Raw genomic sequence first — 102,169 nt, 5'->3', positions numbered from 1 at the left:
GTGCACTGACTATGTTTCGACTATATGGCTCTAAACTGATACTGTTAAATAAAATCTTACAAAAGTTTTGTTATATAATAACCTGACATTTTATAGATTTTTATAAGATTGTTTTTTTTTTAATTATCAAACTTTAATATTTAAAAAATCATTATACTTAATCCAAGAAAACTTAGCGCTGATAGCCCTTAAAATATTTTCATCAATTCATAAAAAATGGAGAAGCACTTTAGTCACATGAAGGAGTAAATTACAAAAAAATTATAAGTATTAGTTATTACCATATGCTAATCACCGTCACCACTATTACTATATACTAGTATATTTAATTACATATACACACATGTTATATTCTGTTTTTATAAATAAAATAAATATAAAAATAGTCCAATAGAGTGCATTGCTGCTAATAACATCTAATGTGTTGTTATTAGTGTAATAATCTAAACACTTCACATAGTTTAAAATATTTTGAGATGTACTTTATAACAGCGCTGAGTTTTTTTTTCATATAGTGGTTTTCTAAATATTGAAGCTTGTGACAATTAAAAGAAATAAATCTTACAAAATCTATAAATTGATATAAGGTTTTGATATTATAAAACTTTTGTAAGATTTTACTTGACGTTATAATAGCTTTTACATTAAAGCATATAATAATTAAAATTTTTCAGAATCTAGTTGGCATCAGTTTTTTATATCAAATTTTTTATACACATGTGATAACAGGACTTTATAACTAGTGTTTAAAAGTATAAAATGTTGAAACATTATAGATTTAATTAACAACTATAAGTTGGCGCCCGTTTTTTTATCAAATCTTTATTGTAGTGTAACAAATCTATACTATTATCTAAAATTCTTACGGGTGGTATGTTTGGCCGTTAATAACTTAAAAACTTTTGGACCGAATTTTTACCACAAGTATATAAAATAGGGGTAGAATTTTCCGGGGAGTGCTATACAGTGTATAGTTTTTCGTTATCTATTTTCTGAAAACAGATTTTTTTAATTTTTTTAATTTTTACGGGTGGTGTATGTTTGAACGTTTTTAACTTAAAAACTATTAAACCGAATTTGTATTAAAACATATAAAATAGGGGTAGAATTTTCTGGGGAGTGCTATAGCGTGTATAGTTTTTCGTTACCGATCTTTTTGGAACAAAAATTGTTTAAGCAATAATTGTTTTTTATTTACAAAAACATTTTTATTTGCAATGGTATTGCAAACGTCCAAAATATGGCAATTGTTGTACTTTACCGTGCAAACGTATATCAACGTGATAGAACATTTTTGCTTGCAGATTCGGATTCAATCTTTTCTTTTCCAGACCACAAAAATCATACAGTTTTGTATTATCAGACGCATATTGTATATTGTAAAAATTAATTGTACATATAAAACTGTTTTAATATCCATTCTTAACATTTAATAAAAAAATATGAAATAATTGTGAAATGAATAATGATGAGTAGGGGAGACCGGGGCTATTCGTGACACTGCTGAAATTTTGTCGCGGGCCTAACTTTAAAATGCTTGCTGCTAGAAACCTGTAATATCAATCACAGATGTTTCTTAGTGTCCTCTAGGTACCAACGGAATGGCATTTGCGTGTCAACCATTTTTCTCTCTCAGTGACAGAAAGTTTGATTTTAAATGCTCAAAGTAAATTTTTTCAAATCCCAAAAATTTGTTTTCTCGCCGAATAAAATAATAAGAGATCCGAAACGGTAAGTTGTATTCAGTCACTCGACTTCACTAAGCATAATGCATGAGTAGATTTTATGGTATTCTTTCTTATCTGTAAGTCACGGATCATGAATAAGGAAAAATCACGCCGGGGCATTTCGTGACACGAGCAATCGGGGCAAACAAAAACGCCACGAATAAGCTTTCAAAGACCAATTTGCAGGGGCCGCGGACGCCTTCGAGAAATGGTTTCCCATAATCAAATGTGAGCAATGAAGGCAATTAATGGAACAAGCGTTACATTTTTCCTCATAATTTTTTATACATATAATATGTAAATTCTGACAAATAAAGGCTTTTTCAAAGTTAAAGTAGATAAAAATTGCAAAAACAAAAGAAATCTATATAGTTTGTTCAATCAGAGAAAGTGTTACGCATTATCCCGTGGTTTGTCACGAATTACCCAGGCTTCGGGGCAATTCGTGACACATGACACAGCGATACATTTCTTGATATATTTCGAGACTCGTGAGAGAAAAACCTATATATTTTTTTTCTTTTAAACTAGAGAGATGGACGATTACATCGCACTAATAAAATTTTTTTAAACATTTATACGAAGCGAGAAAAAAATTCGAAACAAAAATGTATCACGAATAGCCCCGGTCTCCCCTATCGTTTGATATCTCATAATCTCGTTAAAAATGTTTTCCAAGAGAAAAGTTTCTCAGAAAAATGAGAAAATTTCTCCAAATAATAGAATAAATATGTTAAACTAAACTTATATATGTTAAACTTTTTAATAAACTAAATATTATTAAAACACTAAAATAATAGAAAATACTTAAATGCGATTGAAAAGTTACTTTGATATAATAATAAATATCAAGGATAAAATAATTATTTTAATTAAATAACTTTATTTATTTAATTAAGTCCATATCTAATAATTTAAATTTTTCCACAGCTAAAATTAATTAAAATAGCCAACCATTGACGTTGAATAAGCTTTGTGTACTCAAACTTAGGTATTATATATGGACACCAATTTCAATATTTTCAACTAAAAAATGTAAGCATTACTTTTTACTGTAACAGTTGAAATTTTATTAAAACGCATTGAAAATAAAATCGCAATGCGTTAGAAGTTGTGGCCAAATAGAGCTGTTAAGCCCCTTGCACAATGCTAGGCAACAGGCAATAGGAACAGGGAATAGAAATCAGAAATTATGTATAAATGCAGAATAAACAGTGACACAGGCAATAGACACAGAGTTTCCGACACGTTGGAAATTATGTGCCTATTGCCTGTTGCCAACCAATCATAACATTCGAATTTTTTAGGTTGTAATTAACGATTTTTTGGTTTTTTCCTGCTCCTATTGCCTGTTGCCTAGCATTGTGCAAGGGGCTTAACGATGAGCGCGAGCGTTACGGTTCCCTAAGAGCACAGTTGACGGAAAGTCGACGGTAAGTCGACTTTTATAAGTCGACTTCTAGTCGGCTTCTAAAAATGGCGAAAAGTCGACTAAAAGTCGACTTCTAAATAGTCGACTTATAAAAGTCAATTTTCCGTCGACTTTTATAAATCGACTTCTAGTCGATTTCTAAAAATGACGGAAAGTCGACTAAAAGTCGACTTCTAAATAGTCGACTATAAAAAGACGGAAAACAGTCAGGGTGCATCCCGATAGAGAAGAAATAGCGGAACGGAACAGTAACGGAAAAGAGATATGGTGGGGGGTTAACCAATCAGAGTAGTTCCGTTTCAATTCCGTTCCGTTATTTAGTGAGTGGGTTCCCCATGGCACGGAGCTGTTACGGAACGGAAAAGAAACGGAAAAATTTCTAACCTATTCTGTCGAAAGTTCGCAAATAAGTGCAATGGATCGATCGGTTTGCAACATTTTTATTTTTGCAAATAAAGAGCAATATGTCGTCATCGGTAGGTATTACATGTGAAAATAAAATATATATGTTAAAATCCTATGGTAATATGTTAATGCTAATTAACCGAATGTGATATATTTTATTAATTTCCAGAAATTCAAATGTGGATATTGCCGCTGGATTGTTTGGTTCGATGAAGACGGAAAACTTTCACATCCTTGCTTAGCAAATCATACGAATTTAATAATGGATAAAGATCGAAATCTCTTTATAAATGGTACGTATATTTGTGTACAAGAGAGGCAATATATATTCAATATAACTAACGGTTAGAATATGTAAATGATATATAAATTTGTTATTATTTAGATTCTTTAGAAACACACGTCGAGAGTAAGAATAACAGCACTGCCTGCGAAAAAGAAAATATTGCTCAAAACCGTCAAGAACACATTGACGACCACGATACAGAAAAGTTAGATGAAGATTTAATAAGTGCCGTAAAAGAGAGAGCACCGTTATATGATTTTCGCATACCTGTGAAAGAACGAGGAAGGAAACAAAAGGACTGCCTATGGCAAGAAGTCAGCAAATGTTTGAAAGGTTTAAAAGCATTGATATTTATTTACATATTTATTTATTTTCAAGGTTTTCTACACACACACACACTCACACACACGATACATATATACATATATATATTTCTTAATTATACGTGTGTCACAGGTTTATATACCGCTACTGAAGCAGAAAAACGATGGACCTACCCAGTAAGCAAAAAATCATTATTACAATGTTATTGCAACGATATTCTAGAACTTGTAATGTTGTTAAATATGTAGTTCTTAATGTTGTATAGAACATCATTATGAATATACTTTGACCACGATTCCGAAATTTCAGTAATGTTGAAATGGGGAGTGCCATAACGTTGCAAATAACATTTTGCTAAGGTTTTTCTATCATTCCTGTAATGTTTTTGAGATAAAAATTTAAACAAACTATCAACTTTATTACAATATTATATTAAGATTACCGTAATATTAATTCTAACATTTATTTAAAGTTATTATTGATATTTTATTTTCATTTCAGGGAGTATGTATTTATTTTCAATAAAATGCACTACACTAATTACCATAAAAAAGTAGTTTTATTTATATGAACAAATATATACATATACATATACATATATAGGTTTTATTATGAGATTTATTTCGTGTGCCAATTATTTCTGCAAATTATATCTGCCAATTATCTCAGAAAGTATTGATCCTAGGAAAGGATCCTAGGAAGGGATTTTTAAAGTCAGCCTTCGGATAAGGGAAATTAAGGTGCCTTCTACTCTTCTTTAGGCAATGCGATACAGGTGCTCTAGTTTAATATAACTCTTTTACTATTTTTTTCCAAAATCTTATTCTTTCCTTTTAAACAGATTATTAATCTTTCCGGATCTTTACCAAACAGTTGCTGAAAAATAAGAATTTCTCATTCAACTTCAGAAATATTAGTATCTTCAGTGATTTAGTCTATGTATCAAAATATATTATGTCTGTTAAGTTAGCACCCCTCCTCCTCCGCAAAAAAGCAGAATAACACATATGTAGAAATTAAATGCTCTTTATGTGCTAATTATGTGTTTTATTCACGATTTTTGTGCTCGAACGGTTTCGTGGAAAATTGCAATTAAAAATGGGGATGCTTAATGTAAGCTAGCACCCCTACTCATTAAAATTATATTATAAAATAAAATACTCAATATAATAGAATTATGTGCTTTTTATGTGCTTTCAAATGCCTCAAACAAAATTAGTCTATCTATAATAGTTTAAAAAATATACGCCAAAAAAGATTTATATACTACTGATATAAGAGTAAAGTATCAGTTAAAATACAGAAAGCGTAATAATTCTTGTCTTAAAATATTCCTCAATTTATGTGCTTTCAAAATATGCACAATGAGATTTCTGTGGTCATCCTTTTCGACCGACCCAAACGTGAACACCCCATACGTACAAGAGTAAAGTACCAGTTAAAATACAGATAGCGAATTGGTTTTAATCTTAAAATATTCCTCAATTTATGTGCTTTCAAAATATGCACAATGAGATTTATGTGCTCATCCCCTTCGGCCGACCCAAACGTGAGCACCCTGTACGTACAAGAGTAAAGTATCAGTTAAAATATAGATAGCGAATTGGTTTTAGTCTTAAAATGTTCCTCAATTTATGTATTTTCAAAATAAACAGAATAAGATTTTTGTTTTGGTTAATGTATTGATTAACTTGTTTAATAAGATTTCAGAAAAATTTTTAAATTTAGTATTTTTTACATAAATATTGTTATATGTAAAATTGTTAGCAAAACGTGGGATAGTTATCAGTATCAAATATTTGATAGGGAGTAGATGGAAGAAGTACATGCAGGAATAGATAGGAAGAATTGAGGTATACAAGTAAAATATAATTTTGTATATAAGTAATATAATTATATTAATATTTATAAAATTAAATATATGTATTTGTATACATTTTTAAAGTTATTTAATATGAGTTATGAATAAGTATTGCAAAATTGCTAAATATTATGGAGAATTTTTCCCTGAGATTCTGAACAATATATAAATACATATAAGTAAACATATGTTTAACTAATTTTTAACATTCCCTTTCTAATAATAGAAACAAAATGTAATTTTCAAAATTAGTTACTCTTTAGTAAACTTTAATTTGTATTTATATAGAATCTCTTGTGTATTGTTTTTCATGATAATATTACACGAATGATAGTGCAGTTCACACTATAACTGCGCGACTAATACTTGAAGGATATATTTGTTTTATGATGTATAAAAGAATATGGTAATAGAATATTTAGATATTACATATACATATAATTATGTTTATTAAAAAAATTTGTATCAAAAAATTACATTGACAAAAAAAATATGATTTTTATGCTTTTAAAATCATTGTGCATATTTCGGGAGCACATAAATTGAGGAATATTTTAAGACTAAAACCAATTCGCTACCTGTATTTTAACTGATTAGGTACTCTTGTACGTATGGGGTACTCACGTTCGGGTCGGTCGAAGGGGATAAGCACGAAAATTTCATTGTGCATATTTCGAGAACACATTAATCGAGAAACATTTTAAGACAAGAATTATTACGCTTTCTGTATTTTAACTGATACTTTACTCTTATATCAGTAGTATATAAATCTTTTTTGGTGTATATTTTTTAAACTATTATAGATAGACTAATTTTATTTGAGGCATTTGAAAGCACATAAAAAGCACATAATTCTAGCATATTGAGTTTTTTATTTTATATGTAATTTTAATGAGTGGGGGTGCTAGCTTACGTTAAGCCAGCACCCCCAGTTTCAATTGCAATTTCCCACAAAACCGCTCGAGCACAAAAATCATGAATAGAGCACATAATTAACGCATAAAGAGCACTTAATTTCTGCATGTGTGTTATTCCGGTTTTTTATGGGGGTGCTGACTTAACAGACATAAATACATTATGTTACTTTTTTACCTTTTAAGATTTTTTTCTTTGTTTACGGATGTTTGCAAATCTAAGCCATTCCATTATAGAGTGTTCCAAGTCTTTCTCTGTATTACAAGGGATTGTTGTCTAATAGCCTCTAAAACAAGAAGAATTCAATATAGTTTAGATAAGAAAAAGGTTGTAATATATTAATATATTACATTTATGTATATTTAATATATACATAATTTTAATTATAATAAGCAGCTTTACTTACGACTTGTGTAAAAGCTTCCTGGTCATCTTTTAGCATTTCTAGTATCTTGTACAGAGTTTTCCTTATAATATATTGTTCACTGATGTTTATCTTAGCCAGGTTCAAATTTTTCAAATGGTAATTTTTTGAATTTGATACTATACAATTGATCCCATATGTTAAGACATATTCATATTGCCCTGTACATATAAAATATGCTTACAATAATATATTTATATACTTTAGAGTGTGATAGCACATATATGTGAAAAAAATATAGAAATAAATAAAAAGTCAGTTTTAGTCTTGTTTGTACTGATCGTTTGTTACATATCTATCAACTTTATACTAATTTTATACTAAATTACTGTTACAGTGATACATGCAAACAATGATGTATTAAAGCCGTACAATACTTCAACAAATCGTCTTCATGCATAGTGTACCAGCTTATACGTTATCATTTACATATTTCGCCAAATTTTGAGGTTATTTTATAGAAAGTTACACTGTTTGGTACCATTGAAATAATAGCATTGACAAACCTTGATGATATTTTTAATGTCCAAGGACAAATCTATTATAGAACGTAAAAAAATTAATTAATATTTCCTCTCTTTTGTAAATCTCTCTTGTAAATCGGAAAATGAATCCTACATCACCATCAGCTACTATTCATAGCACAAATAATTATAGCACGTATGGTTAATTGAATTCTTATCATTAATATACAACTTTTAGAATCTAATAGTTACTTATTACTTATATATAAATATGCTGTAAATAAAGAGCACTCCGCACTCCTCGATTGACACACGTGTATACGTACTCACGCATCGTATGTAAGATATGTACATCATGGCTGTCGCGATGAGCGTTGCGCACAATATAAAACGATAACATTATAACAACAGAAAATTAATATACTACCAACGTTATTTCTGAGTCCAAATTACAAGGAATTTTGAACTGTTGCATTGATCTCAAATAAATATCAGAGTAACATTTGAAAAATATTTTCTGTAACGTTTTCAAAATATTTTAACAACATTCAGAAAAATTATATTACAAAATAATATTTTTCAAATATGTGTATAATATTATTAAAAAACGTTTAAAAATACACATAAAGTCAATATTTCTAAACGTTAATTTAATATTCCTTGCTTACTGGGTATCTTAAAGATTGTTATAGAAAGGCAAGAAATATGTATAAAAAAAAGCAAAACATTGTGCAAAAAAGTGGTGCAGCTGCTTTACCAAAAAACTACGAAATAAAACCATCCTTTCGTCATTATGATGTAATGTCTTTCTTAAATGATACATTGGAATATCGACAGTAAGTTTAAGAATAGCGATAGTTTAGCTGATAATTATTATATATTGTAGTAACGTCCTAATGTTTATTCTAGAACCGTAACTTCTTTACAAAAATCAATGCATGACGAGCAACAAGCGTCCTGTTCAAAGAGCAACAGCATTCCTTCCACATCAACAAGTGACAACCTCAACGTAGATGATGATCTTATTCCCATCATCAATGACAATTCTACGTCACTGTCTCCAGTCTCTCCGGCGTCATCGAAATCAAAAAGTACAAATTTCAGCGTTTATTATGTGCAACTTTTATATTAGCCAATAAATGATTAATTTATATACTTCTTTGTTGCAGAGAGAAAAGTAAAAGTAAATGTATATTTAATAAGTATATGTATATGTAAAACTAAATAAATAATAAATAAATAAATAAATAAATTGTAAAAATAAAAATGTTGCAAACCGATCGATCCACTGCACTTATTTGCGAACTTTCGACAGAATAGGTTAGAAATTTTTCCGTTTCTTTTCCGTTCCGTAACAGCTCCGTGCCATGGGGAACCCACTCACTAAATAACGGAACGGAATTGAAACGGAACTACTCTGATTGGTTAACCCCCCACCATATCTCTTTTCCGTTACTGTTCCGTTCCGCTATTTCTTCTCCATCGGGATGCACCCTCAAGCGGCGCGTCATGCATCATCAATATGGCGGCGAATCTCGAGGAGGCTGGAGGAGCAAATTAAAGTTTACGCGAGTGCAAGGAATACATGCCGCGAGACAGGACACGATAAGACGTCGAAAAGCGCCGCGCTATCAACCACCGCCACGAAACGTCGTCGTCGTCGTCATCATATATTGTCTTCCCGTTGACTTCCTCGATTAGATCAGAATACTGGAATTTGACTGTATGTATGTTGCAATATGTTTGAGACGGTTGTCTACAACAAGAATTGTTACAGAATGCCGTTACCAACCGACATGGAAGCGAAATTGCTGCGCCAGATAGTTCTTGCAGGTATGGCGGATCTAAAAGAGGATCAGGATAAGGCCAAGTGGAAACATGCTTTAGAGGTTAGGTATGGTGTGTTATTAATTATCATCGATAATTAAGACCTATTGAATGCGACCTCTCCATTCTGAACCATCTTTCAGAACACCTACAGAAATGGAGGAACCTGTGTTCATGCATTCTTCGTGCGTTCTACGGAAAATCAGTCCGGAATAGGTGGTTTATAAAGAGGTGTACGAAACGAATAAGATGTATATGCGAGGTGTCACGGCGATAGAACCCGAATGATTGCCGAAATTCGCTTCCATGCTATGCCATCTTAGTGAACCATTGATTGATCCACCGCCAAGGTATTTTTATCACAATTGTTGCTTTATAATGTTTTTCCTATTTATTTATAAAGATATTAATCTTCATTATGATCGAATATTATTCTCATTTATAGATATAATCAAGGAACTGGGAAGATCATTTGCTGCGTGTCTGGTACATTTGGAAAGGCCGGATGGGCACTACCATCGATGGATATAGAGCATCCGTGGACGGTGTGAAGTGGTTCGCCTATTTCTTCTTGGAGGGTCAAGTGTACCCTAAGCTGAAACGATTTGTTCCGTTGCTGCTGACGACACCTGGGAGCATCACCAAGTCATAGGCCAGGTAAATCGTTATTCTATCTCCTTTCGATTTCACGTTGATTCATCGAATATATTACATCAATTCAAAACGATTTTTTCAGGTTGATACCACGCACTCAAGCAATAGTACAAACGCTGCAGTCGCAGGGAGTCGTGTCCAAATACAAACTGCTAGAAATCTGGGGTTTGGATGAAAAATGTGAGATTTTAATTTATAAAATAATATTTAGATATTATCATAGAGTAGACTTCTATACAATACTAGACCGCTGACAGGCCTCTCGGCCGTGATGCTTGCCGCCATGTTGATTTTAGTCAAGATATGCTATACTACAGATTCTATACAAGTGGTTTTATACAAGATTTCTATACAATAGTCTGGCATATACAGAATGTCCAAAAGAAAGGGTTTAATACTACAGGAGTAGTGGTTCAATTTCGGCATTCAAGTACGCTACACGTCGAAAGCATGACTTACAAACTTATTGATAACATGTACCAATTTTTAACACAAAAACATTCGCCTGCTTCGTTATGTACTGTAATAACGAATGCAGATAAACGCACATCATGAGCAACTGAACACCCGATAGTGACTTATTGTTAATTCAATATGGCCGCACCCTTCACTAAACACTTGCACCTCGCACTCGCATCAGCTTTTCGGCAGTGCGTCCATAAATGTTAATGGTCTAGTATAAAAGTCTGTGGATATTATATATTTATAATTTTAGTTCTGTTGTCAGCTTACAAGAAGTGACTTCCGGAATCCGCGCACGCAGAAGTGGCACAGATATGACGGCACACAGTGGCCGCCTTTGTAATTAAGAATAAAACATTAGGATTGTAATTATACAGTTTTTTAGATAATTAAATTATTCTATATATGAAAGAAATCGAAATGCATCAGTTTTAGCCTTCCAGCAAGGGGTCGATTGTGTATCTTGAAATAATGAAGTAAAAATTACAAATTCCGTCATGACGGGAAGTCGACTTCAAGTCGACTTCTGCCAAAACTGACTTGGCAGAGAAGTCGACTTTTTTAAGGACGAAAGTCGACTTTCGTCCTTAAAAAAGTCGACTTTCTGCCAAGTCAGTTTCTGTAGAAGTCGACTTAAAGTCGACTTTTTGCTCTTAGGGTTAACATTACGATAGATGTATTGTAGATGGACCTTTACGCAGACGCGGATAGAGACCCTCTAATCAGAGACTGGCCATAAGAGAGCCACTTTTGATTGGTTCGTCACTTTTCCTTAAAAGTAAGAGAAAAGAAAGAGAAAGAGATATATGAAAGAAAGAGAAACCGATATGACTGTATATCGCTTTCTCTTTCTCTCTTATATCCTTCTCTCTCGTAAGATTTCGGCCAGGGCAGGAAGATGGCCAGTCTCTGATTATAGGGTCTCTATAGACGCGGACGACGCGCGACGCCGCCACGCCGGGACGGTACGACTATATAAACTTTTTAAGATGCTATTGTTTATATGTAAAAGACCAATAATCAATCGATACTTTTGCACTTCTCGAGGCACAAGCTATATTTTCCGTCTCTCATTGAAGATAAATAATCCGTGCACTTGCTTATCTTTCGCGATTTTTAAATGTAATTATTTAATAATTATGAGACTAAATATGTACCATTCATACTTGCTTCTTTAATCTTTCAATATAAATTTAAAGAACTAAAAAGATTATACACTTATATTTCTGGTGTAATATAATAAAAACTTGAATTTTTTTAATTTTCAGATCTTAAATGTTTTAAACAATCTATAACACATCTATTTCTAAATATCAGATATATTTACTTGTCTATTTAACTGCATACACACACAATTTCTTGATATTTAGATTACCGTTTATTCTCAAATATTTGGTGACACGGTGGCCCAAAAACAAATGATCTGCGACATTTGATCCGCGAGAATTGATCCATACGACATTCGGTCTAACGACGAAATATCCGATGATAAATTATCCGTAGGACAATTGATTCGAGTGACAAGTGATCCTGCTAGAGGGCATTACACGTAATTTTGAACGTACATACGTGCGGAGGCTACCGTTGTTCGTACTTTACAAACTACAGCGGCATGAGTATTGTTCGTTTCACAGTTAGAAATATATCTGAGATATTTATAAAATGCCGTTAAAATTTATTACATCACAGCGAGGTGCTTTAATGTTACTTTATAATGGTTACTTATACACCAACAAAAGTGTGAATAAGTCTAATATTACTTGGCGTTGCGTTGAATACCGGAAGAGGTTATGTAGCGTTGTAATTTATACTACAAGCGATAAACGAACTGGTATTTAATATGCGTTATCTTTTTCATGTTTTATTATTTTCATGCAGTTAACTATTTTTTCCATCTTCATAATTAATCTATGCGTTTAATATAGGTGAAATTATTGGTGATTCTCCTGTACACAATCATGCTGCTGATGTTGCTCACGTCGAAGCTAGGAAAGTTAAAGAGAAATTAAAAAAGAAGGCGAGCAAGGTTTGTGAGAATAATGGTGTCATGATTTCTAAGGTTTTGAGTAAAGTGCCATCGCCAGTTGTTCAGCTACCAACAATTAAATCATTGACACGTATCGTTCAACGCCAAAAGACTGATTGGGCCAAAAAGACTGATAAAGCTGTTGTAGTAAATCCGAAGACACTCCAAGATTTGGTTATACCAAATATGTACAGGATGACTAATGATGAAGAGTTATTTTTGTTGTATGATAGTGAAGGTGGTGTCGATCGTTTTCTTGTTTATGCTACTGCTAAAAACTTGGAGTTGTTGGCAGAATGTGAGTTGTGGTATTGTGATGGCACGTTTAACTTAGTTCCTCTTATTTTTAAGCAACTATACATTATTCATGGTTTGTATCACGATAAATTGTTGCCGTTAGTTTATATACTGGCTCCTAATAAGTCTCAGCTATATGTTTCTCTCAGCTCTTTTTGATCTATTCTTGAATAATATTATTACACAAAAAAACTGTTCTTTTGTAGTCCACAAACTGGTGATAAACAATTAATATATTGTAGACCAGAAACTGCATGAGATAAAACATTTTTATACTCATCAAGAAAGCTATATATTTTTCGTCTATCTAAAAACTATTAATAAATATAATAACGTTAATGTCTCTATTTTGTTCTAGATTTGACGATGTTATTTTGATTAATTTCTCCGCGATTGACATCTGCAATATTTTATGTAAATATCATCAATATAATGAAACATCTTAAACAGTCCGTTATATACATACTAATTTTATTGTAGTTCGTAAAAAACAACACTGGTTCAATTCTAAAAGAACTTTCTGGTGCACAGCAGTATTCCGAGTTACGCAGACACAGAGATTTACATTAGGTCTTCAATTTCACAATCATTGTTGCATGTTGAAAGATAGTTCTATTTGCATTATTGTGAATATTCTGATATTTTAAAGAACCTATTACTTAGTTTTTACTGATGAAGATTTCAGTAGTTCCGATGAAACATCAGGTGAACGTAATGATGAATTTATCATTATGACTTTAATATAATTATTCGAATGATTTGTTGTACATTTTTTTCTTATTTTCGAATTTGTTGTTTCCATACTTTGTTATTAATATAATATTTTGAATATTACACATAATTAATATTTAAATATATTAAGAATCAGTTACATTTGAATCAATGCGATTATATTATACAGAACATAAACAATAACTCTTTTCGACCAACCAAATCCGACTCATAATGCTGAATAAGTTTACGTTAAATATGTGAGTCACAAAGTTTCATATTCTACTTTATTATATATGTACAAGAAATGTCATAGAGAAGTTATTTTATTGAATACTGTAAAATATTTTATGTCACACGTGCGATGAAAGTGGCCCATTCCGCGCGCGACGCGCGCGTGATAGACCTCTTTCCACGCACTTGTAATATAAAATAGGGTGTGTTGTAACACGTGCGTGAAGTTGAAAATTCACGGGTGCGGTGATCGCACTCGCCTTCGGCTCGTGCGTCCACTCCGCACCCGTGAATTTCTATCTTCCCGCACTTGTTACACAAATAACTATTACATTATTGTGGTTATATATTTATTAACTATAGTAATAATTTCCACAGTTAATTCTTTCCGGTTTTCATTAACGTTAGGTATGTATATATATATATATATATATATATATATATATATATATATATATATGTATGGCTATGTGATCATATTATATTTTCTCAGATTGGACAGAATGAAACGACGACCAACCAGGAATACAAAGCAGCCAGCGCGTTTTGCAGATATGATCCCATTTGATGCAATCACTTTATCTGACAATGAGAATGAAAACGAGCCACCTATTAGCCGAAGGCGTTTATTGGACGACTCAGGACCTATTAACCCTGGTAAAAATTCCGGACAGACACGGACAGAAACGGATAGAAATTCTATCCGTATCTAACTGTAAGCTGTCTGTTCTGTCTGCAGTAAATATTTGCGGATACCAATCCCATCTGTTTCTAACCGTACAACTGTTGTAACATAGAAAAATGTGATGAGATCCTATCCGCTTCTTTCCGCATCCTATCCGAGGCCACATTTTCAACTGTAAGTGTCTGCAATTACGTGTTACAACTTGTAACTGTTTCTGCCCGCATCCTATCCGAGGAACATCTGAACTACGTCTACCTGCAATACGTGTTACAACTCTAACTGTTTCGGTCCGCATTTTATCGAGGCAAATGTCAACTGCGTCTATCTGTAATTACGTACAAGTATTCTAACTGCTTCTGTCCGCAGTTTTATGCGTGAGATACATAAAACAGAATTGAAGTAGCGTAGCACTTCACTATAGTTTTAAACCACGTTGTGCAAAAAATTCATATATTTTTTACATATGTTGTCACATGTATATGTGAGCACAATTGTTTTTAAAATCAAAGTGTGATAATAAGGGACATTTCCCACTGTATATCATTAACATCCAGCTTTAGATACTTTTATGAAAAATCATTTTATTTTAAAAATGGTAAATACGTTTTGTAAATAAAGTATAGTCAAGCATATAATATAAAGTCAGTCGGTCAGGTAAATTTTATATTTATTTCATTATATACTCAGAAACTGTATTCATCTGCGTTGTTTGTTATTAAACGCCATCAACCAAATTTAAAGCCGAAAAGAGTAATAGTGGACTTTGAGCGTGCGTTCATTATTGCTTTTAGGAGTGAATTTCCTGAATGTGTTATTTCTGGTTGCCTTTTCCATTTCGGTCAGTGTATTTGGCGTCACGTGAAATTTTGTGGTCTACAGCACAATTATAATACCGATCTGAGCTTTTGTTTAAACATTAAAATGCTTATAGCGCTAGCATTTGTTCCTGTGTATGATGTACTTGAGGCGTATGAGGAGCTTATTATATCACCGTTTTTTGAAGATAATGATGATGAATTAAACGATTTAATTCGATATTTTGAGCGAACTTGGGTTGGTGAACGATGTCGTAAACGTAAGAAACGTAAGAAGCCGATGTTTGATTTAGTTTTGTGGAATTGTTATCAAGCGATTATTGATGGTGTCATGCGTTCGAACAATGGCGTTGAGGGTTGGCACCACTCATTTAATAATAAAGTTCGCGTAGGTCATGCAATATTCAGTAGCTTTATGGATGTGATTAAGGGTGAGCAAGTTCTTACGGAAACAACAATTGCTCAAACGAATACTAAGGTTAATGTTGTTGCCAAGAGACGAAAAATATATGCGGTTGAAGATGAGCGAATTACAAATATTGTGACCAGATACGATCAGGCTACGAAAATGAAATATTTAAAACATGTAGCGTCTGTATTGTCCGTGTAATAAATTAGGCGTTTATGGTATCGATTTATTGTTCTACTGTTACTTTGATTTCTAAAAGATGTTATTACAAATATATATTGATTAATCTAAAAGATGTTATTACAAATATATATTAATTAATAATTAAATATGATTTTTATACGCATTTGTTTTATGTTTTTTTCTTCTCCCCCGTTTAATAATAGTGGAGCCCCCCGCAGGGGGGCGGAACCTACTGCCTCCACGCATACACTTTGAACGCGAAACAATGTGCCACATGGGTTTACAACTTTCCACGCGTGAAAAGCCCACGCATGTACTTTGAAGGCACACTATGTGTCTAGTTTAATAATAGTAAAGCCCCCGCAGGGGGGCGGAACCTACTGTCTCCATGCATATACTTTCTACGCGAAACAAGGTGCCACATGGGTTTACAACTTTACACGCGTGGAAAGCCCACACATGTACTTTGAAGGCACACTATGTGTCTAGTTTAATAATAGTGTCTAGTTTAATTTTCCGATCTTAAACGTTTTAAACAATCTAATATTAACACATATATTTCTAAATATAAGATATTTACTTGTCTATTTAACAGCACACACACACAATATCTTGATATTTAGATTACCGTTTATTCTCAAATATTTAGGACAGTATAACCGGTTCCTATTATTGTTTATATCAAGATAAAAACGTTAGCATATCATTCAAAAATCATTTTAGATGTAAGAATTGGAAAATATTTTTGGAAAAAAAATATATATATTGATCGTTACGACCATTTTCTAATTTTCTCTTAACTGATAAATTAGATAAAATCCTACACATTATTAGAATCGAGGCTACGGGATATGGTAAAAATTTAGACATTTTGATTATTCTAGATTTAAGTGTTACTTCATCAATAATTATCATATATCGTTGAGTGTATATACACATATACAGGGTGTTCCAGGTCAGGTCAATAAAACTACAGGGTCTTATAAGAAATTGAATTTGGAGCAAAAAAGTTCCTATAAACATAGGTCCAGAAACGCTTCACGCAGAGTTCGTCGAAAAACGAACGAACGAGGCGCAAAGAGCAAAAAAAGAATAATGAGCAGGCTGCTCGTCAAAGGAATAAGTATTCTATGGCCCAGACATCGACAATGCTGCGTAAGATTTAAAAAAATTTATTCAAACAATTTATCCACAGCATGCAGCTATTATTGTTCCTCGAAACAGTGCAGTGGTTTGAGAATCAGTACTAGAAGTATCTCGGAGACTATAGTAAACCGATTTGCATAAAATTTTTTACAGCTACTCTCAATACACATCAGCAATAGTACTAAAAGATTTAAACTATATAGTAAAATAAATAAATAACTAATAGTTATAAAATTTGCTCTGATAATTAGTAGACAAAAGTCTCTGATTAGTAAACAATTATGATAAACATTTGTGATGATTGTCATTTACTGTGTGTTTAATAAATGTTAAATATTTTTCATATTATACGCCAATTACTGTGTAAATACTTGTGAGTTTGCTAGTCGGTTCTGGCGCTAATGAATGCCAGTCAGTTGGCGCCACTAATCATTGCGTGTGAAAATCCGGGCTTATCTCATAATAGGGGACTTTCCTCTACTCACTTATAAAATATAATTCTTTATACTAAGATATTGTGCATATTAAATGAACTTAACAAACATAATAAAAAATTCATACTTCTATTAATTTATAACTTTTTACAATTCGACCCAAATTTTTCCTAATTTTTTTACTTCTGTCAGAATCCTGTAACTCATCCTAGTGTGAAATATTGCATTAGTTGCATCGCATTGGTTCTATGAATGTTAATTGAAATAAACAATAAATGACATTTTGAATAATCGCTCAATCTTCCGTGAGCCATTTATACAATAATATATTAAAAAAGTGAATTATACATATATGGTAAACTGAACTTTTAATGAAAATATTTTTTTAATTTTCATATTGTAGTAACTTATATTTAAGAATAAGCATGGCTACCAAATGTTAAAATTTTTTGAAATGGTAGCTCTGATTGTTAGCGGATTGCATATCAACAAACATGTCGTCGAATCGAATTATAGACGGGAAAATTGTAACGAAATTCCAATTTCCAGCATTTAACGCAGTGGCTTTTCCTACATTGAATTTCTCACAAATGGAAACACACATGGATCTGTACATAATTTAAATATTAAGCAAGGAAAAATTATATGCATACACAAAAATAAATTAAAAATTGAATAAACGAAATATAGGCTCTCCTGAATAAATCAAATAAAGGGAAGTGAGAGAGGCAATCAGAGCCACGCGCGGTAATTAATGCGCAACCAAAATAAGTCAATAATAAAATATATTAGTTAATACAAATTCGGACGTTTCGACACTTTTTTTGTGTCATCTTCAGCGTAAAAATGAAAATAATACATGAAAATTTCAGACGATAAATTACAGTCAATCGCGATAAGATGAGTCAATCAGTAGAAAAGCGCAGTCAAATCAATAAAATAAAATTCATACAAATGTTCGGTAGTCTGTCAGGATATGCAAATGCTCCGAATCGATCGCATCTTCGACGTTTACTCCTAGGTTGGAAGACCAAATAGAAAGGAGAGATTCGATTATTGTCCTTTCTAAACCGTGAATCGGAGTCGCAATATGTTAAAAAACGCAATGTATCAGTATTAAAATTACAATCACAAATCCTTACTTACGGAGCATTACAAACTAGTAAGTCGCAGTGTTAAAATGTACCTGTCGCTCTGACATGTCGTGAGACCGACGTATAGTTGGCAAACAAATTAAAAATTATTGAAAATTATGTTATCCAATCATTTGGAAATTATTTGGAGATATTTGGAAAAAACTTTTTAGAGTTTGGAAAACCATACAATAATCACAATTAATTAAAATCAATTAAGCGTATAATTAGCAGAAAGTGTCTAAAAAATATTTTTTTTTAATCCAATCGCTCCAGAATTATTTAGATAAAGTGTCGATATAATTTTCATTATTTAGAAAACAACTCTATTCTAATAAAAATTAATTAAAGGTCAATATTTCGTTTTAATGTCTGCACTATATAGTGCAATAAAGTGCACATACTTTTCTATGTATGTTTTGTTGGTAGACAGGCTGTGTTTCGATATTGACTGTAAGTACTGAAAATCTATAATGTTACATACGTCATCACTTTTTTAGTACTTTATAGTCTATACTAGACTACGTCGGCTTGGAGTCGGTTACTCCAGTATTACTCTAATCCATTTTGGAGTAAAATTAATTAATTCGGAAAAAGCCGTTCCTAAGCAGCTTTGCAGCTCTAAGCAAGCCTGCAAAGCTGCTTAGGAACGGCTTTTCCCAAATTTTAGCCAAATTAATTAACGAATCTCATTAAACTTATGCTCGTTTTAATCAGTGATATCAGCCGCAAGCTGGTACATAGCCGGATTTTCCATTTTGGCTCTTAAAAAATTTATAATAAATAAAATACGGACTCGCAGCTAAGCAACCCGACAGAGGTCGGTAGTGTTACTCCTGTCGATCCTTAAATATTAGATTAAAATTTATTTGGTCTCTATATCGGGTGTTTCATTTTAATCGCCCCAGGCAAATATTTCGAAAAATATGAAAGATACGGAAAAACGTTTCAGACAAAAGTTGTTTGGTTCGAAGGGGGACATAAGATGGTGTCATTGGTTTGACCTTGAGTGAACGTGCTGAGGTCATATGGAGTTCAACTTTGTTTTTTTAAATGGAACTCCCTATTTTTCATTGCATATTCTCGTAGCTTACCTAAAGAGCTTTTTAAAACCCTATTTGAGTATTTTTTCATGAAGTACTTTTCCAGTTACAAGGCTTGAAAGTTACTATCCCGCCGGCATTAGCATTACCCAAGGTGTACCGGCCAATGAAGACAAGACCCAAGATTTGATCCGGCCAGTGAAGGCAAGACCGATTGACTCACAAGTAGGGTCACATCGAAGTCACATTGTGTATTTTTGGTTTACAGCAAATGCTCAAATGTACTACTGTTCTGTTGGATACATAATTGCAACCCAATAACTTTCAAGCCTTGTAACTCGAAAAGTACTTCATGAAAAAATACTCAAATATAAGGTTTTGAAAAGCTCTTTAGGTAAGCTACAAGAATATGCAATGAAAAATAGGGAGTTCCATTTAAAAAAACAAAGTTGAACTCCATATGACCTCGGCACGTTCACTCAAGGTCAAACCAATGACACCATCTTATGTCCCCCTTCAAACCAAACAACTTTTGTCTGAAACATTTTTCCGTATCTTTCATATTTTTCGAGATATTTGCCTGGGGCGATTAAAATGAAACACCCTTTATATTTTTAAATTTAAATATTAGATGTACACACACAACAAAATATATTAATAATTTACAATGAATAAAAGACAAATATCTGAGATGTATATACCCTTGTTGACCTTGTCGATTTCCAAGAGATTGAGGATATGTATTATTATGAGAACTTATAATTTGTTTCATCTATAGAGTGTTATTGTATCATTCGACCATTTTCTTGATTTCCAAGAGATTGAGGATATATATTATCATGACTTGGACCGGCATAACTTGTTTCATCTACAGATTGTTGTATCATTCCGTCTGCATTATCTCCAGTTCTTTTTTCACATCCTATCTATATTAGGATGCTCATTTAAGTGAGATTTTAAGGCATCTATTCGATACATTCTAACTTTGTGACTGCAATATTGCAATTTGCATTTTGCATAAGTTTTCGAATGTGAAATATCGTGACCAAGTACAAATAATGTCTTTTTGTATTTTAGCTACTTTGTCTCTATGAAAACTATTCAAATGATCCTCTATATAGTTTGTCTAATTGCATGCTTAAGGGGTTAGTCTACCCTAGATCGGACAAAAACAGGCAAATTTTCAGGAATTAATTTCAGACAAAATATCGGTGATACATGAATAATTTTTTTTTCATTATCTTTATTAGGGTTTCAAGAACATGTACAAATTTTTTGGTGTAAAAAAATTTCAAAATGGCGATGAGGCATTCCTTCGCGCGCAATTATGCTTTTCAGACGGTGTACATGGTTTCTGAAATGTGGGTGGTCTGAAAAAAAAAATATATATGGTCATTAACTATATTGTATTGTCTTCGGAATGACGGAGCTTTTTTTCTCTCCTCGTTTTTGGCGTCAAGAAAAAAATTCTTGAATTTTTCACTACATTTTTGAAAAATTCAGGTGGTCTGAAAAAAAAAAAATATGGTCATTAACTATATTGTATTGTCTTCGGAATGACGGAGCTTTTTTTCTCTCCTTGTTTTTGGCGTCAAGAAAAAAATTCTTGAATTTTTCACTGCATTTTTGAAAAATTCAAAAATTTTTTTCTTGACGCCAAAAACGGGGAGAGAAAAAAAACTCCGTCATTCCGAAGACAATACAATATAATTAATGACCATATTTTTTTTTTTTTTTTCAGACCACCCACATTTCAGAAACCATGTACATACACCGTCTGAAAAGCATAGTTGCGCGCGAAGGAGTGCCTCATCGCCATTTTGAAATTTTTTTACGCCAAAAAATTTGTACATGTTCTTGAAACCCTAATAAAGATAATGAAAAAAAAATCGTTCATGTATCACCGATATTTTGTCTGAAATTAATTCCTGAAAATTCGCCTGTTTCTGCCCGATCTAGGGTAGACTCACCTTCTACCACAAAGATTGCAACGTACATACAATATACCAATTATACCATTCTCCTCTTGAGAAATGCCGCCAAATTGGGTAGGTGTCGTTTTTTCATTTTAGGACATCTTTAATATGCGTATAATAAAATTTAATTGTTTTTTCGCAATGGAAAATTCTTTCTCAATAATGTTATCACTTGTACAATGCTTGCATTTTGCTTCAAAATCGTTTAATTTTTCAAAATGCTTCCATACCGAATTATATTCGCTGCTATGCGACATTATATCTGCTCGGACCTCGGTATAATCACGAAGCGTGTAGTACTGAATATGACATATTAATTATCAAGAGAAATGTGTAAGATAAAACATTTTTTTGGGGAAGGTCTAAGGAACACAGTGAACGTTTAATAAACATAAATATTGACATATTGTTTGAATCTTGTTTAACTTTGTTTTTAATTACTTGATCGTAGTAGGCAAAATTTAGAAATTTAGATCAAGGTACATGTTTTGTCCACATTGTCAAGCTAAAAAGTAAAGCTTAGTTGTAAAGTTTATTATAAGAACTTGTGTACATTATAATTTATTACACGTAATGTACGAACTATTAAAACACGATGACAGCTGCTGTGATACGGAAGTAATATACGACATGCGTTGAGATGACTACGGAGTAGTTATCATGAATAATTATGGAAAAGGAGCGATAATTATATATAAATATTGACTTTATATTCCTTTTTTTAGAATAGATTTATTGAAAGAAATATTCATTGTTCAACATGTAATTTGTTCCGTAAAACGTTCCTTTTTGATTTAGAAAAAAAAATTATATATTGCTCACAGTAATACTTGAAATTCATATTTAATTTCGTATGAAAGTTATTGCGCAGTTATTTGTTTAATAAATTTATTTAAAAAATCTTTGATTTTACATTGTGACAAATCACAATTACGGTTTTATAGTACATATTTTTATTATTTTAAGTTTCAACTAGAATTTTCAGAAATGCATCAAGTATAGTAGTTTATAAATATATAGTTTATAAACTATATTTATCTTGGTAATAGATAATATCAAAAATAATAAAATTTAGTTATATTAGTAATAGTGAAATAAGCAATTAATTGCGTAAACTAAATATTTAAAATTAATTTAATTATGCATATACACAAACATTTATACTCCGTTCAACAAGAAATCATGGTTGATCAGGCATAAATAACGATAGGGCACAGAGCCGCAACAAGGTGTTCGCGTTAAATTATTTTTATTTTTAATAGTGTTGTCCACTACACTATTAAAAATAAAAATTACTTAACGCAAACACCTCGTTGCGGCTCTGTGCCCTATCGTTATTTATGTTTGATCAACCATGATCTCTCGTTGGACGGAGTATAGTATAATTAATTTTGTAAGAGGTAAAAATAAAATGTCACTACAATAAAAGTAATCAAATGTTTTATCATATTAAAAATCATAATTTTCGATGTGCAATTTTATTAATAAAATTACAAATTACTGGCATTTATCATTATGCGATATAAAATTATAACTATTCTGTGATTATTAAATATATATTTATAACTATGATTTAACTTAAATTCAGTATAATTAAAATATCTTTGTTTTATATATGTATATATTCTTGTGAAAACAAATTCACTTTTTAATTGTAGGATAAAATTATTTTATATATGTAAATAGATTGCGGACTTCATTGAAAGTAAGAAGTCAACGTTAATAAAAAAAAAAAAAAACTGGAAACAGTTTTCCTTATTCGATTATGTAATTGATGGGACCAAGGAATTAAAAAGGAGAAACAATCGCCTTTTTCGTTTTTAAAAAGAGATGTGCATCATTTTTTCTTACTTTCATTTTCATGTTTTTGAGCATATATATTTCTGTCCTTCAGTTTCAATGTTATCGTCAGCTGTTGCATATGAATGCGCAATCTATCTACATAAGTCTATAGATAAAAATATATTCGACGCCAGAACGTCTCTGCTACATTAGTTTATTTTAATTTTCGACAAAAACATTTCGATACAAAAATGACATCGTTAATTTCTGATATTTTCAATGTATTGGATATGTACTATTAATTACAAAATAAGGTTTAATACTTACCAATCATTAAATGTTTACAGTAATTGCCATGTCGCCCACGATAAAGATGTGATAATGTCCGAAAATCGTTAACTTATCTAATTTGTACAATTTCGGTATCGTTTGACAAGCACTTTAAAATTTTATTGTAATAGCAACGATTTTAGAAGATTTTTAATAAAGACAGTAATAATTCAATTATATAAAATAGAAGATTGACAATATTTTACGAACAATTATATTTATATCATAATTTTATATCATAAATATTGTTAAAGAAACATTGGTACACAATAATGATACATATTTTTATTTTTACCTTTAAAATGCAATGAGTATGAGTAATGTTGTTTCTAATGAAAAAAAACCAAAAGACAATTAAACTTGCGTTAAAAACGAGATGCAAGTACTAAGAATTATATCTGTATCGTTCATTGCGCTATAATTCTTATGCAATATGGTATTTATTTTGCTAACATCAATTATAATAACTAAATAAGTAAGTTTTGTGTGACAATAACAGTGTCTATGTGCTCTTTACAAATTTTTTCCATGGCACTGGCTGAATATACAAAGATAGTATTTTGATACATAACAGTATTATTTTACCGTCATGTAAAGATACTGTGTCTCATCTAATTTTATCCACTACATCAGCCATTTTTATTCGATACTGACAGTGAATGTTTGCCTGATATTGTCCAGTTAGTGATTGCAGATATTGCATCAAGTAATAATGTGAGTATATCGCGACGATATAATGTAAATATTTGGTCAAATTCATGAAATAAAATATAATAGAACTCAATCAAAAGATTATTTTCCACGTGCGCAAAAGTGCTATCGATCGCATTCACAGAATTAGCTTAAGATACTTTTACGATTCTTATTTCTTCACTCGGTAACAATACCAGTATTATTGTAACAACAGCTATTTGCATGACTTATATATGTAGGAGTTAATTTCTGTTTTATACTTTCGTTAAATAATGTGGATTTAAAAAAATAAATATACTTAAGAAACTCATAGATATATAATGGAAATCGACGATCAGTTGTCTAGTTAAAGTTCATTAACACTAATTACATAATTGCATACGCAAGCATTGCATATATTCTAATCTTGTGGGTAAAGATTAGAATAATAAGATGAAAATAAATAAAGGGATGTGTGTAATAAAGGATAGCATGTTAGTTACGTTTCGCCAAATAAGTTACATTTTACCGAATTTTATCATATTCTCCGAAATTATTGTAAATCTGTAAGAATGCATCGTTAAACAATAATTTGTGCTACATTTAAACATGGAAAAAAAATTATATTAGCCAAAATATCGTTTTATGAATGCGCTCGATGTACTTCAACTATAATAATGCTCCTTTTTTAGTACCGTAACGTACGTACAAGAAAATAAGTAAAAGTTTACATTATCAGATAAAAAAGTTTACATATGTTACTTGGCTGCTTCATCTTTAGGACTCGCACTTCTAGTAGGCACTTTTGCTTCTACGTCCCTTTCAGCAATTGGTTCTGACTCTGCTTTTGTCTCTGCTTGTGCTATTGGTTCGGTTTCTATATTTGCTTTTGGTTCCAGCTCAGTTGCCGCTTCCGGTATTTGTTCACGTTCTGCCTCTTGTTCTACTGTTAGATCTGCTTCAATCGTTGTATCTGTATCCAGTTGATTACCACTATCATCTGCAGGTAAATCCTCTGATATACCTGTATCTATCAATATTTATAATAAATATGTATCACAAAATACATTGTTTAATTTCAATATATAATTTCTAAGCTTTTTAAAATTTATTTTAAAGGATTTTTAAAAAAACTTAGGCCCAGTTTCACAAATGTCAGTTAACTTTTAACCTTAGGTTAACTCACTCTTCGTCTCTTTCTAAGGGGGACGTTTGTAAAACTGGGCCTTATAGATCTAGTTTCTCAATATTCATTAAACATACGTATAACAAAATTACCTGAACAAGCAGGATCGGACATCAATGAAAATACTTTCTCTTCAGGCATATCTTTCGTCAATTTTTTGAAATGGACCACTTGATCCGAAAATGATTGCCAAAATGACTGACCCTCAGGTATAGTAAACATAGCCTATATATTTTTCATTTGATAAGTATATGACAAAAGAAATAGATTTAAATAATTGTATTTTCGTTGTTCTTTACATGTGATACATTACCTTATACTTGTTATATATATGCTCAGCTTTTTGTCTAATCTGCTCCGCTTTTTGTTTAAAAATAGTCTACAAAGAATATTATATGTATTATATTAAAATAGAAATAATAGTATTATGTATTTCACAAGCGTTATAATATAATGACATACGCATGCCCGTTTTATATACATACCCCTTCTTCTTCGCTTAATTTCCACTCTCCTAGATTCCCAATATATCGTCGCAGCTAATATAAAAGACAATTAGTGAAGAAAATGCAATATTATAAAATAATTAAAAAATTCGATGTATTACCCTTTTTACTGTTTCAACAATATGAGGATGTTTCTTCAGCATTAAAGGATCAATTGGAAGAGCCAAGATATCATCCATCGCTTGTAAACATTTATCTGTATTGGCTCGATCCAGTCCAAGATTAGATTTTATTTGAGCATCTAATTGTAGAAGTTGAGCCTCTATACGAAGCCATCTGTAACATTGTACATGTAAACACTTGGTAAATTTTAAAATAAACCCTCTAGTAAGTTGAACGGCACAAGATTTCTCTATACCTCAGTTTATATGTTTTGCGATGAACGGCCCCATCTTTTGTCAAAAGTCGTTTTTCATCTTCCGGGACGGGTACATTAAAATCTAGAGAATCCTTCACTTGTTCCGGCAAAATTTCACCGCTCTCTAATTGTGCTTTGAGTTTCATAGCATTTCTAGCAGTTGACCAATCCCATTGCGCTCGAGCTTTTTCACTTTCAAAAGACTTTGGCCTGTCTATATCCAGCTTAATACCTACATGTTCCCCAGCAAATGTACGAGCTAAGAGAACTCGGCTTGGTGTATCAGAAGATGTACCACTCGATACTACGGTTCCATCAAGAATCGAACCTTCGTTATTTCTTTCTGTAAATTAGATAAACGATATCTCTCAAAAACAAGTTATAATTTTAAGAAATTAAAAAAGCTATTCACACAAATGCCTACTTTCGATAGCAGCTCTTTTTTTATGCGTCACTGGTGTTATTTGATGCTCATTAGAATCTTCGTTTTTCGCTTTACGACCTCGACCAGAATGTTCTAAACAGAAATAATTTACAATCATATTATGTTACCTTAAACACAAATATGTAAAGAATAACCGACTTTTTTTACAAATAAGTTTTGATAAAACATAATTATGTATATTTTTTCCGGGGGGAAAAATTATATTTTTCTCCAAATTGAAAGAGAGAATTCAGTGGACCGATTATAAAACAGTAGGGACATAAATAGATAAACAATATTTTCAAAAAAACAAATATTGTGAGTTTATTAATAAAAAATTATGTGAGAGATACATTTACAGACAAAAATTTAGATTTCTGTATGCGAATTAACGACAGCTGTTCCAACAGAACTAATCTTTTTAATTCTTTTGTAGACATTTTCCGAGTTTCATTGGATTCCTTAAGCCTTGAATATTTTTCAGATATTTCTGATGGTGAAGTCTGCGTTTCTTCATCCACCATTATATGTATTGATGTAAGTCTCTTTACTGTGCTCCTACCTTTAAATATTAGTTATTATCAGGGTAATTGATTTTAAATTTTGCAACGAATAACAGCATATTTTGTGACATCGATAATAACCTACATTTCATAATTGGAACATGATTATTACTTTAACTGATGCATTAATAGAAATAATGGTGTATCAAATTAAGAGTAAAAGCTAGTAAAAAAGTCGGTTATTTAATAATAATTATTTGAATATTTTTTACCCATAAAATTGCAGAATAATAGATTCTTTGAAAACTGCACACCATAACAAAAGATTATTATAGATACAAGTTTTTACCTGTATTGGTTTCGGTTTCATCTGAACTTGAAAAGTCTGCAAAGCGTTTGGGTTTAATCTTACGCCCACTGCGGCTAACCACTTCTTTAGGCGATTCCTCGCCTTGTGAATCCAAAGCAGCCTCTTGTTTCGATGTATCATTCGCAGCTTTTCCTCTACCACGTTTTTTCTTCACTTCTGGAGTATCTTGCTGCATTGTTATATGTATTCAGTATATGTGCAAATATATGTATTTGATTACATTACATATTTACATAGACATGTGTACAAAGGTGTAAGGAACAATCGCACAAACTATTTAAACTTTAAAAATGTCTGTCGGCAGTTCCTAAATTCCTCTTGGAGTACAAGTTTGTCAATAACTGTTCTTTTAAACAGTATTGCAAAGTATATGTTAATACTCCAAAGCATTTTCATACAAATAGCAAAAAACGAGCATTCCTTACCGGAGTGTTGGAAGTAGCTGTAAGAACTTTCCTCTTCAAAGGTTTCTTTTTTTCTCCTTCGTCTATTACTAAGGAACCAGTTTCCAGGTCACTGTCTATAGCGCTGACAGCTGGCACTTCTGTTGCTTCAGCACCTTTAGACAAAGTATTAGTTATAATAATTGATTTGTGTTCCATTAAAAAGATTGTATTTAATCTATTCACACTTCATGATAGTTATTTATTATGAAGTCATTAACAAGATAATATCGGTAACTACCTTTAATAGCAGCAATATCTGCTAAAGGTTTGTTTCTGTCATTTTTAAGTTCTTGTTCAAGTTGCTGTATGCCTTCATGAAAGAACTTCCGTCGGTTAGGTTTGCCATATTTTTCTTTATTTTCGGCATAGGTGTACAATTCCTCAACTTTACAAACAGCTCTGCAAGATTTAATATCACGATAATATTTGATCAAATATCCTTTAATGATATTCATTAGGAAAACTAGAATTATAGAGGGTGACGGGAAGGGGTACTATTAGGGCTCATGCACAATGCCAGGAATAAGGAACAAGGAATTAAACATAGTAGTCGCATCTTTTTTCAAGACGCAGAGTCTCTCTTTTTTCAAGACACAGAATTCTCTCTATGTTTAATTCCTTGTTCCTTATTCCTTTCATTGTGCATAAGCCCTTACGTATCTTTTCACGAGGTAAAAATGCAAATAGTAAGCAAATTCACTGGAGTATCTACGATTTCATTGATCAAAATCTAGTAAATCTGTTCACTTTTCTCATTTTCACCTCGTGAAAAGATACGTAATAGGTCCCTAGATTATAATATTACTTACGTTTCTCCTGTACCATAAAAGTAAACGCTATATCTAGCATTTTTGGAGTTTGGATCATTGACTTTTTCGACCTGCAAACAAATGAAGCAATATGCAAACAGATGAAGCAACACGCGGTGAGCTTTGGCCTGCGCGTTTATTTTCAATAGCTCCAAACGTGAAACGCAGGCTTGGTATATGACAAACAGGATTGAGATATACGTTTCTCCACGGAGAATACATTAACGGTCCACGCGGAGATATTAATCTCAAAAATTATACATATGATTACATGGCAAATTACAGAATATATATCCTGGCAGGAGTGTACTAACGACGCGCGTTAATTAGCGTGGTCGGTGACGTGCCACTTGGCCAGATCATCGCCGGTGTTGTCGCGCGTTCCGCGCGGATCCCGCGCTTTTCTCGCTTCCTACGTGCGAGAACCGCGCGGTCCTCCGAGACGCAGTCGCGCGCACAACAAACGCGATTACTCGGCCGCAATCTCTGAATAATTTACGTCACCTCACCATGCAACGTCCCGGTCGGTGAATCGCCGAGGATGAGGACGCGACGACGCCGCCGCGTCCGACATAGCGGCCACCGGGATGCCTGTCTCGTCCCGATAGCATCCCAAACGCGAACTCACCTTGGCTGGCCATGGCGGGTAACCTCGAACTTTGGCGAACACCTTGTCACCGGCGAAAAATCGTTTTAACAATTTCACCATGATGACGAGTGATCCGTTATCACGGCACCGGCTCGCTCTGTCGTACGTTCACGCTCGTCGTAACGCTGTTGCTAACGGTGTGGCGTAGTTAATCGCGCAGACACATCGCACAAAACACCGCGACAACCGCCATTTGCATGGCAAGCACGATAAATGAAAACACGCAGCAGAGACACGACGCTCAGCTCCGATTGGTCGATGGTCGCCGCGTCAGCGAGTGGCGGATCTACCCGCGCAAAGTGGCGCGAGCACGATTGATTGGCGTAGCCAGACACGCGATCGCTGATTGGTCGCGAGCGCGCGTCGTGGCCGACCAATTGTCTCTCACTGGTGGTCGCGACGGCTAGCGTCACGAGGCGTCACCGCGGCGGTTTCGATCAAACATCGAGTTAACTCATATCCGTTTCTACTAATAAATATTTTTGAGAATACTCCACAGATCGAGGGTAAAAATTCGAGGGTTTTTTTTTTACGTTTTTAAGACTTTCAGAAGCTTTTGCTAGCTAGGTTATTACAGCGAAATTCCTAACACTCCTTAATCCAATCTTTCTCTTATCTCTCTGCGTTAAGCGTCGTCTACAATGGCAGCAGGAGTATACAGTAATGCTAGGTCTACAATGCGAGTCGTAAAGTCGTGAGTCGTAAGAATTGACCAATCACAATCGAATTTGAGGAGAATAATCGACTGTGGTTGGTCAATTCTTACGACTCACGACTTTACGACTTGCATTGTAGACCTAGCATAAGACGTAAGCAGTAATATCGGTAATAATTTCGTCCGCCAGTGAATAAAATCAGCAAATTCAATTTATTTCTCGATTAACTGGCGCAATATATACAAAAATGCACAACGTTTCGGCTCAAGATTCGAGCCCTTTTCAAGTGCGAACTATATCATCTATTGACTCGTCACATAATTAATTAAAGGTGGAAGCACATAAAATTGCAGGAGCCATAAGCAGAAGGCAGAAGCCATATGCGCAGAGCTCTACAGATACCATAGCGCATGCGCATATGGCTTCTGCCTTCTGCTTATGGCTCCTGCAATTTTATGTGCTTCCACCTTAATACAGATTCCTGAGTTCACGAGCATGTTCCCGCATGGCCATAAAGGTCAGGCAGGAATTCCGTAATAAATTTTGCGTATGACGGATTCTTCGTTGCGACATGTTACATGTATGCGAGTGCTTGGGAGACATTTTAGCAGTAATAAGCAGTAATAAGTTAGCAGTAGTAAGCAGTAATAAGTTAAGCGGAAAGCACACACTTCTGCACAACGCATAATGCGTAAGCATAAGAAAATTGATTGGTTTACTTCCTTATGCACATATGTATGGACCAATCAATTTTCTTATGCTTACGCATTATGCATTGTGCAGAAGTGTGTGTCCGGGCCCTTATGCCCGATCTACAATAGCTGTAGTAAGCTGTAGTAAGCCTAAAGCCGTAAGAAATTGACCAATTACAGGCGAATGTGAGGAGAATAATCGACTGTGATTGGTCAATTTCTTACATCTTAAGGCTTACTACAGCTAGAGTCCTTTTAGGCCCGGTCTACAATAGATGTCGGAAGTCGGAGTCGTAAGAAATTGACCAATCACAATCTATTATTCTCCTTGCGGTCGAAGAATAATGAACTGTGATTGGTCAATTTCTTACGACTCCGACTTCCGACATCCATTGTAGACCGGGCATTATAAAGGCCATTGCACGTAACAAAGATTTAGCCATAATCGTAAGGCCGTAAGAAAACCAATCACAGTCGATTATTCTCTTCGCGCTCGAAGAATAATCGAGTGTGGTTGGTCTATTTTCTTATGACCTTACGATTACGACTAAAACTTTGTTACGTGCAACGGCCTTAAAGGCCATGATGACAGTCGATTATTCTCCTCAAATTCGATTGTGATTGGTCAATTCTTACGACTCGCGACTTTACGACCTCGCATTGTAGATAGCATAAGACGGTCTTGAAATAAGATCTGATTATGAATACCGGCCATAGTCTTCAAGATCGTCTTAAGTAATGTCTTAAGACGCTAATACGGCTCTGTGATTGGTTCATGACATCTTAAGATTGAACTTAAGGAAATCCTGCAGTGACTGGCGAACTTCCTCGATGTCGATAATGTCAACCTTTCTAATTTTGTTTTCCCTATATCTGTCTTTGTCTAACGAAATGACATCTGCCCTTTTTTCGATTGCTCGCCATCTTACGCAAGATTCGGCAACTACTGTTGCTGCTCTTCTTGTCATCCTGCATCCGTATTTGCATTACTAAAATAATTATTAGATGGATCTTTTTTTGTACGCATTGAATCTTACTTCTACTTACACGATATTATTCCTACATGTTTTCCCAAGGGTGGATGATAAACATTATGTACGTATAAACTGTAGAATTTTTGTTTTAAGCAAATATTGTCGTCAGGTGACAGCTGTGTATGTGCCCCAATAAGTAATATTTTTAATTTTTTGGTGCTTTTGATATAAAATCGCGTTTTCTACCCTAGATTTTTGTGCAGACTTTAATTCTAGACCAAAAACTTGCAATTCTGTAAAGCCAATTAAAAGATCCATCGATTAACGATAATGTCGGTAAATCATACGGCTGCAGGGGTCTTAAGGGGATCCTAAAGCCATCTGTAATACCGGCTTTTTTTCTTAGCACTAATCTTTTAATTGACTTTATAGAAATGCAAAATTCTTGTCTAGAATTAAAGTACGCATCAAAATCTAGGTTATGGTGGTCAAATTTATATCGAAAACAAAAAAAAATTAATATTTTTGTTAATTTTTGGTATACGTGACGACAATATTTGCTTTGTACAAAAATTCCACGATAAATATCCACAAAATTAGACCGGCATGACCTAGGGACAACATTTAAGAACAATATCGTGCAATTAGATCTAAGATTGAAAACCTAGAAAAAAAGATTACTTTATATAACTTTTATATGTGCAAAAGCACATTCAGGTTGACAGGATAAGCAATATTGCGTGTGGCAAGAGATGGCGCAGTAATCGAACAAAGACAGATGCCTCTCGTTAGACAAGGACAGATATAGATATATGACAAGAAAACAGAATTAGAAATGTTGACATTACCGACGTCGAGGAAGTTCAGCCTTCACTTTAGGATCCCCTTAAGGGTCGACAGGAGTAACACTACCAACCTCTGTCGGGTTGCTTAGCTGCGAGTCCGTATTTTATTTATTATAAATTTTTTAAGAGCCAAAATGGAAAATCCGGCTCTGTACCAGCTTGCGGCTGATCTTACTGATTAAAACGAGCATAAGTTTAATGAGATTTGTTAATTAATTTGGCTAAAATTTGGGATAACCGTTCTTAAGCAGCTTTGCAGCTCTAAGCAAGCTTACAAAGCTGCTTAGAAACGGTTTTTCCCAAATTTTAGCCAAATTAATTAACGAATCTCATTAAACTTATGCTCGTTTTAATCAGTAATATTAGCCGCAAGCTGGTACAGAGCCGGATTTTTCATTTTGACTCTTAAAAAATTTATAATAAATAAAATACAAACTCGCAGCTAAGCAACCCGATAAAGGTCGGTAGTGTTACTCTTGTCGACCCTTAAATAACTAATGGCTGCGGTCCACTTGACGATACAAATTCTTTGGAGCGTCCTTCTTCTCCTCCTTTTTTCATTGAAAGAAAAGAGAAGAGGAATGCTTCGAAGCACGGTCTTAAGGCCTTGGCACATAGAAAAACTTAAGCAGTAAAACTCAACCAGTAAGCAAATCAGCCAATCACAGTCAAGAACTTAAGGCACGACCCTAAGCGGTAGCGAATCCATACTGTTGATTTCTTACTGCTTAAGTTTTACTGCTTAAGTTTTTCTATGTGCCAAGGCCCTACACACAGGTCTGGAAACTCTAGTGGTGGGGGATGGTCGTTAGCGACGAAGAAAATAACTCGCTTTTTGACCGCAAGAGTCGCTGCCATCGGTCAGTGTACTATGTGGTGGGACAAGGACGGAAATAGTAATTAGTAAATTCAAAATCGTGAGTGTCAGATAGGCAATAATTGAAGTTTCAAATGAGGAAAGGAATAATAAATAACTTTGTATTAAGAAAAAACGTTTGAAATCTTTTATTATACGAATGCGCAAATTAATAAATTGATAATTTATTCTTAATTTACACTATTTAAAGATGACGCGGTATGAGCGCGGTCGACTTGTATTAATTCTGATTCTTACCTTATGTATATGCCTCGGTTTTATAAGATTAATTAAAAAGTTGAAGGCTATAAGTCTTTAGGAAGTAAATAATGAAGTAAATAATAACCCGTTTTGAAAATCCATAGTTAATTTACAAGTATATTCACAATATTTACATTCTCATTCCAAGAAATATCAATGCAGTTGTACCACTAGTTGTATGTACACACAATTAACCGGTGTCTGGTAGTTCGGCAAGCAGAGGACATCAGTCGATCAAAGAAGCTACCGTGGAAGACGTGGATGCTGAGACCGCGAAGCCACATCACCGCTTCAAAGCCAATTCTTCTCGTCAAATAACGATGAAGTAATCTTTCTAAAAAATTACAATTATAAAAATTAATTGCAAATTCAGTTTTAGTATAAAATAATCATTGTATTATAATTATATTAAGTTGAGAAGATAGATTTACTTACATAAAATTGCCAGATCGCTGATTACTATTGACTGTTCAGTAAGAACAGATCAATCGCAATCTGTTGTCCGCTGCAATCCAGAGCGAATCTCTTGTAGAAATTCGTTGTGAGATTAAGATGCGCACGTCTTTGTTCACTCTAGTACTGGGATCTTCTCTCGGCTGCAGGGCCTCTGGACCGACATTAGGCAGGCATGTTTGGAAAACGGCGATACGTCCTCGGGTGCTGGAGAGGAGTTTGTGAGCAGCTTGAAAACCGGCACCAACCGGGCGTTGTTATTATCAAAAGTGCCACAGAACTTGATGGGCAGCTAGGCGAGAAGGTCACGGAATCGGCAGGCCCAAAGATATTTCGGATGACTTTTGCCTTGTGCCATGTTCATTCAAGATTTTCATTCCTTCATTCGTTCATTCATTAACGAGAGTTGTTCACGTTACAATCATTCAATGTCAAACATATTATTCATTTATTCATACATCATCTTGGTGAAAAAACTTTTCATATTTCTCAGAAATTTTACAAGAATTGGGACTTGTAAAAATTCTAAAAAAGTATATGATATTTCTCAGATACTTTCAGAAATAATTGAAGATTTTTAGAATATTTCAATATCCGTATATATGAAAATTTCTGACAAATTGCACAGATTTTCTTATATTTATTCAGATTTCTGCAAGGATATATTAGCGAAAAATATTTTATTCTTATTTTGTCTGAGTTGTTTAATTCGTATAAAAAATCTGAAAATTTCTGAGTATTCTAAAAAAATCTAAAAATTTTATAGAAATTCTGATTATAATGTGAAAAATTCTGATATTTTTTACCAGGGCATCCATGGAAGGTCACATAGTATTAATACCGTGTGACACTTCCATATGATTCTCTATTACTACATTTAATCTTTGGGGCATAGATGCAACTTTTTGGAATAACTCGTGCCTTGCGCGGAAATCTTCCCATACGATGAGAACATGTTGCGCCAATGCCTCGCGTCTATGTGGAAATTGAGGTTTCCATATTTTCTGAGTAGGTTGTTCCTCTCGTTTTCCATAATGTTACACGCCCAGATTCATCCATCGAAAATACGTTCTCATTCGAGAAAACGGTATTTGTCCATTCATGCTTCTGTGCCAAATGCTGCAAGGCAAAAGCCGTTGTTCTTTGTGGCGTTCGGTTAATTGTTTATATTGAGCCGATTTATATCGATTGTGTCTCTGTTCTCGCCATCTACGCCGCACGGTTTGCGCTATCGCATATTAGGAGCCTGCGGCGCAGATAGTGGGAACAGAGATACGATCGATATAAACCGGCTCAATATAAACAATTAACCGAACGCCACAAAGAACAACGGATGGCTTTTGCCTTGCAGCATTTGGCACAGAAGCATGAATGGACAAATACCGTTTTCTCGAATAAGAAGGTATGTTCGATGGATGAATCTGGGCGCGTAACATTATAGAAAACGAGAGGAACAACCTACTCAGAAAATATGGAATCCTCAATTTCCACGTAGACGCGAGGCATTGGCGCAACATGTTCTCATCGTATGGGAAGATTTCCGCGCAAGGCACGAGTTATTCCAAAATTAGTTGCATCTATGCCCCAAAGATTAAATGTAGAAATAGAGAATCATATGGAAGTGTCACACGGTATTAATACTATGTGACCTTCCATGGATGCCCTGGTAAAAAAATATCAGAATTTTTCACATTATAATCAGAATTTCTATAAAAATTTTCAGATTTTTTTAGAATACTCAGAAATTTTCAGATTTTTTATACGAATTAAACATCTCAGACGAAATAAGAATAAAATATTTTTCGCTAATATATCCTTGCAGAAATCTGAATAAATATGAGAAAATCTGTGCAATTTGTCAGAAATTTTCATATATACGGATATTGAAATATTCTAAAAATCTTCAATTATTTCTGAAAGTATCTGAGAAATATCATATACTTCTTCAGAATTTTTCACAAGTCCCAATTCTTGTAAAATTTCTGAGAAAATATGAAAGTTTTTTCACCAAGATGATGTATGAATAAATGAATAATATGTTTGACATTGAATGATTGTAACGTGAACAACTCTCGTAAATGAATGAACGAATGAAGGAATGAAAATCTTGAATAGACATGGCACAAGGCAAAAGTCATTCGAAATATCTTTGGGCCTGCCGATTCCGTGACCTTCTCGCCTAGCTGCCCATCAAGTTCTGTGGCACTTTTGATAATAACAACGCCCTTGGTACCGGTCTTCAAGCTGCTCACAATTAAGGTGATCCTAAAGCCGTGATCCTAGTCGGTTTTTTTCGGTTTTTTTCTTAGCACTAATCTTTTAATTGGCTTTATAGAAATGCAAAATTCTTGTCTAGAATTAAAGTACGCATCAAAATCTAGGTCATGGTGGTCGAATTTATATCAAAAACGAAAAAAAATTAATATTTTTTGTTATACGTGACGACCACCACATATAAATTCGACCACCATGACCTAGATTTTGATGCGTACTTTAATTCTAGACAAGAATTTTGCATTTCTATAAAGCCAATTAAAAGATTAGTGCTAAGAAAAAAACTGAAAAAAACCGGCTAGGATCACGGCTTTAGGATCACCTTTAAGGTGCGAATTCATGGGACGCTCGTTTCAGCGTATCGCGAGATCACGTGATTTCGATCTGACGCTAGCGTCAAGCAAAGAAAGCTGGATTTTCTCAGCTTTAAGCGTCAAAGCCAAAGCAGCGCGAAGACGCCGAAATTTTGACGCTGTTTTCCTTTTCATGAATTTCAATTGACGCCGGCGTCAATTGTGGTCATGCGACCTTCTTGCCGCTGAAAATGAGCGTCGAGCGTCAGCATGAAAAGGCACCTTTAAGGTCGATACCAACCTTTTTACTGTGACAGTTATTTAAAGAAAGAAAATGTCATATAAAAAAAGATTTACAGAAGAAAGATGTTATTTTCAATCCATGTCGCTGTCCATGTCCTCAAGAACTGAAAAAAGTCTTTCAACTTAGCTCAAAGAAATGTCATAAAAAAATGTCATGAAATGTCATTTTCAAAAATGCACTTGAATTAAGCGCAATTAAAAGATTGTTGTCACGTTACCATGGGTTACCATCTGCACTTCGCGATGACAGCGATGCATGGTGACAACGCCGTGAAATAAATTGTTCCTTGCTAAAACGACCATCCCCCACCACCAAAATCGGTCTGAGTTTCCAGACCTGTGTGTAAGGGCCAAAGCACATATGACAGTCGTAGTCGTGGACGTAAGTAACGCACAAGCTTTGGCGTATCCTGATTTGTCAGGTCGAGGACTACGACTGTCGTATATCGCTACGCCATGTTATGTGCTTTGGCTCTAAGGGTCAAAGCACATAATATGGCGTAGCGATATACGACGGTCGTAGTCCCCGACCTGACAGATCAGGATACGCCAAAGCTTGTGCGTTACTTACGTCCACGACTACGACTGTCATATGTGCTTTGGCCCTAAGACCGTAATGCTAAGACTCCATAGACGCGGAAACGCCATGCGGCAGAGTGCGTTGACCAATCACAAATTTTGATTTTGCCGCAGGCGACTTGCGGTAGCTTTCTGATTGGTCAACGCACTCTACCGCACGGCGTTTCCGCGTCTATGGAGTCTTATAGCGTTTTCGATTTGCGACTCAAACCGACTCGGGTCGCATCATGTATACAGGACTCTAGCATCATTGACGTGGAATACATACATATCTTGTATGTATTCCACGTCCATTGATGCGACCCGAGTCGGGTCGAGTAGTAAATCGAAAACGCCATTAGCATAAGACCGTGCTTCGAAGCATTTGTAGCGTCAAGTGGACCGCAGCCCAAGCCGCTCAGTAGCAGTCGAACGTGATTGGCTCTTACTTTTAGAACCAACCAATCAACGCAGTGTTGATAAGACGAACTCAACAGTTGTATCTGCTGAACATGGCTATTTGTAGCGTCAAATGGACCGCAGCCTATATGGCTGCGTTCCTTTTGACGCTTTCAGCGCTGAAAGCGTCGCTCCATCTCTATTTGATATTCAATGTGCAACGAAGATAGAATAATGCTTACAGCGCTGAAAGCATCAAAAGGAACGCAGCCCAAAAGGAACGCAGCCAATGGCCTAGTTTACACCGATCACTTGATACGCGTATTAAATAGTAAATAACTAGTAAATAAGTCTGATTATTGGCTGATCAGTTCAAATATACTATTTGATACGCGTATCAAGAGATCGGTGTAAACTAGGCCAATGAATACCGGCTTAAGCACAGCCGCCGCGCGCCGCCGTCGATGCGTTTACGAACGCGCGATCGAGACGCGACTCAATGGACACGGGCTGCCTGTCAAATATAAGAGTATTGAGTATTCACGCGACGCTTATTTCAAGTGCGCTCGGCAGCGTTTTGAGGGGGATGGTGCGATGTCGCGCCCGACTACGGCGACTACAATAACGCGCGTGAACCGCATCGGGCTTCCACGAGGACCGCCGAGCAGAACCGGCAGAACGTAAGTGCGTGTGGCCGCTCTTCGTTTGCAATGCACGTAACGCACGCTCGTGCGCGTGTTTCTCCTTTTCCATTTTTTTTTCCCACGGATTTCCTGCGGGACGCGGATGCGAGGAGTCCCCCGGACGTACGTCGCCGCGACGTCGTAACGCACTTTACGCACTCCCAACCGCGTCGTTAAGCGCTCCCACCGTTTCCCGACCACTCGATATCGCGTCCGCCTGACCGCGTAAAGGAACTCCGATTAATCAGTCATGCCACAGATGAGATCTCGCATTACTTTCTGGCTGTTAAATTTGCGTCATACAACGCCACGGGAGAGCTCGTAACGCCTGCGAGGATTACCGCGCGTAGTCATCGGGGATTGGATCTAAGAATTGACAGTATGTTGCAAAAAAAAAAAAAAAATAACAGTGTTTGTTGAGTGTATGCGTCATATGTATATTCGCGTTGATAAAAGTTAAAAAAATTAATCTATTTTGCGTAACGCGATTAATATAAGTTATTGAATGTCTGGCGTGTAGACCGACGTTAGTTGAGATACAGAATGAATGTACGAGAGTCAATAATTATCCGCATTCTGTTCCTATAATTTAGAATATAATTTTGAACAACAGTAGAGAACATACAATTACGTTATTTTTATTAACATACTCCCCTTGCTTTTCAATGCGCTTGTTTCAGCGTTCTACAAACTTGCATATACCCTGGGAAGAAAACTCGGAAGAAAATGTTTTTGGTTTGTCCATTTAACCATGCGTGCTGTTCTTTGTAGCTGATCTAGTGTACACTCGGTTGTATTTAAAATAGATATTTTTGAAGTTTGGGAAAAGCGAGATAGAAAGTTTTAGTGCAGTCTAGTGCAGCGACACAAAGAACAGGCCTAATATATGCCCAAATACTGCTGTTCACACTGTTCAATGCTACATACAGTCCAGATCTCGCTTCTTCAGATTACCATTTGTTTGGTCCACTTAAAGATTCCTTAAGAGGTCGTCGATTTGCTACAGACTAACAAGAAGTAGTTCATACATGGCTGAGGAACAAATCAAAAACATTTTATTTTTTCGTGGGTATATGTAAGCTTGTAGAACGCTGGAACAAGTGCATTAAATAACAGGGGGACTATGTTAAAAAATGATGTAATTTTATGTTTTCTATAATATATTACTGTTCTAATAAATTATAGAAATGGAATACAGATAATTATTGACTTACCCTCGTACTTCATACGTGACAATTTTTTCAAACGTAAATCCAAGATATTTTTATTGTCTTTAGAGATCATAGAGACCAATAACATTTTTTTATAATAATTCTCTCATGTCGTTAAAAGTAAAAATATAAATGAGAAAAAAAACTAACATACTATCTTTTTCAATTTAATTTTATTAATTATTTATCAGTCTCTTTTTTCTGCATTATATATGACGAGCAGATGAACTCAGAATCTCAATGGCAGCGTTGTATATTACTGCGATGAAAGATGCCAATTCTTAAGGAGCTCTGCTTCTGTTGAAGTGGTTCTGGTTCAAGAGACCTGCTCAAGCACAATGAGAGCCATTGTATCAATCGTGCTGATCACACTGCTGTGTGGCATAAGCTTAGCCCCTATCAATGCTATTAGAAGATGTGCCAGTAGGAAGAAAAATGTTGAAAGTCTTTCTTCGAAGCAGATTTCAGCAGGCGTACCTGAGGACACATCCAATGACCACAATGTAGGTCGTGCAATAAAATAAATTTGTAATAAGCTAATGTGTTTTTTTGAACAAAATTACAATTCTAGAATTGTATTTTGCAAAGTTTATTGTTAATAGATAAAAGAGCTATCATACTATTTTAATTGTAAACAATACGCTTACATTAACTGCTAATATTTATAACAAAATATTTGTCTTTCAGATAAATGAAGATATCAAATTTGAGATGTGTAATAATTTCTGTCATGCCTTATGGCAAGAAGATAAAACGGCAAATGGCACTGAAATAACTATTTTGTCTCAAGGTATATATCGTATAGAAGTTTATTATAAATATATAAATGCTTATTCATAAATACTATTAATTATAATGTTACATTATTGCTTGATGTGGACTAGGTTGTTGGAAACAGTCTGGTGAACAAAAATGTGAAAATACAGAATGCGTTGCACTCCAGAGATCTACAAAAGCCTTGAACAATACAAAATTTTGTTGCTGTCATGGAGATTTTTGTAATCTCAATATTACAAGCTCCAATCTTGCCGATTCGGATAATAAGATATTTAATCCTCTTTCTTCACAAAAAAGTCAGCCAAGTAAGATAGCAGCAGTATATTAATAGCAATTAATTATCACAGATAAAATAAATTATATTATGTTTGTTTTTAGAGTTTTATATTTTATAGAAGTAATAGAACCAAAAAATATATTTTCATTTTATAATATTTTCCAGCTACAGAATATCTTGAACAGTCAAACTCTGAACGATGGATTCTTATTATAGTAATCGTCATAGCGTGTACATTGCTAGTAATATGTACTATAGTGATGATTATATACAGAACGTATCACAACAATATTTTACTAAGATTAGGAAAGCCATTATCTTATAACGATCAGTTCATGGATAGCACAGCATTAAGAACTGGTACTTATACAGTTGACCACTTGAAACTTGCAAATATTGTAGGTATGTACTTACTAAGCATTCAATGAACTCAAGGATCTTTATCTATTAAATATTGTAATTGGTATAAATGCTCAAATTTATTTATTATAATTATAATCATATTATAATTGCAGGTCAAGGACGATATGGATCAGTTTGGCAGGGCAGTATGGGAGATCAAGATGTTGCAGTTAAAATATATCCATCGCACTACCGCAATTATTTTCAGAATGAAAGGGATACTTACTGTCTACCTTTTATGGAGCATCCATCGTTATTAAGTTATTATGGTTAGCAATCTTTTTTATTGAACTTAGAATGAATTATGTAATCACTAAAAGTAACAATAATATGAAAAGATTTTTTTTTTTAATATTTGAATGTTTAATATCAGAATATAAAGTTCAATTTATATTCTCGTATTAGGTGTGGACGAAAGAATAAGCATGGAAGATAGTATTGAATACCTTTTGGTACTCAGTTTTGCTCCTGGTGGTAGTTTAACAGAATTCTTACGAGGGCACACTATTGACTGGAATACATTCTGCAAAATGAGTCTTTCTGTAGTTAAAGGACTTGCTTATTTACATACGGATATACGCAAAGGTGGTACGTATTACACTACTTCTTCTCAGAAAGGATAAAAATATTTAAAACATTTTTTATTTATTACTGTTTTTCATTAAATTATAATTTATATATAAATTATAATGAGACATTCGAGTATTAATATTTATATAAATATTGATTTCTAGACAAGTTCAAGCCATGCATTGCACATAGGGATATAAATTCAAGGAATATATTAATTAAAGCTGATGGTACTTGCTGTATTTGTGATTTGGGATTGGCAGTTCAAATCTCTGGATCTAAGTATTATGCTAATGGAGAGGAGCAACATGCCGAATTAAAATCAATTAATGACGTGAGCATCTAAATATCTAAGATTATATCTTCTACAATTCAAATCTCTATCAAAACCTGTCACACTAGGTGGGTACTCTGAGATACATGGCGCCAGAAGTGTTGGACGGTGCTGTTAATTTACGCGACTGCGAAAGTTCTTTGAAACAGATAGATGTTTATGCGATGGGTTTAGTTCTTTGGGAACTTGTCACAAGATGTTCCGATATTTATATTCCTGGGTCGGACGTGCCGCAATATAAACAGCCATACGAAAACGAAATAGGTAAGTACATGAAATATTTCTGAAAATCGTAATGCATATTTATTGGCACTATTTTGATACTGTTATTAAATTTTATATTTAATTTAATTATAAAATATTTTTATTTACAATTTAGGTCTTCATCCAACTTTCGAACAGATGCAAGTCTTAGTATCGCGTAATAAAGCCAGACCACTTTTAGAAGGTAACTTAGTAGATAGACCAGGAGTGCGCTTGATTAAGGAAACTATAGAAGATTGCTGGGATGCTGATGCTGAAGCTCGTTTAACTGCTTTGTGTATAGAAGAACGACTTTCAGAGCTGCAGTCTCATCGTGGTAATGCATTTACCGATATTTAGCAAACTATGATTATTCATATTCTAAAAGACATTTTCTAAAAGAAAAAACAAATTGTAGTAACAATGCACTTTACCGATGGAAGTCCAATGGTGAATTCTCACTGCACCTTAGTGCCTTCAACGACAAACAGTCTTTATAGTGAGTCCTCGCATCATGATAATGTACATGTTGTTCAACTTGCATTAAATATGATGCAAGATAGTAATACAAACGACAGTGCAATAGCTGAAAACTTAGTTACATTATCACCATCTGACAGCGTTGCTCATGAACACAGTTGTAAGTAATTAATATCAGTATTTATATATGTTATTCATTTTATCTTCTTATCTCATTTTTCAATCAACTTCCATAATCTGTTTCAGTCAAAAATTCGAACGAAGTAGCGACATATAATCATACTCAAACGCTTCAGCCGTATCAAGGCAGAAATCCATGTATGGAAAGAAATTTAATGTTACAATCGGATTCGTTAGAAGACTTAGGTTGTAACGGTAACGTTCTCGTCGATAAATCACTAAAGCATGCGTGTAACGATCAATACAAAACTGGTACAGAAGCACAAGGCTTAGTTTCGCACGATTACTTAAGTCAACATACCACTCAATTAACGCAGCTTAGGCCGGCAACGCCTATTCCGTATGTTCAAAATGTAATTTCCGACGAAAGTTCATCTTCGTACGGTAAGCGAAAGCAGACGAATATACAGGACACGTCTCTCCAAGAGAGCCCGCGGAAAAAATTATTTGCCTGGCCGAATTTAAAGAAATTGCTCATCAACAAGAAAATGTATCCGTACAGCAGATACCAAATAGATAGGGAAGATTCTAAGTCAAATTTATTATCGAAGCAAAATGTCCAAATTAAAATTGTTGAAACGAACGTAACGATCTCCCCTGGGGGAAAGTATGTAAATGGTATCATTGGTAAGACTTCTACTTCAGCGATGCCGGTAGAGAAGAATGATAAAAATACCGCACAAACGAGGAAGCAAAAGCAGTACGAGAGTGATAACACGACATCTAACGCGCGTCCTTCCACTTTGCCACTTGTAAATTTAAGAAACAAGAAGCGAGAAAATAATCTAAGCAGGCAAGAAAGCATAGATAAATTTAACGAAGTCTTTAACGTGGGTTCCAATGTAAACAACGCACTGAAGGATCCGCATATGAGAATAAAAACGCCCGGTGATTTACCGCCGTCTGTTAGGAAAATTCGCGGTCGTGCACAATCAACGGCGCGATTCTCGCTTTACGACGATCGCATGATGTGCAATATACTGAACGAAGAGGACGATCAAAGTGACAAAGCCATTTGGAATTCTGTGCCATTTGGTATGGATCTCGGTGATAGTGATGGGAAACATTCACCAACGAAACTTGGTACCAAAAATGTTACGTGCTTCTAATCAGATATCGATGTATTTGTAAAGTCTTTATGTCTATAATATAGTCAGAAAAGAATGAATACTGTAAGGTACCTTCCTTCAGCTTCAATTTTATGTACAGAATTTGTGTATAAGAATAAGTAAGATTTTATACTCGATGCAAAATATATTACTACGATATAGACATTAAATTTTAACAATTTAATCGATGAAATTTAAAAGAAATAGGAACATACTCGATAGCTCGTGCTACTCGATTTATTTGTCACGTTATATTGATAGCGTACTTTGTGCGTAATGGATGCTTTTGATGAAGTAGATGATTGGGTATGACAAGTGCACATAACAATTATAAGATAGAAAATAGAAAATCAAATTGACGTAATCTATATGCGCCGGATTCTGAGAAATGAGTTTATTCATCATAAAATTGCTTTCATATATATGATATTTGTGAATTATCTTCTTTATATTCTCAATGTTCTTTTCGATTTAATAGAATTAATGAATTTCCAGTGTAATTAAATAAACATGGACAATCAATATTAACATTTACATCACATTATAAGATATTGTTAACATCTCGATGTATAATTGTCTTTTATTTTTTTCCACAGCGTTTAAAAGACATAATCTCTGTGTAATGTTAAACAATCTCTTAAAATGTCAATACTTATAGAATATTCTCCATCTGATATTATTAGCTCAAAGACTTTGTGAAATCATGGACGAAAGTACGTAAAGTTAATTCTTTTGTTATCGATTTTATATGCTTTCTCTTCACTGAGAGGAGAGACTGTATTTACTTCTTCATACATATTATAAAGTATAATTTAAGTTTTTAAACCCATTGTGCAACAAGTTTGTTCATTAATATGCAACGATATTTATCAGATATATATAAATCTACAATTAATACAAAGCCATGGATATTAATATAGGTGATTGTAATTATAAAGTAGAAATAGTAAAAAGATATATTTGAGCACAAAGTATAATTGTATCGGGTTATATGAAAATTATTTTTCCTGATCCTGTGAGCTCATTGTAAATATCTATAGTATAAAGAAAAAAGATTATTCAAATGCGTTAAACGTACTTGTTATGTTATATTATGTTGAAGATATCGTAAATTCTTATGTTATACATTTTGCGATACTTTATCGTATACGACATATGTTATTATTGACAAAATTAAGATGAATATGATTATGCAATAATGCAATTCATAATAAAGTATGTCTTCTGTCAGCAATTTTTGTTCTTTTATTTGAAACTATGCCAATATTTATATACTAATAGAATGTTTATGAGATAAATTAGAACAATTTTTCTGAAGAGGTTTTAGGTCTTAAAAAAAATTAAAAAATTTCTTACATTTGTAAAATTATGAACTTTCTACACTTTTATAAATTCTTGTACATACAAACATCTTTCATAAAAGTTTAATGTTTATTTTATTCAATAAAATATATTTTTTTTATCCGTTATTAAATGCTCTTAATTTTTTTCTTTCATTAAAAATTCGTAATGTGTTTCTTAACATTTCGATATAAATAAAGAATTAAAGTAATGTAGAAAATTATTAATAATTATGATTTAATATACAATTTATGTAATTAATAGCATAATTCATTTCGAATTATGCGTAATTTATATATATAAAAAGTAGGTTTTTTATTTAATCAAATACATGCCTTTGATACGTGACGTCATAAAAACCTACTTCGGGACTTCGGGTAGCATCAGGTAGCATGATCGCGGTGATCGGCAGGGCTGGACGCTGTGGGTGTCTCACGTGGAATCGTACCAAATTAATTTTCTCACAAGGAAGATTTCATCTGTAAAAAGTGTTTGTTTTTAAAATAAATTGCTAATCATGACTATCGTGACTCTTTTAAGCCGCAACGTCAATTTGCATCAGCTGTCGAAGCTGCGACCGTGTATTTATGGAGTAAGATTCTTAACCTCATCATATTCTTAGATCGTGAATTTTAATCGTTTTTGCATAACGTCAACGACGCGGAAATTTCAGTATGATTTACTCTATCGTGTAATTTTTCTAGCAGAATGTACGATTTTTGGCATCGCACGCCAAATTCGCCGAGCACAAACCGTTGGAGAAGCTTAGGAACATCGGTATATCGGCTCACATCGATTCCGGAAAAACTACGTTGACCGAACGTATCCTGTTTTACACTGGTAGAATATCGGAGATGCACGAGGTAGGGCTAAAATTTAATCATTACACATGTGTCTTTGTGGGCAAGCTATGATAAAAAGTATTTATGCAACACGTGCATGGAAAGTGCCCCATTACGCATGCTACGCGTGCGTGATAGACCACTTTCCAGGCACTTGCAACATAAAATAGGGAGTGTAAGTCGTGTGTAAAGATGAAAATTCCCGGGTGCGGAGCCTTCGGCTTGTGCGTAAACTCCGCACCCGGGAATTTTCATCTTACCTCACTTGTTACATAAATAACTATTCCATAAAGTAGATCAGAAATATAACTTCTTTTCAATGTCAGGTAAAGGGAAAAGATAATGTGGGTGCAACTATGGACAGCATGGAATTGGAAAGGCAAAGAGGCATCACCATTCAGTCTGCTGCTACATATACATTATGGAAGGATCATAATATCAATATCATCGATACACCAGGACACGTGGATTTTACGGTGGAAGTCGAAAGAGCTCTGCGAGTCTTGGACGGTGCAATCCTCGTCCTCTGCGCCGTAGGTGGCGTCCAGTCACAGACACTGACTGTGAATCGACAGATGAAGAGATACAACGTACCTTGCTTAGCGTTTATCAATAAGCTGGATAGAATGGGCGCGAATCCAAAGAGAGTCCTGCAGCAGATGAGGAGCAAACTTCATCACAATGCTGCATTCATACAGTTACCGATTGGCCTGGAAAGTAATACAAAGGGCATAATTGATCTAATTGCCCAGAAGGCCATGTATTTTGAAGGGAATTTTGGGGAAAATATTAGGGAAGATGAAATTCCAAAGGATATGAATGCAGGTATTTGCATAAAATAATAATTCATATTGGCACATTTGCATTCTTAAGTTTTTAATTTATAAAGTTACTAAATTTGCATCATGTTGATTAGAGGCAAATGAAAGGAGGCAAGAATTAATCGAGCACTTAAGCAATGCGGACGATACATTTGGTGAATTGTATTTAAACGATACAAAAATAACTGAGAAAGATATTATGGATGCCATACGTAGGAGTTGTTTGAAAAGAAAGTTTACACCTGTGCTGGTTGGTACTGCGTTAAAGAATAAGGGGGTTCAGCCGTTATTAGATGCGGTAATAAACTACTTACCAAATCCAGGAGAAGTCCAGAATTATGCTCTTGAAGAAAAATCTGAGTAAGCTTTTTGTATCGATATGATATTTTGTTTGATAAATACCAATATATATCTGAAAACAAATTTTATTTGACTTTAGCGACGGCGAATCTATTAAAGTTTTACTGGACCCTAGTCGTGATGACAAAAAACCTTTTGTTGGATTGGCTTTTAAGTTGGAGGCTGGCAGATTCGGTCAATTAACATATTTCCGTTGTTACCAAGGAATGTTAAGGAAATCAGAAAATTTATATAACACAAGAACACGAAAGAAGGTAATTATATATGTATATATGCAATACTTTCTTTATAATTTACTATTGTAAAGTATTTAAAAAAATGCCATGTTAATTATTAATTATACATATTTCAGGTACGAGCTCAAAAATTAGTTCGACTTCATTCAGATGAAATGGAAGATGTTACAGAAGTTTATGCGGGAGATATTTTTGCTTTATTCGGCGTAGATTGTGCATCTGGCGATACTTTTGTTAGAGATTCTAAACTGGATTTGTCGATGGAATCAATGTATGTTCCCGATCCCGTGGTATCTATGTCTGTACAAACAAAGAATTCAAAAGATCGAGATAATTTCGCTAAAGGTATTGGTCGATTTACCAAGGAAGATCCAACCTTGCGTTTCCACTATGACACAGATAACAAGGTAACATTTTTTATATCACTTTTTGCTTCAAATATCTTTGAAGAAGAATCTTTGAATTAGTTCAAATATCTCTGAGATTTGTATTTTTTAACTTGTCCGCGCACGAATATAGGAAACAGGCTAACTAAGAACCAAGCGCGGTAGATGATGCGCGAAAGTTTTATTTATATTTTTATTTTACATATTTTCCAACCTTTGACTGCGCGCTGATTAGATTTGTCAGACTTGAAACACAGCTCCGGTTGGAATAGTAAAATCCCCCGTCCCCTACACCTCGGTTCGATTTAATTTTTGATGCTGCTTGCATCTAAATAACTGTAAAGAAATTATTGCGAAAAATATTACCTCAGCCAGGGTTCGAACCTGGAACTTCCTTCATTCCGTGAAGGTGTCGTACCAATTCGGCTACCACTGAGGAATGTGGTAATATTTATTGCAATAACATTATTAATTGTAATATTACGCGTACTATTATCTAGTCGGCGCGCAGTCAAAGGTTGGAAAATATATAAAATAAAAATATAAATAAAACTTTCGCGTATCATTTACCGCGCTTGGTTCTTAGTTAGCCCGTTCTCTATATTCGTGCGGATTTCCATTGAAACCTATACTTCGAATTTTTAACTTGTCTTTTTCAGGAGAGCATAATTTCTGGTATGGGCGAATTGCATTTGGAAATTTACTCGCAAAGATTAGAACGCGAATATAATTGCCCGATTATTCTTGGGAAGCCAAAAGTTTCTTTCCGCGAGACCTTATGTGAACCTTGTGAATTTGACTATCTTCATAAAAAACAATCTGGTGGTGCTGGCCAGTACGCTCGCGTGATTGGAATTATGGAGGTATGATATAAATGGTTTTAGATTTAGATAGATTTTTATCATTAATATTTATTGACATTGCATATCGCATTCTGTTTTTTTTTTTATTGTCCTCGTGCTTTATTTGCTAAGAAAAATGTGTGTTTTAGCCCTTGCCACCTGAGAGAAATACAAACATCGAATTTTCGGATGAAACTATCGGAACCAATGTCCCGAAACAATACATTCCGGGTGTAGAGAAAGGCTTCAGAGCGATGTGTAATAAAGGTTTGCTCAGTGGTCACAAAATCGCTGGAGTTAAATTTAGGATACTCGATGGTATGCACCATTGTGTTGATTCTTCGGAATTTTCCTTCTTCCAAGCCGCACAAGGTGCTGTTAGGGATGTTTTTGAAGCTGGTAGCTGGCGAATTTTGGAGCCGATTATGTTGGTCGAAATAGTGGGCCCGCAGGAATTTCAGGTGGAGTAACATTGCCTATATAGCTCATTTTGTATTTATATAATTTACCACTTTTTATTAGACAGTTTTTTTACATGTCTGTTTATAGGGTCTGGTATTAGGACAAATCAACAGGAGAAAAGGAATCATAAGCTCAACGGAAGTGATAGACGAATGGTTCACAATCATTGCAGAGGTGCCACTTAACGAGATGTTCGGTTACACCGGTGAACTGAGATCAACTACGCAAGGTAAAGGGGAGTTTACCATGGAGTACGCAAGGTACAGCCCTTGCTTAGCGGAAGTGCAAGAACAACTAATTAGACAATATCAAGAATCACAGGGAATAGTGATTGAAAAATCTCAAAAATCGAAAAATTAACTGTAAAACGTGAAATAAATATTTCTTGTTTTCTTAGTGAAATTGCGCAATATTATCATGAACGCTGTAAGTGCATTATGACAATATACGCATTGTTTATACCTGGTATATTTAACACACTCGACGTAAACCGATAAGTAATTACTAGTAATAGTAGTTAATGATTAACAGTAAATGGACGAATGCGCAAAATTCATATATTTAACGTGTACAAATGTATCGAATGAGTTGTAAATATTAGTCCATGTCCGAAAATGTGTGATATAAAATATAAAATAAATATATAGAAAATAATTTCTATCTGCGCGCACATGTATGGCGAAAAATGTTATAATTTATTTTCTATCTCCCTTCAGGTAACATTTATCTTTAACATCAGTCACCGATATACATAATTTTCATACTCTTCAGATTGGAACTACAAAAGCAGACAAGATGATGACTTGTAATTTTCTTTTAGATTATTCAAATATACAACGATGTATTTTCTGAGATTTTCCATGACTTGTTGCAATATGCAAATGATTAAGTTGATCAATTTCTACTTTCGTCCTTTTTTTCAAAGATTTATATATTTAAATAATAGAATTCTATCGTCGGTAATTCTAGTGTTAATTATAATAGTAAAAGAAGTTGTAATCCATTTTTTCATTTATTTTTTTCATTTATTTCGTGTGTTTTTTTCCTAATTATCATCTTTCTTCCGTGCAGTGTTTGGTTACAAGTGCGTATTTAGAAGTGTGAAAAAAACAAATTACGCGGTGCAAAGAAGGATTATGAAAATTGGGAATTAGAGATTAGAGTTCGACCAATCGGGGCAGAGCTCGACATTATTTAATTGGCCGAAATCCAATCCTAATCCCCAATTCGCGATCCTCGACTCTCGATTGGCTAATGTCCATTTCTACCAATGCAGATTAAAGGCCATTGCACGTAACAAAGTTTTAGTTATAATCGTAAGGTCGTAAGAAAATAGACCAATCACAGTCGATTAGTCTCCTTGAGCTCGAAGAATAATCGAGTGTGATTGGTCTATTTTCTTACGGCCTTACGATTATGACTAAAACTTTGTTACGTGCAATGGCCTTAATTCCTATTATTTCTTCTTAATTTTTAAAATTAGAAAAAAATAAGAAGAAGAAAATGAGATTAAAGTTGATCCGCATTGGTAGAAATAGACGTGAACCAGGCTTAAGGGTGCATCCCGATGGAGAAGAAATAGCGGAACGGAACAGTAACGGAAAAGAGATATGGTGGGGGGTTAACCAATCAGAGTAGTTCCGTTTCAATTCCGTTCCGTTATTTAGTGAGTGGGTTCCCCATGGCACGGAGCTGTTACGGAACGGAAAAGAAACGGAAAAATTTCTAACCTATTCTGTCGAAAGTTCGCAAATAAGTGCAGTGGATCGATCGGTTTGCAACATTTTTATTTTTGCAAATAAAGAGCAATATGTCGTCATCGGTAGGTATTACATGTGAAAATGAAATATATATGTTAAAATCCTATGTTAATATGTTAATGCTAATTAACCGAATGTGATATATTTTATTAATTTCCAGAAATTCAAATGTGGATATTGCCGCTGGATTGTTTGGTTCGATGAAGACGGAAAACTTTCACATCCTTGCTTAGCAAATCATACGAATTTAATAATGGATAAAGATCGAAATCTCTTTATAAATGGTACGTATATTTGTGTACAAGAGAGGCAATATATATTCAATATAACTAATGGTTAGAATATGTAAATGATATATAAATTTGTTGTAAAACTAAATCTGTTATTATTTAGATTCTTTAGAAACACACGTCGAAAGTGAGAATAACAGCACTGCCTGCGAAAAAGAAAATATTGCTCAAAACCGTCAAGAACACACTGACGACCACGATACAGAAAAGTTAGATGAAGATTTAATAAGTGCCGTAAAAGAGAGAGCACCATTATATGATTTTCGCATACCTGTGAAAGAACGAGGAAGGAAACAAAAAGACTGCCTATGGCAAGAAGTCAGCAAATGTTTGAAAGGTTTAAAAGCATTGATATTTATTTACATATTTACTTATTTTCAAGGTTTTCTACACACACACACTCACACACACGATACATATATACATATATATATTTCTTAATTATACGTGTGTCACAGGTTTATATACCGCTACTGAAGCAGAAAAACGATGGACCTATCTTAAAGATTGTTATAGAAAGGCAAGAAATATGTATTAAAAAAAGCAAAACATTGTGCAAAAAAGTGGTGCAGCTGCTTTATCAAAAAACTACGAAATAAAACCATCCTTTCGTCATTATGATGTAATGTCTTTCCTAAATGATACATTGGAATATCGACAGTAAGTTCAAGAATAGCGATAGTTTAGCTGATAATTATTATATATTGTAGTAACGTCCTAATGTTTATTCTAGAACCGTAACTTCTTTACAAAAATCAATGCATGACGAGCAACAAGCGTCCTGTTCAAAGAGCAACAGCATTCCTTCCACATCAACAAGTGACAACCTCAACGTAGATGATGATCTTATTCCCATCATCAATGACAATTCCGGCGTCATCGAAATCAAAACGTATAAATTTCAGCGTTTATTATGTGCAACTTTTATATTAGCCAATAAATGATTAATTTATATACTTCTTTGTTGCAGAGAGAAAAGTAAAAGTAAATGTATATTTAATAAGTATATGTATATGTAAAAATAAATAAATAATAAATAAATAAATAAATAAATTGCAAAAATAAAAATGTTGCAAACCGATCGATCCACTGCACTTATTTGCGAACTTTCGACAGAATAGGTTAGAAATTTTTCCGTTTCTTTTCCGTTCCGTAACAGCTCCGTGCCATGGGGAACCCACTCACTAAATAACGGAACGGAATTGAAACGGAACAACTCTGATTGGTTAACCCCCCACCATATCTCTTTTCCGTTACTGTTCCGTTCCGCTATTTCTTCTCCATCGGGATGCACCCTAAGCCCGTGGACGACGCTCCCTCGGTTGTCATCAGGTTGTCATGACAACCGGCGCCTCCGCCCGTCCAGGTGGCGCGGCGGTCGCGCGACAGAACGCGTCGCGAAACGCGACGCCGTCCGTCGGCCGTTCGTGTCCGTGACGTCCATGTGTGCCGGGATTTCGGTGCGCGCGGCGGCGATCGGCGATCAGTAGCGGCACTGACATACGGGGGAGTGGTCGACGCGCGTCGTACCCGCGTTACCCCTCTATCTCGCGTTCCCGTAGCACGAGCGGATCGGAGCGCGCGTCGCGCGCGGGCACTACGTCAGGGAGGCCGCCGTCGCGTCGCCGCTTCCGCCTGTCCGGTCGCGGTCGCCGCGCGATCGCCGGGGGGCCGCATTGCACGCGGACCGCGTCGCGTGTTGTGCCCCGTTGCCCGAAAAATGTAATATGGCGATGGTTGCGTCGAACATGAGCGGCCACATACAGAAGCAGCTCACCAGGAGCCTCGAGCGGATCCTGGAGGAGGCGCACCTGAGCGGCGAGCTCAAGCTGAGCGGCCGGAAGCTCAAAGACTTCCCGAAGGTCGGCAAGGCCGGCACGGCCAAGTACAATCTACAGGACACCGTGATCGCCGGTGAGTCCTTTTTTTTCCTCCTAGGATTTTCCGGAGCTGTCTTTTCCTTCCTTCCTTTTGCTCCCTTTTTTTTGTCAAGGGTGGAAACGCGCTCGAGACGCGAGAAGCAGAGGGATTGCCTGGAGCTGAAACTCCATTTGTTGCGTTTCGTAAAATTTGTTATGTTTGTTAACGCCGTTTGTTGGCGTCTCTCTTTGCGACGTCGCGTCGCCGCCGCGCGTCTTATGTCACAGCAAACACGCGGGTGTCATCGCCCGGCGCGGTTGACGCGTCGTGTTGATGCACGCGCATCGTAGCTCCGATATCCTCGATACCCGCGTGAACGTTCCGTGAGTGGCGCGTTATGCCCCGAAGGGGCAGAGAGATACAGTTCAAGTTCTACGAGCACTCTCTTGCTATTTTTATAAATGTCTGTCTAAATATAATCTATCTATTTTTGGTAAACATATGAGTTCGGTAAACATATACTAGTCTTTTAGAAAAATATTGATATTTTCATTGTTTCTAGTAACGCTTACATAAAAATCTATTTTTTATAAATATACGAGTTGGGTCTTAAATATACCTACTTCGAAAAATGAATGTTTTAGAAAAATACTGATACTTTTGTCATTTCTAATAACATAAAAAACTATATATAATCTATTTATTTCTGGTAAATATATCTGAAAACGTATTTTGATAAAAATACGAGTATTTTAGAAAAATACTGATATTTTCGTTATTTCTAGTAATGCTTACATAAAAATCTACCTATTTTTGGTAAATATACTTGAAAATCTATGTTCAGTAAAAATACAAGTGTTTAGAAAAACATCGATTTGTTTATTTCTGGTGATGCTCAAATGTGTGCCCTCGAATGAGGCTGCTCGTTAACTCGGTGGATTTGGAGCAGCGTCATACGCAAATGAGAATCGGGTTGGCGAACGTTTTTTTGCGATTTGCAAAGCGTCATGGGCATTACTATTCATAATGCTGAACCGTGTATTTCCAGTTCTTATGTTTACAATATGATTAATGCACGTTAGATTAGGAACCACCCACCATTATCTTATCATAGACGCATGAAATTTAATCGGTCAAAAACCGAGGATGTGACTATTATAAACAAATTTTTTTTTCCTATTCTCAGCAATACTCGATCGATATTTAGCTTCAAAATTCCTTTAAAGATTTCTTCTTTAAAGTCTTGATATTAATTCAAGTTAAAAATTTGTAATATCCACTTAACGCTAATATCTTTATCATGATCTTAATTAGAAATATTTTCTCTCATATAGAAATATTCTCCAAATTTATTGTTATAGAATAATTATACGCATAAGGGAGAATTATTTCTTGTTGGCGAATACACGTCGCGTCTCGAGAACGCTGTTAATTCCCTTGGATTATCCAAGAAGCGAATACATAGTACCGTTTGTGCCAAGTGCAATGACCAAAGGAACCTTTAAGCATTACCTAACACGCACGTGCACCTGCCAAGTTCGACATCTGGCGTGCATTACTCATCGGTAATTGCAACCGATTGCACGGCTTTGTAGCAAATATAAGACTGGCGGATTTATTAAACATTCCGCTAAGCATTCGTACGGCGTTTTGAAAACACATCAACGAATTTGATTCGCTTCCTCATTGAATTTATGGTGCCAGCTGATATCGATTCTTTGAGCATTACTTCGTTTTTAATGCGATCCTGATGCATATTTGTTATATTTTTATTGTTTCGCAGACAGCTAAATCTGAGCTGTTAATAGGTTAATAATGGAATCACTTTGATGAAAAATAAGGTAGCTAATATATATAAGTATAATAATAGCTAATATATAAGTAGCATTACAATTTATGTTAATAGATTACGAAGAGACTCTATTTTTTACGCGTCAGCTCTATTTTATTCTCTTTGTAAGAAATAAGCTCACAAAATTAACCGCGTATATTATAAAAATACTAAAAAATAATAAATTAAGATAGGTTTCTCATTATATTATTTACGTAATAAAATGTGATAAATATAATGTTTTTATAAATACTTCCATAAATTTAATATCATAGTATTTTTATTTTAAAACTAAGTATGTCAAGAGAAACAAATCTCGCTTAGTTTATTCTCACTCGGCATAATCCCCCGCTGCAGACATTAAAATTCTTTTTTTGACTGCGCTATTTACTCCCGCACGTAAGTACCTCCCTTGGCTTCATGTATATTAAAGACATTCATAAAATTCAACTCGCAGGCCGAAGAGAGTCAAACACGATCTCTGTAAAGTTATTATTAATTCTTTGTATCCCGATTAGCAATGGGAAAAAGAATACTGGAAATTACGAAGTTTAAACAAAATTTACAGCAAGAGAATACAGAATGCACTAGACCCTGACGTATTGTTGTCATACATAAAGAGAGATGTCCGTACAGGATGAACAATTATATTAATGAGCGTGACAAAACAGATCAGAGAAATGTGAGCTCGTGGGATCTCCATATAGCGAGTAATGTAAATAGCGTTATAGTATCATATTATACATGCATATAATATGTATACAAGTAATTAATAAGATATAATTAGATATAATTATTTTCATGATATTGTCATTAAATGATATTAACACTACGTTTTGTCCGTTTGAAAGTTCAAGTATTAAAAAAGCAGTGTTTCATCACGATATTTTATTTCGGCGCAAATGACGCTAATTTAATGAACTTTGACTAAAAATATAAGATAATTAATACATAACTCTTCAGAAAAATATTAGATACCTATATAAATGGTTTTTAATATAACCACCTTTTTGTAATATTTTTTTCCATCTCGTTCCACTTTCTGTAATCGTAAAAACACGTCGGCGTGATGCAGAGTTCTCGCGGCGGGTGCGGGGACGACGAGAAACGAGAAACGAGGAAAAAGAAAATCATGCGCCGAAGTTATGCATCCCGTGGGGGCTTATTTCTGTCGCGCCGCATAAACGCCGGTGCGCGGCCATGCAATCGTGTCCGTAACTCTTTCGCGTCGCGCGCACAAAGGACTTTCCGCGTTATAATTTTCGCGCCCGATAGATCGACGTCCTGCTTCTCCTTTTAACATCGGTGGACGGTGGTTCGGCCTGAATGTAAAACGCGGCGTACCGAGCGATTGGCGTGGCGGCCATGGTGAATCAGCCGCAGGACCGCGCTATCGCGGCGCGCCCAATGCTTCCTGTTGTCGTAATAAGTACACGTCCGACAGCCGATAATTCCAAGAGTAACGAGAATCACGTGCGCGAGCATTAAGAGTTCGTGTCAAGCTTCTCGATACTATCGTCGTTGTCACTTTGACTCGCGAAGTATCGACGAACGCTTTCTGCGTCTTATTATGTTATCGTCCCGCTACTCCATCTCGAGGCGGTATTATTATCCGCAATATTATTCCAGACGGTGTCGCGCTGCGTCTGCAACTTTTCTTCAATCAATCTTTATTAACTTCAGCTTATACCAAGAAATGGACTTGGTTTACAAAATAACTCACATAGCTTCCATGCAACCTTAATATTTAATCCTATCTATTCTTCCTTATTCTAGCCTTTTTCTCTTTTCATAATTCATCATTCTATATTTTATCTATAATTTTTTCTTTATTTCTTTTTAATTCTATAAACCAATCTTTGGTAAACTTACAATCCTCTACGCAGTGTCTAATGCTATCCCTACCTTGTCCGCAAACTACACATATATACGTCTGCAACTTCTTGAAAGATGAAATACGCGAGACTCTCCTGTCCTACGTCGCACTCGAGTCATTTCTTTGGATCAGTGATCCAGTCATAGTCCTAAGAATTTCGTCGAGATAGTTCATTCGAGATAGCATATTCATATATGCGCGTTAATGCATAATCCATACGTGTGTGTAGGACTCCGCAAGAGTGATGTGTGTATCGGACGGTGATCCGAATCGACACGCTGCAACATTGGGGCCGGTAAATTACGGGTTGTTCGCCGGCGTCGGGAAAGAATCTAGCCGATTCTAATTCCGCGGCCAGTAATTCCATTCGCTATTATACGTCTATTAGATTTTACGCCGCTGATTCATAATTCTTAAAGCGGAACGCAGGATATTCGCGGTCTGGTTTCGCCGACGCGGGGCCCCGCGCACTCACGCTTTTTTTTCTTCTTACACATGTACTTGCACGGTATATACACTCGCTCATCCAGTATGACACCTAACGTGTCGGGAATGCGAGATAATAATATTACGCGTGAGATTTTTTTTCTGAATCGCTATCTCCGCGAGTCTCAATTATGGCAGCATATAGCAAACATGGCACGATAATAATTAATCTTACTTTCGTGTTAAAAAAAACCCCAAGAGTTTTCCCGCTACAGCAGCCCGCGAACACATTGCCCCATATTTTCACCGCGCAATTATAATTAACGCTAAATGCGGCGCTAGATGAATGATAATTAACCGCGGCAAGAAGCTCGCATTATTTAGCGCACTGACACCCAGGGAAAGTGAAGACACTTTCTTACTGATTTCTTATCCGCGCTCTCTTTGAAAAGCGGTTCGAGCGATAGCTCAAAAGTGATGGCCATTCATATCTTATTTGAGTCGCGTCTAAAATTGGACGTTCGCAGTTCCTATTACAGAAATAACACAACGTACGTCTGCATATATCCCGCCCGTCGGATTCTTCGGCCGGATCGAATAATGGACTTATCGAATTTCGATGACGTTTGTCGGGAGATGGACGGTGAACAGAATCGCGAATTGGCGCCGCGCCGTCCCTGGAGGATGGTTCGACGATAGGGGACCACCGATGCATTCTCCTCCGTTTTACGTTCGTACCTACTTTCCTAATTATTATCGAACTGCCGCTCGCCCACCCGTCTTACGACGAGTCCCGCGACGCCCCGAAGGGGACGTAACTTCATTAACGGGCCCCCAGGTCACTGCAGCTCGCTTGATGAGAGACCTGACAGCTTATTCCCGCATCAGACACTCCCATGAAACATGCACGCACGCCAGTTAACGTTACATTTCTTTTTCTTCTCCTCCGGGAGGCTCTTTTCAGGGTAGATATCATATTGACAGACTTAATTCGCCGTCGTAGAGAAAAATGTTTCGTAAAGTGTATACGTACTTTTTAACGATATTAATATTTTAAATTGTTAATTATGTTAAACGACTTTCGCATGCGCGCATTATCTAACGCTTTATATAGTAGAACATTGAAAACTGTATGTTATATATTATCTATATTATCATGGTACGTTTTTATATGTACAATTTTACACAATGTTTGATGTATGTGTGTGTTGCATTTCATATAGCTTTCCGGAGTTATTCTGTACCTTTCAGTTTTCTAGCATTATTTTGTACGGTGTTACATTCACAATGGTTGAATACATTTTTCAATGTACAAACAAATGATTCGTTTACCTCCGTTGGCGCTCCATTATTCCTCTAGGTATACTACTAGGTTTCTTATTCATCTCGATTTATTCAACGTCGGCTTTCTCCCTATATACATAGCGTGTATTCGGTCAGAACTGTTATCGATTATCTCACGGTATACCGCGCGCATTCTTCGCACGGTGTAAGGAAGAAGGGTGTGACACCCCTTTCTGTGCCGTCCCTTTCTCTATGCACCATTACTCCATTTACTCCGGGCCGGTAATTCAGTCATCTCCGGAGATATTCGCCACCTTCGCTATCCGTGCAGGTTTTAAAATCAGCGTTTGCAGTGCGGACGAAAGCATGCACGCGCCGAGGTTTACTCCTTGGCATTCTGCGCGATCTTCTCTCTGCCAAGTGCAATTTCGCCGATGCGGTTGCGTGGGTCCGTACGTGCAATGTGCGTCCATGGTCGAACGCAAGGACTCGCGTGTAGTATTCTTGTTTCGCGCGGGCTTCGGGTGTATCAAATTTTCACAAATACTCCCGTCCTTTGTTTCACGTACATACACGCTTACAATCTGAAAGATTAGAAAACACGCGCTATATGTTCCGCGCGATGTTTCACCTTGGCGAAATTGTTGACGTTGTTTCTTTTAATGCTTTATGCATTCTTTTTCGTCCGCACTACGAGAAACTGATATTTACGCGAATGTTTTCTTGCACCTTGGTCATTATGACTTTGCTGAACGGTGCAACTGCAACGTCGACGAATATAAGAAACGACATTCTGCTTTACATCTGTTTTGAACGTGTCAGTAGATATTTCTTCCGCCTAATTACTTTTTAATAGGTCCAGCTTTCTTTAGAGTCATACGTAATAATTTTATTTGTCATAAATTCTCGATGACTAAATGTATTACTGTCTACAAATTGTATACTATTCAACGAATGACAATGTAGACTGCAGTCGCATCGATCCACTAATCGATCGAAGAAATCTGAGAGTGCAGTAGTGCGTAAAGTAAAGTTTGCGACTTCGTCGACCGTATAGTATCTCGACCGTCTAATTCGTCGAGCACGAATGTATCGGACATTTATTATATGTTGACTATTACTATGTTTACGCGAGCGTTACCTCTGTAGTACTTAATTTACGATAATTCCTCCGCGTAAACGGGGTTTGTGGTAACTTACGATAATTCATTCCGCGTAAACGAGTGAATTATCGTAAATACTACAGAAGTAACACTCGCGCAAACGTAGTATGTATGATATATACATACGAGAAATCGCACAATAGCCATTGGGAATTTAGCAGCAATTAGCGAGGTTGCAAATACGTTAATCTTAAGGTTAGCGCGACCGTTTTCTTAACGCCGTAATACTAACTTCTTTATGAAACCCATAACTTCTTTAAAAAGCACGAACGCAGAAAGACTCGAAAAAGCACGAACGAGCGCGTTCGAGCATAGTGATCGTGCTTCGTGCTTCACCTTTTAGCGGATTACTTCGCCTTTATTTTTTGTCTGTGTTTTCTCTTTTTCCCTTTCTTTTTTTTTACTCCGCTCCGTAACAGCTGTCGCGCAACGAAGGATCCAGCCGACCACGACGAAAGTGTTTCCTTCTTGAATCGCTTTAGGACGTTAAGGTAAATGTATACCAATGCCTGGACACCTCGGTGGACACGTACCTAATATGTCTGGATACCTTTATCATTTTAGTCTTTAAATAAGTATAACGCGAATTAATGTTTGGATACTATAACTAAAGTTTCAAAGTATTTCTATCTTTCTTTTCTATCAAGAAAAATATTTCTATCTTTGATTTTAATTCGCGTTATACTTATTTAAAGAATAAAATGATAAAGGTGTCCAGACACCTTTATCATAGGTACGTGTTCACTGATGTTCAGGCATTGGTACATTTACCTTAAAGGATTCCAGTCGATTCGTCGAGAGTGGAGTATATTCCAGGTACTGTTCGTGTTTACGTGATTTATGCAGTGATTAATTCCGTAAAGTGCGGTGAACTCTGTAATGACGCATCGAATTTTAGAAATTAATTTGGCGAAAGTTGATGGAAACTGGAATTGAGTACTCTATACTGAGTCTATACAAGTGATTATTAACAGAAAATCGCTCTCTGAATTATCGGAAATTAGTAAATATTGTAATAACAGATTATTTGATAGCAAAGAAAATATACGAATATTATTACCACTCGATGTGGTAATAACGCATTAATATAAACCGGATCAGAAGATTAATGAAATTTCTAACTTTTTATTGGAATTTTTCTTAAAAATGACTTTCATCCGTTAACCTTTGCCATATACCCATCTGGGGTCTCTTAATCCCATGCATCTGAAAAATGGCGATATTTTCTGTTTCATCGAAAATAATGGTTCTGAATAGTTTGTTTCATAGCAATATTTATACTTTTTATTACTTTTATTACTTTTAATATAAATGTTTACCTATATATTAAAAATCCTTTATTTATGTCGAAAACTTCATTTTTTCAATATAAAATGAATAATCATAAAATGGGGTAAAAAACGACCCTAGGTGGGTATATGAAATTCTAGAACAGGTGAACGGCGAGGGTTAAATAATACAAGAAGAATCTTACAACCTAAGAAAAAAAATATGTAAGCTCTACCGAAGGAAAACGTGAATAGCGTTTTCAATCTCGACGAGAGGGAAATCGCGAATTCCTCACCAAAAATTGTCCTCTCCGATGATCAATAATTTCAAACGGAAAGTTCTTTCATCGCCGCTCGACGCTGCATGTCCTTGTCGATCCGCGAAAATCCGAACGGCACACAGGATACACTACTGGGGGTGGTGAAGACCCTTCGAATTATCTCCAGCGGTATCGAAAACGCCGCGTCCGTTCGGTTTGTCCGCGAGGGTGAGGAGCGCCCGTGTTTTTACAGGGGTGGAGCGGCATGCGCGCGATTTGCGCGCGTGCCGAGCGGGGATGTGCTGTACCATGGACATAAGAGAGACATTCGTGTATATGCGGCCGAAGAGCTAAAGATAGAGGCACCGCAGCTGCAGAGACAGGGGTGCCAAAAGGTCGATACTCCACAATGTGTTATATTGTGGGGTTCGCCGTGGCGCCTCCGCTCTCGGGTTTCGTTTATCAGCGTCGGAAGTATTCGGCTTACTGCCACCCCCGAGGCAAGCTGGAGTACCACGGCGTTATATATCTACCGTTAGAGTAAAGTTGGCGCGAAACAAGTTGAAATAGAAAACGTGGCCCAAGTAAATGTGGGTGTGTCGGAGTGCACCGGATTAACTCTAGAGCACGCGTGAAATAGTACGGTTTTAGCTGTGATTAGTAAATACCAGGAGATTGGATTATCAACGTGCCGAGAATGAAACACGATATAATATCGATTATTAGCACCAATAATTAATATTGATTATTATACCGATTATTATCATTGATTTGATGCGAGTTTCATTGATAATAATTAAGAATGTCAATATCAATAAAAGCACGTGTCATGTTATCTTAGCATTATCGATACGAGCGGTTTAAAATTACGTCAGAAAAAAATAAAACGCGATAAGCGTAATTTATTTTCTCACGATCTAAGATATAAATATCGATCATCTGGGTGGCAGGATAATGATGCTATAGCAATTAATCGATGCGAATCGTGAAAGAAATGTTGACAAGTTATTTTAGAGCGTGCGATAAAGCCAAGTTTGCCAACGTAATCCGGTCCTGTCATTTATGTAGAGCACTCATCCCTGCTAAAAAGGAGCACTCTGGCGAGACGAAATCTCTTACATACTTGCGAAGCGTCCGAAGTTCGAGGAACTCTACTTGCGAATATATTGTACATACACAAAATGCCTCAATTCAATGGCAATCGCGGTATAGTCTGATACGTTGCCTCAGTGGAAAATATAACTCATATACAGACTTAAGAATATCGCAAGCGATATTTTCTTTTCTACTGGAATAATATTAGGATTATTATTATTATTATTTCACAATATATTTCTGCACCTTTATTTATATTTATACATATTTTAACTATAGATATGCAACATATGTATTATATATCATGATATATTTCTCTCTCTTTCTCTTTCTTTTTTTTCTTAATTGATAAATATACTAAATATTTTGTATACCATTTATTAATACCCATTGACTAAAGCATATTTATATATACATGGTATATTTTGCTTTAAATAAATGTAAATTACCGGAAGAAGAATAGCCTCGTGCTTGACATTAATTCTTTAAATAGTTTCGTGTCCAGGAGTAATTTTATAACGAAATTGATCGGTGGAGCATAAGAGGGCCCTCTAATTGCTTTCTTTTCGATCAATGCAGTAAAAAGGCACCGCGATCTTCGGAACATTACCCACGCATCTATTTATCTAATCGTTCTATTGTTCGACGGATATACAATAATGCGTGCATATGAATGAAGATCATCGACAAGAGCATCGACAGAGCATATACATTGTTCGCCTTTAACATAGATAATTCAGGGGCGCCGGAACGCGTTAATTCACATTACTATATCGACAATTGTGCAAAGCCTGGTAGTCGACTTCTAAATTTATAGGGATATTATGCGAAACACATTCGAAACGATTGCACGAATATAAATCATATTAATAATAAACTGCCTGCCGCACTAATGCATATCGATCGTTCGATGCAAATCTGCCACACAGCCACAGAAAAGCAAATAGGAGTATATAGATACTTTTATACGAGTAATACGTTGTTTTATTTTCCCACCTTTTTGAATTTTCAGAATTGTTCTGCATTATTTATTTTTTCGTGATAGTACTTAAATAAAATTATAAATTAGACGTTGCACATTGCATCTCATCTGTAAAAATAACTAATTTTTATACAATGGAAACATGAAGTAGACATTTTATATTTTCGAATTCTTATACTGTTTTTGAAACATATGAGGGACTTTAGAATTCTTTGAGGAGCCAAAAGTTTATATCAAAATTCAAAAAATGTTAATTTCATAAAAGTGTTATTTAATTCATCATGATTTCTCGCGCACTTGTGTGTTAGTCGTTACATGATTGAATGACGAATGTATAAGATTTTAGGCATTTATACGGATTAATTGCTGTCTTCGTAAGACGTCTTTGCGCGTCGTGATTAATTAATTTCCTTCCGACTCCAGCTGCGAAGGCGAGCGAGCGCGCGCGTTTTTTCTCGGCCCTTATCCCTCTAATTTGTACGCGTTATACGACGTGAAATCTGAATGAAAACAGGGCGAACGGAGGTCTCGTGCCAAATGCGGCGCGACACTTCCACGTAATGAGAGACAGTCCCGGGCTCTCTGTGTCTGTCACATGAGGTCTATGTCTTGTGTCGCACGTGCGCCAACTAGTCACCCAGATGAATGTGCCCGATATGGCGTTGTGCCGTCGTCGTCTCTCGCGTGCCTCCGGACAGCCATGCGTTTATTGTTCTTTGCTCGTGCATATATAATGCACCGGCGACTACGAGAAATATCGCGCATTTCCTCCGGTATTGACAGTGCACCAATTAGGCTCATTGGATGCGAGTTTGAATTGCCGTCGACACGGCTAGGAAAAAATCTAAACAAGCGTCAGATATCGCTGTTGAAGCTGTGATAATTTCTTAACGTGTTATATGTAGGAAGAATAATATTTTGAGATTAAATAGAGGCGATAAAAAACGTAAATACACTCAACAATTTATATCCACCTTGAAACTTAACTCATGGACTAATTATTTGTTGATGTAGAAAAAAAATTATTATCAGGTAAGCAATATTTCAAATTGAGCAATCCAAAAGAATCATTAAATTAATTTGAATTAAAAATTAATAAGAAAATATTTCTTTAACATATGTTCCAAACTTTATAAACAGAGTTAAATGCCTTATTATACAACGTTTACCATATAAAATGTACAATTTTACGTTTTGATATTAAATTTCGTTAAAATATCAGGAATAGAAGGAAATGGGAAAGATAGAGATCTAAAGCGGTTTTTGTTGCTCTTCGCGCGCGTCTTTACAAGCGTGACGTATCTCATTGCGCGCTTAATGATAATGATTCGCGACTAATTAACTGGGAATAATGCACTGTGTATTTTATCGTACGTGTTCGTAGATAATACAAATCGGTCGCGGTTACTCCACAGCTTTTCATGATTCAGACGCCTCCCGAACGCGAACGAGTGTATCGCCTTTGCGAATTAGTGCCGCACGCGCGAGCAGCACGCGAGCTTATAGCGGCTCCTTGATGAGGCGGATTAATTCAACACCTTCGCCTCCAGGCTCTAATTATTTCACGATGGATAAAACATAATATTGTATAGCGGAAAAATTAATGGAGGCGCTGGAATGTAACGTTAATTCCGAAAGTCCCGTAAGATTTACTCCTGGCAAAACTTTTCACGGGCGATGCCTGCATTATCTTAAATTGTTTTATGTCTACTTATTTTTAATTGCTTTACCACGATTCTCATACATTTTGTAGTATATTGAACAAGTCTTCGTCTTTTTCTTTTACGGTAAAAGCGTTTAACTTTTTATTCAGTAGATGAGTTTTCCAGTAAATCGTTTTACGCTGACCTTGGTACAAGTAATCGCTGTCTGTCCGTTCCATAAAATAGCGTATCGCCAGCAAGGTTGATTTTTTTAATACGCTTTTCGCTATTTCGCGACGATTTATCCATCGTTTACGTATAACGCGTGTCACTGTATCATATGCGCCACTATTCCTCGTGTATCGCATATGCAAGGCAACATGGTGGTTTCGTTGCCGAGTTATAATTAACTCTATCGCAGGGCCGCACTAATATCATCCCGGCTCGGTATTCAACATCACAATTTTCGTGCTACTGGGTACTTATTATCCAGGGGAAAAGTGCAGTAATTATACCGATACGTTGGAATATGCAGCTTTTTATAAAAATCGTACGAAAGGAAGGAAATAGCAATTCCACTAACGAAGACACGTGTTCGCGCAATCCTCGTGCAGTCTATTCTCGTAAATGTTGGTTAAAGTTAATTAAAGTTTCATAGATTCTCTCTCTTTCTTTAGAAAAATACAACTACAAGTTAATTGAACTTATTTTATTTTAGTAAACTGTACCAAACGTTATTCTTTGTGCGAATTGTTACAATCTTTTTTCTCATAGAATTTAATTACATTGATTTCGATTACTATCTGTTAAATCCTCTTTATTTTTCAATTCATTATCCAGGTATGGATATTATTAACCGCCGTTAATTAAATTAAATTTTATTTTATTAATAAGAGCTTGTCTAAAGCCGTAGAAGCTTTCGAAAGTCGCCAGTCCAAAAGGAGTATTCACGGTCTATAAGTAGCAGCCTTTGTGAAGGAGTTGCACTAACCCTCGCTCCGATGCACCCGTTGTTCGAAGATAAAAGTATCTTCCGCAGGTTATCGATAGCTTAGAGGCCTTAGAGGAAAGCTGTGCGAGCCGTGGTTGGACTTTTTTTCCTTTTCGACTCGTGATACACCTATTGTAACTTTTGCTTTTATCGCTACAATTATCACTTGATATTTTTATGTTAGAATTTACAAATCAATAAATAGAGCATTTTTTTCTGTGATATATTTATATCAATGTTTTGCATTTAAAAATCTAATAGTTTGTTTGTGTAAACTATGTATGTATCTATATGTATGCATATACATAAAGTAATAACAATTAACAAATAGTTTATGATACATGCGTCAAGGTGAAAATTATAGATAATTATTGAGATAATATCTAATTTCATGCAAAATAATGCACATTTTTTAAATAATATTCAAGATTGAGTAATAGAGGAAAGTCCCCTATTATGAGATAGGTTCCTAATATGAGATGGCGGGGTTTTTTCATAGTGGGATCAACAGATGGAACCTATATAGGGCCTTTTAACTCATCACTAACATATCTCATATTAGGATCCTGTCTCATAATAGGGGACTTTCCTCTACTAAATTTGCGAAAAAGGGATGGGAAAATTATATTAAAAAAAATATATATATATGTATATTCCTAAAAAAGAGACAACGTAGTCACATGTTATACTATGCAACTTAACTTTTAGAAAAGGAACACTTTGTTTGTATCATCTATGCCAAGTGCTTTAGGCTTTGAAAATGTGGAAACTCGAGAAAACATGCAGAAAGGAAACCAGAGCGACAAACACGTCTTGTCTACCATTCAACTGCTTTTTAAATGTCACTGTGTATATACACTGCAAAGAAGAATTGCACATCTTTGTTTTGATCCTCGTAAATATAACGATGATTAGTTTCTATTGTGATTGAGCTTCAAACGTATATACATAAATTAAAATATGAAATTTAATTCCTTTGCAGTGCAATAATGTTCTAATTCCGTCGTAAAATACGACCGTATATATTAATTTTTAGATTAATTTAAGGTATCTAAATCAAAACCGAAATATTGATATTATTATAGTCACCAACGTATCGCAAAAGATGAAAAATATCGGAGATACTTTATCTTCTGTGAAACTGACTTAAAAAAATATTTATTTAATTTCGTCAAATATATGTCACGTATACCAGCTGTTATTGATCGATCATCTCATTAGCTGTGTTTGTTGCTAAATGATAATATATACGCTGGCATCTAGATACGCTAGCTGGCATTGTGCTTCGACATGGAAAGTATATATAGTAAACGTTAAAGGTGCTTATAATGCCTAGTATACACAATCCTTCGCGTCTATCGTTACGGTATGACCCATATATCGATCCCATCGACTTCAAAGTCGACTCTTCGGCCGCGTTATCTACAGATAAATTGACGCGATGCAACGTCAACGGTCGCCGTTTATGTGCAAGCGGTTACGCATTTGCGCTTGCTACACGACGCCGATTGACTAGGCATCTTTCGTATTTACGAGCGCTATAAAGACCGATTCATTACTATTATCGTCGAGCGCTTAATCCGAGTGAATAATCGTCCTACAAGCGCGTTTCGCTCGAATCGAAAATTGTTTTCTTCCGACGCGGAGTATCCCGAGAGAGACCACCTACAGATTTCTCGGTTAATTTGCTATTCCCCGAGCCAATCTTTATCATTTCCAGAAAGGACCGCGTTAAGAAATATATACGCACGTCTTTTGAAACTGACTGTCATTATGCACGGTTTCAATGCAACCATGACCAAATGTATGATATCAGGCTTCGGATGTACCCTTTCATGCCTCAGGCACGTATAGGCATTTATGCATTCATAGAAATTCCCGAAGGTAAAACTCCGAAGACTTTTCAAGATTTATCTAAACAATCGACGCATCATCTATTCTTTTTTTTTTTAAGGTGGACGCGACTTTAGTCATTAAGGCATGTTCTTTTCAGTTGTACTACTCTTTCATTCTGTCTCCTTTCTCTTTCACCGAAGCCTGCGCGCACAACTGTGTTACTTTAAATGCAGAAAGTGTCAGAATAACTGAAAAGAACAGGTTTGTCTCTGTCTTTAACTTCCCGATTTATACACGGTGAAATTACTCGGATCATTTGTCCTCCAGTATCACATAGGTATATTAGCATAATTTTTTCAATCGAGCTCGATTTACGCATAAATTTTACTTACATTCATTGTATTTTGTCATTTTTTTCAGTTTAAAGTATACGCAATAAAAAACTTCATATAATTATTTATGTTGGATATTGAGAAGAAAGTAACTTCGGATTTTAAAACAGCTACGCTGTTTAATAAAAAATGACACAGTCCGATATCTCTTGGGCTGCACGATTAAAAAGAATTTAATTTCACAGTCACGCACGGCTTTACAGTGTGCCCTATATTTTTCACTCGTATTATGAATTATAATTTGATAATGATATATCGTGCGTTTGTGGCATATTTAGGTCACAATTTTTCGTGGACATCCGCTAAATTGGAAACGCGAAAATTCCTTTTAATATTTTAACGTTTTATTAATACCGAATAAAACTCAAAGATTAATTCTTTGAGAGATGGGAGAGATTCTTTGAGAGAGATTGTATGAGAATAGACTCATTTTTCATATGATTACGAAAGGGGGATGGCGGACAAAATTTCCGTAATGAGGGTTGGCTTCTGCATTATTATGGGCCCCGTTGTTTAACCAATTTGCTAAGAATCGTCAATTTCAGTCGCGTGCACCGCCGAAAATGCATCATGGCTCCCATTGTTACACGTAAAATATCGCTCCTTCCGATCGTTCATATTGTTCGAACTCCCATTGCGCGAAATTTATCTGACAAGATAAAAGCACAGGGGTTATCAGCGTAGCCAATCTGCGATGTATTCTTGCTAACGCAATTTGTACACGAATCGCGATTTACGAGATTGCAAGATTGCGAGACTGCAGCACAAAAAAACCCATCTTTATGGATAACTCTTATTTTCTAGCTGCTGCAATAAGATCATAAATTTTCGAAATTAGAATTTGATTCAGATTAACTTCAACTAATATTCAGTTTTAATTAAAGCTATTAAAGTTCTTAACATTTCAAGTTTCTAAAAGTTTGATCTAATTTTCAATATTTAATTTAAAAGAATAAGGTTAAACAATTATTATGTAACTCTTCGCAATTTTATCCGGATAAAAAATATAATCCGTATTTTTCTTTTTTTGATATTACGTAATATGTCAATGTCATGGATTTCATTTAAATAAAATTTTATTTAAATAAAAAAAATTGAGCTAAATCTTATCTCGGTCAGATTTGAAACAAAGGTGGATTAATCTGATCGAAAATCACATTCGGTAACCATCGATTTGCAGTTACGACCAGCAATGACAGTAACGAATCCTTTAGTTCTTCGATAAGGTATAATTTCTCTGCAGCTGCGAGTGACACGATTCAGTTTGCCGAGTGCCTCGCTTATTCGCGAGTAGTAACGATTGAAAGATCAAAGCCGCTTTCCGCTGAACGCACCTTCGTGTGTGCATACGCGACGAAACACACGATTGAAACATTTGCGCGCTGCATGAGTTCGTATTCGAACGTTATTCACTGATATGAAATATATGCGTGAAAATACGCGAACATGTAGAGAAGGGGACGGCTCGTATCCCTCGTGTTCTTTTTTCGACGAGTGCCATATCCGCGCCTGAAAATGTACAGCCTCCATTATTGTGACTTGCACCCTTAGCACAAAGCATTATCGCGAGCGGCGGAATAATGTATCGCGAACGACGAATAAAAGTCCGATAGCCAAGTGCGAGCGGCGGATGAATATATTATAGAAGACATATACACGAGACAATACAATCTTTCGTCATTTATTTTACTCCAAGATTTTCTAAATGACTCGAAGAACTCAAATTTCCTTATTAGAAACGTCAAAACCACAATTTCTAAATTAAAAGAATGATTTCGTGAAAAATATTAAAATATTTTATGATTTATTGTATTTGTGTATGTTGATATTATTCCCAAAATCGCTTGTTGTTATACAACTTATGATGATAAATTATAAACTTTATCTGCACATATTAATTATCATCTCTTTAATAGGAATAATTATAAGTTTTTTTTTCATGAACGTGTTTCGATCACGAATGCCTACATAGCAGTTTTCTAATTCTCTTCCACGGCGTCGCGTCGTCGACAGCACGTCGGTATTATAATTTGTAGGCCGCCTCATCATTAAGGCTAACTCAATCTGCGAAAGCGCGACTCTTCGCTTCGCTGGTTTAAATTAGGAGGCGCGACCGCGCGTGGATAATACGCGTGGAAACGGAGACCGACGAATTCGCCTCGACGATCATCTCAAGTCGTCATTTGTTGAGCACAAATTACGGGGAACAGAGGCGTCTTTTAGCCTTTCGCCAGCCGCATCCTCAAACTGATTCATACGAGATCGCGATAACAGAAACGGCTACAGTGATAGAAGAGATGTAAATCTCGGGGAAGAGCAATCATGTGCGGGCGCGTTTTAATTAACAATATTCTTCGTAACATTTATTAATATTCTTTATGACGCTAATTCTCTGTAATACATGGTGTAAGTAATTATCATTGTTAATTGCGATCTAATGGCATATTAGCTATTTGCTTTAATTATTCACATTAAGTGTCGCAGTTAAATGCTTTTGTTCGTCAGCGTATATGCTTGAAATTAATTACGATCTTTAATAATCGCGCAAATGCGCATTTACAATAAATTTGTGATATAATAAGTCTGCATCTGGTACCGCAACGATGTAAATGAAATTCTTTTCTGCAATTCTGTTTCTACGATTTTTGCGTAATCGTTATAATGAAATCTCCGCGTTTATCGTTGATTGCGCTTCCATCGGGAAATAGTATTATCTGCGCATCTTTTCTCGAGCTTTTCTCTCCAGCGCAAATTTCCGTTTTCCTGCAGCTGCACAAACGTCCTTTTTTGCGTCGAGCACAATAACGTATTTGACACCGGTCTTCCGTAAAGAACGAAAAGAAGAAAAAGAAAGATGTTTTCATCAGTGCCTCTAGTAATTAAAAGAACGATGCAACTAATAAAAAATCTTTTGAGACTTTGCTGCAAACAATGCGCGCGGAAGTAGAATTCACGCGGAAATAAAGCGAATATAATATAATCAGCGACGGAAACGTTGCGAAACCAGCGCGTGTATCTTTGATAAATAACAACGCATTCAATAGATATTCTCTCTAATTTCAATGGTGAATTTATTCTTCGCATATGTCGCTGAAATTTAATTCATAAAGATCCCTTAGCTTCTTTATAATCGAAAAATTACCGACACTCCGATACTCGCGACTACAAATTTTGATCGAGGCACCAGGTTAGCAGAATTAAAAAATTGGCTGACAATGAGACACCCTGTATATCGGCGCCAGCGTAAAATCGAAACGTTCTCGACGGGGAAAAAAACGTCTCCTTTGTTCCCTCGTGCCGTACGTTTGCGTCCGTGCATGCACACCGGCACGTTCACCAAATGTACATACATCTATAATCACGCACGGCCGAACGCGTCGCCGGAGACTGCTTCGTGCACAATGTGACGCACTGTTCGACACGCATCAGCCATCTCGTCCACGTACAAACCGGATCGTTGAAAACGTGACGTTTCAGAAATATCACCCTCTCATTTGCCGGATCTTTTCGAGAAAAATTTGGAGCAAATTTCGCATTGACCATAATATTTATTTCTTAATTGGTAACACGGAAAAAACGATATGGTTGCCACAGCCAGAAAATAGTAACATTTGGCGCAGCCATATCTGTGGTTGTCACACCCATGCACATTAATGGATCATTATACACCTATATATGTATATGGTTGGGAGAACCATAGAGAATTGATACCAGCGCTGGCGCGGTGGTGCGGCAACTATATAGTTAAGACACCACATCGATGTGGGTGTGACAACCACTATATGGCTGCGCCAAATTGTTACTATTTATTTGGCAGTGGCAACCATATCGTTTTTTTCGTGTATGAATTTAATTCTCTTTTCTCTTTCTCTCTCTCTCACATCCGAAAAAATTGCCTCGGCATTGGTCTACATTGTTTTCAACGTTGCGTAATTCAATTCTCCGCGAGCTTCCACGCGCGCAATTCATGCCTGGTCGAATCGTTGCGTTAGACCAGATGGTCGACGACTCGCTGCCGTGGAAATTATCTCTGACGGCCGGGCTTAGATGGAATCCAAACACCGTCCATCAGAACGCGCGTATGAGAGTTCCAGGTGTTACAGCTCCGGCGAATTCAATAATCTTGCCGGAAGCACGAAAATGTTTCAACTGAATATCATTTTAAACATACAGATTCGGCTGTATGATCATATCTATTTTATTTCATATAAATAATGCAAATAACTATACCTATACTTTTGAAAATAGCAGCTCTGCCTATTAACATTATTTCATTATTTTTATTTATATATCTACACGGAAAAATATAATTTAAATAAAAGTGCTACTAATACTCGTAGTCGAAATTGCTTTTAAAAAATGTATAGCTTCAGTACATGATTCGATCAATATATTCTTAAAAATTCATCAGGCATTATTATTAGTCACTAATGGCTACCGCGATAAATACCCAACGTCTGCAGTCGGCGAACGTCACCGAGTTTCGCTCAGACGATGGCGAGCTCTTGAATTCCGCATGGCATCCGATCGAGTATGCCAGTCTCGTCCGTAACTTGCGTCCGCGCGTCGCCGGAAGTTGTGGCGGCCCTCACAAAAGCACGACGAGCGAGAAAGAGAAGTAGAGCTCCCTCCTTGCTCTCACGTGCGGTTCTCCACCTCGTCGTGCACCTCTTCTTCGTCTTTGACGCGATTTCACCCGCCAATGACACGGCAATAGCGACGCGGTTCAAGGACAGCACGCGACGACGAAGAAGCGTTTTCTCTGCAAGTTGCCGGACGGATGCGCCATGAACTTCTTCTTTTCGTGCACAATTCCTCTCTTTCCCCCCTCCACTTTCCTTTCTCACCGGTGCTGTCTCTCCCGCGATGTCGTTTTTCTTCACGGCCTCCACGGCGGCGTCATATGTCGCCACCGCGTGACGAGGACGACGACGGCGAAAGTCAATTACGTGAGAGAATCGCGCTCTATACCAGGCATGCGAAGTGCGCGATGACTTGTCGCGTATCTCGAATGGGGCAGCAATTCTCGAAAGAGTCCTTTCGCTTTGGAAGAGAGGAATTTATCGAGTCTTCCCGCTGGTCTAGCTGTGGTAATTCTTTGCGTCACAGCGGAACTAACGAAGTTTGCGCTACGTCACAGTGACAATGTCGTAAAGACGATCTTGAGCTACGACTCTCTCGATCTTATATTATTTGGAGACCTTATATTACTTTGTGCGTCGGGAAAATGCACAATATTACGTTTGAAATTGAACGAATAGACAACGCGGTTATGTTACGAGTTTAAATGAAACAATGGCAAAAGAAATATAATATCTATTAAGTATATCGTTCTCTAGCTATTTTATCATATCCCGGCAAAAATTAACGAGATAATCATATTAATGAAATGTTGTTTAAATCTCGCATAATAGTTTCGTATATCAATTATAATTATTTAGAAAAAGAAAATGAATAAAAATCTGCATGTGAGATTGAAGAATCGCTCTTAAATTTTTAAAGAAATCTTGCTTCTTTTTTGATTTCGATATTTTCCTATGCAAACAGATTTCACTGCAGTGGACGCAGTCTCGTACGGTGCATTTTGCACGAAGCCTTCCGGCCAATCTCCCGCAGAGGTAACTCGGTCAAATTTCACGCTGATAAGAGCGTGAATATTTCACTTTGTTTCGTAGCGCGAAGCGCCCGGCACGGCGGAGTGAGCAACGGCTCGCTCGCGGAGCACCTTGCTTGCATACTTGACTGCGGCAACCCCATGGGCAATATTTACCACCATGGGGCCGTTATCGATCGCCCTCTGCCTCCACGGTTTCGAGGCGGCCCTTACGTGCAGGGCTCTTATACGGCCCCGCGTATATCTCGGCGCGGGATAACTTAACGACGTAAAGTCGCGCTTCTTCTCGAGAACGTGTCCCAGCGACAGATTCCTCCTTCCCAGCCGTTACTTTCTGCGGTCGCGAGTACGTGACGACAATGAGAAAAGTCCAAGACACCGTGGATATAGGAGACCACACGTGGACATGTTTATCCACACATTTTTTTTCTTTTTTTCTCTTGTTCCCACTGTTAAAAGAAACGCTGGGAAGTCTTTTCACGTTGTCGTGGCGCGAGTATTACATTAGCTCTCGTATTACGTGAACTACAGCTTCGGAGGAGCTAATGCGATGATTACGGCGCCGGATATACTTATCGCTGGCGTAATACTTATCACCGATTGATCGTAACGAGCGGAACGTCGGCCGACGCGCAGAATCGATATTATGTTACGTTATTACACCGTCGCAAACAAGGTCCGTCATTCGACAGAAATACATTCTTATGTTGGCGAACGTTCGCTGCGCGATGCTGCCAAGAGAAATCCCGAGACTGTCAAAATAAAACCAAAAGGACGTCGAATGTGGAACAAAAATTTCGACCGGAAATGCTGCGCGCGATACGGCCGTATATAAAATCCGAAGAATCTGCTTGTATTTTTTAATTTATATTTTACCGCTATATTTTCTAAAACGAGCCGTTGCTACGTTTCATCTATTTTTAGACGGGTATTGCACAATAATATCTTCCGCGAGTGATCAATAAAGGCCAATTTCCGTGCGCCTTCGAAGTTTACATTTTCCTACATCGGAGAAGAGATTCCCGCGAACGTCGGGTGCGTGACGCGTTCCAATTAACGAGAAGTCAATTTCACCTGCAAGTCATGGCCGACGACGACGTGTCACGGAGACGCGACTTTTTCGCTTCAGCGAACGATTCGCGCGAGACACACCCAGAAACCGGAGGAATTCGTTCCTCGTGTGCATCGGGGTTTATATATCCATACTCACACACACAAACGCGTGAGGCAAATATACGAGCTCGTGTTATAGATGCGACGATACCGCACGCATAATAAACCGATCTATTTTACTACGAATGAATCCGAGTAGTTTTACTAGTGCAATTATAATTAAATTATAAAGAACAGATTCTGCGCGTTGGATTAAATACATAATTAAATTTGATAACCGCAACATTCTTTATGAGAAAAGAGATAACAGTTTATATCTTGTATATTTTTTCTTAGTTCGTTGAATACATAAATACATTATATAACTTTTAAAGAGATAACATTTTTGTTATCGAAATTACGATGAGCAATAGTAGTGCGTTTTATATATGTACAATATGTTAAATTACAGACATAACATATTACATAGTTCTTCAAATTTTTCCTTATTCCTTGACTGGAACATATATAAGGTTAAAATAACATTGAATTTTTATTTTTTGAAAATATGAATGTCTATAGAATCCTACAATTCCTATTTTATAAGAAATATGAATATTATTTCACGCTTATGGCTGACACATGTAAGAATTAGACAAATTTAAAAAAGGAAGTAACTTTGCTTATAAAAGAAAGTAAGCTGCTTCTCTGCGAGAATGGAGCAAGTGCTTCGAGTTTTATCATTATAAGTCGGATATTCACAGTCCCTTCTATACTGGTATTCAAAAGAGCCGCTTCGTTCCTGTCATCTACTAGCTCTATCATGCGTCATCATATCCTCAGGTGGTAGGGTCGCGCTAAACCGGCTCTCTAAGCTTAAACAAACTCCTCTATCCATTCAGTAACGCCGTTGAACAGTCTATCTCGCCCTAGGGAAATATACGTGGTCTATATGCGGTGCATCCTAATCGCTATCCGGATTCATATTTGTAATTGAATTCTACATTTCGTATACACACATCTATCTCGTACACTACGAATAAACTTGAGTGGTTTTGTCAGTACCTATACTATAATTAAATTGTATAAAGTTCGTTAATTAAAAAATTATATTATTAAAACGATTAAATCTTATAATTGCAATGTTCTCTGTGAGGTGGGGGGTATAAAACATTTACATTTTACATACACGGGAAAAAAGATATATCAGTTCAATTAACATCTAATTAAAATAAGAAAATATATTATAATAGTTTAATTATAATAGTGTAATTAGTCTATAAAATAATCTAATTGTTAATTCAATATATCATGTTCTTATTTCAAGAACAAAAATATTTGTTATTGATTTGTTTTAATACGTTCTTGAATTAACAAGATTATTTCCAATTAGATCTAATGCTGTTAATATAATATTATTCGCCCATCTATTCTCTCTTATTTGTTGTAACATAATTTTTAGAGAGAACATTTTTATTTTTATTCTGCGAGTTTCATCGAAATGAACACATATCTATCTCTTTTATCCCTTGTTAATTTCGACACATGGCCCCTTCGGATTTTTCTCATTCCGCGAGTGACGATTTATTGTTGCACTGCGACACGACGGAGCCGGCCAGTTAAGGTTCGAGGAAATGACCGGGCTCGGCCTTCAAGGCTACCTGTTACGAGAACACGCGTCTCTCGTGGTCGCGCACTTAGATGGAAACCTGACCAAGAGAAAGAAACGGTGGGCAGAGACGCCGCCAGACGTAGAGCGTCAAAGAGCGACTGTCTCGCCTAGTCGGACATTTATCCGGGCCGATGGCCTCGTGTTCTTCAGCACGTGGAAATTAATGTGGAAACTGCGGAGCAGACGTTTTCCACAACTTTGTTTCCCACCAAAGTAGTTTTGTCTTTTTTCACGCGGAGTCCGCTAGATAAGCAAATCCTCTACTCGACTTTGCAACTTGACGCGTATATCTCTGATTTATACTTTATCATAATAAAACTTTTTTATTTCTTAATCCACGATTCTTATCGAGCCATTGTGATTCTTATGAATCAAATGACTTCATGTTCGAATATAATATTATACTTACTTAATAAAAAGATAAGATAAGATATACTTACTACAAATTTTTGTCAGCCAAATATTTGGGATTACATTATTTTAAAAAATCAATTTATACTGCAGATCAATGATCAATAATTCAATACATTGCAACTCTCGCAAATCGACATTTCGATAGAAATGAGTACAGTTTTGCAGTTTTTACAGTTATATTTTATAGTTAATCTAGCAGTATTTGTAAAAAATTAGATCTTGATTGATGTCCCAAATATAATAAAAATAACATTCTTATTTAGCAAGAAGGACAAATAGTTTAAGAATATTTCTTAATTGATCGTTTACTATTGCCTTTATCTTAGATAAGGTAAATCTCGGATAGCAAGATGTGTATAGGCTTATAAAACTGCCACGCCCTTTATCAGCAAATAATGTCACTGTGTGCGCGTCTGTCACGCAATTGCGTATCGATCCTCGACGGCAGGACCTCGACCTTGGTCCTTGAAATATTCCGGTGCAACGACCCTTTCTGAAACGTCCTGTACAATCATCGCGAAGGGCACGGCCGCGATACTTATCGTGTCCGTCTGACCGTTAGGAACGGAAGTGTAGATATATTTATAGAGAGTCTTTCGCACGCGCGGTTCCGCTGATTTTTATCGGCCATTCTTAAATTTGAAATCAGTATATGACTAACATCCGTCATGCTGATTGATAATGCGGCATAAAAAGATAAAATCTCGTTTTCACAAATCGCACGAGAATAAAAATTATAATTTAACTCAATAATTCAATGTGTGTATGTTGTGTTGTGTTTGCGTAATGTAAAAACTATATTAATGATTTTTAAAATTATAACAGCTTCAAATTATAGTTTATCTAGAAGATTTTAATTATAATTAATATATTGTATTATATATTTATCTCAGTTCTACATTATTATTAAACGCCATCATATATGTTAACACTGCAATCGTATATACACTTTTTTTCGGCATCCACGGTATATGGGGACATTATATAGCGTCCGCGGCATATTACAACAATCTAAAACTTTGTCAAAAATTCTAAAAAAATTTATAGATATTTCTTGAGATTTTAACTATAAGTTTGTGTGAACAATAATAATATTATAAAATTAATAATATTATAAAGAAGATGTATCCTTCGGTCTTAAAGAAATGAAGACAAGTTTTTACATTCTTCTCATAAAACGCACAGTTTTGTATAATTAAATGTAGATATAATTAAATAGATATGGTATTTGGTATTTTATAATTAAAATATATATATAATTAATTGATATAACAATATTTAAGAATAAAATGTAAGTAAATCTCTTCAACTTATTATTTGAAATACAATAGAAACAAGAATTTTTCCGCCGACTTCTAGCGCACTAACGAACATATTCAGAGACGAGAGTCGCTCCTTGATGTTGCCTCCCATGCTTTCACCGATACAATTTTATGTCTCGCGAAAGAGAGAACCGGAGGAAAAGCCTTCCACTAGCAACGTACACGTCTAAATCTACGAAATATGATGACACGCCGTGCGTTGTTGGGACGAATTCTACAACAGAGAGCCACAATGCATGTCGACGACGCGACTGGTCGCCACAGAATTTTACCACTTTGCTACAAAGAGACGGTGCTTGAGAGAGAATCCAATATTGCGTGGGAGTCGCTCATGGGGTTGGCAAGGGGGTTCCAGCCCCGTCTTCGTCAGACAGGCCGACGCCCTTGCGCCGCGGACATCGACCGTACTCCACCAGACTTAGAAATTACCAAACTCAAGTTAGATAAAAGATATTGATGCTTCGACAAGTTATTTGATAGTTGATACTACATCGATATTTGATTCGATACAATTTTTTAAAGATGCTTCTCGAAATTTTTTCAGTGATTATTTATGTAATTATCGAAAAAAAGTAAATAAAAATAACGCATTAGTTTTATATAATTATCTAATTTTTTAATATTATCCAACATTTCAATTGTGCAGATACTTGATTAAAAAATTGATTTGCAGCATTAAAAGTAAAGACCTAAATACTTTGCTACGATGAAAGTGTTGTAGGCATCCCTATTCACGCCTCAGATTTCTCCCCATTCGAATTGCTCCCGTTTCAATACGTTTAGTTGCGCAGCATGTAAGAATCGAGATCGATTAACGAAGTTACGCTTGTCAAGACACACCCTCGGGTCGTAACCGCGTAAATTGCTACATTTTTCGACGAATGAAGACGAATTACATCTTATGCCATATGGTGAATTATGAGCGCGATTCGCAAGATTGAGTTATTGCAATCTGCGATTCCAGTAATTATGTATAACCAACGAGAGAGAAAAGAGAGAGAACTTGAAAATAAATTAACAATTTATCGGTTTATACAACCGTCATATTGTTACAATTATAACCGATTATAATTATTAAATATCTTATTTTATATAAATGCAGAAGTAATTATTATTTGTATTAATATTTGTAAATGTAATGCATGAATTGCAACAAAATTTATATGAAGACAATGCTCTTTATTTATTTCGTTGAAAAAGAATGACGATTGAATTGACGAAAATCGCCGAATAAACTTTGCTTACGATTCCGTTAGAGGAAATCTCGTATCCTTCGCACGCAACAATTGCCAATTTCCGTTGATCGTTCGACGAACTCGCCGGAATCTAACTTTCTCCTTACAGGCCCGGGTATATTTGGAAAATTTTTGTAAATTAATCTATCCGGTATACTTTACAGAGAAAAGAAGAAAGACGTAGAACACGCACAAAATTACATATTACATATTACTAGATGTCGGTTGAAAACATTGTCTGTTGTGTCGTCTTAATTATTCTGTTGACATCTTGTATTGAATAAGATCAAGGCTGTTATATTTTAAAGCTATCAGAAGGTCTTGAGTGTCTTGACTATTATGATAAACACTCCGAGCGATTTAAATGTCAAGTTCATGCAGGAGTGTCGTAGTAACCGCGCCCTTCGCTTCATCATTGATGTTAAAAATATGTATGCCTAAGAGAATATATTTAAAACTAAGGAAAGATTAAATTTAATACTTTACGATCGAAAGTTTAATATAAATATAGAAAGAGAGACAGTTGTTTACGTATTTGCTAAGAAATCTAGGTAAAATATCTTTTTTGCAACATTTTACGTAATTAGGTACCTAATTTTAAACGCGCTTGCGACATTTTCATACCTGATGCTGTCCGCATTAAAAGAACGATAGCTATTTCGGAAGCATATTCTACATGCGAATCGGCGACGGTTCTTCGCGAAACGTATATTCGCAGGACTCGAGGACGGCTGTTATTGATCAGAAAGAAGGTTCGAAGCCGGGAGCAGCTGAGCTACCCCTTATCCTTTTTCTGGCGTTTCGAGCCTGTGCGCGCACGTGGCCGTCGCCCGCCCCATTCATAACAACCCCCCAGCGACACCCTAAGATCACTCCCCAACCCAAGTACACAGCTGTTGCCATGGGAGATATCGGTGCCTTATTAAGACAGTTCGATAGCACCGCTCCTTAACGAGTTTTATCGGCTCATCGGCCGTTTAGAGACGCCGTTTTATTGCGCGATGCTTTTGCGACACGACGAACTACCGCTTTAATGAGAATGCGGAACTTTGATGCTGAGCTCGACAGCTCTTAATTGCAAATCAGTTTCAGCGCAAGATTTATTTATTTTTTTCCCGTTTATGTATTTATAACGCGTTCCAATTTCCTGCTGAAATCACGCGACGTGAAATTACGGCTTCTTTTTAACGGCAAAAGTGTGGCAACCTGGTCGTGTCTTTATCGTCTGGCACGTTATAAGAACGAGTATCTGCTTTCTGTTACAGACCTTTCGAAGAATCGTTTCAGTGAGTTACCGGAGGAAGTCACGGAATTTCCATTCCTCGAAAAGCTGCATCTTTATCATAATGCTATAAGAATAATCCCGGAAACCGTCGTAATGCTCCAATCCCTGAACTACCTCGATCTTAGGTTGGTATATATACATATCTACATACTACATACATATTACACACACATTGGACCGCGCGATACAGTATCGTAGGCATCCTGTATGATATGGCGTAACAACGCCGATAACGTTAAGCCCTCGCTACGCAGCACAGTGTAATTAAAACTTTTAAGTATACTTTAAGAGTTATTCGGAGTTATAATAATTGAATTAATTATTTAGTATACTCATGAAATTATTTATTGAATAACTCTTCGATTTAAAGAAAGTAGTTTTGATGAAAAAGAAAAAAGTTGATATCTCCTATTCTGAAATATTCTACAAATTGTTTCTAATAATTACGATAATTTACTAAAATTTAGTAATTAATGTTTGTGTAGTAATCGATTATTTGTTTGAAAGAAGTCTCAAACGGCGGTGAATATAGCTTTAGCGAGAAGTCTCCAGTGAATTTATTTAAAGAAAACAATATCCTCTCTCTGATCTGCAGTCGAAACCAATTGACGTCGCTACCTCGAGAGATATGCAGGCTACCCCTTCAGACCTTGCTAGTCGCGCACAACAGATTAGCATCTCTGCCGGACGAGCTGGGCAGGATGACAGCATTGGCAGAACTGGACGCAGGTTGCAACGAAATCACGAGTCTTCCACCTCGAATGGGCGACCTTGCGCGGCTCCGGTCTCTAGACCTGAGGAGCAACTTACTGGTGCACCTGCCTATAGGTAGGCCCGCCTTTTTAATTCGCTCGCGATACGTATAACAGGTACTTATCACGCTTGGATAAACTCGCCGCGTTAATCGCGATTAAGAAATAATTGTATCAATCTGTTTGGAAAAAAGGTTTGTCTTGCTAAAAACCTACTTGGAATTTAAAACTAACTCTCAATAAATCAGCTCTAACAAAGTTAGCGTTCGCTACAGAAAGAGTCAGTCTTTATAAATCAATTCTAAGTAGATCATTTTCTAACTTAGTTGTCAAGCCAAGTTGATTTTAATTGAAAAGAGATTATAGAAGAAATATTAAAATATTATACGATTATTTTGACGGAGGGATAAGTATCTTACAATTAGTATTGACAAATCAAATATGAGAAATTAGGTTCTTAAATCGCATTTTTTTATGTAGAACTGACGTACCTGAGGCTCGTGAAGCTGGATATTAGCGGCAATCGAATATCCGTGCTTCCAAATGAGATGAGGAAGATGAAGAGCTTAGTGGATTTCAGACTGTCCGACAATCCATTGACCTCGCCGCCTGCTTCGGTGAGCATTAGCATTAATGACTCGTTCGTTTTCGCTCAAGCGCTCAAATCTCCTTCCCGCGATACGTCCTCCTACGCGCTTCCTTATTCAGCGGATTTTTTCTAATAAAACCGTACGCGATATTACTTCATCCATTGAACTTTCCTTCGATCACAGTCTGCCTACGGAATCGATTGCGAAACCGGTGCCTTTTGCTTTGTACTTTATTCGAGGCTTTATTTGAGTTTTATGCTCGCTACCTCGCTACTCGAGAACGTTCAATATCACTCAATACCTATATCGCTGGGAGGCAACGAAACGAAGGAAATATGGGTCGTCTTTCCTTCGCTGAGAACACCGATATTTCATATGGCTAAGGTGATCGTTCTCTTACTGCCGGTTTCAGCTATGCATTCGCGGGCGAACGCACATTTTCAAGTACTTGGAGAGGCAGGCAGCGAAACACGAGAGGGCCAGAGGCGGTCGAACGCGGCGGGCACCTCTGGACGCGAGGGGTCACGCGACGTTGGACACGAGGTCGCACCGGCGGCACAACGTCGACAGCGGGTACAGCACCAGCGACGGCGTCGACAAACGTTGGTCCCAGGAGATCCACAGCGCGGTTAGTTTCGCCGTCGCTCTCGTGGCCTTTCCGCTATCGCTACATCTTCTGCACACACTCTACAGCTATCTCCTTGCGAAGCTATTCGGCGAGTCCACTGCCGAATTGCCCGTGGATCTCTGATCCGAAGATCCAGTGCGGATAATCGGTCATATGAATAAACCGAAGCACAAACGCTTTCACTTTTGCTTCTTTGAAGGAAACTTCGGAAGATATTAAACATAATAAATAAATATATTTCTTCATATAATGATTAAAGTGAAGTAAATATCTCTGTTTTTTTAACGAAGAAAATGTTGGAAGAGATAAATGAAGATATTACAGCATTTGTTTATACAACGTAGTTAAAATACTTATTTGCGTGAATAAAGAGGTAGACATTAGTAGATGTGTCTATTAGAATATTTTGTAACAGTAGCACACTGTGGGTCATACTTCATATCTTTGCCTTAGAACCAATGCTGTCCTAGACTTCTTTCTTAAGTCTTTAGTTTTTTTATTCATATGACCTCTTAGTACTGTTTTAGAAAAATTGTTAGATAATATAATCTTTTTGTAAATTTTTATACAATCTTTGTGTATAAATTTATTGTACAAAAAGAGAGAGGCGAGTGATTTCGCATTTGATCATTTTGATCAAAATCATTGTACAAAGTGCACGAATAAAATTCTATTCTAGTGCGCAAAATGCACACAACTCACGATTTTACATGCCTCCTTTTGGCCACCGTGCAGGTACATGACGGCGAAGTTCGCGGCTTGTGGCGGCAGGAATGCTCTCCGCTCTCGATAACGCTACCGCACGAGGTAGGCGTGAATGGATCTTGTAGCGGCACGTCGACACCCAGCACGATTTCACCCGGGGAGCACACGTCCCTGGAGGATGAGTTGGGCAAGGTAGGCTAATATGCAAGCACCTTCGCAAAAACCAGATAGTGATTCTGATTATTTCAAGAGAAAAGATATTTAAGTTATGAAGAATACTGAAATACACATTTTTATATTTCATCAATAATATTATTTGCTTTTTTTTCGAGTATAGGAATAATTTCAGTCTCTTCTTTGGTTCTTATACTCAGCAAGTAAAAATATCGATTGCCGTACTTGCCGCTTCTATTCATACGAATGATTTGCCATGACTACTATCCAAGATAGAAAAGTCAGGTTTTTATAAGAGATAGGAGCATAGTTAGTACGGTACTGATAAGTGATTAGGAAAAGATATATCTGCTATTGTGTTATCAAAAGTTTATCGTACTATTTAGATTTCTGTTTGAAGTAAGTGTTTAAGCAATAGACTGTACTACGGAATTTAAAGGATGACATAGCCGCTATATTTAGCTGTCGAATAGATCTCAAGTCGAGCTACGTGTAATGATAGTTGTCTCGACGAGCCGTTGGCTGTCGCTCAAATCTCGTTATAAAGCCTTGACCCAATAAAACGTCACGTTAACGATGTTTCAAAATTACGGACGCACATGCTGCATCAATAGTGAGCATTTGTGTATATTTAATGCATGACGAAATCATGTGCTTTCTCATATTTGTGATTTCTTTCACGTATCGAAGATTGATTTTCCTTTAACAAGAATTTATTTCGAAATTTATAATAAAAATAATTGAAAATGTAATTCTAAAGCAGAACAGAATGCTAATTAAGAGCTAATTGAGAACGTTATGTCTTATCCAGAGGTGGAGATTTTTAATCCTAAATTTAAAAAGATCAAAAAGATGAAGTTAAATTAACGCTAAGCTTAAAAACTGTTTCTGTTTAATTGTTAAGATGTCTTTTACGAAGATGTTAAAAATTAAAATTCACGCTCTCATGCGAAATCTCTTGTAGGCGATGATACTGCACGATCAACTGGAAAAGAGGAGATTAGAGAGGAGCAACTCGGAAAATGGGGCAGACATTAGAAGACCGATGATCTCCGGCCTTCATCACACATCGATTACGCCTCCGGGGTGAGTGAAGCCTCTCGCTACGATGATCAGTGGATTAATTTACCCGATCCGCGTGCTTTCCCTCGAAACAAACGAGCGCGTCCCTCGATGTTTGCCATTTGATATTGTGATACGAATTGTCACGGTAGTTTTACATATATACATACGTATATTTGCATGCATGCATGTGCATTATCGTGGCTGGCAATCCCTTTTTACAGCCATCTGGAATCCACGCATTTGACGAGTCAGTCGCAGCAGATATCGTCCGTACAGCAATCGGTACATCCGCTCCAAACTGCAACAGGTCCCGCTATGATGGTGAATGGCGACGATAAGAGGCCGTTCAATCACATACAAACATACAGGTAACTTTGCTTTGGGCCATATCAACAAAAGCCCCTGTCCGTCCGAGTTTATCTCATGTTATCACGTTTATATTACTCATTTACTCATCCACATCTGGTAGGCGCGCCTGGTAATGCTGTGACATATTATATATGATTTGAGCAACAACGTGTGATTTTGCCGTATTAATCCTCTCTAGATGACTGAGTATTCGATTGCAATTAAACTATATATGTACTATATATATAATGTATACATACTGTTTATGGATACATAAATTAAGATATGATTGATTGTCTTTTTGAGAAACTAGAAACGAGATCTAGCGATTTTTAATAAAAATTATTTTTTATTTACATTCTAAAGTCTCGCGAGTTAGAGGATTAATGCGTGAGATTGTAATAACGCTTTCGATATTTTATATAGTTGTCTTGCTTTGATCATTCATACTCGCAAGGATCATCAGATAACATTCGTGAAAGTTATCAAATCATGTTTCTACGCAGCTATGACAGCGTGCGCTTTGATATTACAAGCTATTTTATTCTTAGGGAGTACAAAGAAGCTTTGAAGCAGCAGAGGGCTAACGAAGGTCTAAGCGTGTACAGACCTCGCGAGCAAGTGACGCCTCCAGGCAACGAGGCGCAGAACGAAACCGACATGGGCAATAATAAAGAAACTATTGCTCTGACTGGCAAGCAAATCTTCAATGAGGACAACGCATTGAAGAGGCCAGTGCAGAAGGTTACCCCGTCGCGAATAAATTATCAAAACACGCCGATCATCAACGGTAGCAACGGCGAGTACAACAATAAGAACGGAAAATATCTCGAGCAACCTTATAAAAAGCCTAGCTCGCCCATCAAAACTTCGAGTAGTATCCTATCCACGAACACAAGTCCAGCACACGCGCCCAGGCTGGTGAAAACCGCGGTTGGTTACGTTGAAGGTAATTATTTAAACTAAACAAAATCCAAATCGAGATTATAAATTTACTTGTAAATAAATGCACTGGCAATTGATGTATAAGAGCAATTTTACATTTTACAAAAAATTGCTCTTATACATTTCACGCAGCGCAAAAGAGAACTTTGATTACACAATATGCTCATAGTATACGCGTGTTTATTAGGCAACAAGAGTCCAAGCAGAAACGGCGGCAGTCCGAAATCCCCGCGATCGGTCACGTGGAATAGTAACGTGCCTGAGAAGTATTCCTTTACTATGAGGAGAGAGTTCGAACGTGCCAAAGAAGAGGCTGATCTCATCGAACAACTACGAAATGTAAGCACCGTTATAACGAAAAGTGATTGCAATTATCTCTATATGCAGTATAATCAAGAATATATTTATTTAATAGCACATAGAGACGAGATTAAAGATGGCATTGCCGGAGGACCTCGCGCCAGCGTTAACGGACGGCGTTGTTCTCTGTCACCTAGCGAACCACGTTAGACCGCGATCAGTTGCTAGTATACACGTTCCTTCTCCTGCTGTAGTGAGTACTTTTTTCGCCATTTTGTGACACATTTCATGTGCCAGTAGACTGACCTCAACATTTCTTTTGCAGCCTAAGCTGACAATGGCACGATGTAGGCGTAACGTTGACAACTTCCTCGAGGCATGTCGGAAGATCGGCGTTGATGAGGTAAGAAACATCATTATTTTTATTAATTAGTTTCGAAGAAGTTTGTGCTTCTCTTTCGCTTAGGGTATACTACACATGCATGAGACACGCTGTCATCATTTATGTACATCATGGAACATGTTGATACGGTGGATACTTCCATATCGATCGAATTAATCCAATGTTTCTGTTTTTTCTTTAACAAATGGTGATATGGCGAGAGAATCATGATAGTAATTATGCTATATGATCGACCATGCGTGCTTCATTAGAAGAGTAGAGTGTAAAACTGGATACTTAGTGCGAAAACTTACTCTTTATGAAGCACGATTATCAATTGACGATACTTTCATCCAGCGTCGTTCTTAGATCAGATCTATCGAACCTGCTTGGTGAACAGTCGGACGGAAAAATTTGTCGCACATTATTCGTAACCGAACGTCTGTGTACATCGTGACTAACGCTTCGGCAATCTAGCCGTCACTTCTCGATGACACTTTCAACGACTACTAGTCAGTCCCCGATTTTCATCTGATTTTTGATCGAGTTGCAAACCGATTTTAAGGAGACATACGGGCATATAGTTATAAAAATGCAAGAGATCAGGAGAGAAAAAAATGAATTAGCGAAGAAGCTTTAGTTGCATGTGCCTTAGATTCCAGTTCGCTTTTGTGTTGCTTCTTCGGGGAACAGTCTATACTTCGGGCTCTCACCTTTCCTGCCATCATCCGAATATCTCATCGATTAACACGAACTAACTATCCTAAATTTTACAAACGATATATAATTCTTCATCAATCGTCACATAAAATATTACTATGTTATTGTTGTTTTTTCCTATCCATTCCTCTCGATATTCCTCGATTGTTTTCTAGATGGGACTTTTGATACATATTATGATACAGATCATTAAGGAATAAACGAATAAATTGATCGCAATCGACTTTAACAAGCATTGTTACAAAGCAAAGTTCAATAAAGAGAATCAGAGAAATAAATCAACTCTATCAAAAGTTTTTTCGCGGAAGCAAATAATTTCCTTGTACAACACGGTGATAGGCTGGGGTGTAATAGAACGACTACCCCCGAGGAACGCTTCTTTTCTTATTGATACTTATTGGTAAAAAATAAGACCTTCCTCGGAGAGGACAGAGATATACGTTTTAAGGCCACGTGAGAAATGTTTTCGCAGTGCGTTAAAGTAGAAACTGGGACTGAGTAGTATCGTTGTTGGTGTTGCAGGAGGTGTTATTGGACGCGGACGCAATCATGGACGTGGGTTACATGGACGCGTACGGGCTGGAGGCTCTGGCGCGTCTCGTCACCGCTCTTCTCCTTGTTCGCGATGAGGGGGAGAGTGGCACCGAAGAGCCGGCCGCAGATTCACTCCGTACGATTCAAGACCGCGTTCTGTCCGCGATGCTTTTCGCCACATTCCTATCCGCCCTGGTTTTGCTCTATCTCTTCCCGATTCCCGATTAGTCAGACCGCATTGAAAACAGGAAGCCGCCAGTGTGCGAGAAATGAAGGACCGATGAATTAAGAAAGGGGAAAGAAAAAGAGTGCCAGGAACCATTTCGAGACGGCGATTCTCAGAGTATCCTTTGGTCTTCTTTTTGACTGCTGCAAACGTCGTTGCGTCAATTTCGCTTTTGATAACTGTACCAATTCTGAGAATCATCGTCTCGTTTGAACAACGATGCACGCGACACTTTCAATGTTCAATATGTTCGATTATTTTTATGAATCCTATTTGCACTTATGTTTGTTGGGGCTCAAGAAAGTGTCGTAAGAGTCGGATTCTACTTCGATGTCGAAGATTCCCGAATAATGTTTAGCAAATCGCTTTAAACAAAAATGTGCGCTAATATTCGATAGTTTCTTCTCTGAGAAGAGAAACCGCCGGGATTTAAAGTTATATTCAAGATCGTTTTAAGTATAATAATCTTGAGATACTGTACGATCATTTTGTTGGCTGAATGAAATCTTAAGACCAAAAGACGATCTTGAATATAAAATCGCACTATGAATCAGACCGCCCTAAATGTCTAAATGTTTATACAACATGAACAGTACACTACAGAGCCGTCATCGAAGTACTCTGTAATTTTTTAAAGTGTCTTTCGAAGAGCATGCTGATTAAAGAATGGTTCGCCATCACCGCGTATCTAGACGCTTTAAGGAATATCAGAACATATCTTTTGTCGCATATGAAATTGCTGCTAGTCCTCGCCGGGGGCAAAGTACTTAGCTTTCAAGAATCGAATCATCACGATAGTAGCTTTAAGGTTGTTCGCTTTTTTCGACCTACGCTCGCGCAAGTTTCCTCGTTCGATCGCGCGAGCGAGGAGGCTTGCGGTCAGCGGAGAATTTTTGGAGATAATTTTTAAGTATTGATAGGCAGCTTGAAACGTTTAGTCGACTAAGTATTATGCTTACATCTATGCTAAGTATCGGTATCTTTTTTTTGTAAGAAAGCCTTCATTCTCCATCGACAATTGCAAGCGGGAATATCAACGAAAGTTCAGGTGATAGTGTCCCTTGCAAAACACGAAGTTTTATCTTATTCTATATGCTTGTTAGTTTTCTCCGCGAGTTTATCGCGAATTAACGTAAAATCAAAGAGCGCAATCAAAGTGAAAGGCGCTCGCATATCACGTTTAGTTGTCTGTGAATGTACCTTACAGAATGAACCAGTTATATGATCGCCACTTGTAATCACGCGACTTGGCAATCGTCGGCTAGACCGATGATATGATATTTTGATAAAAAGAAAAAAAGAAAGGATAATGGTCGAAAGCGAGAATTGATGTGCAATACTCGTTTAAGAATTGCAATAAGTCGTATCCCGCGCGTTTGACTTTCCGAATTCTCGGGAAGTATTCATTGCCTTCCATACGATGTGAGCCTCACAATTAGCCTCCCAATTAGCTGGTATTGCGACATCATTCTCTGCGCCTGGGTCTGCGATTGTCCCTCAGGAAGAGAGAAGAAAGAGCGAACGGAAGGATAAATATGGTGCCCTCGATGGCAATATTTTTTTAAGATTCGACCAATGAACTGCCTAACGGGGCTCTTTCAGGATCGGTGGGTCTGTGATAGGTAGCCTGCGAGTGTTACAGGATTCACGAAAAGGTGCTAAGGGAATCTCTTTCAGTTTGAGAATTTTCTATTTTGGTAATGTAAGGTCTAACAAAGGAGGATTTAAAGATGATACGTGGGCCTATTCTGTAACTCTTTACGAAGATTCGTTATCGTTGTATTGTCGCGACGCAGCTTTTTTTACCGAATATATTATCCGCGCAACGCAAATATAACGATAACGAAACTGTCATTAAGAGTTACAGAGTAGGCCTACTTGTGACGTTTATATTCATCAGTTATAAGTTAGAAGCGATTATCGCTTCCCTTTTATTCGTAATTTCGTAAGTAGATCGATAGTCTTCTTTATCCGGCACAAGTAATGTTTTTGTTTCGAGAGGGAAAAAACAAAATACACCACTCTTCGATACTTTATCGACCAAGCAGTTTGGTCGTAGTCTAAAAAAGATACTTTACTAAAAAAAAAGGTACTTTAAATTGACGTTACTTCGATCTCGGCATCAAGTTTGCTCGGGTTCCAATGCTTTTGGAAGACAAGAAATATGAATTTTGGAATTTGGAAGATAAGAATATTAAAAGTGTATTTTACACTAAGATTTCATCATCACGGTTAAACGTAAAGAGTCTGTAAGTCTATATTAATTAATAGAGTAATTATTCGGCCTGATTCTAATTGTATCGAAACTTAAACTGACAAAAATTATATCGACACTTTAACGTCTCACAAAAATGATGTCGACCTAAATTCTGAGATAGTTATTTCCTCAATAGAAACAGTTATAAAAATAGTATGAAGAAGCAACCAATCGAGATCAAAGTGACCGCGATATACGATATATATGACGGTACAGACACGGTGCCTGCTACCTGCCAATTTATTTTCATAAAAACTCGATAGAAACGTAGAGGGCATATATCGTCTATAATATTTAAGTATATAACTTATATTGTAATATTAAGAGAACGCTCTTCAGATTTGTAAGACGGGATCTTTGTCGGAAAAAGATCAGATACAATATTTCATATCCAAGTGATTGATAGACAGGACTTCTCAGACAATGATTTCGATACCAATCGCTGCAGTACTTAAGAACAGTGCCAAATTTTTCAGCACGTTCCATCAAACGCGACATTTACTATCTTTACGCAAGCGTTACTTCTGTAGTAACTTACGATAATTTCTCCGCGTAAACGAGTAAATTATCGTAAGTTACTAAAGAAGTAACACTCGCGTAATTCCTTCGTTTTTCCGACAAGATCCAAGGACGTTGGAAAGATCATAACGCGAAATGATACGAATTGTTACGAATTATCGGAACGTTCGTACGAGCGTTCCGGTATAAACTTTCGATAATTGGAACTTTCGGAGGGAAAGGCTGGAAAGGTTTCTTCGTAAAAAAAGAGAGAGACGTAGGATTCTTTTCATAACGTATTTCGTAAATGGGCCTTATAACAGGCGACTACTTCGAGAGAGAGACTATCATACAAGCATAATACGATATTTATACGTGTATTTTGTCGCGACCCGACGCGCGCATTATTCTACACATGTAGCATAGCCAAGTAACATGCCAGTATATCTTTTTTTTAAAGGGATTGCAAGAGCGAGCCGCGTATCTTCCATATGATTTCTCGCGACTGCTCGGATTCAGTCTACGATCTTGCCGGGAGACGCACGGTTTCGGGACACGCGTACGCATAAGCGACATTGCATTTTCGCGTTTGCGCGGTGTCGAGTGTATGGGTTTTGCACTTTCTAGTCTACAATAGTATCGTTAGCTGTAAATCGCGCTATCCTCGTTCTAGTCAGGTTATTTTCTCCCCTCGCATTTCTTTTCTCTTTTCCGCAATTATAGCAATTTGCGCTGTGGCTTCTGCGTATTTCATTTGCAACTTACGGACGATGATTTCGCAGCTGTAACTCATTACTTAACGCAATGTCTGTTTAGTTAATTTAGAGCGGCAATATTGCCCTTCTAGACAGAACTGGAACGCCCGGTGCTCATTTTCTACAATCTCCTTAATTTATTTATACAGAATATTGTCGTATCTGTAATTAATCTTTTGAACGGTTCCTTTTTTGACATTATTTGCTTGAACACTACTTTGCTGTATTTATTTATTGGACACCACTGATTACCGAGAGAGAGAGAGAGAGAGAGAGAGAGAGAGAGAGAGAGAGAGAGAGAGAGAGAGAGAGAGAGAGAGAGAGAGAGAGAGAGAGAGAGAGAGAGAGGTTTGTTTTCTTTTTTACATTTATCTGTGAAAACTTAATGACCCATGTTGCTTTAATAGTACATAAAAATAACGATACATGCATCAAACGATTAACGATAGAATCTACAGTAATTGCTCTTTAAAAGAAAAAAGTGATGAGAATGTCAGAAGCTTTGTCCTGCAATTGTCGACCGTAACTTAAATTGCACCGTCAGTGAACAAATTATCATCTCCGGGCGTTCCGAATCTTAAACGTGTATAATTAGGCGGGGTCCGCTAATAACTTCCGCGCTTACATCCAACGGGCGAATCGTCCATTATGGAATAACGAACGAACGGTCGAACGATGACAAGTCATCATCCGGATATTCCATTACGTTTAATCATCGATCATTACGACGGGTGCCTAATGATCCTTCGCGGGGACGCGAATACGAATGGTCATGGCGACGGCGGCCACGTCGAGTCAGTATTATTCTCATTAGAATTGGACGAGATGTCGGAGTATTAGAGTAGTATTCTTAACAACTTAAGACTGGATTCGGACTTAGCGCATATACCAGCGTGCTTTATATCGTCAGTTTGCTTAGCACAACGGTCCACGATTGATCTACGTAATTGCCTGATGTTAAATCTTCGTATCTTCGACAATGATTTTATAACGGCAATTATTAACGGCTGTTATAAAAGTTATTAAGAAGTGATCAGTTAGAAACCAATCGTTAGATTGAATTCAAGTTAAGGTTTTCATACGTAGAATAAAAATTCTGTACTTAAATTGGATTCAGTCGTGCTAGTCGAGTGTCAATCTCGTAGATCGTAGCATTGAAATTTTACTAATAGATTTTTGCTTTCGCAAGAGGCTACATCGCTATTAAAAATATTTGCGAGACGAAAAGGTACTTAAAGGGGGAGAAAAATACGAAATCATTCCGTTTGCGCGTTTAGCTTATGTATAATTTTTGTAAAGTACGCGAAGAGAGAGAGAAAGCTTATATATGCAGAAATATATATTAGAGAGAGATAGATATATTATATGAAAACAGATATATAGTTCGTTGAAGCTAGTTCGTTTCTGATCTTTTTTCTTTTGTTTTTTTTCTTTTTTTTTACGTTAGCGTTAACGTATGTAAGTCAATTAAATTATTCACTAGCTCGTTAAATCCACTTGGTGCTTGGTGTACTTTCGTCCGTTGTTGTTTCCTTAAGCTGCTAAAGCTTCTCGTGTCTATTTATACATATACATATCTATATTTATTCTACGCGGCGTCTCTTTAAACGCTTCAACACTTGCACGATCGATCATATCTGCCGAGCTCAAGACAATAATTTCTTTCTGAATAGATATGTGGCCTAAGCGGTGGCCTCAGGATCGACCAGCTCAGCACGATCGACTCGTTCCAACGCGATCTTTGCGTGTAACAAAGCGCTCAGCGTAAACCGATCTCGAAAAAACGCATGATACGCACAACGCATTTGTGCTGTTTCGATCGAGTCGGGTTTAATTTCCACATTTTATTGGAAATCGTGATTGTTCATTAATGTTCAGTATTGATTACAAGAAAAAGAACATTTTTTAAAATCAAACTATTAGTAGGTATTTGCAAAGATTTTTCTGAAGTGAGTTATCAAATTTTGTTTAAATATGTCCGCTTAGACTTCTTAAGCTTCCCAATTTTAAGGGAGAAAGGAACAATTTTTAAAAATTGATGTATTGTTACATAAATTATTGTAACATAAAATTTGTAATATAAAATATAATTAGATGTGTTGTTAATTTAATAAATCATTAATTATTTGGTAATTTAAGTAATTATTATTGATAATTATTTAATATCTAGTTTTTTCGAATTAATTCACAGATCATTCACTCTTGCTGCATTATTATACAAGATGAATAATAACAACAATCTAATAGTGATTTGAGAGTGAATCGAATTTCTAAGTAAAATCGTATTTATCGTAATCAGGAAATACGTGCATTTATCAGCCAAATACTGCCTAATTTCGACGAGTGCAATTATTTGACCCGATTCGATCCGAAGCATCGCCGTTCAACGATTACGATTGAGCTACCAATGTAAACGCGCGAATTTACATGAATCGCACGATCCACAGATCGTCGTATTTACAGATATCGTATCTCGCAAGTCTTACAATGTGTATTTAGTTTTTCTGTCTTTCATATTTAATTTATTTATAAAACGATGTGTTATGTACGACACTTGTCCGCCATCCCTGACGCTTCATTATTAAAGAGAACGGTCCTAACGGCGATACGGTAATGCGAAAAGACAATCATCGCATCTTTCCTTCGATTTTCGCTGAATCGATCGACCAAGAACTGAATCTCTTTAGTTGTCTCGCCGCTTGGACGACAGCGATATCATCGACCTTGTTTTTTTCTCCTTTGAGGTATACTCTGTAACATTGATTGTATGGGTAAAAAAACATAATGATTGTAATACTATAGCCATTTGTAATAAAATATCCTTTTCTTAAAATTCTACGCTCACTCATTAATGGAATACAACTAATTGGGGGAAAATTGCAATATTCATTTCTTTACTCCACTATATTTTTCACAAACTTGACGCTTTTACACTTTTTGCAAGATAATTTTTATTTTTTAATGTACTTTAAATTATTATTATTTTTATCATTTCTTTCAATATTCTCAAAAAATCTTTGTGTTTCTTAACTGAGTTCGACCTTGCATTCTTTTTTATGCGTGTTCAGGCACTATCTAGTCTCGCCTTTGTCTCTATTTCATGAAAGATTTATTCTCTCGATTCATACATTTATGTATCCGCATATTATTTAAACGTTTCCCGCTTAAGATCGGGTTTTTACCATCCGGCTTCTGATATCACCCGACGCACGTCTGATAAGATACTTTCGACATTTATACTGATCATGGGTAAGAGATTCGCGGTATTCTATTTTTATTCGCATGATACGCGTGTTGTATTGAGATAAACACATTTCTCGTTATCTCGCTTAGAATATTTCGATACAATACAGTTATCTAAAAACATGCCGTAAAGCTACTTAAAAGGAATAACAAGCTTTTTTTTATATATTTTTTAGGCATTTCTTTTCTTTTTATATGTATTTTCACATTTTTATTCGAGACAGATGATAATTTCTGCGCGACAGAAAAACAAAGGTGCTAAAAAAGCGTATGTGCTTTTTACTGATTTTTCAGAATCTCGTATGCTGCGCCAGCGACGTCCTGGAGGGAGGTCGCGGGGTTGTACGTGTCGCGGTCACCGTGTCCGAGCTGCTGAGGTTCCATCAGACACGCTCGCCCCTGCAGACGTCCTCGAGCATGCCGAACCACGTGCCTGCTTAGCGCCAGACTATCTAATTCGCGAGATCGCCTGGCGAAAGAGTCCGGAGTCTGTCTCCCTCCCGCGCAGGGAGAGGGAAAGAGGTGACGATGAGCCGCGAGCGAGGTACAGCGACGGATGTGCTCGAAACTCGGAAACGGATATGCACTCGAAATGTGCTCCGAGACAGAGACAGACGAAGAGCCCGACGCGACTCTTCTCTCCTCCCAATCGTGAGGACTGGATTAGAATTTGCTCGGCCGCTTCGGTTTTAGCGTGAACGAAGTGTTCGCGGGTGTCAGTAACTCGACACGCGAACTGATCAATCAATAATCCTTAACTGATTTGACCATATAGTTTTACTGATTATCCAGCTTTTAAACAATTGATTTAAAAAATAGCTTGATAGATTAAATCAAATAGATTAATATTAATTCAATAAAATAATTAAACTCTTGAAAAAGAATTTAATTTTTTAATTGAATTAAAAATGCCAAATAATTTCATATGGCAGATTATCCAGATATTATTTGAACCCTCCCCCTACCTTCCCCAGTTAAGGATTAAAATCAAAACTCGGAACGAAACTAGGATTTAGGTTTAATAGCGATACTTATTGAATACCAAACGAACAAAGAATTCAACATGCTTTTCAGATGATACATGTAGGTATCTGAAAAATGCGTCTCAAAGACGCCTGAAGAAGATACTAATCTTTTAAACTTCCATTAGACGTCTAATGTCCATTTCTACCAACATAAATGAACTTTAATCTCGGTTTAGTTGATTTTTTTTATCTTTTTCTAGTTTTAAGAATTAGAAAAGGATAAGTAAGTTAAACCGAGATTAAAGTTAATCTACATCGGTTGAAATGGACGTAAGAGGCGTGCGTGTTAATCTTTCACGAATCTATTAGATTTCTAAAGGATGTGCTAATCTGTAAAATGTTCCTTAGATGTCTGTAAGACGCGCATCTTTGGACATCTAGAAGACATTTGTTGGATTTTTGCAGTAACTACATTATCTCGAAGCTAGTTCGAGACTCATTCTTAGAATACGACGAGTTTCTGTGAAGTGATTCTTTATCAAACCGACAATAAGTCGCTTTGTCGCCACGTAACGTCTGTAGCGTAGAATCGACGAATTGCTTTCGAAATCGCCACGAAGAGCGATGCATCGAACGATCGGTCGCGCACTAAGCTAATCTATGTGAAGAAAAAGCTCTCTTCTTACGTCCCTTCGCACGATAAGCAACTTCGGGGTGTTAATACCGAGCGACGGAATTTCTTTCTTATTCGAAATCGCTATGCGAATCTCGGACGCACGCAATTTCGCGTACTCGACGTAACGATAGACTGCGGTCAACCATGACACACTTAATTAGATGTAACAAATTTTATATCGGAAAATGACCGATAGACACGATGATGCTTATTTTTGCTCGTAGTTGCAGTCGAATTCTTCGAAGTTTCGGGATAGGAACGGATATTTTGTAGAGCGGCTAGACGCAATTTAGAGATATTGGGAGGACCTATCGAGATCCTTAGGCTGCATGTCCACTTAAAAGCCTCACGTTATTATAAAAAAAATATAAAAGATAAAATTGTCCAATCCCATTTTGCGAATCAAAATTATAAAAATTAAATCCCGGTTAAAGAGAGATGAAGATATCCAGTCTTAAGGCTCGATTTCGCTAGGTTGCCAAAGATATCCGAGCTTTCGAATAGTGTAGTCCTGTGTATCCGTGATCCAATATCTCGCATGCATGCGTCGCTATAAGCTGAGTTTGTAGACTTAGGCTGGCAACCCGTAAATACGAGCACCCCAAAGACGTAACGCATCGTGTTACACGAATCTTTGATTTTGATCGCTTCATTATCGTTACGAGCCCTAAACGGAAATAGTGTATGTAAATGAATTTATTCATTTTGAGATATTATCTCTCGTATCGAATTGTTAGTACCCTTAAGTACATCTTATTGCCTGCTGATAGTACTTAATTGAGAACTTAACTGAATCTAGAAGTGAAGGATTTATTCCCTCCAAGAGAGAGTGGCTAATTTCAATGAAAAATCTTGACTTTAATTCGCACAATCGATATTCGAGCTATATGTTTTTTTTTTTAAATATGTTCTTACATATTAATTTTCTGTTGTGACTATATGATAATTTATTTTATTAATTTAATTTTTGGTAAATATATTGGTATTATTTTAAGCACGAGAAAGAAATTGCTTATTTTGCGACGAAGATAGTTAATGAATTAAATAAAAATCGGATATATCATCTAAAAAATTAGTTATGTTTAAATAATTACATATAATTAAAAAAATAATTAATATATTAATAATCACATCATTTGTATTACCATAATATTGTATATTGTAAGGAAGACTATATTTATATAATTATTATATTACGCTTATGTTATTCAGCATATGTTCTTTAATATATAATGAGTGTAAGAATAAAAGTCGCGATATACAAATATATGCACTTGTAAAAAGTGTGTACTTGAGGGTTGATATTCGGTACTCGTAATTCGCGAAAGCGAATGTCTCATCTCCCTGTTTTAGCCTCCAAAGAAATGTCGCGTCAAAAAATAGGTAAGCTTCTGCACGAGCAGAAGTTAGTTAGGAACTTTCAAATTAGCAATCGGCGATTGCTAACAATCGCTAACGCGATGTAGGCAGCGTTAATAATTGCCGATGTCGAGGGTGAACCGCGACTGGTTACCGATGTCGCGTCAAGTACGGTTGTTAAAAGGCACGAGTAAGGCCTAGGTGTTCAAGCTGGTATACGTAAGCGTCTGGTGATTTCAATTTCAGGGTGAATCACATCGAGGGAGAGCTTTCTATTAGCAGTTATTCATCACAGCGATTTCCTTGATGTATTCTAAATTGGGTTGCAATATAAATAACCATTAGTTGAGGATCGTAAATATTAATGACGTTAGAGCAATTCCGATTAAGGATATCTTTGTCTTTTAATATACCTTATTCCGTCTCCTAGATCTCGTTTAGCAAACGTCGCCATCCTGAATTGTTGAGAAATCCTCCGACAATTTCTTCGAAGTCGGCCAGACGATTTTTCTAGTATTCCTAGTTCAAGCAGGAAGGATTTCTGTACTTTACTTTGCGTTATCTAAATTCCCGAGTAATTAAGAACCCGAAACCGTTAATTGCGAATAACCCCATTAGGTGCTAAGTCTACTATCATTAATTATAATTGCCCTATGTTACGATGTTCATCTTAAAAAGCTTTAGCTAAAGCTTTAATTTCGGTCGATGTGATCATCTCGTATCAGCGTGAAGGAACGCGAAAGAGCTCAAGTGCCGTGGATCAAGGGAGAAGAATAAAGAGAGAATTGAGAAGCCGGTGCGACAACCGCATGGCATTGGCCGTACACGCGGATAACTGTCACGTTCATATTTATTGTGCCAAAGATATATCTTTTCTCACACTCACGTTCGAGGACGAATTTCATTTGAATAATCTTCGCCGAGATTAAAGCAGGAATTAACATAAATTAACATTGTAACGAAGAACGCTTTCTTTACATTTCTCTTTTACATTTGCATCTTAATGTCTTAGTCAAACTTTTATTAAAGCGATGTACAGTTTTTGACAAAGTCCGTACACGAGAGGGAGATTCTCACTTTAATTTTTATGCTTCCCGGAGATGAGATTTCTGCATGGTCGGCGATTCCAATAGACGACGACCTTACAAGTTTTTCTGCGCGTGATCACAGCGAACGTACGATTGCGATCATTTTCGCGTTTTGTCATCAAAGTGTTGGTGATAACAGTACTGATCTGTTTTCGCTGCGATAGTCCGAGATTCACTTGCTTGTCTTCTTCGTCTCTCGCTGCTCCCGAGGCTGCACGCCTATTTTGCGTTAAGGCTATGGTGAGTTCAATTGCGAACTCAGTTAATCATCTTATTACCAGTCCATGCAGTTTCATTGATATCTCTAATTATTACTCTTTCTCTTGCGTACTTATCTGACAGCGGTATTTTGTCGTTGCTCATGGTAACAGGCGATGGCGTGCGAGGAAGACATGTCTTCGGTTTCGCTGCGATTGGCACTCACACGATCGAGATCGCTTTGCAAAAAGCGACAAAGTTGCGATAACACGACGATGTTGGCTCACGACGGGTTCTCGTTTCAGTTTTTAGTTTACGTTGGTTACCACAATCCGAACTGTGTAATATTCCGCAAGAATAAAATATGAATTTAATTTGTTAGTCTGTATTCCAGATATAATCTGCGCTATTCTTTGCACAGATCATCAATTCTATATCTTGTTTTTATGGGCAAATGTACAAGAGTCTCCGAGTTTTTACGTACAAATTTCTAATAAAACAGAGACAGATTGCTTTTTATTAGAATATTCGTTTAGAATTTACATCCAAATACATACTAAAACATACCAAAAACGGGGTTGATCACTTTTACGTAATTATTATTCGTGTGAAAATATATATTTACTTTGTTTCTTTGATTTCTTCCTGCGTCGGGAGAACGTTATTATATAGATATCGTGAAGGAATTACGAGTCCAATTTTGCGTGATTAGAAGTACAAAATTATGACTTCCTTACAAGATATAATACAGCTCGTCCTCGAACCTCGTTAGATGTTAGCATTCGCGCATTCGCGATACACACAGTGGACGCGCGCATCGTCCTTCCTCCCTATTTCGATTCGTTCGAGATTCTTTTGCGTTGATCGTAGTCATGTAGGGATGTCTGTAAAGCGACGTGTCACTGCGGAATTGTATTACTCACCCAGATTAATTGTGTTCGTCGGATTGTGCAGGGCAGAGTCTGCCGTTAATAAAATTCAGCGATGCGAAGCGCCTCAAAGGGCAGTATTATTAGCGGGCCCGCATCGAATGTGATCTCTTTCCGATTTGCATTTTTATTATCTTTTACCTTCGTTTCTTTGCGATTTTCAACCTGTCATTACGATCCGCGTAAATCGCTCTTACATATATTAAGCAAGGTTGAAAAATAATTTATCCATATATAAATAAAGCGAAAAGTCGGAGCTATCTCCTCTATTAATATATAGACTAAGTATTATTTTTACGTCAATTGAGCAATGCACGAAAAATCAAATTTATATTTAATTGCAATGACCTTTTGTAAATAATAGGTTTAAAAGGATTGAACTCATGCACTATGGGTTGGGATATTTTCTTATCCTACGTAAAAAAAAAACGTTTAGTGTCATAATCAAAAACCTGTCACTTCGCAATCTCCCGCCGTTCGAGGTGCTTCTAATGGCTGGTTACTATGGCGAATTATTAAACGCACTACGTATTGTATTAAAAATCAATACTACATATGAAATAAACCGAAGAGAATTACTTATCGAACTTGTTTACTTGTACAAATATCCTTCATCTTTTCCAATTCCTAAAAGCCGATTCTCAAATCTTTTTTTTTTCTTTTTTATTTTTCAATCACAGAATTTTCTGATTTATATTTAATCTTCAGAAAGAAAAATAGAAATATGTAATAAATAAATATAATAATAAGTAATGAGAGAAGTTTAATGAAATAACAAGAGTGTTAGAATCAAAGTAGTGTAAAAATGTCGTATAAAAACTTTTTAAATATTAAAATATTATCGTAATATATGTAACAAGGATATTATAGTTAAAAAGTAATTAAAGTAAAATGAGCTAATGTTTAATTACTTTAATTGCTTCAGTTTTTAATTTGATGTATAATTGTTACCTAATTTGCCTTCAAAACGAGACTTCAGTCTTAAAAAAGAAAGAAAGAATTAAACATTTGCGTTTTGTTAAGCAGGAATATGATGTTAACCGATTTTAACATTTAGCGCAAGAAAAATAACAAAACTCATCTTTTCAAAAATTTGCAATTTATATTCACCTTCATATTGTGCGTAATTATTCAATGGGATTTCGCAACGATTAAGTTTTCTTAAGTTCTCGCACATTTGTAGACATAAAATAAATTTGAATAATAAATCTTC

The 102,169-nt window shown here is 36.2% G+C and overlaps 6 protein-coding genes, 2 long non-coding RNA genes and 1 pseudogene across 37 annotated transcripts; 6 read left to right on the top strand and 3 right to left on the bottom strand.

The window, feature by feature from the left end:
* Positions 1 to 3,347: 3,347 nt before the first annotated feature.
* LOC139807964 (uncharacterized) lies at positions 3,348 to 4,747 on the top strand. 2 transcript variants are annotated; one of them, XM_071769488.1, is made up of 5 exons: positions 3,348 to 3,635; positions 3,734 to 3,857; positions 3,950 to 4,183; positions 4,307 to 4,350; positions 4,676 to 4,747. In XM_071769488.1, exons 1-5 carry the CDS (start codon positions 3,624 to 3,626, stop codon positions 4,697 to 4,699), a joined length of 438 nt encoding a protein of 145 aa, XP_071625589.1. In that variant the 5' UTR covers positions 3,348 to 3,623; the 3' UTR covers positions 4,700 to 4,747. The 2 variants fall into 2 exon arrangements, with proteins under 2 accessions (XP_071625589.1, XP_071625588.1); XM_071769487.1 differs by lacking the exon at positions 4,676 to 4,747 and having other exon boundaries at positions 4,307 to 4,662.
* LOC139807965 (uncharacterized) lies at positions 4,715 to 8,522 on the bottom strand. The gene is made up of 4 exons (XR_011730766.1): positions 7,881 to 8,522; positions 7,357 to 7,535; positions 7,128 to 7,236; positions 4,715 to 5,050 (listed from the first exon to the last, which is right to left on the bottom strand). It is a non-coding gene; the product is annotated as an uncharacterized lncRNA (long non-coding RNA).
* On the top strand, positions 8,517 to 16,304 carry LOC139807962 (uncharacterized). Of its 24 annotated transcripts, XR_011730761.1 has the most exons (13): positions 8,517 to 8,674; positions 8,748 to 8,929; positions 9,008 to 9,561; positions 9,616 to 9,732; positions 9,809 to 10,015; positions 10,111 to 10,322; positions 10,402 to 12,612; positions 12,707 to 12,807; positions 13,463 to 13,518; positions 13,585 to 14,075; positions 14,428 to 14,457; positions 14,543 to 14,706; positions 14,847 to 16,304. XR_011730761.1 is itself a non-coding variant. In XM_071769483.1 (11 exons), exons 5-7 carry the CDS (start codon positions 12,444 to 12,446, stop codon positions 13,480 to 13,482), a joined length of 588 nt encoding a protein of 195 aa, XP_071625584.1. In that variant the 5' UTR covers positions 9,332 to 9,561; positions 9,616 to 9,732; positions 9,809 to 10,015; positions 10,111 to 10,322; positions 10,402 to 12,443; the 3' UTR covers positions 13,483 to 13,518; positions 13,585 to 14,075; positions 14,428 to 14,457; positions 14,543 to 14,706; positions 14,847 to 16,304. The 24 variants fall into 24 exon arrangements, 4 of the variants coding, with proteins under 4 accessions (XP_071625583.1, XP_071625584.1, XP_071625585.1 ...); XR_011730762.1 differs by having other exon boundaries at positions 10,402 to 10,499; positions 11,047 to 12,612; positions 12,707 to 14,075; XR_011730759.1 differs by having other exon boundaries at positions 10,402 to 10,499; positions 11,035 to 12,612; positions 12,707 to 14,075.
* Positions 16,305 to 24,183: 7,879 nt separating this feature from the next.
* Jasper (JIL-1 anchoring and stabilizing protein) lies at positions 24,184 to 30,125 on the bottom strand. 2 transcript variants are annotated; one of them, XM_071769727.1, is made up of 12 exons: positions 29,888 to 30,125; positions 29,260 to 29,330; positions 28,689 to 28,849; positions 28,430 to 28,563; positions 27,984 to 28,173; positions 27,132 to 27,224; positions 26,708 to 27,050; positions 26,451 to 26,625; positions 26,329 to 26,382; positions 26,157 to 26,222; positions 25,936 to 26,068; positions 24,184 to 25,687 (listed from the first exon to the last, which is right to left on the bottom strand). In XM_071769727.1, exons 1-12 carry the CDS (start codon positions 29,966 to 29,968, stop codon positions 25,416 to 25,418), a joined length of 1,773 nt encoding a protein of 590 aa, XP_071625828.1. In that variant the 5' UTR covers positions 29,969 to 30,125; the 3' UTR covers positions 24,184 to 25,415. The 2 variants fall into 2 exon arrangements, with proteins under 2 accessions (XP_071625828.1, XP_071625829.1); XM_071769728.1 differs by having other exon boundaries at positions 24,184 to 25,681.
* Positions 30,126 to 38,945: 8,820 nt separating this feature from the next.
* Positions 38,946 to 45,972, top strand: Wit (wishful thinking). The gene is made up of 12 exons (XM_071798087.1): positions 38,946 to 39,152; positions 40,590 to 40,869; positions 41,054 to 41,156; positions 41,251 to 41,448; positions 41,586 to 41,822; positions 41,936 to 42,091; positions 42,228 to 42,410; positions 42,557 to 42,726; positions 42,795 to 42,990; positions 43,106 to 43,306; positions 43,388 to 43,609; positions 43,696 to 45,972. The coding sequence occupies exons 2-12, from the start codon at positions 40,705 to 40,707 to the stop codon at positions 44,736 to 44,738; spliced, it is 2,874 nt and encodes a 957-aa protein (XP_071654188.1). The 5' UTR covers positions 38,946 to 39,152; positions 40,590 to 40,704; the 3' UTR covers positions 44,739 to 45,972.
* LOC139825401 (uncharacterized) lies at positions 45,959 to 49,021 on the bottom strand. The gene is made up of 4 exons (XR_011735524.1): positions 48,700 to 49,021; positions 48,057 to 48,154; positions 47,516 to 47,631; positions 45,959 to 46,558 (listed from the first exon to the last, which is right to left on the bottom strand). It is a non-coding gene; the product is annotated as an uncharacterized lncRNA (long non-coding RNA).
* On the top strand, positions 46,530 to 50,688 carry Mefg1 (mitochondrial translation elongation factor G 1). Of its 2 annotated transcripts, none has more exons than XM_071798088.1 (9): positions 46,530 to 46,671; positions 46,784 to 46,942; positions 47,248 to 47,746; positions 47,838 to 48,102; positions 48,182 to 48,356; positions 48,455 to 48,745; positions 49,384 to 49,587; positions 49,716 to 50,027; positions 50,116 to 50,688. In XM_071798088.1, the coding sequence occupies exons 1-9, from the start codon at positions 46,597 to 46,599 to the stop codon at positions 50,386 to 50,388; spliced, it is 2,253 nt and encodes a 750-aa protein (XP_071654189.1). In that variant the 5' UTR covers positions 46,530 to 46,596; the 3' UTR covers positions 50,389 to 50,688. The 2 variants fall into 2 exon arrangements, with proteins under 2 accessions (XP_071654189.1, XP_071654190.1); XM_071798089.1 differs by having other exon boundaries at positions 46,531 to 46,671; positions 46,787 to 46,942.
* Positions 50,689 to 51,588: 900 nt separating this feature from the next.
* On the top strand, positions 51,589 to 53,161 carry LOC139809181 (uncharacterized; annotated as a pseudogene).
* A 232-nt stretch (positions 53,162 to 53,393) lies between these two features.
* Lrch (Leucine-rich-repeats and calponin homology domain protein) lies at positions 53,394 to 101,538 on the top strand. 4 transcript variants are annotated; one of them, XM_071771886.1, is made up of 13 exons: positions 53,396 to 53,992; positions 81,600 to 81,744; positions 82,215 to 82,447; positions 82,852 to 82,988; positions 83,374 to 83,589; positions 84,325 to 84,486; positions 85,433 to 85,554; positions 85,755 to 85,901; positions 86,433 to 86,830; positions 86,996 to 87,165; positions 87,242 to 87,379; positions 87,452 to 87,529; positions 88,751 to 95,334. In XM_071771886.1, the coding sequence occupies exons 1-13, from the start codon at positions 53,806 to 53,808 to the stop codon at positions 88,988 to 88,990; spliced, it is 2,373 nt and encodes a 790-aa protein (XP_071627987.1). In that variant the 5' UTR covers positions 53,396 to 53,805; the 3' UTR covers positions 88,991 to 95,334. The 4 variants fall into 4 exon arrangements, with proteins under 4 accessions (XP_071627990.1, XP_071627987.1, XP_071627988.1 ...); XM_071771887.1 differs by having other exon boundaries at positions 53,397 to 53,992; positions 87,014 to 87,165; XM_071771888.1 differs by lacking the exon at positions 88,751 to 95,334 and adding an exon at positions 96,036 to 101,538 and having other exon boundaries at positions 53,398 to 53,992.
* The last annotated feature ends 631 nt before the right edge of the window (positions 101,539 to 102,169 follow it).

The sequence above is a fragment of the Temnothorax longispinosus genome, chromosome 2, assembly GCF_030848805.1.
Source record: "Temnothorax longispinosus isolate EJ_2023e chromosome 2, Tlon_JGU_v1, whole genome shotgun sequence".
In the NCBI taxonomy this organism is placed as follows: Eukaryota; Metazoa; Arthropoda; class Insecta; order Hymenoptera; family Formicidae; genus Temnothorax; species Temnothorax longispinosus.
This window is presented reverse-complemented; position numbering and strand designations above follow the sequence as displayed.

Bases quoted from the DNA above. Each gene is read 5' to 3' on its own strand.
- LOC139807962 (XM_071769482.1), top strand. From the start codon at position 12,444: ATGCCGTTAAAATTTATTACATCACAGCGAGGTGCTTTAATGTTACTT. The intron at 12,613-12,706 runs GTATTTAATATG...CGTTTAATATAG, and splicing joins TACAAGCGATAAACGAACTG to GTGAAATTATTGGTGATTCT. The intron at 13,106-14,427 runs GTGAGTTGTGGT...TAATTTCCACAG, and splicing joins CTTGGAGTTGTTGGCAGAAT to TTAATTCTTTCCGGTTTTCA.
- Wit (XM_071798087.1), top strand. From the start codon at position 40,705: ATGAGAGCCATTGTATCAATCGTGCTGATCACACTGCTGTGTGGCATA. The intron at 42,727-42,794 runs GTGAGCATCTAA...CTGTCACACTAG, and splicing joins AATTAAAATCAATTAATGAC to GTGGGTACTCTGAGATACAT. The intron at 43,307-43,387 runs GTAATGCATTTA...AACAAATTGTAG, and splicing joins AGAGCTGCAGTCTCATCGTG to TAACAATGCACTTTACCGAT.
- Mefg1 (XM_071798088.1), top strand. From the start codon at position 46,597: ATGACTATCGTGACTCTTTTAAGCCGCAACGTCAATTTGCATCAGCTG. The intron at 46,943-47,247 runs GTAGGGCTAAAA...TTTCAATGTCAG, and splicing joins GAATATCGGAGATGCACGAG to GTAAAGGGAAAAGATAATGT. The intron at 48,357-48,454 runs GTAATTATATAT...TACATATTTCAG, and splicing joins ACACAAGAACACGAAAGAAG to GTACGAGCTCAAAAATTAGT.
- LOC139807964 (XM_071769487.1), top strand. The intron at 3,858-3,949 runs GTACGTATATTT...GTTATTATTTAG, and splicing joins TCGAAATCTCTTTATAAATG to ATTCTTTAGAAACACACGTC. The intron at 4,184-4,306 runs GTTTAAAAGCAT...CGTGTGTCACAG, and splicing joins AGTCAGCAAATGTTTGAAAG to GTTTATATACCGCTACTGAA.
- Jasper (XM_071769727.1), bottom strand. From the start codon at position 29,968: ATGGTGAAATTGTTAAAACGATTTTTCGCCGGTGACAAGGTGTTCGCC. The intron at 26,626-26,707 runs GTATAGAGAAAT...ACAATGTTACAG, and splicing joins CGCAAAACATATAAACTGAG to ATGGCTTCGTATAGAGGCTC. The intron at 26,383-26,450 runs GTAATACATCGA...CTTTTATATTAG, and splicing joins TTGTTGAAACAGTAAAAAGG to CTGCGACGATATATTGGGAA.
- Lrch (XM_071771886.1), top strand. From the start codon at position 53,806: ATGGCGATGGTTGCGTCGAACATGAGCGGCCACATACAGAAGCAGCTC. The intron at 53,993-81,599 runs GTGAGTCCTTTT...TTTCTGTTACAG, and splicing joins ACAGGACACCGTGATCGCCG to ACCTTTCGAAGAATCGTTTC. The intron at 84,487-85,432 runs GTAGGCTAATAT...AATCTCTTGTAG, and splicing joins TGGAGGATGAGTTGGGCAAG to GCGATGATACTGCACGATCA.